Source organism: Perna viridis, chromosome 5 (assembly GCF_037379345.1).
Source record: "Perna viridis isolate PV_CMFRI_1.1 ecotype Kerala chromosome 5, ASM3737934v1, whole genome shotgun sequence".
NCBI classification, from domain to species: domain Eukaryota; kingdom Metazoa; phylum Mollusca; class Bivalvia; order Mytilida; family Mytilidae; genus Perna; species Perna viridis.
The window spans coordinates 27,689,376-27,798,366 of record NC_142449.1 but is presented as its reverse complement, the minus strand read 5'-3'; the positions used below and the strand labels follow the sequence as shown (position 1 = coordinate 27,798,366).

At 33.0% G+C, this 108,991-nt stretch overlaps 5 protein-coding genes and 1 pseudogene across 6 annotated transcripts; 1 reads left to right on the top strand and 5 right to left on the bottom strand.

Annotated features, from left to right (window-relative positions):
• The first annotated feature begins 12,632 nt into the window (after positions 1-12,632).
• On the top strand, positions 12,633-13,763 carry LOC148616926 (neuroserpin-like). Its single transcript, XM_088585095.1, has one exon. The coding sequence runs from the start codon at positions 12,633-12,635 to the stop codon at positions 13,761-13,763; it is 1,131 nt and encodes a 376-aa protein (XP_088441221.1).
• Positions 13,764-17,607: 3,844 nt separating this feature from the next.
• Positions 17,608-19,294, bottom strand: LOC148616925 (intracellular coagulation inhibitor 1-like; annotated as a pseudogene).
• A 5,714-nt stretch (positions 19,295-25,008) lies between these two features.
• Positions 25,009-99,311, bottom strand: LOC148616922 (neural cell adhesion molecule 1-like). Its single transcript, XM_088585094.1, has 13 exons — positions 99,254-99,311; positions 95,479-95,790; positions 93,086-93,382; positions 30,164-30,499; positions 29,295-29,618; positions 28,934-29,050; positions 28,642-28,660; positions 28,304-28,386; positions 27,901-27,916; positions 27,505-27,581; positions 27,185-27,200; positions 26,519-26,607; positions 25,009-26,197 (listed from the first exon to the last, which is right to left on the bottom strand). Exons 1-13 carry the CDS (start codon positions 99,309-99,311, stop codon positions 26,160-26,162), a joined length of 1,782 nt encoding a protein of 593 aa, XP_088441220.1. The 3' UTR covers positions 25,009-26,159.
• On the bottom strand, positions 44,561-67,815 carry LOC148616924 (uncharacterized). The gene is made up of 4 exons (XM_088584100.1): positions 67,734-67,815; positions 61,356-61,706; positions 55,245-55,559; positions 44,561-44,891 (listed from the first exon to the last, which is right to left on the bottom strand). Exons 1-4 carry the CDS (start codon positions 67,786-67,788, stop codon positions 44,701-44,703), a joined length of 912 nt encoding a protein of 303 aa, XP_088440226.1. The 5' UTR covers positions 67,789-67,815; the 3' UTR covers positions 44,561-44,700.
• LOC148616923 (titin-like) lies at positions 72,293-85,622 on the bottom strand. The gene is made up of 12 exons (XM_088581645.1): positions 85,457-85,622; positions 78,689-78,712; positions 77,224-77,559; positions 76,597-76,920; positions 76,230-76,346; positions 75,940-75,958; positions 75,594-75,676; positions 75,199-75,214; positions 74,804-74,880; positions 74,454-74,469; positions 73,809-73,897; positions 72,293-72,713 (listed from the first exon to the last, which is right to left on the bottom strand). Exons 1-12 carry the CDS (start codon positions 85,620-85,622, stop codon positions 72,676-72,678), a joined length of 1,305 nt encoding a protein of 434 aa, XP_088437771.1. The 3' UTR covers positions 72,293-72,675.
• LOC148616921 (uncharacterized) lies at positions 99,135-105,875 on the bottom strand. 2 transcript variants are annotated; one of them, XM_088584101.1, is made up of 3 exons: positions 105,807-105,875; positions 101,670-101,975; positions 99,135-100,993 (listed from the first exon to the last, which is right to left on the bottom strand). In XM_088584101.1, the coding sequence occupies exons 1-3, from the start codon at positions 105,856-105,858 to the stop codon at positions 100,698-100,700; spliced, it is 654 nt and encodes a 217-aa protein (XP_088440227.1). In that variant the 5' UTR covers positions 105,859-105,875; the 3' UTR covers positions 99,135-100,697. The 2 variants fall into 2 exon arrangements, with proteins under 2 accessions (XP_088440227.1, XP_088440228.1); XM_088584102.1 differs by having other exon boundaries at positions 101,670-101,972; positions 105,807-105,862.
• Between the last annotated feature and the right edge of the window lie 3,116 nt (positions 105,876-108,991).

Here is a 108,991-nt window from a genome sequence, read left to right as displayed (position 1 = left end):
CATATATCTGCCTTCAAATTTAATTTTTGATTTTTCCGTGACATTTATCTATACATCTGATTCTTTGAATGTTCAGTAAAACATCAAAGTAAAATTGGAACAGCAGCTGTCAATGATATTGGAAAGTGCTAACAAATAGTTGTCTTAAGACAGAAACGGTTTAGAGTTGCACTTAATACATCAATGCAATCAAGAATCTGAAATTTTCGGCAAAAAACAAAACCGTATTTTAAAACCGAACGTTTTGAACTTCAAATAACTCACTAACAACTTCTAACGTTCCCATTACTTTACCACCTCAAACAGTAATTCCAAAGTTTCACTGTAAATTTCCAGAACAAAAGTTGCAAACCATTGCGAATCTTGGAAAATAAGGCTTTCAAAATTATTATGCTAATGGTACGATGATTATAAAAATTCTTCACAAAATTTACTTGAATGAAAAATACTGAAAATCCACATTTTTACATCTAACTAACAGCATATAGGCGAATTGCTCACACAAGAAAACAATATTCATATACTTTTGTAGTAAATTACAAATATGATTTTAACGTACACATTCTCAGCTTTATTTTGACTACATTTAAATCAGAATACACACAACATATGCACTTACAATGCAAAGGTCTAGGTTCAGTGTGTTTTGGTACTACATATGGGGTGGCTATTTGACCCGGAAGTAGTTAGTGAGACCTGTATAGATTTAGAAAGAAATTAATGACATTACTTGAATTATAAATTTCATATAAGTTATGAAGTAATGTGTGCAATAAGGAAAATAACAAGTGAAAATAAATTTCTATACTTGACCAGCGAATTATTTTACTAAAGCATCAAGTTTACAGAAACAGTTCAATTAAGCCTGCAGACAGAAACGAATGTCGCAATGCAAGGCTATTATACTCTATTAAGCAACATCGTTTGTTAATATATTTGTAGATTCTATCATACATAATGCGATTAATTCAGAATAGAATTACATTTATTAAATAAACTACACTTATAAGACTTCCTTCTTGCATAATCTCATCTAGTTTTCCCTCTGCTGAAATCAGTGTGTGTGTGTGTGTGTGTGAGGAAATACAGATGAATTTGTACACATTTAACCTTCGTTTGAAGACAGGTTGATATTTTTTTCTTATGATGTTTACCAAGAGGTTGATGGCACTGTGCTTGTGCATCTTCAATTAGCATCATTTGGACTTTTCAATGCTGATGGCTGGAACCAGCGGAAGCAGTACAACACAAGTACATTCAGCAATTCTGAAACAATCAGAATGATTTAAAAAGGAATGAGAAACAGAGGTAGGTCCTGAAAAAAAACAAACAAACAAAAACAAAAACAAAACCACAAAAACAAAAACAAACAAAATCAAACAAACAAAAACAAAACAAAATAAAAAGAAAAACATGAATTTTACCGGAAAGTATACGACAAAATGAAAGTAGATACGATGGCAATGAAACATAATGTTCGGTTATTTAATGGAATCTATTATTCAGAGATTGCCTCGTCCCGGAAAGATGGAGCATATGAGATGGTTCTTGACTTACCATTCAAATTAGATGACTTAAATAAATCATTGTCACCAGGCATGGAAAAAGAATCAAAATTGTTAACACCAGTGTACCTGCCAAGTTACCAAAGTTCACATTTAAATCAGAAACTGATCTTGTAGTTTTGCTGCCAGGGAGTTTTTCAGTCCTTATAAAGACATTTCAACGCTAATTCAAGATCAATAGAGGAGCTTCTAAGTTTCAGAAGCTTCATCTTGTTTTTTAAGTGAACGAATTTTGAACGGAAGCACCGGCTGGAACATCTGTAGTCACCACATCATTCGTTTCTGCTTTATATAAAGCATAGTAATAGTAATAGGATTATAAGATAGTTGGGCATACATATGACGTCTGTGTTCTACAAACCGGGCAAAGACTAAAAGTTGTGTTCAGAATTTTTAACTTGACCACAAAGACAAATAAAATTCAACTAGATTTTTCATAAAAAAAAGTGTGCATTTAGTCCACTACTCTGGGTCCTAATTCTAGTATGATATATCTGGCCCATCCTTTTACCAGTATTAAAATATGTTAGAACAGAATTGACCATCTGGTGAAATAAAATAAGTAATTTGTAATTTGTCCGTCTCTCTCTTAACGTCTCCCACCCCGTCTCCTCTAAAGAACATTCAGACCGGTCGACTTTGTGGCACCAGTAACAACACGTGCCGCCTCGTAGTTAATTTGCTCCAATCGATCCTTCACATACTCAGTGCAGTTATCCCATATGACGTCAGCATATTCGAGCATGGGACGAATAAATGAAAAATACTTGGTCTCAAGGGATTTTCTATCTAACATATACTTTAAACGAGTAAAAGATTTAGGTGGACATATGTCTTTCTAATAATCTTAATGATATGATTGTTCCAGCTACCGTCATTGGAAAACAGAATACCTAGATCTTTATGTGACTGGACAGTTTTAAGGACATTACCATCCATAAGGAATCAAGGGTGATAATCGGGGTCAATTTTTCTAGAAATTATCATAGATTCAGTTTTCTTCGGATTAAATGTTACCAGCCATCTTGATAAAGTTGATTGACAGTAGAATCTTTAAGGGTAAGACCTGACTGGTGTTAAGGTAAAAAATTCCGAATGAAATTCATTACATACTTATATACACATTTCTCAAAAATCTTATCTATGACAATCAATAAAGATATAGGACGATAATTACTAATACAATTTTATCATCCTTTTTGAAGATAATATTAACTCGTTTCCAAGAACGAGGAAAGTACATAGTGGTTAAACCTAAGTTGAAAATAACACATAGTGGTTTATCAAGTATATGAAAAGCCATTTTTCATAATATAGGGCTAATAACATCTGGACCAAGAGCCTTGTTAACATTTAGAATTTGGAGCATATGTCTGACATAATTTTCAGTGATATGTAAGCTACCAAGTTTTCTATCTGTAATTAAGTCTAAGACCGGTACGGTTTTATTTAAATCTGTAATATTGGACTGAGAAAAAAAAACTGATTGAAAACTTCCGCTTTTTCGTGATCACTGTTGATAATGGTATCGTTCGTCTTCAACGGAGGGATATCGGAATTACGAGTTTTGAAACCAATCACCCGAGAGGTATCATCTACCATTTTATTCCAGATCGGACGTGTTAGCGCGAAGTCTATCGATTCAACTAAGAAGGAAATCTTTTTGAAGTTTTCTGATAAGATTAACAGTTCGGTTTCTACATCGTCTAAAATTGGCCCAATGTTGAGTTAAATTGATTTTTTAGCCTTCTTATGTAATCTAGAGTGTTTGCGTATAGCCCGACGAATGGCATTATTCATCCACGGAGGATCTGAGCTCTAAACAGTTATTTCCTGTTTAGGATAGTCTACAGTGCAGAATTCATAAGAATATTTGTAAACGAGTCAACAAGGACATCAACGTTATTATCGGCGTCAGAAATGACACCGTCCCAATCGATCGAGCGTAATTTGTTAACAAAAGCCGTCAACATTGCATCAATCGTATAACCAAATTCGCCGTTTAAAATATGCATGACTCGATTTGTCAATTCTAATGATTCCATAAGTTGGACAGTGGTATCGTGCCATAGAACCTACGAATGAGTGGCCCATATGAACAAGATCAGTCAGATATTCCTTATTCGAAATGACCAGATCCAAACACGAACTATTGTTTTCTGTGTAATGAGTCGGTTCATTAACAAATTGAAACATATCGTAATTTGTAATAATATTTTTCATACGCGTATTATTGTTGTTTAGATAGTTCATTAAAATCTCCCAAGATGACAATGTTTTCAATACTCGTATCTACTGCTAAGTCAATGGAATGATCAATGAAAGTGAAGGAATGAATCTGGAGGTCTATACAATACTCCGACCAAAAGTTGCTGTTTGTTCTTAAGGTTAACTTCGACCCATAAGCTTTCAACTCCTCTAACGAGAAGTGTCTCTTGGTAGCGACTAAGTTATCCTTTATATACATGGATAATCCCCATCCCATCTACAAATGCGGTCATTTCTCAAAGGAAGTTAAAAACTATCTAATAATATATCGTTATCATTAACGTCAGGACAAGGCCGTGTTTCGCTAAAACACAGAATATCAATGTTACGTAGTTCAACATTGAGAATATCTAGTTTAGGAACAAGGCTATGTTTGTTCAAGTGAACGAAAGACGGAAATGTTTTCATACAATCACGAAAAATGTCAAGTAAAACTTCATCGGTAGACGCCGACGATACCTTAGACGTGACGGAGAAAGGTCCGGTATTGAACTCTACATCTCCTGACAACATCATAATTTGGAACATCCAAAAGTGGATAACACTAAATAGCAAAATCTTACAATTCAAAATGTGAAATTGCGTATTACTATCAGCAAAGACAAAAGCGTTAACTGAGGGATGGAGCGAACCAGAACAAAAATGAGAGTAACTATGTGTGAAAGATACATGAAATACTAAGAGCATCGGTAAAGTAGCAGCTGATTATAGTGAACATATAAGGTTTACAAAAAGTACATCATCAAAAACAAGGCTCTTGTGTTTAGGTCTACATGTGGCTCTCAAGTGCAACAGACCTATTCTGATGCGATGCTCACCGATGGTCACCCACATTAAGTAATGCCGATGTCCCACGAGAGGAATCGCACAAAGACGGGTATGTTTGTGGCTTCAAATATATTTTTACAGTTGAACATATAAACATGTAAATGAATCATAAACACAATTAAGCCGTCATCAAAAAAAAAAAAAAAAAAAAAAAAAAAAAAAAAAAAAAAAAAAACCACCAGTAGTCGGTTGGATGTAAAAGAAATAGTAAATACATTGCTACAAAACAAGGAGTGTTGACACATTTATGGTTCAAAGAGGAGTAACTCAAGTTTATAATAACTCAAAAGATTGTATTACAATTTAGATACGTTCATTTTAACGAGCTATTGTTTTTATTCCTAAAAAGCAATTAAATAATGGGAACAAAGCCTTTTTTAAATGTAATATCCCTATATAGATATATGAAATAGAATTACCCATGATGGCAAAATTTCTGATGATAAGATAAAATCAAGCTACAATGACCAGATGTGGTCACAGTAATTGTAAGTTATACAGGAAATATTTAAAAGGGGACGAAAAACAAGCAAAACAAAAAACAAAAACAAAAATAAAATAAAAGATAATAAAAACAATATAAAAATAAAAAACTCCTCCAACATTAAAGTAAGTTCATTTAAAACAACACTTATGAACAGAATACTATATACATGAAGACGAATATCTAAGCGTATGTGTAATTTTAAGACTTGGTATTGAAACAACATTCCGCGGATCAGTTCCGTGTACTAAAGTCCGTCTACCAATAGATCAAGACCATTTCCATGTACGTTAGTTTAATCTTCCGGTAGGCATTTTGTACATCATAGATAGACCTCCACTGCTTGGGGACATTTGTTGGTACTGAGGGTTAAAATGTGCCAAAGGTTGTGCCTGAGAACGGACTGGAAAACCCGGGGGCATCATTGACGGAGGATTTGAATGGGTATAAGTAACTGCTGAGTTTGACAGAGTGTTGCCAAAAGGATTAACTGACGCTGAGGCTTCGTCCGAATCAGCTATAAACATTTGAGTTGATGTTCGTTTGTTATCACATATTTCTTTTCTGTTTTATCGATAATGCAAATTTTTACCATCCAAAACGGATGGTTTACTTTTTTTTACCAACTCCACTTATGCAAATAGAGCTTTTGCGACTGTCTTGTTCAAGGTCATCTAATTTAGATGCCATATTCGGAACTTCATTAACAGATTTTTTAACCATACATTTTCAGCCTTCAGTTTCACTATTTCGGCATACAATGGTGCTGTTTCCCTGTTAACTTGATGCACAACGCCTGCTTTTCAATAGATTTAACGGCATGTACCAAGCGTTGTACGTCATCATCGGTAAAAAAGAGACTGTTGAGTTTGTTGTGTTTGCGACATCTTTTTATTGATTTATATATCTGCACCCTTATTATTATATTCCTCTCGCTCAAGGTCAAGGTTGCAAAAAAAGTTTTTTCCGCAATGGTTTTATACTATTATCGCTTATATTATGCGAAGCTTCAGGTGAGTGTCTATGTTCTTTAAGCATGTGAAATTGTTGTTTCAAAGTGCATTTAATCGATCAGGGTGCACTCGACTACCTGTAGCTTTATGTAATGTAAACAATGTACCTCCAGTCAATTAAGCTGAACATTATTACCGATTAACACCCACAAGAATGCCGCCCATTAAATTATAGTTGATATATGAAACAGGCCATGTCCATATTAACGCTAAGAACCAACTATGTGATTTTTTTTCCGTGAAAACATTGTTAATTTACACAGTAGAAAAGGACGAAGCCATTACCATCAAGGGAGGTAAACACTTACTGATATATTACTGTTTGGATATACTAACTGTTCTGATAATAAAAATGTCGAAAACTTTCTTGTGGTACAAAATTTTATATTGCATACGAGAAGATTTACTTGATGATCAAATTTGCATTAATATTTCAATAATTAAATAATATTGTGTGGCTTCATTGATACATGTTATTCTGTATCATTTGGCTCCAATATTTGGTATATCAGTACTATTGTTGGTCACCTGTGATTTATATACTATGTAATTGTTTCATTAATAGTTGTTTGTTACCATTTATGATTATGTTTTCTTTTTCTGGGAGAGGAATTTGTAAAAGTGTTCGACACGTGTTTTCCAATCCCGTTCAGTTCTTTATATATATAGCTATACTTATCATGTAATACAATATTTCTGAATACATACTGTTTACACCATATAAAGCATAGGAGGTGGTGGTGGGGCTATTTATTTTGAAATGAAGTATAAACCTGAAATTTCGAATCTCTAACAATTTAAACTAAGCCTCGACATAAACAAGTACTATCTTTAAAAATAAAAAAAGTGGACGCAGTAAAATTTTGTGTTTTTTTTTTACTTTTCCACATTTCATTCAGGAATTAACAAATGACACGTAATTTTAATTTTCGATACAGTTTTTTTCGAACGCAACTAAGTTATTAGTATTTGGTCAATCGGGAAACATTATTGCGATCAGGTGACTTGCGTTTCCACGGAATAACGTCTGTAAGCGAAACTATACCGATTGCGTCGCAAGAAAGCATTTATTCTTTGTTTTGTAAATATGCCTCCACATTCAATCATACAATGGAATGATTACTTCGAAAATGAATTGTCAGCTGCAAATTATCCATTTTTTACATCATGGACTTCCTATTACTAGATAAATTACATCTAAATGGATAAGTATGTAAGAGACTTTTAGTCTCCATCTAATTTAAAAAGGAAAAAACAGGGGTTACAGAAAACTCTTAAATTGTGATTGATCATAATCATTCTGTGGTCTTTGATTGATTTAGACTGTGATTACGATTCCTTAGACATGTTGATTCTATTGAATTTATAACCATGTTATCATAGTATTTTTCTTAGACTCCTTAATTATATGCAAAACTATTTTTCTCCAGAATCTGTATTCTGTCCACATGCCTAGAATAACATTTTGTTATGATATACTGTTTTTATTGTCCTATATCATAATCCTAATTGTCATGGTCTGAAATTAAAACTCCCGTCGGGAGCGTTAGAACTAGATGTAACCAAGACTTCAGGAATAATCTATTAGATATCGTTATTAAAATACTTAGTTAGTCAATAATTTCAAAACCCCTGATGCCACACGCAATCTACATCCTAACAAATTGCATTCCAACGATCATAAACACCAAAACGTCACAAGCTTAGACGACTGATTAACGTGTACCATGATTTAATTGTATACAAAAGCTGGTGGCTATGATGAAAGCTTTCCAATTTCTACCTCAGCCTGCTTCAAAGAGCTTCAAAAATTGGGCCCGTGTGGGTCCGAGTGTCAGCGCTAAGCTTGTCGTAAAAGGCGACTAAATAGTGCTCAGAACCCTGGCAAGGGCCAAAGCGCTCATGAGCAACTAGGTTGTGTGCCTCAGTCAGTTGAATGGGGTAACCCTGGCATGCTACATACTGGAGCCGCCAGGCCATTATACGGAAAACCTGATCGTAAACCATAATGATGCAACAGGTTGGGAAAGAAGCCATGAACCTCACACGTTACGAAAACTGCTGTGGTATTCATTTGGAGTAGGGACTCCGCCACTGGAGGCTAAATTGCCCGACCCTTCCCACCTCTCCCTATTTCCAGTGGCAATCAAAATTCGTCCATCCTATAATCCTGTGTCCATCTCATATTTCATTTTATCATTATTTTATGCTCATTTTATCATCTATGTTCATCGCCTGGATTTAGCTGAAATATATGCTGCTCGGGCGTTAAAAACCAATCAATTAATCAATCAATCAAAAATTGATAAAAAGGGAGAAAACGCACAATTGTGCTAACGTGATTGTGTTGTAGCTGTAGAAATATAATGTTTAAAACAAGATAATTATCTTCATTTTTTTGTAAGTCCAGTCGTACGTTTGTTAAGAAATTTAATCTTTTTCTCAGTATGAATATCAGAAAGCGTTTCAATAGGTTTGTCTGAGGGTTTACATTATTTCTATTTAATGTATCAATTCCCTTCACTAAGAACGGACATTCATATGTTATCTATAGTGCTTATTTTGTAAAAGAAAATATCAGAAAAAAAAAGAAACAAAACAAACAAACAAAACAAACAAACAAAACAAGAAAACAAAACAAAACAAACAAACAAACAAAACAAAACAAACAAACAAACAAACAAAATATTAAAAAAGACGTCGGATCTAGTAATAAAATATACTTTAAACGAAAAAAATCATGAGGTACGAAGTTATTCCTTTACGACATCACCAGCCTCGCCGCCACAATATCAGGTGTAAAGAATGTGAATATATAACCAGCCAAAAAATATTTCAAGATATAGGAAATCCCAAATATTTTTCGATTGGAAATCCTTCAGAAGGCCTTATAGAAATTGTATTCAAAAATGAAAGTGCAAATGAAAGTTGCCAGATTTTTTGCATTATAACCAGACAAAAATAGTTCATGATAGGTAGCAGATCCACGAACATGAACATAGGAAAAATTATTTTTAGGACAAATGTTTTTTTATTCAGTTTCATTGTTACCTGAAAATATGACGAATCAACCCCTGCCTGATTTCAAGACACTCAACACTTCATCAGAATATTAAACACTACAGTAAATGAGGTGATATTCTTATCCAAGGAGACTTTAATGATTATATAAATACTACTCAAGACTTTATAAAAACATATGATTCAGTTTTTCAAAAAAGATATAATGAAAATTGTATCTCAGATTCCCATATGTATTGAAATAACCTTGATAAAAAAACATTAAAGAAAGTGGAAACCTTCGGTTAGATTTATGTACGGAAAGTAGTTTAAGAATAGTCAATTGCAGAAATTTAAGTGATTTACCTTATAGATAAACATGTTTCACATATAGTTTGTTTGTTGTTTGTTTGTTGGGGTTTAACGTCCGAGCAGCAATATTTCAGTTATATTCAGACGATGAACATGAAATTGATGATAAAATGAACATGAAATGATGAAATGAAAAAAAGGATGGGACACAAGGACAATGGGGTCGACAAATTGTGATTGCCACTGAAAATAGGAAGAAGTGGGTAGGGTAGATGCAGCATGGTTGATTATACATTTTTGTACTATCGTCTCTTTTGACCTATTTTAAAGCATTAGTACTTTTCATGTCAATGTTGTTACTCCTCGGATCATTGCCCGATAGGTTGCTTCTTGTTTACATGTTTTAAAAATACTAATATACATGTATTTGAAAAAAAAAATCTAGGACCCCTGCCATAAAAAAATATCTGATGATGTTGCAATAAGTAACTATGCTAAAAATATTCAAAGCCCACCTGTGAAGCAAAAGTTAAGTGAACTAACTGATTGTGGAAAAGCTGTAGAACAAGTCAATACAATTTTACGTGATACAGCTCTACCCTCGACTTATTTAAAGTTATTTAAAAGAAAAAGTGTTACAAAGAAACCTAAGAACCCACAGTTATCAGGTTCATGCCATGATTTTCGTGGTAGTGTCGTCTCGTGAATAAGCACCATGAGGACGGAACATACAGAAAAGCATTTTATTCTTTTCAATCGAAATTTTGAAGATTATTTAGAGGAAGAAATAAAATATAAACGGCAAATTTATAACAAAATTTCCCTTAACATGAACAAAGATACAAAGTCATTTTTTTTAAATCTTATAAATAAATTAAATTCTCTCTCAGAAGACAAAGCAGAGATAAATTTGAATGAAAGTGTTTGTTGATTTTTCAAACAAATCAACTCTTGTAATATGAAAAATAATAGTTTCCATAACTACATTATTATGAATCAAAAAGATAAACTAAAATAACCAGACATCTGAAAAACTTAATCTCAATAACCGGATAACTACTGAAGAAATTATAAAAGCAGTAAACCCCTTAAAATGGCAAATTAGAAGAAGTAGGCCTCATCTCAAATGAAATGATTAAATCTGGTATTCAAAGTCTACTAACTCTTTTTAATAAGTAATTTATTCATATTTTTTATACTAGTATCTTCCCCTAAAAGTTGGAATGAAGGTTGTATTTCATTTATACATAAAAAGGGAATAAGCTAAACCCAACAACTATAGAGGCATATTAATAACTTCTAATCTTGGTAAACTATCTTAGAAGATAATTCATGACAGAATGTTCAAATTCATTGATTCTTATAAATTGATCACTGATAATCAAATTTGGTTCAAACCAAAGGCAAGAATAGCCGACCATTTTCGTCCTAAAATCAATTATAGATCACCGAAGAAAAAAAGGTATTTGCTGCTTTCATAGAACTTTGAAAGGCCTTTGATACAGTTTGGAGAGAAGGTCTTTTCTACATTTTATTGAACCATTAAATGACCATATTAATTTTTTTGGCATTATATACTCAATGTATCAAAATACAAAATGCAGAATAAAATTTCTATATGGTCTTAGTAAATATTTCCCTTCCACTTGCGTAGTAAAACAAGAGATTGTCCTACTCTTTAAAATCTTTTCATAAATGGGCTTTTTAATGAACTAAATGATGGTTCTACTGATCCAGTTTCAATTGGTGCGATAAACATCACGTCTTTAGTACGCAGACTATATGATTTTCTTATCAGAAACACCATATGGGCTAAAAAAAAAGCACTTAATAATGTCAGTAAATTTTGTATGGCGTACACAATTTAATGTGAAAAAAGAGAAATCAAAGATTATAATTTTTAACTCAAATGGTAAATCATACCATAATCAGTACAAGATAGATACTGAAACACTAGATACATTTGAATTTCACTGTTACCTTGGTATTATTTTTAATTATACTGGAACCTTAACCAATCCAAAACACATTTAATGGAAAAGGGAAGGAAAGCATGGTTTAAAATAAAGAAATCCATATCATTTGACAATACTTGCAATTCATTGTACAAAACTGAACAGTTCAAACACTTATTATTTGTACACCCAGCTATCGACCGGGACCACCTAGTGAGCGTAAATTTATTGAGGTTAGTTCATTGTTTGTCAGCACGTGCAACTAGATTAGAGCAGACTTTAGCTGTTACATAGTAGCCTAGAGAGAATCTGTGACGTACCCATACAGGTACTACAAAGATATTCAAAGAGAAACAATTCGTTTGATGCCTTTTTGAGAACAAAAAAGGTTTCATGGTGTATGTAACTTTACAAAAATCATATAGTCTCTACTTTAAATGCTTAGAAAAAAATGTAATGATAAACTCCCTGCACTTAATTTGGAAAATTAAAATCAAACTAGAACAGCGTTCATAGTACCTCATTTGAATTCCGACATAGGTTTGTTTTAATTTATGACTGATCAAAAACATTGCACTGTGTCGGTTAAAATAAAAACAAATTAACAACATACCACATTTTGCTTTAAAGTGTCATATGAACACTTTCTGTCTTTTTGTCATGAATTATACTATACTTCTTAAAAAGCATCATTTCAAAGTGATTTTTACTGTTTCTGGTAAAATGTCTGACAAGAAAAGATTGAAAGAGTACTCAGTGAATGTGTAGGAATAACACATATGATTGTTTGCAGTTCAACCAGCTCAAGATGAACAAGAGTATTTAAGGGAGTAAGTTGATCTTTGGGAAAATGTTATTCAAAAATTTATCGACAATAAGGCAATCGGGGTAAAAAAATGACCTTTGAATTACAGAGATAAATTAGGTAATACGAAAAACCAAATGTGAATCATGTTACCTTTCAATGTCAAAGTCTATTACATACTATTTGAATTCTAATGGGAAAATCCGGTCATTGACATTTGTATTATTGAAATCACGTTTAAATAATAAATTCCCTGATATATACAAGTTTTCTTTTACATAATGTGATAAGACAAAACAAGGGTGATAAATTACAAACAAATACTTTCGTATAAAACCTTCCTTGACTGTCCAAAATGATTCAGTTCTCTTCACATTAATTGATCATACCAGACGTGTTTAGATGGATACTAACTCTTTTCAGTCTTCATTTGAGAGCAGATTAATCAGCTTTTCCCATGAGGTATACAAGGAGATAGAAAGTGGCAGGAGTGATTGTGTATCTCCTTATAGCATAATTTCTGCTCTTTTGATGTTAATGGTAGGGACCGGCGGAAGAAGTAAATCACAGATACGGTCAGCGGTTTTGAGAGGTAGCTGGGACGATGAAGTTATTTACCAACAATACAAGTCACTGAGTAGAAACGTTTTCAGTTCAACAGAACATGAACTCAGTATTGCTACAAAGCTGTTCATCAAAGAAGGACTTAGAGTAACGACAAATGTCAGTGACGTGGCAAAGACTTATTTCAATGCCGAAATTGGAGAAACAGATTTTAATAACAAAGTACAGTCTGCTAAGAATATAAATGATTATGTAGCCAGAAGAACCAATAACAAAATTACAGATTTCGTTTATCCGGACTTGTTTTCTCGTAGAACAGTCATGTTTCTTGTAAATGCAGTGTATTTCAAAGGTGTCTGGGAAAAAGAATTTAACCCCCAAAACACAAGAAAGCAAGTCTTCTTCTTGACAGAAAGAAAGAAAGTGAAAGTAGATATGATGACTATGACACACCTCGTACACTTTTACAATGGAAAAGATTACTCAGCTATCTCATTGCCGTACACAGGGAAGCAGTATGAAATGGTGTTTGTCTTGTCCAGGAGAATAAATGGATTAAATAACCTAAAACGCTCATTCTCACCAAAAATGGCAAACGAAATTGAGTCCAAATTCAACCAAAGAAGAATTCTTGTAAAAATACCCAAGTTCACTTATAAATCAAAAACTGATCTGAAGGTCTTGTTGCCAAAGTTGGGTATACGTGACATTTTTTCCCTAAATGCTGATCTATCTAATCTCGTTCAAGGAATACACAACGGTCTTTATGTGTCCGAAGCCCTTCATGAAGTTTTCATTGAAGTTAATGAAAAGGGGACGGAAGCAGCGGGGGTCACTGGTTTGTTAATGTTGAAGTCAGGTTCAGTTTCAAAGCCACCTAGCTTTATTGCCAACCATCCGTTTTTGTTTTATATAAAACACAGGCCTTCTGGTTCTATTTTATTTATCGGACATTACATTGCATCATAAAAATTTTTTGTCATTTTTGTGAACACATATTTATGTACGTCAATAAATTAATAGAAATTCATAGACGTTGTATTGCTTTAATTGAGGTATCGAGTAAGTGAAGAATTATTTATCTAAATATGAAGAGAGAACACAAGAGAGAAATCATTTGGCCATTACCTATTATGCCAAGGCAAAAACTTCATATATATAATAACTGTGTGCAAAAATGAAGAACGTCATGTTAAAGCTTATTTTTGTGGACGTATTGTCAGAACTGTATCAACCAGTAGATAATTATTGAGCACCTTTGTGGATGATTGTAGAAAAGCAATGGACGCTTAAATAATCGATACACGTGGTCCATGCTTTACTATTTTTATTGGAGTCTGGACTGCTAATTTTCTGTTGTTATATTTTGGTTTTGTTTATTTTATGTTTTGTTTTTACTTGTTTATTTTTTTTTCATGTATAGTCGTTTTCCGTGCATGGTGTTTTATACTATCGCCGTTCGAATCCATGTTCCATTGATGTCCTTTTATAACATAACTGAAATGCTCTGTAGCTCTCTATTGCTTCACTCAACTCAATTCAAATTTTACACTTTCATGTGAAGTGACTTCAAGGTAATTGATGACAAACCTTTTCTGTGACGTCGCATAAAACAACAAAATCAAATATATTTCTGACAACCCAGCTAGTACAAATACGTAATAAATATGTTTTAGAAACATTTCCTTAAAAAAACTGAAGACAGTTTTTAGAAATGTGTTTAAAACGTAAAAATGTATGGTTGCAGAAATGTTATAATAACGTTTTCAATAACCATTCACTATAATGCTATTAAAATGTTTTTTCAATGTTTTTTTTCTAAATTATGAATATTTAATGCAAAAATCGCATTCACATATAACAGGTTTAATATGAGATAAGAAATTTGCAGAGTTCTCTTTATTTTTTAAATGTAGCAAACAATCGCCTGAATATAGCTGAAATATTGCTGCTCGGGCGTTAAACCCCAACAAACAAACAAACAAACAAACTAAACTAAATTTCAAAGATAGGTTTTGTCAGTTCACTTATTTATCTTCAGGCATCTCAAGCAACGTCCATTTCCGTTCTTTGGAATCCTGAAAAAAAAGATGTACATAATTAATGGTATAGTCACGATATACATACATATAGTAGTAATAATAAAAACAAAAGGAAGAAATATACATACTATCAATTACATATTTCTTGATTTTTTTTTTGCAACAGATGTCTATGTCAACCATGAGAATACTATACTTGCTGTTTTGTATCAAGATTTTATTTGCACTTTGAAAAACCATGAATTGAGTTTTTAAACTGAAATTGCGGTGAGCAGAGCTATGTACACCTTTGAAATATATGTATTTTTCAAACAGGAAGTGGGTATCCATGGAACCAAACTTCATACATTCAGCAAAAAAAGAAAATAGAGGTGGCTCCAAGAGGGGCCAAAAACTACCAATAATGCATATTGCACATATAAGAATTACAAATGCCATGATCACTTGTCATGGTATAAATCAGAACACTTACCTTGAACAAAATAATCATCTAGGTTTATTGGGGATATTAAATAATTAAGAATGAGCTTCTGTTGTAATCTTTATTCCCTGCAAAAGAGAGAGATCATGTATAAATTAAAATAATAAGCATTATATAATCAAAACTGTGGACTTTTTTTACTCGATCCACACCCCCGGAGAGGGTAAATGTCTACGACAAACAAAAAAATGAATAAATAAAAAAAATAAAAAAAATAATAATAATAATAATAAAAAAAAAATTTACAAACATAAATATGCAAAAAAATCATAATATTCAAACTAAGAGAACATGTTCAATATTATGAACCCAATTTTGACAATATGTGTAGTGTACATACATGCAGGACACGACGTAATTTTATAAATTCTACAAATAATTTGCAAAGGTTCATAATAAATGTCCTGTTAATATTCAATGCAAATACCAACATAATCACATCATTCATACAACTATCACGACGATGAAAAATGGTTTAAACATATATTTATAATGCAAAACTGTAGAAAAATACACACTTCAAAATGATTGTAAACTATTGACAACAAACGTATATATTTATTCAGAAGATAGTTGTTCTCTTTGACACTTAAAAGTACCAAGTCTGGTCAGGAATTAACGTAAAGTTTGAATGTAAACATTGACAAAACTAGTGATCGGGTTAATATCTAGGACGTTCTGTTCTTTGTGACGCTCAAAATACACCTATTTATACAAAGTTCGGCAATATCAATTAATTCACTGAGACACTTATCTATCATATAAAATAATCGAAGACAAAAACTTACTCCGTGCGGGATCAACACCTAATTGTTTGATATAAATTTTGACATGCTAACTTTATCATTATGTTCCGGACATGCAATTGAATCAACATTATACAAAACCGGAAATGGAGAAACACGTAAACTTTCCGGGGCAGTATAACTTTTCGGGGCATCACAAAAGCAAAATAAAAACAAAATCAGAAATCACTTGAGTGTTTGTCGTCGCAGTGTGATGTTGTCTAGTGACTGGGAAATGGAACAATGACTAATGGACCAGCTTTGTTTATAAACCAAGGTTACACAGGCTAGTATTTATTCAAAGTACTTTGGCATATATTTTTAACTATCTTATTGCAAAGAATTGTACTTAGATCTTGTTGGACAGATCCAGTTCTTTAAATCGTCTTCAAAATAAAATAGTGTGTGCTCCTTGCACACGTGTGTAGGATAATACGCACACTGATAAAGATTTCCTCTAACTTATTTCAATAGCAGCATGTGGCACACCATTTACAATATTATCTTATTATTTCTATGGAGATGCCATCATATATATCATCGATGTTGGCTAATTAAAAAACAAGGTACACTAAAATGGGATGAATAGGATGAAGAAGGCTAGTATTTCATGAACATGTATAATTCATGTGTATAATACATGTATCCTTGTTCGATCATTTTAATTTTTTTTAAATATTGATGTAACTATATATAGCCTCTATTGTATTATAGCGATATATCATCAAAATCTTAATTTGATGGCCTATTTATTTTTTATTCTATATTTGATATTTATGAGAAAATTCTTTTCTTTAAATATGTTATTTAAAATAGTTGAGAAACATTTTTAAAAAAAATGATATATTAAAATGTTTTTTTTTCTTACATTATTACAACTGTTTATCGAACATTTTAAAAAACCGTATAAAAAACCATATCTGCAAATTTTTTCATCTTGTTTTAAAGGAATGTATTGAAAACATTATAAGAATATATTTTTTCGTAACATATAAGAAACATTTTCATAACATATCCAAATAATGTTTACAAAAATTGATCCAAAAACATTGCAGTGTCATATTATTTAAACATTTAAAATAAAAACAATTCAATAAACAGTTCTGAAAACCTTTTTCAAACTTAAACGGTATCATGTTAAAAAAACGTTATCAAAACATTTTGAAAAAAATCTAAATATTTTAAAATATTCTGTTGAAAATGTTTTAGCAAACCACCAATAAACAGTTTTTTTCCGGTTTTCTGTCCACCACGAAAACAAGAGAAATTTAGTACTTCGCGAAAAATTATACTTTTAAGATATATCAGTGTTTGTCTTAAAACAATGTCAATATTTATTCTTTTTTTTGTACCTGTTTAAAAACAGAAGAAAACACAATTAGTTCTATCAGGCTTTTAAGACCGTACTATGACAACTTAAGACCTACTGTGCATGATACAAAAACGGCAATGTTACTTCCTAAAAAGATGCATTAATGAGTACTGAAAACGTACTGTAAAATGTGTTATTGGAGAGAACTGTACTGTAAATTATAATACTGTTCAAGTAGTCATTACAACAATGTTATACAGTAACAGTAAAAATAGATATGAAAAAGCCTAACGTAGATTAATTGTTGGTAAATTTAGTATACCTCCTTATTTCTTGAAAACCATGCAAATTGATTATCACAAAAAAAAAATGATTTGAAATAAAGCAATATACGAATAAGGCATAGCATTGGAGTATAATCGAGGGACAGTCGATATTTTTTCCGATTCGTGCCGAATCCGTTTATCTTTTTTTATTACTACATGTAGTCAATATACTCTTATTTTCCCTTTACTGCAATTATAATCACTTTTCAAATCAAGTTTTATTTTTATATTACGTGTTTATTTCTTTCCAAATTGTGACCTCCGATGCTGACGCTACGATAAACAGGACGTGTATGCAAGGGTAGGAAAGTAGGCAGAGGTAAGGTATCGTGTACTGTCAGTGACCGTATATTATTTGAATTGAGTTGAGTGAACCAATAGAATGCTACAGTTATGTTTTAAAGGGTAATCAATGGAACATTGATTCGAACGGCGATATTATAAAACACGATCCACGGAAAACGACTAGACATGGAAAATAAACAAGCAAAACAGATCATGAAATAAAAAATGTCTATGAATTTCTATTAGTTTATTGTCGTACATAAATATGTGTTCATAAAAATGACAAATAAAATTAATATTTAATGATGCAATGCAATTTCCGATGAATAGAATAAAACCAAAAGGCCTGTGTTTTATATAAAACAAAAAAGGTGTTTGCAATAAAGCTAGATTGCTTTGATATTGAACCTGATTCCATCATTAACAATCCAGTAACCCCTGTTGCTTCCGTCCATTTTTCATTAACTTCAATGACAATTCCATGAAGGGCTTTGGACACGACATGACCTTCGTGAGTTCCTTGAACGAGGTTAGATAGATAAGCGTTTTTGTCAAACATGTCAGATTAGTTTTGTTTTTTAAAGTAAACTTAGGTAAACTTAGGTATTTTACAATAATTCTTTTTTGGATGAATTTGGACACAATTTCGATTGTTTTCTGGCTAGAATGAGCGTTTTAGGTTATTTAATCTATCGATTCTCCTGGTCAAGACAACAACCATTTCATACTGCTTCCCTGTGTACGGCTATGAGATAGCTAGCTGAGTACTTGTTTCCATAATAGAAGTGCACAATGTGTGTCATAGTCATCATATCTACTTTCACTTTCTTTCTTTCTGTCAAGGAAGAAATCTTGCTTTCTTGTGTGTTGGGGTTAAGTCCCAGACACCTTTGAAATACACTGCATTTATATCCTTACTAGATAGTACTTTGTTACGAAAATCGGTTTGTCCAATTTCGGCATTGAAATAAGACTTTGCCACGTCACTGACATCTTTCGTTACTCTGAGTCCTTTTTGATGAACAGCTTTGTAGCAATACTGAATTCATGTTCTGTTGAACAGAAAACGTTTCTACACATTGACTGGTATTTTTGGTAAATAACTTCACCGTCCCAGCTACCTTCCAAAATCGCTGACCGTATCTGTGATTTACTTCTTCCGCCGGTCCCTACCATTAACATCAAAATAGCAGAAATTATGCTATTTGGTGAAACACAATCACTCCTGCCACTTTCTATTTCCTTGTAAACATCATGGAAAAGGCTGATCAAGTTGAACAGTCAAGGAAGGTTTTATACGAAAGTATTTACTAGTAATTTATCATTCTTGTTTTGTCTTATCACCTGATTTATATTTGAACTGTGTTTTTCTCAGTGATTAAAACTCATTCTTATTCCAATGGTCTTAATGCCGATAGATTTCTGAAAAAAAAAAAAATCCCGAAGATCAACCTATTCTTTTAAATACTGTCGTTCATCTTGATTGAATTGCAAACAATCCTATGTACCTCTTTGACACATTCAATGAGCATTCTTTCATTTTTTCTCTTGTCAGAAAGCTTACCAGAAACAGTAAAAACACTTTGAAATAATGACTTTTCCGAAATATAATTTAATTCATGTCAAAAAGACAGAAAAGTGCCCATATGACCCTTTAAAGCAAAATGTGGTATATTTGTATTTGCATTTGTTTTTTTATCTTAACCGAAACTCTGCCATGTTTTGCGAGAGATTTTATCAGATATAAAGTAAAATAAGCCAATGTCTAAATGCAATTAAGTTATTATGAACGCCACTCAAGTTTGATATTTATTTTCCAAATTTAGTGCCATGACAAAGGAGACTACAAATGTATAAGATTTGTGTAAAATGATATATACAATGAAACCTTTACACTCACAAAAGCATCAAACAAATTGATTCTTGTCACATCTCTGTGTCTGTATGGGTACGTCACAAATTCTCTTTTGGCTAAAATGTAATGAGAGTTGTCTGCGCCGATCTAGTTGCACTTACTGAGGAGCAACTATCTAATTCCTTAGATTTATGTACGCTTATTATAAAACCGTCTACATGGTTCCAGTCGACTGCTGTGCGTACAATTAAAGAGTTTTTGAACTGTTCAGCATTGTAGGTTGTATATCTAATGATCTGTTGTTATACCGCAAATGATTGTCAATGATGTTTTTGGTGAAGCAGCTTTTGTATGAAATCGCTTTTCGATCTTTGGCATATGATCCGATCATCAGGGGAGCGGTGGTATTTGCCTCTCAAACACTTTGAAGAAGAGTAATAGCCTAGTTACAGTCGTCCAGTTCACAGTGTTATTAATTTCAGATCTTTAGTATGGCTTCCTTTCTCACTGGATTAGTAGCCTTTCATGATTCATCTTGCCCCTCTCCTCTAAATTACCTCGATTTTTTTACTTCTTTTTTGGTGTATAGTTCCCAAATTATTGAGCCATACTCCACGATTGAATGGACAAACTCAATTTAAGCTGTTTTAGCAATCCTTTGGACAGCGTTGTAAATTCCGTCTGTCGGAATGATAATTTAACTGCGTCGGGTTGATCATTAATATAGCATAGAAAGAGAATTGGTCCTAATAAAGTACCTTGAAGTACTCGGGATTCAACAGGTGTATTTTCCACTTGGACTAATCATAGCACCTGCATTGATCTAATGTATTGAATACATCGTCTTAATTATGAAAGCCTGAGATATATTGTTTATACTGTTGGTATTCTGTGAATGAGATTTATGCTTGATACTGAAATAGTTTCTGTCGGTAGGGGTTGTATTTTGATTTGTTTTCAATTTTTTTCTATGAAAATTGGTTTCTTGGGGTTTAGTCATGTAGCTACATGAATTGTCTATTGAATGATACAAACCTTGAGACATTTTGGTTGAGCAATAACTTTTGTAGTCGAATTTATCGGATTTTTTATAAAAAAAAATCGAAAATCGAAAATTGCCTATCTTATGAATTTTGACTACTCAATGAACCCTTAGTGTTTGCTTTGGTACGATGGCAAAACTGAGATAATTAGCTGATTATACGTAAATATGTCAATTTACTTGGTTTTGTAGAAAAAAGAAGTAAGAATAACTAAAATGTAAGTAGGATATTTGTCTCAAAACGGTATAAAAAGTGACTAAAAAGTTTAGGGTACCTAAAAATTATATATTGAATGATGAGTGGGGAGGAGGGATTCACCGGGGTTATCACCACGTACTATTGTTATTAAGTTGGTATCATTCTGTATTTCTCTCGTAATAAGTAAGATCAGATTTTGAAGGTCTTTATTTATTTTCCTCCCAGTTAACATTTGACCTGATGCAGACTTAACGAGTTATCTTATTTGATATCAGTAGCAGTTACGAAGGTTGCATGGTCCGATTAATTCGGTTTATGTGCAAAACATTTCATTAGTAATGGTGTTATGATTGAGACTAGATTGTTTTACCTGCTTGGTTCCTCGTGGATCTGTTCGAGACCAAATCGAGATGATATGTCTATCAGCAGTTGTCGAACATCTGCATCTAGTAGCCTGCTCCTGATTGATGGGTTGTTCCTGGTTGTGTCTGGATAGTTGAAATCTCCCACTAAAATGACGTTACAGTTTTTATTATCATATGAAAATTGTTCTAGAAACTTAGCAAGTTACTTTGTTTCCATTCTCATTTGTTTTTTGTGACTTTGTTGTATATAGAAAAAAGACAAATTGTCAGATCTTGTTTGATTTTTATCTATTCTATTTTGCAGTTTGTGATGTTTTATTTTATACTTGGTCCGTGCCAATACTCCCAGGATTAATGATTTGTACGTATAAAACGTTGATGTAAATGGAAAATGAGGTATTGGAATTAAGGCAGGCCAAACTTTCTATTGAAAGTTTTTTTTTTTTTTATGTTCCTGAAAAACACCCAGGATTGCACGTCAGTATCGGGAACCTTTAAACTTTAAATCGTGAAGAGGAAAGCAAATGAAAACCAATGAAATATGATTAAGGAACAGTTATGGAAACCATGTTTCAGCCGGTAAAGAAAGGAATAACGAAAACTAAAGATCACTTCTAGATTGTGAAAAAATACACACTCAATTAAGAACATGAAATAGCAAAAATAATACGCACATATAAACAAAAGTAAATGAATAAGAAACACACAATCCACTCAAATAAATGACAGCATTGAGTAAGTAAGGTAAACGTTCTCTGTGTTTTAAGAAACATCCACCGAGACACTCGTAAAATGTCAGGTCTCGGGACGACAGAAGAGGAACAGTATGCCGTGGTTATTATTGTGGTTCTCTTTCTGACGATGGATACAATATAACGATCCATGGTCACGATAACTACCATTTAACGTTTGCAATGATTTTTGTCTTGTATCAATATAACCATGTTCCAGAAGCATAATAAAAAGTAGTCTAGCACGGTACAATAAGTCCGCATACTTTCTGCAAGTTCTAGATACCATGATAAAGATCAGTAATCGCGTATAAATGGATTAGCAAAGATTAGAGTATAGCACATAAAGCGTTTGAAGCATTTACAATCAACAAAATGTGAAGTAGAAAAAAAGTAAAACAAAGAAAACAAATAAATAAATTCACAAAATATACAAATAAAACTAACAAGTTGAAACCCTATTGTGATAACAGGATGTGACCTAAACTTGCTCTTCTTTAAACGGTCATAGGATTAATCTAGGGCTGTAACTTAGTACACGATGTATGGTGGTACGGAACAGTTCATCTCGGTGTTATTATCTAGGATAGAGGATCAAATTAATGATGTATGGCACAACACATCAATATTATACGACGTCTTAGAATGTGACGACTCTATTCGCTACATAGATGTCACAGCAGTACGAGTTCGAGACCCTTTTATAAGTTTACGTTATCTTCCCTGTATCAATTTGATCCGATGGAGCAGTATATCGAGTAGAGTTGAGCTACAATTCAACCTTTTAAATTTAATCCTCCATTGGTTATTGACCAATCAACCAGACCAAGAAGCATTTTCCTGCCATTTTTGTATACCTCATTGTCGTTGACTTCGAAGTCAGATTTTATCAAACATTGCTAAAATGCGATTTTCCATAGAAAGGTCTATAAGTAATTGCACGACAAAAACGTCTCATTGATGGTATAATTCTATAGATCATTTCAATTTCTACATCATAAAACCATGGAAAACTTTATTTTCATGTACGAATTGTCCTAAAAGATAAAAAAAATATTACCCATACCCATAGAAAAATTGGCCCAGTATGAAACTAAACGCCCATGCAAGGAGTAACTGTGAAAATCAAAATTTGGGCATTATTAATTAAAAAAAAACGATATTTATAACACCAATAAACGTGCATAGTGTTTCGTTTTAGGTTGCAATTTTCATATAAGTTTTAAAAAGGAAATTTTTAGTTTAAGACAAAAACAATGACAAAAAGATTTTTACCTATCCTCAAAAAAACAAGCTTTAATATAATAATGATAAAAACAAACAAGGGACAAAACAGCAAACAGTTTTGATAAACAAAATTAAAATCAAACTACAAAACCAATTAGAAAAAAATCAAACATAAAAAAGAAAAAAAGGGAAAAGTTCAGTGAAGTACCACTATAATGTTGTAAATATCCTATATTTTCCTGACCCAGAAAATAAAAAAAAAATATAATCATGCCATATCAATAACCATGGTTCACCAAAATAGAATGCATATCTGACCACCTTAAAATGCTTCTTCTACTTTAACAAAAAAAATATCGAGTAAAAAAAGACGAAACATTTTTATGTTTACTACATTAATACTACTTTCCCATTAAATATATCGCGTTCATTATATTAAAAACTATTGTTGTATTTAAAGTTAAACTGTAACCCTTGTGTCATGTTTTAATACTTGTCAGTGTTTAACAAGTGTAACAGTGATATATTACTGTGATTTGATTTGCTTGAAAATAAGCAATGGACATATATTAAGAGGTAAAACACGACAATAAAAAGCAATTAGTGTTCAATGAAAACTCGTTTGCAACATCATTGTACATGGTCTTCTACAAGTAAACCGATGGCCATTTTTTAAATACCAGGGGCTATTCAACCGTCCGTAATATTTAAAACTAATTTTGCATCCGTTTAATTTGTTTCATTGTTTCTTTGTTTATTTTTATATCTTTTTTTTATAAATTGTATTAATCTTGGTGGGGAATACTGAGAACAAAAAAGTGTTAAATTTGAAATCAAAATTATTTTCAGAAATTATCTTAAACAAGAGGGTCTGTTATGTCTGGTGTATGCTATTTTTTATTTTTGTTTCCTTTTTCTCCCTTATCAATTTCACATTTTGCAATGGTACATGGTTCTGCCTTGTAGGTTAAAATCAGCACATGTTTATGCACAGCTACTGTATAATGATTTGTATGTATACCATATATTGTAAATTGCATTTTGCACGTTTTGGTCTTCACCAATTGTTGGAATTGTGTTTGAACGAATAAATATTCAGTATTATGTAAATATATTTTCTAGTTCTTTGTTTTGTATGATGACTGAAAACCTCTGTTTCCTTGTTTTGTTTCAAACTTACCATCACTTGGCACACATTCGATTATCTTCTACAGAACAGACAGATGTATTTGTATGTTTCCTTGTATATTTATATAAATGTAAATCAGTAACAGTACATATATATATATATATATATATGTACTGTTACTGATTTACAATCCTAAATTACGAGAATGACGTCAGCTCATTTATCCACAAGAAACGAACATAAAAGACTGTTGACAAAGTTTCAGTCTCTGATATTACCATGTGTTATTTGGACCTTCCTGTTTGACTTTTACTTCAGGGCATTGCCTTATCAATGTGTTTTTTTTTATTACCTTTTATGTCTTTTAGCATTACCAAACATAATAGCATACGATTTTGTTAAACAATTTACTTAGATAAAGCACTTGAAATTTGAGTACAACATAAAAATGCATTCCTGTGAGTATTTAAGCATTAGTAAAATATAAGACAATACAAGGTCAAAAGCAAAACATAACACAGAATACGGTTGACAATTAAACAAGTAATAGACAGACTGTGAATAACTGTATAATTATTTGAATTATCACTGATAAGAAACTTGCAAAGTTAGAAACATTCATGTTTGTTTTTTGTTGCTTTTATTCGTGTAGGTATCTTTTTCAGGTTTTGAATTTTCTTTGAACTTTCTCGTTTTAAAAAAACGAGCTCACAAGTTCACAAAGGTTTGTCCATATGAAATAAAATCTATGCGTTGACGTCAAAAAGTAAAAATTTGAAAATAGCATACGATGATGCAAAGCAATACAAATATAAAAGTAATTTGTCTGTCTATAGAAGTTCCTACCATTGTAAAAAAAATAAAAGTGTAAGAAATCAAGTTTTTACAACTTTGTATGACAATCCTGAGGCCATGAAAGAGACTAATTTAAATACCTGTAATTTAAAATTTCAGATCCCATTTTTTCTATATTGGTAGGAAAAATTAAATCAATTATGCAAATAAAGATGATTGCATAATCAAAGTATTGAATTTAATGGTATACTTGGATTCCTAATTACGGTATAATTTTCAAAACAATTTTCACAAATCTGATCTACAAAGGAATTAGCTTGTTGAGAATAATTGTAAAATAGACATGTTGTTTACTTCATTAAAGAATATCTTGCTTTTCTCAATCAAGGGGGCGTCACTCATTTTAAACCTCATAGTGTTTTTCCATTTTATAAAAATGCCATGAATAACATCCTATCTTACTTTCTACAAAAGACGATGGCAGATGTTTTTTTTTCCAGTCCTGGGAAACACATGTTTAATTAGTCTTGATTTACATTTGTTGTATTTTGTCCCCCTTTTTCTCCGGGTTACTCGTTGTTTTTGCATTTATTGTATTATTGTATTATAACAGCTCAACGAATTCTCATAATACAATTCGATTTCAAATTGTATTTTTTTGTATCAGTGTATGTATCTTTTTAGATAAAATGATTTCTTCGTCTATAGGAAATAAGCTATCCAATTATCCAATAACAATTTGCTCAACACTGTCTATTGAGAGTTCTACTGAAAGGTCGACATAGTGCTGATCAAATCAGTGTATTGGAATACAGTTTTGTAGTGGAATCTGAAAAAAAGTATCATTAATATATTACGTTCTTGGTTATATCTGTAATATGACTTCGTTCTACTGAGATATAACAGCATCAATTAGATAGTGAAGTGTCTAAATCGTTGAAAGAAAACTTAGGTTTGCATAGTATAAACTTCGATTGCAAAACTATATATAAAGACAACTTAACTTAGACAGCCAAAAACTGTCGTATAAATTGGCATATAATTAGACCTTTGCCTTGTGAAAGTGATTTCAATACTCATTTATGTAATTGATTTCCATTTTTAATATAATGATATACGTAAAAGAGAAAATAAAAGTACTAAGACTTACGTTTTGAATTTTCATCCAAATCTTCATACACATTAGGTTTGTCTTTTGTTCCCAATGTGTCATAATTTTGATCGGTCTTGGAATGGAATCTTTATATAAAAAAAAAAAAAAAAAAAAAAAAAAGATTTTTGTCGTCGTATTATACATGTACGCCTTTTATATTTATATTTAAAATTTATATTTAAAACTATAGCCATTGCGGTGTCGTACTGTAAATAACAAGGAGTAATCGGGGAACCAAGACTGTAGTGGAAATCAAAAGAATGTAATCCAGTGACAAAGACCAGACATGGAAAACAGACATACACAACAACGAACCTAACAAAACCGAACTAAAACGTACATACAATCAAAAGAAAATGAAAAACTCGGACTTCACTGAGAGCATGGAACAGGTGCATCGGTAGGTAGGATAAAAGTCCCCTGCTTTTCTAGAAATACCTACTGAGCTACTCATGAAAAGTCTAGTCCGGAGTAGACGAAAAAGAGGAAAGGAAAACTATGACACGTTGAACAAATCGGACTCATAGTACAGATGACTACACTGTTACGATCCACAAGATGAGTTAATTAAAAATAAAATCGTGTCACGCGACAGGAGAAGAACTAAAGAGATATAATTGTTTTATATCGGTTTAGTATCCCAAATATGAAATTTTTACTTACACATCAGAACTGTTATCTACAAGAGGAAAATAATTAAAAGACATATAAAACAATCTTAACTCTAATTAATATATCGTTATACTTTGTTAATGATGTCGAACCGTTTTTTTCATTTTTGCGTTACGACCAATTGATAATCGGTTTCATCGGACGACAATTTGTGGCTCTATTCTTTGTACATACCTCTCAGTTGCGGTTCATAGACCTTGTATTTATACCGAATCAAAACTCAAAAAATGTTGTATTTCTTTGTTTACACTTACAAACCTATTTTTTCTTTTTTCTTTTTCATCGAGAATATATTGTGGCTAGGTACATACCTCTCTGGTGTGGTTCACATATGTCGTATTCATTTGGTTTGTCTTTCATTCCTAATGTCTCATAACGTCGGACTTCTCTAAAATTTGATATGAAGTAAATTTGAAAAAAAGAATAAAGCTCAAGTACTTTTTGACATTGTGTTATTTATCGTTTTTATACTCTAATAAAACTCAATGTATTTCATCGAAGATTTTGAAAATGTAAGTTTTATTTTCATTTACCAATTAATTTGTAGTATGAAAATAGCCAAAATGAGTTAATTGAACGTATTCTTGACAGACTTTATATATTTGGCACAGAACCGCTGCAGTATCTTTGATGCCTGCAATTTCAAATAGAATAGCAGATAATTATACAGAGTGACCTTTTAAACTAATACCAATATATAAACTTACCTATCAGAGTCCTCATCTGAAATAGTAAAACCGAAGGAGTAGAAGACCTGAGAGTAACGAATCATTTAACTAAAGGAATCATAGTTACAATGTTACTGTAACACTTTAGGTGTTTTTTAACGTGCACCTGTGAGCACTACGTAAACACATTTAATCACGATTCCTATTTCATTTAATCCGAAATGGGTTATATTATATAACGATGTTTGATAGTTGAAATGATACCATAGAATCAAAAATGTTAATTCATGCTGATAAGAATGTTTATAATTGCTTATACATCAATCAGTTACTGGAAAGTAGAAACCAAAGTTAAATAATCCCATTTTTTTTTTACACAAATTACACATGAAACATGGAACATTTCTATTTCTTTTTTTTGGTATGGTTATTGTCTCCATACCTTTATCACCTGCATCGTCTGAAATATTGTAACACACTTCAGGAAAACTCCTGTCATCTTTAGAATCAGCATTTGACGAACTTCTATAATATATTATGTTTATATCATGTTTAATAACTCCGATTGCAGAGAGCAATGGAAGACAACATACTAACACAACATATTGAAACATTCAAAGTGTCGATGCTAAAAAAAACACAAACTTAGGCAATATATGCTTAAAATGACAAACACTGATTATTTAGTGTAAGGTCTGTATAACATTTGTTTTTGGTAGTGTATTAAGTCTAAATCATCGGTTTAATATAAAAATGTTAAAAATGTCATAATTGACTTACTTCATTGGTGATCTATTATCTGTAATAATAATGAATAAAAAAATTGAAACAAAATTTAAATACACAAACAAAATAAAAGCTCAAACTTTACATTAAGAAAAGACGCGTATTTAAAGAAAAGATTCAAAACATATTAAATATCAGATATAAGTCACAACCGTTTGATGTTATTTTACCAGTAATTTCCAAATGTGAATGGTGCTTTTTAAATACGTATTTAAGGTACGCAACTCCTACTTGTGATATTTTCCCTACATTTTTGCTTGTAAACCAACTATGGCAAATCACGTACCTGTTAACATTTTATATGTGAATATACCATTGATGATGAGTGAGATGACTGTTACTGTTGACAGACCAGCGGCAACACCAACCAACGTACCATTGTCCTTTTTAGACAAATGTTGACCTGAAATATGTTTCTTCTCATAGAAAAGTATTTGTTTAACAAGTCGTATAGACTATGATGTTTAAGGATTGAATTTTTTATTTATAAACTTCATACAAGTGTACTGTTTTCCTCTTTTAATATACATGAGACATACGATTTAACTGTAAAATTATGCTCTAGCCATTGGCTATACTTCTCTGGCTATAAATCATCTATCTAAATCTACAGGTACAAAACCTTTTTCGATAACGGAAATACCTACGCATTCGATTTGTTGTGACATTTTCAATGTTTGACGGATGACTTCTGTTGAATTTGTTCTCTGCATAAATTCTGATTTCATAAAATGTCTCCGAGTTTAGTCCTGTCAGAGTAAAGACAAATAATTTTGACGAAGAGCATTGGCAATTAGAGGCATAATCCGTCATGGGAACAATTGTGTCCTGCCACTGATGATTATCTTTGACCCGATACTGTATAACAAACATTTGTTCATGTCCACCGTCAAAACCGGGCAACCATTGTAATGTTATCGTAGATTCTGTGGTATCCATTTTTGAGAAGTTTGAAGGAGTCTCAGGTGGACCTTTTATAAAATAAGAAAAATTCATTCCTTCATATTATGACGGAAATTCACCGATACACCAAAATAAAGGATACAAGAGAAAATATCAATTATATAGTTACATAAATTTATGAAACTATGATTTGACATTGTTATGATTTTTTTGTGACAAATAAAAATAATAATTCCTACAAGTTTCTGATTAAATCGGCTTGAAATCCTTTTTTGACGGTCAGACTTGAATTTTTAGCAGAGTTAAGATATTTAAGAAATTATTTGATTTATATAACTTCTGTAATACATTATTGGTTACATGATTTGTTTTGCCTTTTCTCCCCCAAGAAAGAAGACCAAATTATTATTTAATCTACCTTAATATTAATTCTCAGTGTATAGATCTGCTTTTCGTCATCTGAATTTGTAACACCGGAAATTTATTGCAATCCAGTCATTGATATAGGTATTAATGACGGTGAATTAGACTAAATATTAACTTATAATTATATAATTATATTTTTACTTGTTTTTTAACTGGAGCAAATATTAAGTTTTCATAAGACACTCACCTGCAGATATAAGAACAACCAAATGTTCTACTGTCTGTCCGACCCCATTTGATAATCGCAAGGTGTAGTTAACAAAGTCTTGTTCCTCTAGGCTGTGTATTGTAAGTGTCAATCTGTAACCATCTACCTGTACCTCTGTTCCATGAAATGTGCCATTAAAAACAGCGGGGGTATCTGTCATAGCGTATTTAGTAGAAGGTGAGAGTACAAGGCTATTTTTCAACCAGCTCAGTGATGTGTACTTAGGAACACTATAAACATTGATGTGTATTTGGACATCATTCTTAGTTTGACCTAACTTTACTTGTTCGTCTTCACTTAGAAATACTGGTGGTGCTGAAATTTAAATAAGATTTCAATGTAATGATGCAATTTCCTTTAATTATGTAATATGTTTCAAATCAAATTCAAATATGAAATTGAAAACGCAAAAATAAAGTGGTAATGAATTTAGTATTCTATATATTAGAGGTATTTTTTGTTATTCCATTAAAGTATAAAGTCCCCATAACTAACAATTTTTGTGTTTGCAGCTCAAGAACTTCAACAATTACCCATATGCATACATTTGCACTCTTTAAAATACATAAATGTTGATGCCTTTACCTAACATAGAAGCCTTAAAGAGGCTGAATTGCCCACCTTGCTCTATAAGTAACGTTCTATTTTTGAAAAAGCAGCTATATTTTTCTTGGATACAAATTCCTTATGCTCATACATAGGAAACAATGGTATCAATTTTATTATGTTGTGTTCAGTAGTCTCTAAAGAGACAATTTTCTATAGTAATATCATTAAAAATAGCGAAAAAAACATGGAAAAACTGCAACATGGCTTAACAAATCAACGCAAAAATTGGACAACTGAGAAATGTAATCATACTGCACATTGTTAACTACATATCAGAATTTGACTAAAAATAATGGTTTTGAAGATGGATGCAAGAAAACTTAGGTAGGATATACAATAAGGATTATTATTCCAATTAATGAAACTTTCTTTCTATCTGCTATAGATTTCAAGATATTTGCAAAAAACTGTAAAAAAAAATGTTATTTTTGTCTTTCAAGGGTAATAACTTTAATAAGGAGTTGTCCAACATATTTGATCTATTGTAAACTTTTGTTGGACCTACCAAATGGATCATTTAGGCAATTGAAATAATTTGCCAAATCTAACGGTTATGGTGAGACATGAGAAAACTTCTGTCTGGCCCCTATATTATATTTATAGTAACGGTTACCATGTGTTTCTATGAACACAAATCTTCAGATCACTTCTATGCCGAACACCCTAGGAAATATTCACGCCAAGTGTGTTTCTAATTGGTCTAATGTTTTCGGTGGAGAAGATTTTTGAAATAAATAACATTAAAAATTGCGACAAAAATGTCGAAAAGGGCAATAACTTCAACATGTGGCAACATATTTACACGAAATATTTGACAACAAAGAGATCTCATCTTGCTGAACACTTTTATCTATGTTAGAATTTGACTAAACCTAATGGTTTTTGAGATATTTGCGAAAATCATCTGACTAACCCCATGTTCTAGTATCTTTAACGGCGGCAATGTTTTTTGATGGATCAAATATCGCACTGCAGTTCTATGCATAATACCCCAAAGATTGTTCATACCAAGTTTGGTTATAAATGGTACAGTGGTTTCAGAGAATAAGAGTCTTGAAAAATTGTTAATGACGACAACGACGACGACGAACGCCAAGAAATTGCAATAGCCCACAAGGCCTTTGGCAAAGTGAGCTAAAAAGTGGTCCCCCATGTCCAATTTATGCGAAAAATCATTCCCATTCATGATTTCATTGCTGCTATATGTTAATAAAGTTTGAAAGAAATTGGTCAAAACTTGGAAGCTGTATCAAGGAACCACAAATTGTCACAGACAGATAAACAGGCAGGTAGAAAACAATTGAGCGTATAAATATAAGGTTTGATCTACATATAAATACGTGTAAAGTGCTTCTCATGGCACATCTTGATACAACTGCAGAGATTAAACCGTGAACAGTTCGGCAAGAGAAAACACGCCATTCAAAATCGAAAGAGTTTTGAGTTTTGATATTTGACACAGAAACAAAGTGGTCACTTTTTGATCCCTTATTCGTAAATGGTTCTGGTCGAAACCTCTAAGATTAATCCCAACTTAACCCTGGAGGTATGACATCTTGTGGCATTGTGATAGAACAGTGGTTAGGCATTTTTTTTTATTAAAATTGCGAGTTTTGAGAAAGGGAGGAAAGTGTTAAGACACTATATGACTTTAGAGTTATTATTGTTCATGTTAATTAATAATTAAATTATATGAACTTAAGGGTATAAAACAACCAAAAAGGAAATCAATAGAATATATTAAAAATCAATTATCTATAAAACAACAGAAATACCTAGTCAATTGTACATGTATACAAAAAATACCTCAGCGAAAAAACAAGTAGTAAACAAGTCAAAGGAAATGTATTTATACCGTAGGCCAAATTAATGTCAAGAAATATATGTGAATTAGCAATGGAATGGGTCAATAAAAAAATCATGCCGCAATGCGGATCAACTGGACACTTACATGTATACTATGTTATGATCTAATACTGTTTTACATAATAGGATAGAATATATATGAACAAAATTGTGTATTTCTGAAATCCTCGCTTAGACTCTCGCTTTTAACATCGCAACAATTCAAAAGGTCGGGTTAAGGCTCTAGAAAAACATACTTTTGTCTGTAAGGAACTTGATATTGAAATTAAACAATTAGTTTTCTTGACTTCTAAGGGTAATGTTAGTGACACAGTTCAACGTAGGCTTACACATTTTCCAGAGGAAAATTGGGAAGGGTTGAAAAAGATATGAATGTTCGTTTTAGAACTATTCTGATGCTCATTTCGCGGAAACAGTGCTTAGAAAAATTAGGCAAAAACATGATGAGAATGTCCAATCATTTTCTGAAAGGTTATTAATTATGGCTAGGGAAGCATATGGAGATCGGCCGGGGGGAATTGATGCTCGTGAACGTGACATTTTGGGAATTTATACTGATAGTTTAATAGAATATTCACTTAGATTGAAATTAATAAGGGAAAATCCAGTTGTTAAGAGTGCCATTCAAGGACATAATTGAAGGCAACGATTTTCATTAAAAACTGATAGGGTTCATCATTGGTCTCAGTCGCGTGACCCTAATGCTAGGCAACGCTTTGATAGGCACGTTAGGCGTCCCTATTATCACAATGTTGATCATGAAGAATCCTTGTACAATCCGATGGAGGTCGATAGCTTTCAAAGGTGTAAAAAGTGTTATTAGGTTGCACATAATATGGAACTTGGTAGATCTTCATCCAATTTACTGTAAGGTCAACCAAGTTCATGTTTAATTCGAATTCAAAATCGATATCTACGTACTCTTATCGGTACATCTGATTTCCCTTCTAAATTCTATAATTTTTAATTCTTTGAAAAATAAGCCAAATTTAAAATTTGTTAGAGTTCATGTTCAAGGAGTTGACAGGTCTGCATTACATGTACAAGGATAATTATGTTGGATTCTTTATTTTTTATTTTTTTTTGGTTTTCTATATGCACATCTTTTGGTTCTAGTTTGTCTTGTTTATGTTATATAATGTATATTTTCAAATTTGGTCTGAAGCTCCTTAGAACTTGTGATTGTATTTGAATGACATGCCAAATGAAAATAAAGTTTTCATACCTTATTCTAAGTTTCTTATTTGTTTGGTAAATTATATACATGTTAATGTACATATGCATAAATAATCCAGTAGGATAATAAAGTGAGAATATCTAGTTCGAAATGGATATTTCAAACGACCGGAAGTTCTGATGCCGTATTGGCTCTGGTTTGATCCATATTGGGCCTCTTTTTTCGTATTGGCCCCGTATAGATGTCCGGTTTGAATTTACATCAAATGGTCAGTTTTTGAAATATTTTAACGTATTTTGGGTTGTTGGTTTATAAAAAATACATAAGAGCGCCAATACGGGATCTAGCCGTCCAATACGGCTTTTACCCGTGCAATACGTCACATTAGCCTGGCGTATTGGACTAGTTGGTCAATAAAGGTATAATTGCGTAAGATTTTCTATATTGGCTGAGTTATTGATCCTCGGCTTGAAATATTCGACTTCGGCTATGTCTCAGTCCAATATGGCTAGCATCGGACCAATATAACTAAGCCAATATAGAAAACCTTACGCAATAATACTATTATATAACCGGAGTAAAATAAATAAACTTAAAGGAGACATGACACAATATTTTTTTCTTCAATTTTGGGTTAAATTGATTTATTACACCCAATATATGTTATGTTGTAAGAAGTGTGGTCGGGACGAAAAGGCCGAGGGCATGGCATGGCTCTTCGAGATGTCGACTTCCTCCCCGTCTGACGCGTAATTATGGACAGTCACTATAGTTTTCGAGTGGATTGACATTATGTTGTTGGGGAAAACTAGTTCATGGTAGAGTATGGTGGAGTGATGGTATTTTCATGCTATGTCTGGCATACATGTTGTATTGTTTTGTGTCCGTGGTCCCTCGGACACTTCGTGCTTTGAGGCTGGCCTGGTAAATAAAGATATCAAGTTTTTACTCTATATCGTCCTAAACGTACACGGTGACCAAAATATATGTTTCTTATAATTTAAGCTTAATACTATTTATACTTTTATTTATTTGATTAATATACTTTTTCGTTTATTTATTTTGATAAATAAGAATTTATGTATTTACATAGTTGCTTTAAATAAAACTTCAACTAAAAACTTTACTTCAAAAATTCTAATTATAAAAGTTAGAAATAAACTATCAAATTTAAATTGTTCACGTACCTGGTAAATAAAGATATCAAGTTTTTACTCTTTATTGTCCTAAACGTACACAGTGATACCAGGGCTGGGTTGAGCTCCCTTAAAAATCCGATATCACGTACTGTCGGACCTTTCTTTATTTACCAATGAAATCTCTTAATTTTATTTAATGACCAAATATGAATATTCATAACGCCTGCCCATATGAGACGTTTGGTTATGCAATATTACGTTTACTCAAACTTATTTTATCTTTTATGTCTAACACGGTTTTAATTTATTTATCCTTAAACAATTGAAACTATTACATAAAGCAACTAAATACATTTTACCCATCTCTATAAAGTGTCAGTTGTTTACATAAATTATTTGCAAAACAATTAAGCAAGTTACAAAGAATTCAAACCTATCCAGTTTCCAGTCACAGATTATGTATTATTTAATATTACAAATATTTTTATTTATTTTTAATTTTTGCTGGATCATATAGAATTTTACTGCATCACATATATATCATAAAAACGCCCCTTGTAGTCACTTACGTCGTTCAATTGACGATAAATTGATTCAAAACCGAGAGAGACGACACTAATTCATTTCGAAGATAACATAGAATTTTTTTTTTTATGTTCTGTCATATTCGATTGAACTTTTTACATAAAGTAAATTAAATTTACATTTTAAGATTCAAATTGTTCCGATCTCGATCTTAAATGAAAATATTGACTTCGCTTCTTTTTACGGAACGTTACTCCTAAAAAGTGTACCAGTACACCCAAGTAGAGCTATAGGATGGTACGATGATGTTTATGTTTTAGTGGTTTTTAATAATTGATATAGAATCTATTAAGGATGCGTACGTGCTGGAGCTTCCTCTTGTTCTAAATCTATTTTGCTAAAATTAAATTTTTTAACTGACCTATAAAAAAATATTGTCCGAGCCAGAAAAGCTCCCTTAAACCCACGTAGGGTCGACGATTATAAATTGCGTATTGTGTCAAATTCTCCATGTAAATTATTTTCTTTTAATTTAAAGACGAAATAAATACAATTATATTTCAATTGTCGAAGTCATTCACCTGCATCGACACCTGTGTTACGAGGCGCCGAACCATGCAATGATAAAAGAAGCCGCCCACGCTTCCACTTGGCCATTATTAAGTCTACCGGGCTTGTTAATTGATATATCCCAGCGGAAAAGAAAGAACTATACACAGAGTGTTACTATATATTTGCATCCTCCTGTTCAAGTCCTAAAAATAGCGTGCAATTTAGTTGTGTTTTTGCCACGCGGGTATGTATGCCTAACGAAAAGGAAAAGCTGAAGAGAAGAACTTTAGTCTTCTTACTTTCTAAATACGATTATTGCAATCATACACAGATCATCGGACCACTCTGCATTATATATACAAGTTATTTTTTAAGATTTATAAATATTTTCGGGCACGTGTGTACATTTTCAATGCACCCAAATGGAGATTGAGAACCAATGACGTGACACTTCCATACATGGTAATTGGGTGTTACTTCCGGTTTTCTTTTATGTATATTAGTAAGTTGATCATGATAACACCAATAAATCATTCTACCTTTATTTAGCGCTAACCTGATGAGAAATCGTTTGTTTCACTCGTATCTACACATACTTCAGTTGTTTTTTTTTTTTTTTTATAAATATAAACTTTAAAACATGATATGTTTATGCCATGTCTCCTTTAATATTTTCTTAATTTTAAGTATATACAGAGGAAGATATTTACAAAATGCTGGAATTTTTAATCGACAACATATTTGTCCAGTGTTTTATTTAAACAATCCTAATTTCGGGGATTTGATACATCGCATCTACCCAAAAGAACTTTAGATAAGGGATACTACAGACACTGCGAAGTCAGCCTCATATCTTGACCTGCACGTAGATATCGATGATAAGGGAAAACTATTGACCAAACTTTCCGACAAACGTGATGACTTTTCATTCAGAGTTGTCAATTTTCCTTTCTTCTGTGGCAACATCCCTTCGGCTCATGTGTATGGATTGTTCATATCACAACTCATACGTTATGCCAGAGCTTGCCGAAACTGCGCAGTCTTTTTGTATCGCGCTGTTACTCTAACAAATAGGCTTCTGTCACAGGGTTATGTTGCTACAAGATTGAAGTCATCACTACAGAAGTTTTATGGTCGTCATCATGAACTCGTTTACTTTTGTTACTTTGTATGTATGATTTTAGTTACTTTATGTTCTTTGTTGTGTATGTCTGTTTTCCATGTCTGGTCTTTGTCACTGGATTACATTCTTTTGATTACGGCTATAACCTTGGTTCCCTTGATTACTCTTTAATAATGTGAATTGTTATTTTTTGCAAAACATTTGCAAAAGCTAAACATTATTTAAACATTATAAAGGCAATGTGTGGAACCAAATCTAAACGTATTGAATAATAAGTCCTGTATTATTTTTTCAGATGCATATTAACCTTTGACTCTCGCATATCTGAACTTATGACATAGACGCATAGTACATATCTCGTTTGCTGTGATCTGTCCATGCATTTAAGCATGTTACAGTCATTCCAGCTCAGGATGCATTGGACAATGTTAACTTGACCAGGTGATTTCGACATAGGTGTTTCGTGAAGCTATGACGATACAGGCAGAACCCTACTCCAGTTAAATTATCTCCCATTTCATTGTGATTTTCGTCTGTCCGGAAGGAAATGGCTGAGATAGGCCGTTGTTGGTTCTAACACGCAAAATGATCGAATGTGAACGACGTACACGTGTTGATAATATATGACTTGCGGAAAGTGCTTTCTACATGTATGGTGAACAGGACACGACAAGTGTAAATCGTGCCGTTTGCTTGACAGATTTGTAAAACAATGATTTCTTTGGATGGATAAGTTGTGAAAAATTGTTAAATTGGTGGTAAACGGTAGTGTACTGACGATATTTCTTGGATTAAATTGGATCATGCATTTAAATTTTATGGTAAGTATTTCTAGTTTCCTAGAAAGTAAAAATTATTTTCCTCCGAAGTCGCATATGGCAGTAGTTCCCTTAAACTTAAAATTTTACCGGTGAAGACACAACACACGTACATTATTAAGTAAACAAAAAGGGTCAAAGATTGTAATGTATCTAACGTACATGTACTGTCCTATAGCTTCATTCTTGATTTCAATCATCGTACGGCAATCGTATCGATCATAAAATTATTCAAGATTAGAGTAGAATATAATAGCTAATGCATGATTCTTATACACACACAAGATGACAAGTTACCGATTTTGCCATTTTTGAAATAGGTTCTATATTATGCTAAAACGCCATAAATATTATGTTCCGAGCACATGACAATTAGAAAGCTAGTTAAAATTCGTCACAAAGTTTTGTTATAGGCACCATGTTTATAAGCGAAGAAGGGCCAGATCGTATGGCCTCTTTGAAAAAAAGAGCTCCAAATTCTATGACTTTAAACTTTTGAAAAAAAAAAAAAAAAGAAAAAAAACAATTATAATCTGACAATAAAATCTAAGCACACGACCCCGTCCTGGAGGATAAAAATAGTCGGTGTCTTTACTAGTAAACTAAATATATTATTTAAAAGTTTAATTTTGAACTAGCAATTTTTCTTAAAGTGCATCCACATAGCAGAGGCACTTCTTTCTATCAATGTCCCAAAATACGCTGTGAAGATTTGCTTCCCCTGGGTACATATACAAATGTACGTGTGGATAGTGTTAGAAACAAGACTTAGTGCATGCAACCCGTACCTATAATTTATTCATTATTTAACAAGTATGATTTATTTTATATGACAATTAGGAAATTGAAAATCAACAGTTTAGTGATAAAACTCTATACACCCATGGAGTGATGATAAACATTTCCCAGTGACATTCTACTGTTCTATTGTTTAAAATTACCTACCTCCGTATCAGAGATTTCTTGTTATATACCATGTAGATTGATAATGTAATTCAGTGTAGAATAAAATGATGATAAAATCTAAACAAATGCCTTCTATACTCAATCCTGTTATGATATAAATTGTAAGGAATACATAACATGATTGACCATTGAAAATTATTATTTTCAGTTCCCTAGTTCTTCTTCTTACATAGCAGATGTACACTGCAACAACTGAAAAGTATTCTTTTCAGGTTTACAAGTAGTAAATTTCTCTATTTCCTTAATGTTACATTTATTTAATATTTTCCTTGTTTTCCATAATAGGATATTCGTATCTGTTATCTTGGTAGCATTTACATGTAGCTATACTTTTACATGTATGCACTCATGACATATATATATTGCAACTGTTTTGTTATAAATACAGTCAGTATTACTATATAATGCAGTTATTGTTTTACAGGGAAAGTACAGATAAGTGTGATTGAACAGATTATGTCGGATTGGATCGACATGTGTTTATACCTAGATGAACAGCAATAAAAGCAACATATTTATCAAATATGCGAAGTCAAGAACTGTTTGGAACAAAAAATGCTTAAAAAACGAAATAAATTCAATATGTATTTATCACACGCTTATTTCTTTGATTCCCACTTTTCCTGGTTCAGTTACTATTAACAAAACGAATAATTCAGAGTTGTATCAGACTTGAATGTTGTGTTAATACTTGTCTATATTGTTGAGGGGTCTATCTTTACGGTCGTGTCAGACTGCAATCCGGGAAGCTTTACATTCCTTGTTGAATTAGAATTGGTTAATATTAGGTTGCATCATATACTTGCAAAAAGATGAAACTTAAAGAAATTTTGATTGTGGGTAATCGTATTAAAGTATTTTATATTGCACCAATTCCCAAGTTATTCTTTTAGAATAACTTTGCTACTTCACTAAGTTTTTTGGTAAGGACAGAAAAAAAGGTAGGGCCTAAAAAACGACCTTACAACAAAAAAGGTATGGCCAAAAAAAAAAAAAACAAAAAACCGGACATTGGAGGTAGTAAGGGAAGGAGGTTGGTAATCAACTAAACAAAAATCACAACAAGCTTTCTTGATCCAGTTGAAAGAGTGAACATGTGATCAATCGCGCTAATTTGATTGGATGATCTGAATTGGTATGCATAAATTAAATGCAGCTGGTGATAGGGGCTACATTATATAACAGAGTGAGTGTCAAAAAGGGGGGATTTGGCCACATAAATCATTTTATTTTCAATAAAATGTTATTTATATTGCACCAATTCCCAAGTTATTCCTTTAGAGAAAAAGAGGACAACAACTATTCAAGCTACTTCACTAAGTTTTTTTGGTAAGGACATAAATAAAACAAAATATCCCATAAATGTCATTTATTAAATGACGAAAATCAAACAGTAAAAATAAGTAACATATGTACATTAAATTGGAGTGTCACTGTCAGAGATGAGGCAAATAATATAAAATTGATAATACAGTTGACACTCCCTAAAAAGTATACAAATTCCTTACAACAAAAAAGGTATGGCCTAAAAAACGGCCATAGCCCACATTGAACAGTCAATGGCGGCACCGCCATAACTGGAGTAGCAAGGACAGGGAATTTAGGGATAAAATCAAAACAATATATTCAACACATTAGAACACATACATGTAAGAGTAACACTAAAATACAACGTGTACATTTACTGAAGCAGCCACATGCTGACAGACAGTACATACAATTTAACAGATATCTACATGTATATGGAACAACAAATATTATGTCGGAAATGAAACATGAGTCATCAGCTAAGGCTGGTGACAACTTTGCCACCCATACTAAACATAACTACATCTAAGCAATCAAATCTTTCCCAAGACATGGACCCACTTGTATACGGGAGGGAATTACATGTACATACAACCATACCTATCAATGTGCATTAATGCCATGTCAGATGAAAAACAATACCATACGTGTACAATGTACATATAATGTTGAAAACATATAAGGAGCAGGCAAATGCTGACTTCCTATCTCTTAAGGCAATAAGATGTATTATATTTACATAAAAGTGAATAAGTGAATCCAAAATTGAAAGGTCACTGAGCAGGCAAATCCTGGCCTCAGATCTGATAAAAATAAGCACAAGCAATAAAACAAACGCGTGCAAATAGTACAAAAACTGTAAATAGCAGAAATACATTTGGTATAGGTAAACGTACATTGTAATAAATGAATGGAAGTCCAAATTAGCAGGCAAATCCTGGCCTTATCCAATAAGTAAATTCAACAGGTAAACGTACCTCAATTTAAAAGTATCAATTCTGATATATCTTTCTACTGCATTTGAGTTCCAACGACCAACCTTCTTAATGTAAGCTTCTTAGTAACCTAGGTTGGCAAAATGGATAGCTGCACCGATGCGAAAACTGTGGCCTTTATAGAAAGTATTGTCTATACCAATGAATTGTAAAATTTTGTCCATTTGTGTAGAACAAAATGGTGGATTACAGGTTTATTGTTAGAAAACTGAAAGAGAGGACCATCAGAGTGAACAAAATGCTGAAAGTATACAAACAAAGCTCTGACAGGACAGAAAGCTGGGTCAGACAAATTCCCTGTCAGAGATATTGAGACAGGGTGATGTGACTTAATGTTCTTAAAATGGCACAGTGTCAATGTGGCTGTTTTTTGGAGAGGGGAAGACATATATTTATCAAAATCAGAAAATTGAACATCACCTGTTTGTATTTTTTCTAGTTGAGTCCTCCTTTGTCCTTAACAAAACCTCTCCTAAACGCAAGAAGACATAAAATGATAACAGAAAAACAGCTTTGAGTAGTAATAGTATGTAATAGTCACTGATACATACTTCAATCTTAGACAACATTTGGGTTAAAATGGTTTTAGTAATTGGTAAGCGACAGTCACACCTGGAACATTGGGCATTATCAAAACCTTTGAGCATTTTTCGGACATTAAATGAGTTGGATTTGTCCTCCATGTCCAAAATCTTATGGATATAACTTAGAGCTGTGTGATGTAATAGTATTAGGACTATAGGACCTGGCAAATAAATGACCAATGAAGTTGCAAATTAGCACCGAAGGTAAAGGTAATGAAAAAATCAATTTCTTAAAATTACAAAATTCATTTAATAATTTCCAACTATGTCTGTATACAAATTTGGTTGACTTGGAAAGAACTGACTGTAGGAGCGTTCTTGCCTGAGAATCTAAATTCGGAACAAATGATCTGGGATTGAAGTTGCATTGGGAGACAACCACGGAGCTAAATGTCGAGCTTCCTGAAATTGAAAAAACGGCAAATGGTCAGCTACTTTGTTTGATTTTCCAGGGATATATTTTGCTCTAAAACACACATTCCAATGCATATCGACAATAACTAATCTCCTAACTAATCTCATCAGAACTTTGCAAGATTATTTATTGATAATTTCAACCACTGCTTGATTGTCTGAAAAACATAAAATTTTTGAGTTTGCTAAGGAATTACCCTAAATCTCAAAACAAAGAACAATGGGACATAACTCTTTGATAGTTATTTGGTAATGCATAAATTCTTGTGGCCAAGATAAAGCAAACCAAGAAGAACCAAAAAACCAGCAAAACCAAGTTTACCGAGGCATCAGTGAATCAGCGAAAATGGTCAGAAGACAACCAATTATCAGCTAAGAAGACTGATTTTCCATTAAAGGAGTCTAGAAAAAAAACCTTCCAAGCCTTAAGATAAGCCCTAGCTTTTTCAATTAACCTGATATCATAATGTGCCTTTGGAATTTTCAAAGTAAGGTCAATGAGACGTCTGAGGAAAGCTATACCAGGGCTCACCACAATGTATGCATGATTAAGAAGTCCTATAAGGCTTTGTAAATCCATCAAAGTGGTTTTGTTCCGCTTATAACTGGTGGCTAAAGCTGCCGGAATCTTCGCTATCTTGTCCACAGGTAAACGCAATTCTAACTGACTGGAGTTAACCTCAATGCCATACACTGTAAGTACTGTCATAAGGCGAACAGTTTTTTCCTTTTTAATTGGAACTCCTATTTTTGAGCACAATGCTTAAAATTATTCTGATCATTCAAACATCTAGATGAATTTGGAGGACCCATAAAGATAAAATCATCAATAAAATGGGACATGCCAATAGCACTGTAATTAAACTCCATAATCCACTGCAAAGCACAGGAAAAAGACTCAAGAAATATTTGATAACTGCTACTAGCACCCAATGGGTATACACTTATCATAATAAAAATAGCCATTCCATTTAAAATCTAATAAATGATAGTCAGAGGGATGAACTAGAATAATACGAAATGCATCCTCAATATCACACTTTGCCAAAAGGGAGCACCTAGCAAACTTTTTAACAAGATTCACTACTACATGAATACTGTCACAATAGAATTCTCCCCTGAGATCAATGAGTTAACAGAACTAATTTTGGGATACGATAAGCCATAAATAAACCTAAATTTTCCTGGAACACTTTTTAGGTACTAATCCAAGAGGGTAACAGATAAATTTATAATTTAGGTTTTAAATAGGGACCTGCAATACGTTTGTGATATTATTAACGGGCTAAGTTCCATACACTATTTCTGGTTTTTGAATGGCCGATTTATGGTTTGTACAAGAAGTTGGGTGGTTTCCACCAACAATACTAAGCTTGAAGCCAAAAGTAAAACCTTCAATAAGCTTTTTGCTAAGGGATTGATTATAACCATCTAGTTCAACTGTTAAGACTTCAGGCTTGACTGGGCTTGGATGGAGTGTGCATGGACCGTAGTTTACTTTTTAGTTCTTGTCCGGTTGGCTTTGAGCACCTCGACATGGTATGGGGACCTTTACAGTTTTTGCAGACATGTTGGAATCTACAATTAATTCGGGAGCAGTTTTCATATTTATTATAGACATGACAGGTGCCATGCCTTTCTTTGCCAAGAATGGGGTGATCATGTTTAGGAACTGAGGAGAATCTACTTTGAGGCATCTTAGATGATTTCATGTACATGGATTTCCTATATATGTATCCTCAATCACCACTTGCCATGGCTGCCTATGCTCTTCCCGGATAGAACGAAAAGTTTCATCATAGTAATGAAAGGCTTCGTTGCCTTTCAATTAATAAATTTCTGTTATAATACTCATGTATTTTAACAAGTGAGGAGCTTCAGTAGGGAATTTCTGAAGATAAACAGCCATAAATATATGGAAAGCTTCATTCCAATAAAAAAGGATAAGGAATATTTAGACTTGACATTGGAATTTTGACTATTCTGGACAGAAATTTGCACTGGAGTTGGAGTTACTGCCCATGAGTCATGATCTTGACATGTGTTTTTGTTAATAACACTTTTAAATCAACATAGTCAAAATTCCAAATCTTGTCCTTAAGTTTTTGCGAAATATGCGCATCTATTAGCATACATGTTGTAAGATCAGCAGCAGTATGCTGTCCAGGAGCTATAAAAGTGACCCTAATCGATAGTTCTGAACCTAGAATGTTTTGAATCCAATTGTTTAACTGAGAATTCATTGGAATCCCATATGCAATGTTTGTAGAGCCAGCAGATGTTCCCATCCCTTAATTGGGCTGTTCAATAGGTCCAGAATGTTCGGTGATATGAACATGAGATAAGTCGGCAGAGTTTGCAGAGTTATTAACATAAGTTGAAGCATTATAATTTCTTTGTTGCCTCAACAGTTCTCTTGCTGATTTAGTGTAGTCAATTTCTATTGGTACAATTGTTTCATTGACTGAATGCTGAGGTTGGGGTTCAGGTGGGGTAACATCAGGAATGGATGCAGAAGATGTAGATGGACGGGAATATTTTGAGTTTCTTTTGCGAAATTCTGAAATTTTCCGTTTTGGTCCCATTTTCCCACTGTAATTGAGCAGTTCAATTCTCGTGTAGTTATGTGATCTGTAATAGAATGAAAACAAGCAACACATTTGTTAAAGATAGTTATAAAAACAACCTCAAGTACATGTACAAGTAAGCTGCTAATTCAAATATTTATAGCAGTACTAGACCCATGGTATTATGTACATTAACATTAGTACAAGTACCTGTAGAGGTTTAGTTTAATGTGCAGCTTAAACCCAATATAAATGGATCTACAAATGTGCATGTAAAATACACTGTTATACAGTAATCTGATAAGTGATACAAAATGTATGACCCAGTGCCACACTTATCTAGTGATTAACTATAGAAAAACAATCATGTTTTAAATGAGTTGACCCCACATACGAAACCAATTTAACTAAATAATAATGCTGCTACCCATTACAAAATTCAGTATTGAAAAGTACAAAATTGTACGAAATTTTAAAGCAGCTAGACCCAGTGTCACTGCCATGTAAACAGTACATGTATAACCAGCACAATGATATATTGTAAGAATGTTGGTACCGTGTACCCAAACAATAGAGATACTGTACAATAAATTGTATTAATGAGATCAGATTAAGTACCATGTACTAAAGTAATAAAAATTGGTACCATGTACCAAGTGGAAATGTTACAGGTATTTGGAATTATATGATTAGAAATGGTACCATGTACCCATACAATAATAAAGCTGATACAGATACTTCGTATTAGGATGACAGAAAGCCAATGCACCATGTACATTCCAGGTACCATATACCCATTTATGGTACCTGCAGTGTACATGGTGCATTAGCTTTCTGTCATTCATGTCATCAGTAAAGATACGTAATTCATAAAAGAAATAATATTACCAAGTGTAATGTATGAAGAACAGCACTGCGAACACTTTGATGATATTTTCTCAATGCAGAGGGGCAGAGATGGACCCCGTCATAAGCTAGATGGTCAAGGTTACTCCAAAATCCTCTATGGCGCCAAAATATGATATTTTCATATTCTAGTTCTTTTATTCTGTTCTATATATAGATTTGTCTGTACGACATTGTCATTGTAGTTATTTCCAGCTGACACTGGCGATCTAAAGAGTACTTCACCGACAATAACAGTTTTTATATACTGGGCTTCAACCAAGAAGTTGGCGAATGTTAATATATCTTTTCCTACCTTTTCAGACTCATTGACATAATCATTACCACCAATCTGCAGGAAAACTATACGTGGCGGAGAGTTATAAAAATCATATAGGTCCGGACGATTGTGAATCAGTTGTGATATTGTCAAACCTCCCTGACACCGATAGTGAATCTGGTATCTACACGGATTAGGCCGTAAATTACTTAAATAGTCACTTGAATTTGCGAAGTCACGAAGTCTACGAATAAAACTGTGACCAAGAAGCGTTACGTGTAGCGCCATAAGCCTGATAAAATATTTGTATATACACGATGTATGCGTCACACTCAAACATGCTGTCAATGATTACACTGTTCAGACATACGCACTTCTAGTCCATAGTTTAATATAGAACTGGCCAAAGTTATGTAATATATTACGAGTACTGCATAAAAAATCTGAATCAGATTGCAAAATACATAGATTTTGCCTATGAAAGAGACTCCAGAATGTACGTAAATCTACAGAAGTGAAATTCACTAATATAAACACGATTTATACGATGTTCCAGACTGTAGCGTAACTCATCTAACTAAGGAACTGTACACAGGACAATTATCGTTCACTTGCGAACGTTTCCAATATACACATATGAAGAAAAGCACAACTAACAATTAATGTGCAGTGGAACGGACAAGTCCAGATAAAATCACAGAAATTAAATTATCATCAACTAAACAAAAATCACAACAAGCTTTCTTGATCCAGTTGAAAGAGTGAACATGTGATCAATCGCGCTAATTTGATTGGATAATCTGAATTGGTATGCATAGATTAAATGCAGCTGGTGATAGCAGATAACAGAGTGAGTGTCAAAAAGGGGGGATTTGGCCACATAAATCATTTTATTTTCAATAAAATGTTATGTGCACATGTACATATTATTAGACAGATTCAATTATTTCGATGAGAAAGAGGTGTGAGATGCATGCTTTCAGCTTAACGAATAGATTCATGTCTACTCTAGATTAGGTTGATATCAATACAATTTTTAAAATAGAGTAAAGAAAGGGTTGTATTAATTTTGGGTTTGGAGGAATGTCGCGTAGTTCTCTGACTGTCCAAATTTATGTGGCCATCGGGATGTTTCTCGGTGCTGTGTCCTGCACAATGTGTGCACATGTGTAGTGTATTTGCCTTTTCTATTGACAAAAAAAAAAAAAAAAAAAAAAAAAAAAAAAAAATTCGGCACAGTTTTAAATTTCGTAAACTATAGAATTAGAGACAGTGTGACTGTAACAATAGCATAAATGTGATGAATTTATTTAACAAAAATCCAAGACGTAAAAGGAGTCATGGCCATCGTCACTATACGTCATCTGAGTTACATGATGTCTCCATAGATGGTCTCCTCCTTTCATACAAAAACCTCTTGGATTTCATCACATTAAAACCAAACTTTATTCTATACCTCTCACTTTACTACAGTCCCTTTAGAAAACAAATCTTGACCCTCCTGTTTCTGACCCCACCTCATTATTATACAGAGTTGTTGCCATCATTTTGGATATTGGTTTCCATCGACTCTTCAAACCAGTTTGTGTGAAAAGTCAAGATGAAGAAAAACGATCATTTTTTCCACTACCGTTGGTCAACAAAGGTATAGATGCAATTAATTTGGCTAACATCCACCATCACAAAAACGTTAGCAACAAAATTCCCCCATATTTCCAAGACAAATCCATACCAATTATTTCAAATTCCTATACTTCACCCATTGCATCCAAACTTTTCAGTTATAAAAGGCTATTGCAGAACCTTGAGATTGAGGACTTCAAGGCTAAACCACCTGACTGTTCTCGCAGAAACTCTCCATTCAAATATGGTCCTTCTGGTCACGTCGTTACAGGAGATTTAACAATCACCGAAAACGAATCTCTGCGTAATATCCTTTCTAAAGGTCCCAAGTACCGTGAACCACGCTCCATAAATTGGAATTATAACTTTAAAGTTCTTATGGATGCCGTCGAGGACTATGCAAGAAAATGGATAACACGAGAACAAGAAGACATTGATTCTCTGTCTGGGTTGTTAAAGGCCGTGAGTTCTTTAATTTTGAAACGAACAAAAGATTTAAATAGGTCAATGAGTGCAAAGGCTACATCGGTTGTCAAAGACCCCGATGTAGCAAAAACATTGTCTACTATACATGACAAATATGTTGTCGTCCCAGTAGACAAAGCCCAAAACAACATTGTTTGTGTCTGAAAAACATTTTACATCCAATGTTTATTATCAGAGGTAGACGTACAGATGCGATCACTTCTAACCTCTCTTAAAATCTGTCAGAATCTGTCAGGATTTCTGTTCTATGACATCAGTTAGAACAGAAATCCTGACAGATGCTGACAGGGTCTGACAGAAGCTGTCCTGGGTCGTGACAAAGACAATACGAAAAGCTGTTCTAAACTGTCATACCCCTGGACAGTTCATGCCACTAAATCTTTCTATTCTGTGTGACGTAATTTAGAACTGAAAGTTTACGATTAATAAATGAATCTGAGTGACTAATCTAAATAACCTACTCCGATTAGGAAAACAATCTTGATTATAAAATTTACATTGAATTTCCAATTATATATATCATGTAAATTGTATAAAGAGCTCGTCATGGTCATCATCCCACAATCACACGATCGTTGTACGTTCATGTTCAAATTTTCGCCGATCACGATCCAGTCACTCGATCATCGTTCAAAAATCGTCATTGTTTACATGCATAATTCTTTTACATTCTGTCATACACATGTAATATTAATTAAATTCAATTATTTAATCATAAAATTAAAGGTCTTTGGTTCCGTTTTAAGTGTAAAAGTGGTAACCGATAACTTTCAGATGTTTGGTAATTCTCAAGAAGTTAAAGACTGACAAAGTACTTTTTGAGTGGAAGCTACTTTCAATGAGATAAATGTCACAAATCATTCTACAAAATGTTAAAATTGACAATTTTAGCAGTAAATGGATGACTGATACCATGATATTTCGGTTAAAATTCTTCGAAATGTCACTTTAAGCAACGGATATGAGTGTGAAAACTTCATATTTACCTACATGCTTTTACACGTGGAAAATGTAGAAATAACTATGTTAGTTTCATATTAGGGACTGTGACTCCTCTATTTAAGTAAAAATTCAAAAAATTCTCCAAAATGTATGAGTGCCTACACTTCTACAATTAATGACTGAAATGCTAATTATTTCAATATAACTATTATATAGGGGCTGCAACATATTGATTTGAGTCAAAATTCTTCAAAAATGTCATATTCTTGCGAAATGTATAAGTGCGTGCACTTTTTTATTTCTAGGGGGTTTAAAATTAATGACTGCAATGCTATTTTTTTCAATATAACTATCATGTAGTGGCTGTGACCAAAATGCTACATTTTTTCAATATAACTATCATGTGGTGGCTTCGGTACATTAGTTTGAGTCAAAATCGTTCAAAATTGTCATATTCTTGCAAAATGTATGAGTGCCAGCACTTCTTATTTCCATGAGGGTCTAAAATTAATGACTAAAATGCTAAAGTTTTCAATATAACTATCATTTTGTGGCTGCAATACATTAGTTTGAGTCAGAATTCTTCAAAAATTTCTATTCTTGCAAAATGTATGAGTTCCAGCATTTTTGATTTCCATGAGATCTAAAATTATTTACTAGAATGCTATTTTTTTGTAATATAACTACCATGTGGTGACTACGACTTATATATTTCAGTCAAAATTCTCCAAAAAGGTATATATATATATATACATAAGTCAAAATTCTTAAAAAATGTCATATTTTGTCAAAGTGTATGAGTGTGAACACTTTGAAGTTCTATATAGGTCTAAAATTTCTGTATAAACTGTTTGAAATTGTCAATATATATATGTATTCTGTATCATCCCGGTGTCTAGATCTGCAACCAAAAGATTTCAGTCAATAATTTTTGTTGGTACTGCATGCCATACATAAAAGTCGGGTAAATAAATAAAAAAAATCAAATTTAAACTTAGCAAGGCTTCCTTCCCGTCGTACGAATCGGGACTCAGAAGCTACGCCTTTTTTCGGAATCACGTACATGTACTATATGTAGTTCAGTCAGAGAAGTATTCTCGACCGAATGCCTGTCCGAATCTGTTAGGAACTCTTCTAATCCACATATCTGTTCTACCTAGAACAGTCCCTGACGGGAGGGTGTCAGGACTCATGACAGATTATGACAGAGCTTGTCCAGAGCCCTGACAGACCCTGATAAGGTGTGTCGTGGGTCAGAACAGTTTCGGACAGTTTAGAACTGCGATTAGACAGCGAATCGTGACAGGATCGAAGACAGGTTAGAAGTTATTGCAACTGTAGATAATTATGGCAGTGATAAGACCTTTACTGCTACCACACTCTCCAAAGAACAGATTGTGGAAAACCATAAATCTGTGCTATCCTCTTTTGGTCTCTCTACCAAGGACGATGATTGTGATTTACCGTCTATGTACAGGATTCCTAAACTCCACAAGAATCCATACAAACAACGTTTCATAGCTGGATCTGCAAAATGTACCACCAAACCTCTTTCAAAACTTTTAACTTCTATACTCACAACTGTCAAAGAGGGTCTACAGTCGTACCACAATACTTGTTACTCCCGTAGTGGTATTAATTCAACATGGATCCTGAAAAATTCGAAAAATCTTTTGGATACAATCATTTCAAGACTATTATCTGAATTATAATAGCATTAAAACCTACGATTTTTCAATATTGTATACTTCTATTCCCCATACTCAGTTTAAATCCCGACTTAAAAACATTATACATCGTTGTTTTTCCAAAATAGATGGTATACTTAGATACAAATACATAGTTCTTGGTAGAGATTCCTCATACTTTGTAAGAAATAATTCCAAATCATCTTCCAAATATTCAGCGAAAGGTGTTTACAAAATGCTAGAATTTTTAATCGACAACACTTTTGTCCTTTGTTGTGGACGTGTTTTCCAACAAAGGATCGGCATTTCAATGGTTACAAATTGTGCTCCTTTACTGACTGACCTTTTCCTTCGCTCTTATGAGGCTGACTTTATAGCTGATCTGATTCGAAAGAAAGAATATCGTTTACCTAGATCCTGTAATCTCAGTTTCCACTATATAGATAATGTATTATCTTTAAACACTCCTAATTTCCGTAATTTAATACATCGCATCCACCCCAAAGAACTTGAGATAAATGATACTACAGACACCGTGAAGTCAGCCTCATATCTTGACATACAATTAGAAATCGATGGTAAAGGAAAGCTATTGACCAAACTTTACGACAAACGTGATGACTTTTCATTCAAAATTGTTAACTTTCCTTTCATCTGTGGCAACATCCCTTCAACACCTCCGTATGAAGTGTTCTTATCACCACTGATACGTTATGCCAGAGCTTGCCAAATTTACGCATACTTTTTGTATCGACCCAGAACTCTAACAAATAGGCTTCTGGAAAAGGGTTGTGTTGCTACAAGATTGAAGTCATCACTACAGAAGTTTTATGGTCGTCATCATGAACTCGTGGATCGTTATGGCGCATCCATCTGCAATATGAAAACTGATTTATTCAATGGGTCATAGTTTTCCTTTCCTCGTTTGTCTATCCCGGACTTGACTTTTTATGAGCACCTCGGTGGATGTTTCTAGAAAAACAGAGGACGCTTTGCCTACCGGTGCACCTGGTCCATGTTCCAAGTCTTTCGTGGAGTCCGAGTTGCTCATTTGTTTTTGTTACTTTGTATGTATTATTTTAGTAAGTTTGTGTTCTTTGTTGTGTATGTTTGCTTTCCATGTCTGGTCTTTGTCCCTGGATTGCATTCATTTGATTACTGCTTTAACCTTGGTTCCCTTGATTACGCTTACACAACCATACGAAATTCGAAGTACGAAAAGCTGAGAAAGGAATTAAGTATAAACGTAAAACCGAATTCATAAGACAAAATACATGGAATGAACATAAAAAAAAACAAAATCTAACGACGAGGATACAAAATCTAATTATTAACTTACAGAGTAAGTGATGTTTAACTGATGATCCAACATATTTCAACAGAATCACAATAAAACAGATGTTTACTTACTTTGCATATTTTAACGGAGGGAAAAAATCTGCGAACGGAAACGTTTTAAATACAAGCCATGTTCAACACTATTACAGACACCTCAAAAGCAAGAATTAATCAAATTTTCAGATTTTCGCGATAAAAACTCTTAGTTAATAGAGTGATAAGTGCACTCAAATAATATTTGAGTAAATATCACTGATAGACGAATAATTGTATTAAATGACTTTTTGTACTAAACCATGCCACTTTTCCGATATACGCGTACATGTAACCTTAATTGCTGACAAGCTTATTGACGGGGTTATACAGGTGTATTAAGGTAGATGTATGTCATGTGTACATCGGCAAACCTTCGATGTATCGACTCATTTATTTTTTTCTATGATTATTACAGCTAAAATTCCGAATTTGGCACGTTTGACGGACTTGTGGTATTTTCCCTGATTTTTTTTGTGATCAAACACAAAGCTTGATCCAATTTTGATTAAACATACCCCCACTCAAAATCATTTCAATTAAAGATCAAGGCTTTATCATAGTATTATTTGATACAGTTTATGTTGATGATTTAATGTTTAATAATTATATTTATAATCTAAATTGAAAATGATAACATTTTTGTCTAAAGGTAACTTTTAAGATAACGATAAACGAGAGTGCGACTACTGACTATTGTTCTCGTCGCGGTAGGTTTCTGTTTGGATAGGTACACATATGTAGAGTAGACTCAGCGAATTACTACTTTGATACTGAATTACATCAAGAAGGAAGAATATCAGCCGAGACAAAATCTGAGTATTATTAAACTTGTGTTCGGATAAATTCTCAAGAATTTATCCGGATGTATTTCCGAAAATTTATTTCTCCCTCTCTTTTCTTTGTTGATGTCACCAAGGGGAAAATAACTTACTTGGTCGTTATATTTCGGACTGCACTGTTAAAGGGTTATTTTAGTGGAGCGGAAATGAACAATGATTTCCAATTATAATAAATATCTAATAGTTGCCGAAATAAAATAATAGTAACTTAGAAATTATCAATATATTTTTTTAATTATTATAAATTATTTTTTTAATTATTATAAATTATTTTTTAGTAATTATTAATGATTTTTAATTATTATTAGCTATTGATAATTATAAGAAACTATAAAGTTGATTTGGGGCTGTAGGCATTATTTCCCTGCCAGATAATATGACACGAAAGTGCCAAAAACGTACAACATAAGCAGAATATCTACATTTTGGTGAATTTCAAGCTATTCTTTTACGTTTTTAATAAACAAATGTTCAGACGTCCTTATGCTTTCTCATTTACTATGGAATCAAATTTACAATAATAATGCGGCCGTATTTTAGACTGAAACGAGCCTTAATCATTCTGAATTTGTAAAACCGCTTTCAGCTTAGGCTGTCAAACATGTCCCAAATAGACTTTTCATGCAATTGGTCTCCGACTTCCGACTGTAATCTTTATCACGTAATAAAATAGGAGGGTTCATTTGACTGAGTTTGCTAAAGAAACTGAATGAAATCATTAGCAAAGGTCTTGTTTCTAAGTATTTTCTAATAGCGTTACATGTTAATTGTTGACGATGTACAATCCTCAAGACTTATATAGAAAATTGTGTTTGAGCTGTATCGTCATAATTCAACGATTCGATATTCTATTTTAATTTGTTGGTGGTAGCTTCCTTTAAACTTACTTAAGTATAATCGGAAAACATACTGAAAGTCACATTACCAATGAAAAAGTATCTGTAAATTTAAGCGCTATGGTCATGTGTCTTTTGTAGCCTCGCATCGATTAAATAGCTTAGTGTAACTTAAAACTAATTCATGTGTATATGCATCCATGCATTAACATTCTATATCAATCCTGGCCGTACATGCAATATGTCTATATAATATTGCATGAGAAAATAATTTGTGGTAAGGTAACCACATTTCATCGGACTTGTTATAAGTTTATTACTTCAAGTTGGTATGGCTTTATCCATTTTGTTTTGTTGCAAATCTTCTGTTTAGTACACGTATTCCTTACGTACTCTAATAACATAATATGCACGATTTACTAACATACTCTGTCAAAGTGCATTGTGATAAAATTATTATATTAAATCACTCTCTCAAAAAAATTGCAAAAGAGCAGAACTCTTTCGCTATGATATACCATATTGATTTATATTTCAAATATATATTGAAATATTCTAGGGTGTCTATTATCTCTTGATTATTAAAAATGGAATAAAAGGCAACCAATTGTAGGGAATTTTTGTCGAGTGATTTAAAATTCCACTTTTGTCGGAAAAAGTTCTTTTCTACAGGTTGATATACTATACACGTGATTTTTACAACTTACATATATCCCAATATTAAATTACTTATTAAAGTGACCAGGGGCCGATTGATCTTTGACCCTTCCTGTAATTAATGCAACATAGCAGTAAACTTTATAAGTTTCACTTATATTAGTAGGATATTTAAAAAAAAACTGCTTTGATTGATCTGTCCATTAAAATATGATAAAGCCGTATACCCTATAGGCTCTATAGGTCCTTTAAAAAATCCTTAGCCATCGGCTGCACCAATATACAAAACAATCAAAATAAGTGATCGTGACTCCGATATTGTTTTTAGAAATTTGTTTAATAATTAAATAACAGTCCATATGAAATTCAGACACTACCGTTGGTACAGGTGATTCTTGGTGTAGAAATAAGTCACCAAATAAACAAAACAATTTCGGTCTTCAGATGCTATATTTTCATGTTACAGTAGTCCTTTCTTTATTCAAATGGGTACTTATTTAGAAAACCATACATTCATATTACACACAAATCGACTGAAGCAAATCAAATTAAATCAAGAACGATTATTTTTGCTCATTTCATGTACAATCTCTACGATTTTTTTTATCTTAAAGGCGCAACATCCAAAAGAAAACAAAACTACGGCTGGTTATGTGGTTTGTAATTGATTCTGAAAAAAAGAAATAAAAGACAATTCGGTTGTATTTTTACATGTATGAATCACCTACTGTCTGGTATTTATAAAGTTATAAAGACTGCTACTTAATAACACAAGTAAATTATATGAAGATTCTTAACAATACTTACAAACTATTGTGATGGTAACACTCTGTGATGTGACGTATCTGTCATCTATGTTACTCGCTATACAATACAGTGATTTGTCATGGTCATGCAGTTCACCAATATAAACCAGTGTACTTGTTGACTCGACTTCATCACTACAATTAGGGCCACAATCAGGTTGTTGTGCCGCAGAAGAAGTAAGGTTTGTTCCGTCGGATAGGTACCATTGAACTCTTGCATTTGGTCGCCCGGCATCAGTTGTGCAGGTTAATGTCTGACTACTTCCAACTGTCAGTCTTAACATATTTGGTGTTATGAAGACTTCAGATATCGGAGCTACAAAAAAGTGTTTTAATATTCTTAAAAGTATAAAAAAACATTGTTAAACTATTTCAGTGTTGTACTCTAAAAAAAACAAAACAAAAAACAAACACACACAACAAAACAAAAAACAAAACAAAACAAAAAACAAAACAAAACAAACAAAAAACAAAAACAAAAAAACAAAAAACAAAAACAAAAGAACAAAACAACAACAACAACAAAGTAAAAGGTCAATATAAAACAATTCAATGTATAACCATTGATTGAACGGGGCGAATAATATTTGTGGCATTCTTTTAACGTTTCAACCTAATATTTGCGCAAATGAAAATTGGTTTTATAAGTTTTTTCAAAGATCTTGGATTATGAAACTTGACTTCGGCGTCACTAAATTCATGAAGTCACAAGAATTGTCGTAGACTTAAGATTGTTTTTGTTGGGCTTTTAACAATATAACACTTAACACTGTCCGTTAGAGCTTTTGTGAAGCCTAAAAAATCTGGATAAGAATAAAAATGACGGACATTAACATCATACGTTTTTATGTATTTGAGTGTCTTCGCATTAACTAAAAATGCTATCACATGTCCATCATTATGGAGTTGTCTGACTCTTTGTTCTTCCACATACAACAATGGTTTTATTGATTTGAAAAGGAAATGAAATGGAGCAGAGATAAATTTTGGACATCTTTTTCTATTTTCGTCAATTATCTCAATTCAGATATTTTTCATGACCTTTTCAGGGAGACTTTAATGGATTATGAAGTTTTTGAAGCATTTTATATTTATATGGATTATGGTAGTAGAATTGGGGTTAGGGAGGTAATCCAAATTAAAAGGATTTTAGTCACTTGAGTGTTTAAATGGCTACTAATACGTAAGTGTCAATGTGATACTGATGTTAAGGGGAAATAACTCCAAGATAGGATTTAACTTCTAGAACAAAAATGCCAGCGCCAATACAGTGTAACTCTGCTCTTTTGAATTATTGATTAAATTTTTCAAATGGATACATTGAGGAATATATTCTAAGTTGGAAAAAACGTTCGAAATAATACCTTTTACTGCAAACCAAGATTCCTTTTAGATATAATATTAAAATTGAAAAACAATTATATGAACTTTCATGAGACAGTAACCAATTACCTTGCCAGTTTTATAACTCTTTTATCTTTTAGAGTTGAAACATATACCGTTTCTATATTTCCTTGTATGACAATATCCAGCATTGAACTACGTTAAGCATATAAATTTGTCCCTTCGTGCAGAAGTATAAATATTTGTGGGACATTAGCTCGATTCGCAACAGTAGTTGACTCAACCTGTGCCCGGCAATGCTCTTTCATCAAGATAAGTCATCATAATATGATATTTGATAATCTTATGGAATGTTGACATGATTTAAGCCATATTGATTAAATCTCAAACAAATATTTCAATACCTTACTCTACTATCATTAAAACAGTAAAAAAACTACACAGTGAATTTTTCTGAAAATTTGTTTATTGATTTGAATATACATATTTTTCTGGAATCAGGTATTCATTTTGAGGGAGGCAAACATTTTCCAACCATAGGGTGCCCTACTGCTAATGGTCGCAAATGATTTTTTATACTGTACGAGGAGATATTGAGGATTTCGTACTTCATCCCCATAGTCTGAAATTTTCAAAGTATTTTACCAAAAATAGTCAACCAACTTTCCCATCATGAGCATAGGCGATGAAAGATTTAATTCTTTACTTGAGTTGAAAAAAAGTCTGATGTGCATACCTGTTTTGTAAAATCGAAGTTGCATATTAATGTGTGAATAAGTCGTCAAACTGATTCAAAGTATTTTTTATTTGTATTCAATCCACAGAAGTGAAGCGAACGCCCATTGGATAGCGGTTGTCAGCGTAAAAAGTCAGTTTTCCACAGACATTTTGGCAGAACTTGCTATGAAAACTTGTAGAGCCTCATATACATCTCACTTGTGTATTCCACTCTAAACTTCATATTATACGCTACATTGCTGCGCTTTAAAGCAACATAGAAGAGTAATACATATAAGAAAGTGACATTAGTGATAGTGTGGTAGCCAAGACATGATCGTTGGTAATCAGTAAATCATTGACAGCTTATTAACTGTTGTTTTGTTTGACTTGTAATAAACATAATAAAATAAAAGCTATGGCGAAATACTGTCAAAAATTTAATAACGTCGGGTTATTGTACCCATCCTGGGATAAATGTTTCCATTGACAAACAATGGATTCCTAGCGATAATGATTTTTATATAAGACTCAATCCATTATTTTGAGTTACTATTCAAGCGGAGTTGATTGATTTACAGGATAGAAGTAACAATATGAACAAACGATTTCAGTTAGCTTGTGTGTTTTAAAACACTAAGAAGGCATCCTGGTCTGTTAGGGTCAAGGCAATCATCCCTTGAGCATAGATAAGCCGTATCGTCCACCTGTTATCACCTGTCGTTTCCGAAACCTTTGTCGAACTTATTTTGTGCAACTCTTCAGGTAGATAATCGGTTCAACACACTTTTCAAACTCCCAGATAAAACCGTGCATTGGTGCCGGTTATAAGGTTGGCAATGATAGGGTCGATATGTTCGCTTTAAGAAAAAAACAGCATAGAATTGTATGAACCCGTACCATTGTGGCGGACATATTGATCGTAGCGATACGCGCTCTGTTCGATTCAACTAATGATTTTTCACCAGAATTCGTACTATAAGCGTTTAACCACCTACAAAGTATAGTCCCCGATCCTGTAAAATTGTATCAGGAAACATGAATCGACCCGTAAAACAATTGATTGTGTCCGTTTTACACATTGTTCATGTATTTTACATAATGTATTAATGGTTTGTGTTGTTGTTGTTGTTTTTATTTCTGTTTGCTTCTGTTTGTTTGTTTTTATTTTGCTTGTTTTTTGGTTTTTTTTTATTTTGGTTTTTTTTTTGTTCGATCTTTGCCACAATCACGCTTACTACATGATTTAAATTATATTTCTTTTCTTTTAAGGTTTCTTTTTAATGAAAATTAAACCTGAATTATAAAGGTACAGGAGCATTAGGAACTAATTATGACCAACTCTGTTGTATTTACAAAGACTTATTAAAATAGAGATAGTAATATACATACAAACTGCAAAGTTAAAATGAATATTTTGTGCACAATATATCCACAACTATACGTCATTTAACCTATAAAACAGTTGAGAATGGTAAGTTTTCACCCATATGTTGTAGTCCATTTTCAAAAAAAAAAAAAATATATAAAATAAAATAACAACTTATATGATAAACTATTTAACAATGAATGATGTTTCTTTCGATTGGACACATCTTCTTTACCGGATAAACGTATAAAGAACAAATTAATTTTAATGAGATAATTTCTGAATTTTGTTAAGTTCAAGCAATTATTTTGTCCTTTTAATGCAAGAATTTTCAGAAACCCTTTAGTTTTGTAAGTTGCTATAACTTATTTAGTTTTCTTGTTTGTTATTGAATGAAGTCTCCACCTCAAAATTACCACTTCACGTATCAACATTTACGGATTAATTGCTTGTTGTATTTTTCAGGCAAATTAGAGCCAGCCCTTAACACCTTTCCATATAAGATTAAAAATAACATGGCATATGATAGTAATAAATTTCATAAAGTTGTTTGTTTGTTTTTTTTTATTTTTAGTTTTTTTGTTTGGGGGGGGGGGGTTGGCGTGGCGGGTGTTTTTTATGTTGTTTTGCTTTATTACTATTTATTTATTTCTAACTTATTTATTTCCACTTTTAAGTGGAGTCCGAGTTGCTCATTTGCTTTTGTTACTTTGTATGTATGATTTCAGTTACTTTGTGTTCTTCTTATGTGTATGTCTTTATTCCATGTCTGGTCTTTGTCTCTGGATTATATTCTTTTGATTACCGCTATAACCTTGGTTCCCTTGTTAACTTTTTGCTTCCCAGAAATTTGAGATTCTTTTGGCACTTTTCCTTCCTTTTAATTTCAGTGCAATTTGGATAGGGGAGTTCGTATCAGTTTTATTTTTTTGCATATTCTTTGCAGAAGTTTCCAGTGTAAGGGAAACTCCTTAAAAAACAGATACGTTATGTATTTTCGTTTATTTTAAGTTTGACTTGTTATACTAGAGACTTAGACTAAGTAATTTCTGCTCTTTGAATGTCATCTTAAACTACTTAATCTATAGACAGAATTGTGTTCACCTAATAAACATAAAACCGAAGAAATCTACCAATCAAATTTAAAGGGTAAATATACTTGAATACCCTGAAAATTTTAGCCTTGTACAATGATTACTGTTTGAAATCATTATGCAAATAGACAAATTATATAAGTTCCCGAACGATCCCATACAATGTCAGACTCCTATTGAAAAGTGCCCTGGAGAGCCTGGAATGTATAAAAAGCACCCGGGAAATACAAAAATCTTGAAAAAAGAAACGCTGTTGTTAACAATTGCCTTTCCTGGCTTCAGTGTAAGAAGAATATACTACATGGTTGCTGCATTACAAAAATATATACCTCTGATTATCATATCATTACCGGTCGGTTAAAACGGGGTTAACAGTTTTGGGGTTTAGTGAATGGTTCTTCAACATATGTCATAATTTGTGATTTACCGAAAGCAACAAATGTAACGAAACAAAGTACCTCAAGCCCGAATATACATTCATCAACACATACCATGCTGTACCGAAAGAAATAAATGTAATGAAACAAGAAACAAGAACTTCCAGCCACGATTTTCTTTGTATTTCAGTCAGGTAAAATCGTTATTAACAGCTTGAAGACGACATCAGTCGTCTTATGAAGAAATGAAAAATTACTAGAGAAGTGTCAGTTATTTTAGGAGTTGAAGGAGGTTGGATCCCCTTCTTTTGATTTAAAAAAAACATAATTGTCATTATCATGCAAATAAGGGCTAAAATGTTGTCTGCATGTGTCTCTGCAGCTCCAATATACACTGTACTGCGTGACAATACCGGCCGCCAAATCTGTTAAATACTTTGATTACATTTAGAGCATAGTATGAATAAATTTCCCGTTTTCAAGCGTGGGAAATCTCTGGTGGCCTTCTCCATTGCAAGTAATGACATGACGCAGGATTACAATTTTGTCACTACGACCTTATTCGATTCCAATTCACGTTTTACATTTCGTCCTGTGAATAATGTTGTGTTCTAAAGTTATTAAATTTTCAAAAAAGTAACATAACCATGTATTCTGGTTCCTATTATTTCCAGTTTTACTATTATAAAGATATGGTTTTTGTTCATTATGACGCTGTTTTACTATCGTGTTAAAATGAAGCTGAATTGCACCTATGTATCTCGAAAAGTATCCCATCTGCTGTATCAGGAATGCATTATTTGCAATTAGGTGCCTGCTTCAACATAATGAGGCGTAGATTTAATGTATTTAAAGATTTTTCTTATTTCAACTGACATTACAAACACATTAAGCATATTTCAACTATGTGTTGCAAAAAAGGAACTATTTGTATTCAGGGATTAAAGCTAACTATATACGTGACAGATACTTCATTGGGCTATATGTTTGTAGTTTTAGAAATTACAAGAGACCAATGTTTCAAGGGCGATTTTTTCATATTGTTACATGTCTGTAGTACTTAAATATACATTAAGAGGTTATAAGACGTAAGCTTGTTGACAAAGTTGAAAAAGTTATTTTTGCTTGAATAAAGACTGTTTCTAAAATAGCATATATTTCTTTGCATTGAAACGTCAACATCAAAACACTGAAATGCTTAAAAAACTTACCCGCTTTTATCACAGCTAAGTTAGCAATTAAGGTCGGTTTGTCACCGATTTTCATCCCACAGCTGAATATTATTGGTGATCCATAAATTGTGTCTGTATAAATTATGGAAAATGTTCTATGATCGACACAAATGCAATCTCCAGTCTCAGAGCACGGTTTGGATGACTTGGTTGAATAGCAAACGTCATTAAATAGGCGAACTGCACCAAGTGATGTATTTCTGATGTAAAATGCCGCACTATTTCCAACTGGTGGTGTACTACCTTTACACGTCAACGTATATGGCTCATTGTCCAATATATACTTTTGTGATCCGCTTAGTATAACAGAGCAATCAGCAGTCAAATAACCTTAAAAAAATAACCATAATCTACATACAATTCAATGGAGTAACCTGTTATCTTTATATTAATGAACTTTTCATTGAAATATTTGATAATAGGTTAGAAAAAGAACATTCAATATAACAATATAACTTGACACTTTTTGTTCCCATCTGCACAATTAAAGTTAGTGAACGATCATATCTACCAATCTGTAACATGTAATTCACATATTGTGTTTTGAAATTATTTTTTAAATTGTTTAGACGTATATCCACTGACTGTCTTGAAGTTACCTATTGAATTTATAGAAATTGCCGAACTAGAAAATCTCAGAGCCTTGTTAGAAAATTTGAAATCTGACCCGAGGTTGCCTGAGATTTCATTGTCTTCCATTTTCTAGCGATGTTTGATTCTTTTTATCACTTTTGAAATTCATCATTAGATGCACTCTACTTGCTGATTGTGTATTTTCTTTTTTGTGTTTACAGATTGTCAAAAAATGTGTTATAGTGACGTCACTAGGAGAATCAAACAACATATAGATTTGTCTTGTGTTTTCACCGAAGAAACAGGAATTTTCTCCTAGAAGATCATAAATCGGGTTAAATTTCACTCGTTAGAGAAATATTTATCTTTTCTCTCGTTCCTCTACGCTCCACTTGTGGGAGTGACTATTATTTTTCAAACTCATGAAAGATAATCTTATCTTTATTCTCCACTCGTGTAAAAATATAATAATAACATATAGCAAAAATATAGAAACATATGCTTTTTCATTAAAGAAACAAAGATATTCCATTTTTTAGCCATATCTTACCCACGGAATGAGACAGGTCACGTGCGATTTCCCGTAAAAGTCAACATATGTGTCAAACTTGTAGTTCTAGCGCTTCGATAATAAACAAAGTAAAGGAAGGAATCTATTACAAACCACAATTTTGAATAAAAGCAAAACTTTCTAAACATCCCAAAAACTTATAAGAAAAAAAATTAAGGTAAGAACACCAAACATACATTTTGTAAACAAAGGGGACTACTTTTATCGACATAGATACTGAAAAGTTTCATACATTGTTCACATCGTTTTATTTGCTAAAAGTGCAGATTTGTCAAAACATGGAGAAAAGGATTAGCATCGGTGGTCGAGTCACAGTAGGAACAAAATGTCAAAAGGGGAAACTAGTCTACAAATACAAACCTTTAGGGACTTGCACAAAGTACAAATATTTAACGATAGTACAATTATAAATGCAGCAAAACACTAGTAAGTCAATGGAATTACTTAATTAATTACACTTGTTTGTACTACTTCTGTTAATCATTTACCTACATGTACTTTCAAGGCTCAATATCCTGATATTTATTTTTTTGATGATTCAAAGGACTAAGATGCACTGATTGCAGAAATCATTAGGAAGGCCCCATCAAAGTTCATTCGTTTCAAACAAATATACACAAGAAATGTAGAGCTTCATACATGTAGTAGAGCAAGAAAATGGATATATCAATTAGGTCATATTAGGCTTCTCCCGCAAATTATGTTACATTATGTAGGATAGTATGAAACCAGACGAATTTATGAAATATCTCCATCTGAACTCGACACTTACCTTTCTAAATTTATTGTTGGAGTACGAAAACTCCTTCCTTGGGAGTATGTATGGCAGCCTTGAGCGCTTTCTAAGGCGTCATGGGTATGGGGCAATTATTAATGGACATGAATTCCATCAGGCAAAGGAGGTCTTACAGTGTAAACAAAAAACCTAAAGTAAACAAGAAAAAAATAATCTACCATTAAGGGCAGGGATATTTTTGACGAAGAAATTAAATAATTGTATTGAAAGGCTTGTCTTGGCAATGAAACAATAAATTCTCTATTAAATACTATCAGAAACAAATGTAACAAAATACTCTACTATGTGGCATAAGGGTGGAGGAGAAAACATTGCTTGCTTAAATGGGGGAGATATAACACCAAAACATGATAAAGACTAAAGTCGATAAATCTCCAAAACCTAATTCTGACTGAGGTAAAAGTATTCAGCATGATGAGATCTATCTGTGGTCAAATTTTGGTAAAAATATGTTGACACATGTTGGAGTTATTGCCCTTCTTGATGTTGGTTGCTGTTTAAAAAAAATCTTCTTAGAAACTACGTACACTACTAGGCACTTCTTGTTGAGTGCAACATCCATATGGCTTATATGGATTTTGTAAGAAAGTTCATGCCAGATTTTTTTTAACAGTTGGAATAGGCTACAGTGTTAGCTTTGATTAGTATGTAGTCAATGCTTCCTGCTTCTACATTCTTCAGATAGCATAAATGTGATGAATTTATTTGACAAAAGTCCAAGACGGGAAAGGAGTCATGGCCATCGCCAATATACGTCACCTAAGTTGCATGATGTCTCCATAAATGGTCTAAATGGCTATACCTCTCACCCTACTACACTCCCTTTACAAAAAAAGTCTTGACACTCCTGTTTCTGACCCCACCTTATCATTATACAGACTTATTGCCATCATTTTGGATATTGGTTTCCACAGAATCTTTAAACCAGTTTGTGAGAAAAGTCAAGATGAAGAAAAACGATTATTTCTTCCTCTACCGTTTTCAACAAAGGTATAGATGCAATTTTGGCTAACATCCTCCATCACAAAAACGTTAAATAAAAATCAGTCAGAATGGTTAAAGGCCTTTAAAGGTCTTTAATTTTGAAACGAATAAAAGTTTTAAGTAGGTCAATAGTGCCAAGGCTACAATAGTTTTCAAAGACCCCGATGTAGCAAACAAATTGTCGACTATACATGACAAATATGTTGTCGTACCAGAAGATAAAGCCCTAAACAACATTGTTTTTGTCTGTAAAACGTTTTACATTCAGTGTTCATTATTTAGAGGTAGACGTAGAAAATAATAGCAGTGATAAAACCTATACTGCTACCACTCTCTCCAAAGAAGACATTGTGGAAAACCATAAATCTGTGCTATCCTATTTTTGTCTCTCTACCAAGGACGATCATTGTGATTAACCGTGTATGTATTGGATTCCTAAAGTCCACAAGAATCCATACAAACAACGTTTAATAGCTGGATCTGCAAAATGTACCACCAAACCTCTTTCAAAACTTTTAACTTCTATACTCACAACTGTCAAAGAGGGTCTACAGTCCTACCACAACACTTGTTACTCCCGTAGTGGTATTAATTCAATGTGGATCCTGAAAAATTCGAAATATCTTTTGGAGACAATCAGTTCAAAACTATTATCTGAATATAATAGCATTAAAACCTATGATTTATCAACCCTGTATTCTTCTATCCCTCAAACTTAGTTAAAATCCCGACTTAAAAACATTATACATCGTTGTTTTTCCAAAAAAGATGGTACACCTAGATACAAATATATAGTTCTTGGTAGAAATTCTTCATACTTTGTAAGAAATAATTCCAAATCATCTTCCAAATATACATGTTTACAAAATGCTGGAATTTTTAATCGACAACATATTTGTCCAGTGTGGTGGACGTGTTTTTCAACAAACAGTCGGGCATTCCAATGGGAACAAATTGTGCTCCTTTACTTGCTGACCTATTCCTTGTACTCTTATGAGGCTGACTTTATAGCAAATCTGATCCGAAAGAAAGAATATCGTTTACCGAGATCCGTCAATCTCAGTTTCCGCTATATAGATGACGTATTATCTTATATTATAATCCTAATTTCGGGGATTTGATATATCGTATCTACCAAAAGAACTTGAGATAAAGGATACTACAGAAACTGTGAAGTCAGTCTCATATCTTGATCTACACTTAGAAATCGATGGTGACTTTTCATTCAGAATTGTCAACTTTCCTTTCACCTATGGCAACATCCCTTCGGCACCTGCGTATGGAGTGTTCATATCACAACTCATACGTCATGCCAGAGCTTGCCGAGACTGCGCAGACTTTTTGTATCGCGCTTAAACTCTAACAAATAGGCTTCTGGAACAGGATTATGTTGCTACAAGATTGGAGTCATCACTACAGAAGTTTTATGGTCGTCATCATGAAGTCGTGGATCGTTATGGTGTATCCATCTGCACCATGCAAACTGATTTATTCAACGGATCATAGTTTTCCTTTCCTCGTTTGTCTACCCCGGACTTGACTTTTTTATTAGCAACTCGCCGGGTGTTTCTAGAAAAGCAGAGGACGTTTACCCCGCCGGTGCACCTGATCCATGCTCCCAGGTTTTTGTGGAGTCCGAGTTTTTCATTTGCTTTTATTACTTTGCATATATGATTTTAGTTACTCTATGTTCTTTGTTGTGTATGTCTGTTTTCCATGTCTGGTCTTCTCTGGATTGCATTCGTTTGATTGCCAGTATAACCTTGGTTCCCTTGTTTACTCTTTCAGATTTCTAATGGCTTTTGTAACTACAACTTTAGTTACATGTATGCTGGTGGTTCTGATATTTAATGTTAAATCCTTTTTTAGTTTAGCTGGATCTGCAGGTAATGATCCGTTAGATACCTCATGGTAATGAACTTTCCTCCTCTCAAATTGTTCCACAAATTTTGGTAAAGTGTTGTTAACTTTGTATTTAATTGGTGCATTTTAAGCCGACTGATTACCACTTACTGCATTGTAGTGTCGCAAAGAGTCACATTTGCCACATGCATTTTAAGCTTCTTTTGCTAGGTGTTCTACATATTTCCCTTTGTCTTGTTTGCAGTTTTTCTTCACCTCTTGATCTATTTGGCTATACTGTTTTTTATGCCTTTTTCTTCTGTCGCCTGGTTTATGCAGTAAGATTTGTCTCTGTTGCCACATGTTTTCAGACATTCATTGTCTGTGGTTTTTACAATAGCTTTTTTACATGATTTAACAATGGAATCCCTAATTATTTCCCATGCTATGTTGATATTATAGTTGTCCTCGTATATATTCTTTAGAGTAGTAAATCGGTTTTAGAGTGAAATCTGATATAGTCTTGAAAAACGTTCGGGTCTTTCAATAGTTGATCATTGAATTTCTTTTTCCTTGTCGGTGTTCTTTTGGACGAAAAAACTTTTAATTTAAGCTTGGCAATAATTAGATGGTGATCTGATGCTTTGTCAGATCCTCTCTAATTCCGTACATCTTTCTGAGATAACCTCAATCGTTAGGATATTGCTTATCAATATGATAGCTGAGTTTTAAAAAGTCTTCAAATAACGAAGTAAATAGAAAGATCAACATCGTTGGTACACGGTACGTCATAAATACTGAATTTCCCGTGCACCGTGTATAATCTACCACATAGTGTGACCAGTCAATAACTAGTACGCACAGTCAATGCTTTTAATCGGGATTGTAACAAATCGTAGTCAAAAAACATTTCGCCATTTGTAATGAATACTGTATAGCGGAAAATTTGCACTGATGTCAAATTTTAGTTTTAATGTTTCCAGTTTCCTTTAATGAAATGAAACATATATTTATGATACCTGGACTTAAATCTGACGAGCTTTAATTTTCGCGATTCCCCAAACCTCGCAAATATACCGAATATTTCCGCAAAACGATATATTCGGTTGTTAAACGCTTGTTCATCCTCATTGGTCATAGCTGTGCCTACAATATTTTATGCAAGATCAGTATAAATAAATTATGTTTTCTTCACAAGCTCAATGAATCTTGTTATTAACGAGGAATGATTGTTCTTATTCAACTTTAAATGGTACTTTGAATTTTATAAGCACTATTTCGAGGGCACATATAGTTAATTAAGCGTGCTACATTTGTTTTCTCGAGTAGACGTGGTTCCGGTCGTTATCAAATCTGCATGAGAAAGTAAAATTTGCCAGTCCATACATTGTCAATGGTTGGTCAAAATTTCAAATGAAGAATACAATGTTGTAATTTAAAAACACTGTTCTTGTTTTTATCTTTTCTTACACACGAGTTCTCAAGATTGAAACAAATTTCCAAAGTACAATTTAGCAAACATTTATTGATTCTCAGCATGAACTATTTGCAGACTAAACTGTGACCTAAACTGGGAGAGATAGAAACTTACGACTGAATTGTAAATAAATCCAAACTATTATACATTTTAACATTGAATTCTTCATTCTTCCCTTTAATTAACTTCCTTGTTGGTTTAAACATGATACATGACTGTTTAAACTATATTTAACTTAACTGATATTTTATTTTTTAATATGAATAATTTTTTAATCATTAAATCTTTTAATGTAAGACAGTTTTAAGATTCAGTGGAAACCATTGCAGATAGCCGAACATTGAATGATTGTATTTCTATGTTTGGCCTCCAAACATAGCAGTATTTACATCCAAAATGACGACAAAATATCAGAGCAACAATTCAAACGGACAAAACCATTTGAATCAAAAGACATGTCAAAACGAGATAACAGGAGACAGATCCGAGTATATATGTATACATAATGTAAAAAATAGATTGAAAAACCATTTAAATACAAGTGAAATTAAAAAAAAGCAAGACACATGAAAAAAAAAAACATTCAACTCCCGGAAAATTGAGCATTTCGTTGTATAATCCGATTAATGTCAAATAAGTCTTTTATCACAATAGTCTGTCATGTTTAAAAGTAGAAAAAACCTACAGGTTAGAAAAAAAAGTATGAATGTTTAATACTAAAAAACGTTCAATCGACAAACAAAAAGCAAAAACAGTGTTTTAAATCTAATGTAATGTGTTTAACAACATTCATCACTAAATCACAATTTAAATTCTCCTAAAGCTATCCATGAGTTTTGGACAATTACTGATTTTTTGTTTAACAACCTGTTACGTCAATTTAACTATTTCTTTATCTTTTAGACGGTTCCTTTAATATCCCTTTTCGACAACCCTAGTGTTGGTGATTTTATACATGTTATCCACCCTTAAGTACACTACAGGCACTATGGGGTCAGCCTCAATGGCAACTCTCAGGGATCGATGGAAAATGTAAACTCATGACCATACTATACGAGAAATGCGCTGACTTCTTCTTCCGTATTGTTAACTTTCCTTTATTTATTTGCGTATCCCTTCAGCATTTGCATATGGATTTTTCATTTCACGACAAATACAATATTCAAGAGCTTGCTCAACCTACACAGACAGTTTGTATCGTGCTAGACTTGTTTCAATTTGAGCTATGGTACAGGATTATGTTGCTACAAAATTAGTCGTCACTGCATCACGAAAATCAACTTTGTTGACGTTTCTTCTTACAACTATCAAGAAGGACGTAATGGTTTTTTTTTGGTTTTTTTTTTAAATAGTCCGGTTCCGGTTAGTTGCGAACGTCACGAAAATCCTTCAACAGAAAAATCATTTATATCCATTATTGTCTGTGTCAACACCGTGCCAGAAAAAAAACCCATTGTGTTTGGATAAAATTAAATTTGTTACTATGATGAACGTTTTCCATTTTTACTGTTTTCTCGGATATTTGTTTGCTGTTCATTTGAACGATATGGTGTCTTCAGAAGGCTTTTTCAGTGGCACACAGGAAGACTTTTACAGGCCACTGTTTTAAATGTCTGTGGGCTCTGTTACCTGGATAGTCAGGTGTTTTTTTCCAGACCTGTCATAGGAATTTTGGTTTTCGTCCTTCATAATCCTTTATAATTCAGCTGTGTGCATTGTATATAATGCATCTTGTCATGAGTTCAGCCGACCGGGCAGCTCATTGTCTATGTCGGTATTGACAACAAGATATAACGTAAGTACAAAATAGTAAATAGTGTAAAAGATCGCCAAGGGTTCTCCAACAATTGTAAACACAGCTGTATGTAAGCTCTTGGATGCCCGGCAAAAAACATGATAAAACCCACGGTAACAGAACATTGACAATGCTCCAAACTCAAACTGAAAATTTGATATATAATGACATATATTCACATTTGGGGGAAGAAGCGGGTAGAAATGTCTTATATGATATATTAATGAATAAGTTTCAACTTGGATAACTCTCGCTCTTATTTTAATATATTGAACATTTCCACATCTTAAAGAGTAATCAAGGGAACCAAGGTTATAGCGGTAATCAAAAGAATGCAAACCAGGGACATTGACCAGACATGGAAAACAGACATACACAACAAAGAACATAAAGTAACTAAAATCATACATACAAAGTAACAAAAGCAAATGAGCAACTCGGACTCCACTAAAAACTGGGAGCATGGACCAGGTGCACCGGAAGGGTAAGCGTCCTCTGTTTTTCTAGAAACACCCGGCGAGTTGCTCATAAAAAGTCAAGTCCGGGGTAGACAAACGCGGAAGGAAAACTATGATCCATTGAATAAATCAGTTTTCATGCTGCAGATGGATACACCATAACGATCTACGAGTTCATTATGACGACCATAAAACTTCTGTAGTGATGACTTCAATCTATTACACAAAGTGCATATCAGGGCCTTTTAAGAAAAAAAAATATATACATTATAAATCAGAATCATAATAATAAGCAATGATAATATTTCTATTTTCAACTTTCAAGATTTTCGTCTTTACCAGTTAAAGGGATTTAAAATTATACATATCTTCTGTCCAGTTTAACTTTCTTTACTCCTGCTCAAAAGTTTTTCATTGCAATTTTGGCCTTTGAAGCCTATCATAAATCGATCAAAACTTAACACACGTTTTAGACAATAAGATATTGTTTAGTTTGAATTAAGTATGTAAATAGTTTTAGTACGTGGACTGAGAGAACTTAATTATTGTATAATTTTAAACAGAGAATTTTTCAGAATCTTAGTTTATTTCTATTTCATCTGTTTTTGTCCGTTGTTTGAATTTGGCTACATGTACGATATATTTGCATTTTAAGTTCGCTAATACTGTTAGGGACTTCTTGCACTCGTTATTTCAGTACTTTACATTCGCTTATGATTTGCATAATAATATATTACTATTCCACATTAAGCTGCTGATCGTGCCGTGTTTGCTGTCATAGCTTCATACGAGAAAAAAATGTACCTCTTAAATATGATACACATGTGTTGTACGTGTGTTTTATGCTTAAATGAGAACGGAAAATTTACATTAAAAGATATAATGATCGGTTAGCATTGAACATTACCAAGTTTCAGATTCATACACAGGGTCTTATAACAATTGACTATATAGGTCATATACATTATTAGGTCCCTGATAGCTATATATAGCCATTGCCAGTTGTTTAATGTGATTCCTAATCTGGTTTCCCGGTCAATATCATGACCGACCCGACAATTGCTAAGAATTTGAATGAAACTTAAGCTTGTGGAACGAAAACATTACCCGCACTTCCTGGCCAAAATCAGTGGCATTAAATATGTGATGATTAGCGACTTTGAAGGCTTCAGTCTTTAATTACACAACGAAAAGCAAAACAAACAAACATAATAACCAAAATTAAAAACAAACAGCAACATCAAATAGAAAGAAATATATATAAAAAAGTGAAGTACCAATTTAACATTGTCGTGAATATCTTATATTTTCCTGATCCATAAAATCTAAAAATTATAATCAAGCTATATAAAAACCAGTGGTTCATGAAATGAAATGCATTTCTGATCACCTTGAAATACTTTTTTGTAATTTGATTTAAAAGTAAAAAGGAACTTTTAATACTTGTCAGTTTCTAACATTTGTAGCAATGATACATTACTTGTGACATGACTTAACGATCCACAATGGACATATGTAAAACGCTGGGCCACCATCGTTTTTTTTTTACACCAAAGCAACGTTTTGCCTGTATACTTATATCTTATAAATTGTATTACGTGCATATGGGTCTTAACCAATTATTGTAATTGTGTTACTGATTAACAATCCTAAATTTTGAGAACGATGTCCGTTCATTTATCCACTAGAAACGAACTTAAAAGACTTCTGGCAAAATTTCAGTCCCTGATATTACCATGTGTTATATGAACCTTTCCGTTTTACTTTTATTTTAGAGTATTGCCCTGAACTCATCATGTTTGGTTATTTTTTTATTACCTTTCATGTCGTCTAGCATTACCAAACATAATAGCAAACAATTTGAAAAAAGAAATTTCGATAACGCAAATGAAGTATGAGTAAAAGTAACATAAAAATGCATTCCTCCGGGTATTTAAGTGAAATATGATAAAATACGAGGTAATGAAATCAAATTTATAAGTTGACGCCAGAAGAATTTAAATTGGAAAATAACATACGATGATGCTTTGCTAAATAAATATGAACAAAGTTATTATTCTGTCTGTCCATTCAAGTTTCCAAAATTGTAAAAAAAAACATGAACTTTAAGAAATTAAGTTTCTACAATTTTGCATGAAAATCTTGAAGCCATGAAAGACACCAATTCAAATACAAGTAATTTAAAATTTCCGACCCCTTTTTTTCTACGATAGCATGAAAACTAAATCAAATATGCAAATTAAGATGACTGAATTTCAAAAGTATTGAATCTTATGGTATATTTGGATTCCTTATTACGGTACAATTTTCAAACCAATTTTCACAAATCTGATCTTGAAAGGAATAAGCTTGCTGAGACTAATTGTTAAATAAATAAGTTGTTTATTTATTTAAGAACATCGGGAAGTTACTCATTTTAAACCTCATGTGTTATTCCCTTTTATAAAGATGCCTTAAGCAACATCCTATTTGACTTTCTATTTGACCAACGACGATTGCAGTTGTTTTTTTTTTCAGTACACACAGTCCTTGCAGAAACATTTTTAATTAATCTTAATTTACAATTGGTTTATTTTGTCTCCTTTTTCTAAGGATTGCTCGTTATTTTTGCATTTGTTGTATTATGACAGCTCAAATAATACTCATAATACAATTTGATTTCAATTTATAGGTTTTTTTTTTGGTAAACCTTTTTTTTCAGATAAAAGAATGATTTCTTCGTCCATAGGGAATGAGTTATCCAATAACTATTTGCTCAATACTGTCAATTGAGAGTTCTACTGAAAGGTCGACAAAGTGCTGATCAAATCAGTGTATTGGAATACAGCTTTGTAGTGAAATCTGAAATAAAAAGGTATTATTAATATATCATGTTCTTGCTTGTATCTATAATATGAATACGTTCCACTAAGATATAACAACATGATTCAGATGGTAAGGTATCTAAATCATTTAAAAACCTAGAAGTTTGCATGGTATAAATTGCGATTGCAAAACTCTATATATAGACAACTTACGTCTTAGGCAGTCAAAGACTGTCGTATAAATTGGCATATAATTAGACCTTCGATTCGTGAAAGAGTTTTCAATACTGAGAAAGTACTATTGTTCGTGGGGTACTAATTTTCGTAGTTTTCTTCCGTAGGTCTAACCACAAAATTTGTTTCCCAACGAATAGAAGATTCTTATTAATGTGTATACTGAAACTCCAAAACCACGAATTCAAGAATCAACGAATTATGTTTATTCCTTAATCCAGGAAAATTGGTATATATATATATATATATATATAGAAGGGTCTGAAAAATCCCCAACGATGTTAGAACTGTCAAATTTGCGCAGCACATTTTTGTCATTCCCTCCGCGGGACTCGAACTCGTACCGCTGTGACATCTATGGCAACACCGCCTGCACTAAGTCCAGCGCCCTAGACCACTCGGCCAGCTAGGCTATATAAAATATAGCTTTCGCTGGCAGGGTGATTCCTCCTCGTAGGATTAATCTAGGGCTGTAACTTAGTACACGATGTATGGTAGTACGGGACAGTTCATCTAGGTGTTATTATGTAGGATAGAGGATCAAATTAATGATGCATGTCACAATAAATCAATATTATACAACGTCTCAGAATGTGACGACTCTATTCACTACACTGCTCCATACATAGCCTAGCTGGCCGAGTGGTCGAGGGCGCTGGACTTAGTGCAGGCGATGTTGCCATAGATGTCACAGCGGTATGACTTCGAGTCCCGCGGAGGGAACGACAAAAATTTGCTGCGCAAATTTGACAGTTCTAACATCGTCGGGAATTTTTCAGACCCTTCTATAAGTTTACGTTATCTTCTGATGGAGCAGTGTAGTGAATAGAGTCGTCACATTCTGAGACGTTGTATATATATATATATATATATATATATGCAATCAGCTAAGTCTTACGTTTTGATGTTTCATCCAAGTCTTCATACACGTTAGGTTTGTCTTTTGTTCCCAAAGTTTCATAATTTTGACCTCTCTTGGAATGTAATCTTTACAAAGAAAAAGTCTATTAAACGAAGAATTGTGTCGTCGTAATGTACATGTACGCCTTATACATCTATATTTAAAACTACAATAAAAAATATAGTCATTGCTTTGTCGTTCTGTAAATAACAAGGAGTAATCGGTGGAACGAAGACTGTAGCGGAAATCAAAAGAATGTAAACCATGGACGAAGACCAGACATGGACAACAGACACACACAACAAAAAACATAACAAAATCAAACTAATACGTACAAACAAAAACAAATGAGCAACTCGGACTTCACTGAGACCACGGAACAGGTGCTTCGGTAGGATAAGCATCCCCTGCTTTTCTAGTAACACCCACTGAGCTGCTCATGAAAATTCTAGTCCAAAGTAGACTAAAGAGAGGGAAGGAAAACTATGACACATGGAAATGGGCTCATGGTACAGATGGATACTCTGTTACGATCCACGAGATGAGTAAATTTCAAAAAAAAAATCGTGTCACGCGACAGGAGGGTAACTAAATTGTTATATAGCGGTTTAGTATCCCTAATATGAAATGTTGTTTACTTACACACCAGAACTGTTATCTACAAGAGGAAAAGAATTAAAATACAGATATAATAATCTTAATACTAATATATCGTTATACTTTGTTAATGGTGTCTATACCTTTTTTTTATTTTTGCGTATACGTACAATTGATTGCCGGTTTAATCGGACGACTATATTGTGGTTATATTCTTTGTACATACATCTTAGTTGCGGTTCAGAGACATCGTAGTCATAACGAATAAAAACATAAAAAATGTTGTATTTCTTTGCTTACACTTACACAATTCATAACACCCAATAAAAAGCCTATTTTTTGTTTTCTTTTGTTTCGTCGGACGGCTGTTTTATGGCTACGTTCAGAGTACATACCTCTCTGGTGTGGTTCACATATGTCGTATTCATTTGGTTTGTCTTTCATTCCTAATGTCTCATAACGTCGCACATCTCTACAATTTGATATGAAGTAAAGTTGAAAAAAGAATGAGGCTCAAGTTCTCTTTGACATTGTGTTATTTATCGTTTTAAAATTGTAATAAAACTCAATGTATTTCATCGAAGATATTGACAATGTAAGTTTTATTTTCATTTGTAGTATGGAAATAGTCAATATGAGTTAATTGAACGTATTCTTGACAGACTTAATATATTTATCGCAGAACCGCTGCAGTATCTTTGATGCCTGCAGTTTTAAATAGAATAGCAGTTAATTTTACAGAGTGAATAGCTATGAGACCTTTTAAACTAATACCAATATATGAACTTACCTATCAGTATCCCCATCTGAAATAGTAAAACCGAAGGAGTAGAAAACCTGAGAGTAACGTAACGTTTAACTAAAGGAATCATAGTTACAATGTTACTGTGACACTTTAGGTTTTTTTTTACGTACACCTCTGAGCACCGAGTAAATACACTTAATCATGATTCCTATTTCATTTAATCCGATATGGGTTATATAATATACCGATGTTTGATAGTTGACATAATACCATGGAATCAGAAATGTTAATTCCTCCTGATTAGAATGTTTATAATTGCTTATACTTCAGTCAATTACTGGAAGGTAGAAACCAAAGTTAAATAATCCCATTTTGTTACATAAATTACATGGAACATTTCTATTTCTTTTTTTTGTTTGGTATGGTTATTGTCTCCATACCTTTATCAACTGCATGATCTGAAATATTGTAATGCACTTCAGGAAAACTCCTGCCATCTTTAGAATCCACATTTGACGAACTTCTATAATATATCATGTTTATATCATGTTTAATAAACTCCGATTGCGGAGAGCAATGGAAGACAACATGCTAACACAACATATTGAAATATTCAGAGTATCGATTTAAAAAAAAAACACAGACTTAGGCAATATATGCTTAAAACGACAAACACTAATTATTTAGTGTAAGGCTGCAAGGTCTGTATAACATTTGTTTTGGTAGTGTATTAAGTCTAAATCATCTGATTAATATAAAAAGTTGAACATGTCATAATTGACTTACTTCATTGGTGATCTTTTATCTGCAACAACAATGAATGAAAATTGAAACACAATTTAAATACACAAACAAAATAAAAGCTCAAACTTTACATTAAGCAAAGACGCGTATTTAAAGAAAAGATTCAAAACATATTAAATATCAGATATAAGTCACAACCGTTTGATGTTATTTAACCAGTAATTTCCAAATCTGAATGGTGCTTTTTAAATACGTATTTAAGGTATGCAACTCCTACTTGTGATATTTTCCCTACATTTTTGCTTGTAAACCAACTATCGCAAATCACGTACCTGTTAACATTTTATATGTGAATATACCATTGATGATGAGAGAGATGACTGTTACTGTTGACAGACCAGCGGCAACACCAACCAACGTACCATTGTCCTTTTTAGACAAATGTTGACCTGAAATATGTTTCTTCTCATAGAAAAGTATTTGTTTAACAAGAGGTATAGACTATGATGTTTAAGGATTGAAATCTTTATTTATAAACTTCATAAAAGTGTACTGTTTTCCTCTTTTAATATACATGAGGCATACGATTTAACTGTAAAATTATGCTCTAGCCATTGGCTATACTTCTCTGGCTATAAATCATCTATCTTAATCTACAGGTAATTGTGCAAAACCTTTTTCGATAACGAAAATACCTACGCATAGGATTTGTTGTGACATTTTCAATGTTTGACGGATGACTTCTGTTGAATTTGTTCTCTGCATAAATTCTGATTTCATAAAATGTGTCCGAGTTTAGTCTTGTCAGAGTAAAGACAAATGATTTTGATGAAGAACATTGGCAGTCAGAGGAATAATCCGTCATGGGAACAATTGTGTCCTGCCACTGATGATTATCATTGACCCGATACTGTATAACAAACATTTGATTATGTCCGCCATCAAAGCCTGGCAACCATTGTAACGTTATCGTAGAATCTGTGGTCTCCAGTTTTGAGAAGTTTGAAGGAGTCTCGGGTGGACCTATTATAAAATAATGAAAATTCATTCCTTCATATTATGGCGAAAATTCACCAATATACCAAAATATAAGACACAACAGAAATTATCAATTATATAGTTACATAAATTAGAAACTATGATTTGACATTATTATGATCTTATTAAGACAAATAAAGAAAATGATTCATACAAGTTTCTGGTAAAATCGCCTTGAAATCCTTTTTTGACACTCAGAATTGAATTTTAAGCAGAGTTTAGACATTTAAGAAATAATTTGATTTATATTAGACTTAAGCAAATATTAAGTTTTCATAAGACACAAACTTGCAGATATAAGAACAACCAAATGTTCTACTGTCTGTCCGACCCCATTCAATAATCGCAAGGTGTAGTTAACAAAGTCTTGTTCCTCTAGGTTGTGTATTGTAAGTGTCAATCTGTAGCCATCTACCTGTACCTTTGTTCCATGAAATGTGTCCATAAAAACAGCAGAGGCATTTGTCATGGTGTATTTAGTAGATGGTGAGATTGCAACGCTACCTTTCAACCATTTGAGTGAAGTGTACTTAGGAACACTATAAATATTGACTTGTATCTTGACATCATTCTTAGTTTGACCTAACTTTACCTGTTGGTCTCCACTTAGAAATACTGGTGGTGCTGAAATTTAAATAAGATATTCATATAATGATAAGATTTCTTGTAATTATGTAATATATTTCAAATCAATTTCAAATACGAAATTGAAAACGCAAAAATGAAGTGGTTATGAATTTAATATTCTATATATTACAGGTATTTTTTTGTTATTTCTTTAAGGTATAAAGTCCCCATAACTAATTAACAGCACTATTATGAATAAGAACTTCAACAGTTACCCAAACGCATATATTTGCACTCTTTAAAATACATAACCGTTGACGCCTTTACCTAACATAGAAGCCCTTAAGAGCCTGAATTGCTCAACTTGCTCTATAAGCAATTCCTTATGCTCATACCTAAGAAACAATCGTATCAATTTTCATGTGAAGTTATGTTCCGTAGTCTCTAATGAGACAATATTCTGTTGTAGTATCATTAAAAGTAGCGAAAAAAAAAACATGGAAAAACTGCAACATGGCTTAACCAATTAACGCAAAAATTTGAAAACTGATAAATACTGTGCATTGTAAACTACATATCAGAATTTGTCTAAAAATAATGGTTTTGAAAATGTGAGCAAGAAACTATTGTCTGACCCCTATCTACTATTCTTAGCAACGGGGACCATGTTTTGACGGCTCATTTCTATAATACCCTAAGAATACTCATACCAAGTTTGGTTTTTAAGTAGCGGTCCGCCTAAGAATCATGCAATTCTCACTGAAAGTGATTTATTGATGTCAGATATTTTATTCTAGTTGACTTTAAATCGGTTGGATATATAAGAAAAAAAATGAATAAAATGAAAAAATGAAATTTGAATGTATTTTTTTAACTAATGGTGGAAATTTACCAAACTAAATAATTATATTAATGAAGTGTGTTTTATGGAAAACAATCTACAATAAAGAACAAAGCAATCTGATTGGTTAAGATCTGGTTACCATAGCAACCAAAATTCTTAATTTTTGACAATTTGAAATATACGAAAATAGGCTATCTTCAGACCCGTTTTGCTAACAAGAGAAAGAAGATATTAATTAAATGTATGCATGGATGTGTAGTAGGTGCTCTCCACTGAAACATATCAAAAATAAAAAAAATATATAGGATATCTTTGTTTCTGCTCATTTGGACCTTAAATCACCCGCATAAGGACTTTTCTTCCTCTCTTTGTCCAAACTTTGTCCAGATCATAACTTTTTTGTCTTTTGACGGCGACTTCTAATATTTGGTATGTTGGTATATCCTCTCGGGGCGGAGTTTTGCGTACCAGAGTGAGTGACCTTTGCCCTTGACCTTTAAACTCAAGGTCAAATAACATACAAATGTTGGCAAAATACGATACACAATTTTGTTTGTGCCATTACGTCTTGGTCTTTGTACTTAGATATTTGACCTGTTTGACATTTAAGCAAATCACATCAAGTTAGAATGAATTGTTCTAGATTGGATGACTTTTGACCTTGGCCTTTGACTCCAAGGTCAAAGGACATACAAAATTTTGGCCAGGCCATAATGTTCTTTTGTCTTTTTGTTTAGACATCTGATATTTGGTATAGGGTTATGTTTTCTCAAGGCGAGGCGCCTAGTAATAGATTGGTTGACATTTGAACTTGACCTTTGACCTCATGGTCAAATAACATATCAACTTTTGACTTGATGAGTGTTAATGAGGACAGATGTCATATGACTGATACTAAATTGTTTTTATTAATTTCTGTATTTTGAGAGAATTCCATCAGACCCAAGGATAATATTTCTTGTTTTTTTTTTTTATCAAATCTTGACAATGTATCCCATTTCCATTTTTTAACTACTGTTTTACTGAAATGCACATCTTCTTATCAAAATGTCCCAGGATTACATTCTTTTGATTTCCGCTAGAATCTTGGTTTCCATGATTACTCTTGTAAACATGAAAATATAGGTTCTTGTCTACAGAATATTTCAAAATATTTTATAATTTTGTTGTTTGACTATAATGTCACTTACTCAACATGGAATTTTGTGCCAGAAATCTAGATAAGAACAATTGGAAAATAAACATTTATCATATATTATAGAAACATTATAAATGGATAACTAGAGGCTTAAAAGAACCTGAATCGTTCACCTGGTTTACCATTTGTTTATCAGAGAAAATGGCAATAAGACAGGCTAAGTTAAAATTAACTGAATAGTCAAATACAGGAAATGCTTTTAATAGCATTTTATGATCTGAACCAGAATTTTGCTGAAGACAGCAGTTTTTGAATTATTTTTAAAAAAAAACTCTTCTGACCGCTATGTTCAATTTTTAGTATAGGCAGCCATATACATTTTAATGGATTTAAAAAACACAAGTCATTTCGAGCACAATACACGAAAGAATTAATATACTTTATTTCCATTAACTGATCTTAAATTGTTTTAGAGAAGAAGATTTTCAAAATGGCACATGTACATGTGGACAAATTAAGAATTGTTTCATGAGCCATAATTGGCAGACGAATCGTTTCGAAAATGTCGGTATTGGTCAACGATGATTGGGGTTTTTATGGTCTTGACTATCCTTACGGATCTCGCACGACCGCCCCTTATGGGGATTCTATAAGTAAATGTCTGTTAGCAGTTGGAGCTAGCGGAGCCCAACCTTCGGGATACCCGACCGAAGAAACCAGTCAGAGTATGTCTTACTAGCGGCTAAGCTGCCCTGTTGACGCTCTGGCCTACTCCCAGACCCCACGTGGGTCTGAGAGCGTTTCCCCAATCTAACTGTTTGGGAGTACGTCAACGTGAAGAATGAAATGTTGGTCAATCGTATAATGCTGAACTATATAACCATCCACAAAAGGGCAACAACCTTTGAGTTGTTTGCCAAAAATTGCCTTCTGACCCCTATGTTCTATTTTTAGTAGGGCTTATGTTTTTGTCATGGATCAATTATCCCAACATTTATTTTGTGTAAAATACCTAACAGAACTACATCAGTTGTAAATATCGTTTGCAGAATTTTGGCATAGGTTTTCTCTTAATCCTGGACAATATTATTTCCTGCCAGAATTTCGCCAAAGGCAATGGTTTTTTTTATTTATTTTTAAAAAATGCCTTTAGACAACTATGTTCTATTTCTAGTAACGGCGGCTATGTTTTTTTCACGGATCATAAATCCCAACGGTCATTTTGTGCACAATTATCTACAGGAGGAGAATTTCGAAAATTTGTCGGTGACGAGGGACGCCAAGTGATGGCATAAGCTTACTTGGCCTTTGGCAAGGAAAGCTAAAATTCACAAATATTTGTTTACTTGCCTGTTACACTACATCTATGTAGCTGTCTAGAAACTATGTGAGAACCAAACATGGGTAACCTAAAATTATACATTTCATTTTGTCGTGGCATTTAAGAATAAATTGCATAATTGTAAAATGGGAACTACTTTAATTTATAGTCAACAAGTTTACAAAATCTTCCTACTTATTATTGCCCATACATGAGATCAGAAGTAAACTTTAATACAGTCTATGAAATGTAAAATATAGGTTGCAAACTTCGTTTGGATGCTGATTCAATAACCTTGATGCATATATGACTTCTGTTATATAATCCTGCCTTTTATATTTAATGAGGTATGATACCAAAAGTACTAAATCGTGATGTTTTTACAAAAAATAAGTTTTTTTGTCTTCTTTGGCATATTCCTTTACATATTTTTCATATATTCAACTATGTTGGAACACAGACATAAACATGTAGGTAGATTTTATAAGAGAAATACAATTAGAAGGACCTAGGTATTAGAGTGTTAAATCAGGTTTAGAAAAGATTGCAACAAAAATGAAATTGAAAAAAAAAGATTTTTAAGAATGACTTTTATAGGCATTAGAAAAGATTGCAACAAAATAAAATTTAAAAAAAATATTTTTGAAAAAGTCAACAATGACAACAGACAACTACAACAAAAAGAAAGTGATGGCTATAGCTCACACTGACCTTCGTCCCAGATGAGCTTAAATATACGATGAGAAAACCAACCTCTTCTGACTAAATTCTGTTACTCAGAATGTTAGTTGAAAACGCCAGACTTTGATTAATTTAAGTTTTAATTAATCTAAATTAAATATCATTGTATTGGAACAAAATGTAAACTTGATCTGTAACTTATCATTGTGAACTTATCATGTCATTATCTGCAAGCGTTTAGGAAAAAAGTCCTTAAAACGATTATTTCTGTAAATTTTGCTAAGTTCAAGGCCCGTAATTTCGGTAAAATTATCGAAGCGAAACCATACAAAATTGTATTGTAACTTATCACGGTTAATTCATAATAAAAATCATGTCAATATGTGAAGATAATAAGAAAAAAAAAGTCAGGAAAACGGTTATTTCTGTGAATTTCGATGAGTACAAAGCCCGTAACTTCGATAAAAAATATCGAAAAGTAAACTTGACTTATCATGGTGAACTTATCAAGCAAAAAAATTTTTCAATATCTGCAAGTGTCTGGAAAATTTAAGATGGACTGATGGACTGACGTCTGACGGACGGGTCAAACACATTATACCCTGCGGAACTGCATTGTGTGGGGTATAATTATTAGGAGTTCTTCTCCTTTGAAATTAAGAGAACACATATTCCGTAACATTTACGACATACTGTGAGGTGAAATATTGCATGAAATCAGTCATTTATTTAAGCCAAAATTGTGTATGTCATTTGACCATATGATCAAAGGTCATGTTCAAAAGTCACACACCTTGATGCATGACATTCAACCTTAGCGTGAAATACCCACATACCGAATGGGTGGTATTTTGCCAAAATGTGTATCTTATTTGACCATGAGGTTGACAGGTTAAGGTGTGTGTGTTTGTTTGTTGGGGTTTAACGTCCGAGCAGCAATATTTCAGCTATATTCAGACGATGAACATGAAATGGATGATAAAATGAACATGAAATGATGAAGAAAGGAAAAAAAGGATGGAACACAAGGATAATGGGGTCGACAAATTTTGAATGCCACTAGAAAAAGGAGTGATGGGTAAGGTCGGACAATTTAGCCTTCTGTGGCGGAGCGCAAAGGTTCCTACTCCTATCGAATACACAGCAGGGTTCTTTAACGTGCGAGGAAGTGACATCTTTCCCAACACGGTGCTACTATGGTTTGCGGTCATATTTTCCTGTAACTGCCAGGAATACCCCATTCCACCATCTGGGACACATATCCCAGTTGCTCTGTGGGCAGAGCGTATAGCCCCCGGCTAGGTTTCTGAGCACTATTTAGTCGCCTTTTCCGACAAGCTTAGCGCTGCTGCAGGCCTATTCTTTTAACACCCGGACTTGCACGGAGCGACAGGTTAAGGTAAAATTTCATCTATTCTGGCACGCAACACTCCACCTTGAGAGTATATACCAAAATACCAAATATAAGAAGTCTAGGTAAAAAGACAAAAAGCGTTATGGTATGGACAAATTTTGTATGAATGGCATCAAACTTTGGTATGTTATTTGAGCATGAGATCAAAAGTCAAGTTCAAATTTCAGCCATACTAGTACGTGATGCCTGGCCTTCAGGTGTTATAATCCCATACCAAATATCAGATGTGAAAAGACAAAACAATTTTAGCCCAGACAAAATTTTGTATGGTATTTGGCCAAAGGTTTGTATGTCATTTGACCTTGGAGTCAAAGGTCAAGGTCAAAAATTATCCTATCTTGAACATTACACTATACATTCATGCGATTTACTTATATACCAAAAATCAAATATCTTGGTAAAAAAACAAAAAACGATATGGCCAAGACAAATTTTTATGGTATTTTGCCAAAATCTTTATGTTATTTGTCCTTGGGGCCAAAGGTCAAGGTCAAAGGTCACCTACATAAAACATTACTCTTTGCCTTGGTGTGATATACTAAAATGCCGAAGATCAGATATCTAAGTAAAAAGACTAAACAATAATAGTACAGGCAAAATTATGTATCGTATTTTGCCAAAATTTGTATGTTATTTGACCTTGAGGTTAAAGGTCTCCCACTCTGATATGCGACAATCTATTCTGAGAGGATATACCAACATACTAAATATTAGAAGTCTGGGTCACAAGGCAAACAAGTTATGGTCTGGACAAAGTTTGTATGAAAAATATTAAGAAGAAGAAAAGTCCTTACAGGGGGTGATTTTGGGTGCAGATGAGCAAAACAAAAAACAGAGATATGCTACATATTTTTATTTTTGATATGTTTCAGTGGAGAGCACCTACTACACATCCATGCACACATTTAATTAATATCTTCTTGCTCTTGTTAGCAAAACGGGTCTGAACATAGCCTACTTTCGTACATTTCAAATTGTCAAAAATTAAGAATTTTGGTTGCTATGGTAACCAGATCTAAACAAATGAGATTGATTTGTACTTTATTGTAAATTGTTTCTCCTAAGACATATTTCATTAATAATATGATGTAGTTTGACAAATTTCCACCATTAAATATAAAAAAAATACATTCAAATTATGATGTTTTTGTGTTTTTAGGCCCAAAATTGGGGATTGCTTAGGAATGGTCGTTGCTATGGTTACAGTGAAAACATTTTTCATTTTTTTTATATTAATTCTTGTTTTTCCATTAAATCCTACATATTGCAAGTCAATTTGGTTCAAATGTCTGACATCGATAAATCACCCACTGCATGATTCTTAGGTGGACTGCTACTTAAATGGTCAAGGGAAAAATTTACAAAAAAAGACCTTTAAATATAAAACAACCAAAAATGTAGATAAGGACAGTAACTTCATCATAAATTATAACAAAAACTTGACCGCTGATAGGTCTTGTCATGCTGAACACATTTACATGAAATCAGTAAAAACTATGGGCACAATCCAATCAACAAGCCTTTAATCATTTATATTTTTACAAGGTCACTATAAAACAAAATACTTCGCTGGACGCAGGTTGATAAGAACAAAGTAGTCAACCCTGTACAGTTGGAGCAAATATGGAATCTTGAAAATATGGGAGCTTGACACAGTTCAGAGTTTGGATAGTAATTAAATGTTTCGCACAGAATAAGATTCCAATATAGATGAAATTGTTAAAATAAACTTTAAAATTTTAATTTAAAGATATCCTTAATTTGACGTGTTTTCCATAACTAACAAGAGGATCCTAGGAGACTGAATCACTCACCTAGTTCAATGTTTGCCGTTAAAGGGTAATAATTCTAACAAGGAGTTAACGGACTATTTTAACTCAAACGAAAACTTAGGTAGGATATAACATAAGGATTATTATTTCATTTAATGAAAGTTTCTTTCTATCTGCTATAGATTTCAAGATATTGGCTAAAAACTGTAAAAAAAATGTTATCTTTGTCTTTCAAGGGCAATAACTTTAATAAGGAGTTGTCCAACATCTTTGATCTATTACAAACTTTTGTTGGACCTACCAAATGGATCATTTAGGCAATTGAAATAATTTGCCAAATCTAACGGTTATGTTGATATATGAGAAAACTTCTGTCTGACCCTTATGCTCTACGTATAGTAACGGTGACCATGTTTTTTCTACGAACAAAAATCTGCTGATCACTTCTATGCCGAACACCCTAGGAAATATTGAGACCAAGTTGGTTTCTAATTGGTCTAATATTTTCAGTGGAGAAGATTTTTGAAAGAAATAACATTAAAAATAGCGAAAAAATGTCGAAAAGGCAATAACTTCAACAAGGGGCAACATATTTACACGACAAACTGACAACAAATAGATCTCATCTTGCTGAACACTTTTACTTATGTTAGAATTTGACTGCACCTAACGGTTGTTGAAGAATTTGCTGACTTCATCTGACTTGCCGCATGTTCTGGTATCTGTAACGGCGGCAATGTTTTTTGACGGATCAAAAATCCCACTGCAGTTCTATGCCCAATACCCTGAGGAATCCTCATACCAAGTTTGTTTATAATTGGTACAATTATTCCAGAGGATAAGAAGAGTCTTGAAACATTGTTAATGACGACAACGACGACGACGAACGCCAAGAAATTGCAATAGCCTACGAGGCCTTTGGCAAAGTGAGCTAAAAAGTGGTCCCCCATGTCCAATTTCTGCGAAAAATAATTTCCATTCATAATTTCATTGCTGCTACATTGTAATAAAGTTGAAGGAAATTTGTCAAAAATTGGAAGTTATGTCAAGGAACCACAAATTGTCACCGACAGATAAACAGGCAGGTGGAAAACATCTGAGCGTATAAATATAAGGTTTGATTTACATATAAATATGTGTAAAGTGCTTCTCATGGCACATCTTGATACAACTGCAGAGATTAAACCGTGAACAGTTCGCCAAGAGAAAACAGGCCATTCAAAATCGAAAGAGCTTTGGGTTTTGATATTTGACACAGAATCAAAGTGGTCACTTTTTGATCCCTTATTCGTAAATGGTTCTGGTCGAAACCTCTAAAAGAGTAATCAAGGGAACCAATGTTATAGCGGTAATCAAAAGAATGCAATTCAGGGACAAAGACCAGACATGGAAAACAGATATACACAACAAAGTACATAAAGTAACTAAAATCATACATACAAAGTAACAAAAGTAAATGAGCAACTCGGACTCCACTAAAAACTGGGAGCATGAACCAGGTGCACCGGTAGGGTAAGCGTCCTCTGCTTTTCTAGAAACACCCCCCGAGTTGCTATAAAAAAGTCAAGTCCGGGGTATACAAACGAGGAAAGGAAAAAATATGACCCGTTGAATAAATCAGTCTTCATGGTGCAGATGGATACACCATAACGAGTTAATGACGACGACCATAAAACTTCCGTAGTGATGACTTCAATCTTGTAGCAACATAACCAAGTTCCAGAAGCCTATTTGTTAGAGTTCTATCGCGATACAAAAAGTCTGCGTAGTTTCGGCAAGCTCTGGAATAACATATGAGTTGTAATATGAACACTCCATAGGCAGGTGCTGAGGGGATGTTGCCACAGTTGAAAGGAAAGTTAACAATTCTGAATGAAAAGTTATCACGTTTGTCGTAAAGTTTGGTGAATAGTTTTTCTTTATCATCGATTTCTAAGTGTAGGTCAAGATCTAAGGGTGACTTCACAGTGTCTGTAGTATCCTTTATCTCATGTTCTTTTGGGTAGATTCGATGTATCAAATCCCCGAAATTAGGATTGTTTTAAGATAGTACGTCATCTATATAGCGGAAACTGAGATTGAAGGATCTAGCCAAACGATATTCTTTCAGATCAGCTATAAAGTCAGCCTCATAAGAGTGAAGGAATAGGTCAGCACGTAAAGGAGCACAATTTGTTCCCATTGGAATGCCGACTGTTTGTTGAAAAACACGTCCACCACACTGGACAAATATGTTGTCGATTAAAAACAACGATGTATTGTGTTTTTAAGTCGGGATTTAAACTGAGTACGGGGAATAGAAGTATACAGTGTTGAAAAATCATAGGTTTTAATGCTATCATGGATCCACATTGAATTAGTACCACTACGGGAGTAACAAGTAATATGGTAGGACTGTAGACCCTCTTTGACAGTTGTGGGTATAGAAGTTAAACGTTTTGAAAGAGGTTGTATGGTACATTTTGCAGATCCAGCTATTAAACGTTGTTTGTATGGATTCTTGTGAAATTAAGGAATCCAGTACATAGACGGTAAATCGCAATCATCGTCCTTGGTAGAGAGACCAAAAGAGGATAGCACAGCTTTATGGTTTTGTACAATCTCTTTCTTTGGAGAGATTTGTAGCAGTATAGGTCTTATCACTGCCATTATTTTCAGGCAAAAACAATGTTGTTTTGGGCTAAGTCTGCTGGTACGACAACATATTTGTCATGTATAGTAGACAATATTTTTACATCCGGGTCTTTGAAAACTGATGTAGCCTTGGCACTCATCGACCTACTAAAAACTTTCATTCGTTTTAAACTTAAAGACCTCACAGTCTTTAACCACTCTGACAGAGAATATATGTCTTCTTGTTCTCGTTTTATCAATTTTCTTGCATAGTCCTCGACGGTATCCATAAGAAGTTTAAAGTTATAATTTAATTGATGGAGCGTGGTTCACGGTACTTGGGACCTTTAGAAAGGATATAACGCAGAAATTTGTTTTCGATAATGGTTAAATCTCCCGTAACGACGTGACCGCAAGGACCATATTTGAATGGAGAGGTTTTGCAAGAACAGTCAGGTGGTTTAGCCTTGAAGTCCTCAATCTCGAGGTTCTGCAATAGCCTTTTATAATTGAAAATTTCGGATGCAATGGATGAAGTATAGGAATATGAAATAATTGGTATGGATTTGTCTTTGAAATGTTGGTCACGTTTTTGTGATGGTGGATGTTAGCCAAATTATTGGCATATATACTTTCGTTCAAAAAACGGTAGTGGAAGAAATGAACGTTTTTCTTCATCTTGACTTTTCGCACAAACTGGTTTAAAGAGTCTGGGGAAACCAATATCCAAAATGATGGCAACAAGTCTGTATGATGATGAGATGGGATCAGAAACAGGAGTGTCAAGACTTGTTTTGTAAAATGAGTGTAGTAGAGTGAGAGGTACAGAATAAAGTTTGGTTCTAATGTGATGAAGTCCAAGGGATTTGTGTATGAAAGGAAGGAGTCCATCTATGGAGACATTATGTAACTTAGGTGGCGTATAGTGGCGATGGCCATGACTCCTTTCCCGTCTTGGACGTTTGTCAAATAAATTCACCACATTTATGCTATTGTTATATTTGCTTGATAGGTTTCCGATACTGTTGATGTTGTCATTGCATCCGTAAGGTATTGCAGTACCTAGTTTGCATATCCAGTACTCCTCTCTTTCCCTACGATAATTTTTACTTAGAACCGGACTGTTTGTAGGATGGTAATTTTTTTTCTAAAATACGAACTTTCATGGAGAGGATTGAATGATCTTGTGGATTAAAGTGTGATAAACTCTCGGGAATTTGGTGGTGTTAATTCCCGAACGATGACTGTACATTCTTTTGTTTAATCTTTCTTGCGTTTCCCTGACATATGCTAAACCACATAAGTTGCATTCTAATTCATATATTAAGTTTGTTGATTTGCAACTTACGTCATCGTGGCTTCTTGTATGAAAGGTTTTGTTTGTAAGGGAACTGGAGAAGTAAGGGTCGGTTATAAGAATGTTGCATGTTTTGCAATTTTTAATGCCACATTTTGATATGTTACAATGTGGTTCGTCATTGTTGTAGTCAATATCATTTAAAGTGATGGAACATAGTTTGGTAACTTTGAAATAGTCAGAATTTTTGTACTGGAATAGATGGTCTGCAGACTGAACGTGTGATTGGGTACTTTTCGTTGAATCGGTCGGGGCACTTTCCATACCAGATGTGAGTGTGCTAAGATTTTCATCTAGGGACACCATATACTTACAAAACATCTTTTGTGTTGTTTAAAACAACACAGTGTATTTATTTTAAATATTACGAGAAATCAGGTTTTTTAGAATAGGGAACTCTTGAAATCCTTAGTCGATAAGTATAAGGGACTCATATGTCGTCTTCAAAACAATACTGAAATTTTAGAGAAACATATTGAAAGTGTAGAACAATTCATGCTACTTAATTTTAATATGCGTGGTGTAGTTAAAGAAATTCATTTCATGGTTGAAAATGGTTTATTTTATTAAGATAATTCGAAACTTCAATTAAACATGTTATCTTTAGGCCATTTATCAATCACCTTCACGTATTATACCTTCGGAGTAAAGAAACCTTACATTGGACTTACAGGGTCATTACCTAAATTTTGCAATGATATTCAGATCCCAAAAAGGACTTACGGAATTATTGTAAATCTCTTACTTGTTAAACTTTCATTCAAGATGATAAAATCTTAAATATTTTTCTTTATCTTTGCTTGATTATCAGGGATAGTTGGAAATTTTTCAGGCACACAATTTACATATTCCTGTGATATCCGCTCGTAGTGGCAAACTATCCCTAATTGCTGAGTATAAATTAGAACGTAATGCATTGGCAGTTAATAAGGCTAGAACGCAATATGTTTTATTGACTTCAGACGAATAAACCAGTATTCCAATCCGTTAGTAGGGTTTAGCAACATTAAAAGTCCTGTCTACCCAGTAAAGTTAAGTAACAAAATGTATCATTTCTCTTTTTATGAAAAAACAAAAATGTGCTAAATAAACGTTGTCAAACACTGATTTATCCTATTTCGATTCTCCCTGTGGCAGATCACATACGGGGAGGTCTTTGGGTAATAGCCACACAGACAAAAAAAAAGATTAAGGGTCTCTGTGGTTTGTCGTTATCCTTCCCAATTACCTACCACAAGAATAATCCACCTGTTGGATTAATAAAGTTACGAACTTCTTGTTCTGATAACAGTGATTCGTTACCACTTTTACCATATTACAAGGGCGAGGACCGTTTTCAAAATTCACAACCATTAAAAAGATTAATTGAAATTTACAATATGTCAGACATAACAACATGAAAATTGTTTTACTTAGCTTTGCCTAATGTTACTATTGATGAACTTCCTAACACATTGCTACATATGTAAACCATACTGATGACGAATCTGATCAATCAGTTAATAGATTTACAATCAATTGATACTGGTTTTCAAATTCCATATTTGGGGTATGCAGGTTTCTCATTGTAAATTGCCACGTTAAGTTGGTTTGGGATATTTTGTTATTGTCGACAGGTTAGTTTTTGCAGACACTCATGGTTGCCCAGAAAAAAAGACAAGTCTGACGCACATGAAACAGCTAATAATAGGTATAAACTGGTGTCAACGGTGTCGACAGATGTTGATTAACGGAAACAGTTGAACAACTGGTCAAGAAAGCAGTCTTCAGGATGTATTCTTCGTTCGAGACGCAACACAATAGACAACAACACTTATCGGTGATGACAATTACTCGGAAGACAACTATGGCAACGTCAAACACAATTGATGATATTTGGACTCTAGAATTTAACTTTTTTACTATATACTCATGGAGAAGAGGAAAAATAGGCTGTAGTTGACGGTGTTGGTGAATTTTAACTGTATACTCAAATTTGTATATTATATAATCATTGAGCAGAGGAGAGCTGGAGTGCAGTTGACGTTATTGGTGAATTGTAACTGTATAATCAGACTTCCTCATTATATAATCATGAAGCAGAAGAGAGCTGGAGCGCGGATAAATTGTTATTATGCTATCACACTTTTGAACGTACTTCACTCCTGTTGTTCCAGTACCACGACTGGTCGAAGAGGGAAACTTCATTCATTATCTTCATGCGGTGGCGGACATTGATAATTCACGTTTACAATTGGGGTGATTGGCGATCATTGGACAGTGCTAAACAATATAAGGTAGTTCATCAATGCTGGTCGCTTCTGCACTTGCTGAGAAATTCACTCGTATTCTTAATCATCTTTATATACTTTTTCTCATCTGATGTGTACTTAGATTTTGGTGACGGACTTTGCAACATAAATTGACTGTACACAATTAGAGAGTGATAAAAATAGTGCGGTTAGTGTCCTGTTTGCTGAATTATCTGCGATATGTCTTTGCGAAAATAGAACAAAAGCTATAGCGGCAATCAACAGAATGTAATCCAGGGACAAAGACCAGATAGAGAAAACATACATACACAACAAAGAACATAAAGTAACTAAAATCATACATACAAAATAACAAAAGCAAATGAGCAACTAGGACTCCACTAAGAGCTAAGAGCATGGACCAGGTGCACCTTTATGGTAAGCGTCCTCTGCTTTTCTAAAAAAAAACACCCACCGAGTTGCTCATAAAAGTCAAGTCCGGGGTAAACGAAAGAGAAAAGGAAATCTATGACACGTTGAACAAATCAGTTTTCATGGCACCGATGGATACACGGTGATAGGACAGTGGTCGGGTTTATTGATTATAATTATTATTTTTGAGAAAGGGAGGAATGTGTTAGGACACTACATGACTTAAGCGTTAGTATTACTCATTTAATTACTAATAAAGTTATATGTACTTAAGGGTATAAAATAGCCAAAACGGGAATGGAAAGAACATATTATTAAAAATCAATTATCTATACAACAAGAAAAAATACCCACTGAAATGCACATGTATATAAAAAATAACTCAGTGAAAAAAGTAATAAACAAGTCAAAGGAAGTGTATTTATATCCATAGGCCAAATGAATGTCAAGAAATATATGTGAATCAGCAATGATATGGGTCAATTAATCATGCCGCAATGCAAATAAACTGGACACTTTTAGGTATGCTATGTTATGATCCAATATTGTTTTACATAATAGGATAGAATATATATGAAAATGTTATGTATTTCTGATATCCTCGATTACACTTTCGCTTTAAACATCGCAATAAAAGTTGCAGTCGACTTTTGTTCTTTTCTGGAAATATATTTCGTCCCGAATTCTAGTACAACATCTTATGGATAAATATCAAAGCAATCCATTTCCTTATATCGAAGTTATCATCCAAAAATCATGAAAAATAAATTTTCTGGCTCGTTTATGGCTCTTTAATCTTGCTTCGCTCTATTCACTACCTCAAATTGAATCACAGTCTTCTTTGTGTTAGTGAGGCACTTTATAATACAATTTCCAAAGAGGCCCATTATCAAAGATACCCGGTCAATAATAGTCAAGTTATTTCCTAAATATACTGAAAACACATGTTTCTAACCCCCTTTTTGGTCCCTTATTTCTGAAACATTTAATATATACACCCTGAAATCAATTCCAGCTGATAACCATTGTGGTAAAGATCATTGTGGAAAAATGTGAAAGATATAGCTATGCATTTACTGGAGTTGTATAGCATAATTCTACCAAGTCTTGTTCTTGGCCCTTTTTGGCCACATTTTCTAAAACTGCTGGAGCCATAAACTCAAAAATTAATAAAACCTTGCTTTTGTGGTTCGAAACCTTGTTAGTATTTTTTAAAAAGATGAACAAATTAACATTTAAGTAATCACAAGAAAATCGAGGTCTACGGACAAAATCACTATACAGAGCAACATGTCCCGCTGCCACAAATAAAAAAATGAAAGTCCAAAGATCCAAGAACTGATTTTGGTGAATCAAAATGGTGATGCAATATGATCAATAACATGTGGTGACTAACAATCAAACAAAATTCCATTAAGCATTTTTCAAAGAGTTCTGTCCACAAGGGGTTCCTATAGTGTAACATATACAAATTCAAGTAAGTACCGCAACTCCTGTAAAATATTTGGAATTAAAATGGCGGCGCAATATTATCATATGGTATCTAATAATCTTACAAAACCTAAACAAAATTTGTTGAGGGGTTTCTGAGAATTTGCATCCATTAACTATGAAATATGGAGGCACAGACAGACCGATGCATACAACATGATATTTTTCTTTGTTCCATAATAGTTCCGATGAGCAATTTGCATAATTAGATGTAAAATGATTAAACAGTACAGCACAATCCTTTAACATGATGATGTGCACTGAAATTATATTTGTTTTACTTTCTTACCTAGACTTAAAACATATCCTGAAGCTTGTTGATTAAAATTTCCATCTTTATCTTTGATACCATTACTAACAGTACAGACATACTCTCCTGTGTCCTGGTATCTGGTCTCCTCAGGTGTCTGTGGTAATGTCAGGGTGCTGTTTCCATCTAAGGTTCGTATTACTGTACCATGTTGAGATATGTGCTTCCATTTTGAGAATGAGTATGTTGCTGGATTTCCAGTAGCATTACAAGTGATTGGTCTTGACATATCACCTGGGTTATAAGTCTCATTTCCTACTGACACAGAGGGAGAAACTGAAACATAAGATATTTTAAAATGGGATGGCAATGGAATATTGTCCTACAACCAGACCAGACATGGAATAATTAAAATCAGTTGAAATTAATTGAAGTTATTGAACTTAGTGCAGAAATCAATTGTTATCGATTATCAAAAAATTTGATTACTTTTAATGAAAAACAATTGATTACAGCTGAAAATATCAAATGAAATTTCGATTGGATTAGAATTATTTTTGAATTATTATTATTATATATTTTTTAAAGTTTTTATCATGAAATGTACGCAAGTTCATAAGTTTCCTTAGTTGAACACTTTTTAACATTATCTTTAACGTGATCATACGATGAAAAGAAACAATACTCTTTGTTTAATGTCATATTAAACAATTTAAATGACATACCAGAGCAAAATAGAAACAGAACATGTACAATGTACTGCATAGGTTTGGAAATGTCTAACAAATCTGATATTTTAACAATAATTTACTCTTTGATCTATACATATATGACTGCCATTTTACCTAAGAGTGTTTCTTTCAAGTTTACTAATCAATTGCCAATAATAAATTGAATATACAACAAACCAGACATAAAAAAAAGAAAAAAAAAACTTTGTTCCGCTTTAGAATCTTGTAAGGGAAAATAGAGTGGGAAATGGGAAACTGGTTATATTTATTGTTTCTATTTACAGTATATAAAAAGTGTATATATTCACTAATAAAAAAATGTGATTATGATATGTCTTATCTATTTGTGTAAAGTAAAAGTAAACCAATTGTTAACCATTGTGGCGAGCATTCCTCAACCCGTATAAACCCTGATTTTCACACTTCATATAACCACACAGTAAGTACTTTGCTATCCTCTTAATATCCAATATGTACTGCTAGCTAATCCGTTAACACTTAATTGAGTTCATTCTACATAAAGTGTTAAATTGGAGTTGTGTATGTGAACATACCCTTGTAATCGAAATTCAATTATAATTACTTTATCCAAATTACTTGATTGCGATTGATAACACAAAAGAAAGGTAAGTTTTCGATTTCAAATTAATGACACAAAATTACTCAAATAATCGATGTGCAATCAATTGCCACTTTGTGTAATTGTTTTCCATCTCTGATCAAAACGGAGTTTCTTTCTAAATGTTATTTTATGAAAAAGAGTGGATAAAATGCTTTCCAGGGTGCAGCTTGATATTAACGCAGTGGTCGAACCATGATCAATTTGGCAAGAGTTCACACATTACTCAAGCTTGCTACAGCCATTATGTATTTGACAAAGGATAGAAATCGAACCTGAATCGACAGGCCTCATTTTATAAATGGTTCCAGTTATCACACCAACAATAATTGCAAAGTATTTCTTTTGATATGAAACCTTGTACAAATTTAAATGAGATCCCTTCTCTTATTATATAGTCAAGTGATAATCCAGACAACAGAATAATGATTCCTCCTGTCCCTTTAAGGGTATATGTTCAAAACAGGTCAATAAACAACCCAAAATTTCCATCCTACCCTTCGTTTTTGTAAATTGACACCTTGTGGTACTATTTTAAAGAGATCAATCTACATATTGTCAAGTTACTGTCTGGACATATTGAAAACATTTGATAACAGTCCATTATAGGACCTTAATTTCTTATTGATTCAAGCCCCAAAATCAATCCCAGTCTTCCTTGTGTAGTATAGCCTTATTGAAATGATTTCATAAAGATCCATGCACTTACACTCAAGTTTTGTCTTGAAACCAAATTGTCTAAGAATGCCTACGGACGAGACAGCACAAACTACAGAATACGCAATTTTGTGTGGTTTTATAATAGTGACAGTAAAATTTCTAAATGAGTGCCTGGTGTAACATTAACCAAATGCACAAATATTAATAATTTAGTTTTGGAATTTCTTGTTCTCCTTAGTATTTCAAAATTAGTTTAAGTCCATAGTTTCAGCGGGAAATATTTTAAGTGTAAATGGAGGACAGGTTACAGACAAAGAATAACAAAAGACCCCAAATATAGGTACAAGCTTATGCTACTTAGTAATATGTGGTGTACAAGGAATGAATGAATCATAATAAAGATTTAAAAGTGATACACATACATTTTATATCTAGTGTCCTGGACTGGGACACAAAACTATCAACAGTTGCTGTATTTCTAAATCTACATGTTAGTATCCTTCCATTATCATTTCTATCCACAATGTATGTCAATTTAGATGTGACTGTATAGGTATCTGTAGCTGTGTCGTGAGTTGATTGTTCAAAAGAGCTTGCTGTAATGTCAGTACTACTTATGGACCATTCCACTGTAGGTTTTGGTCTACCGCCAGATGCGGTACAAGTTACTGATAAGAACTTTGTCTCTTCTCTAGTGACTATGTCTGGGCTAAATGAAGGCTCGAATGGTTTGACTGAAATCAAATGTTAAACATAGGCCTTTCTTTTATTACAGGACGGTAAATACAACATGAACATATGATTGGGCCTACTACCAGATGACATATTTGTAAAGATCAACGGATTTTTTTCCTCTACCAGTAAGACAACCGGAAGTGCATTTAAGGCCCAAAATGTGATCCGCCCTAATCAGTGACCTTCTGCTACGCTTGAACTATTCCTGTGTATAGGCGGTTCGAAAAATGACGTAGAAAATGACAATGTAATGTTTAAACGCTTATTGTGTCACAACCAGTAGACAGGTATGTATGATTTTTTCAACATGGAAAATTAAGGTCTGTTCATTGTAGACTTTCGACTTTCCGTTTATAGATTTTGAAAAAAATATCGGATGAATTAAACCATTTTTTATGCAAGAAATTACTGCGAATTACCCCTCGAATCAGAAAATTATTTACGCAAATTTGGTACAAAAAAGTGTTCCCACACGGATTTTTATGAAATTTGGCAATATGAAAATTTAAATTCCTGGCTACATTTTCATATGGTTTCAATAGTCACAAAGGAACAAAAAAGTACATAATTTTAAATTAAGGAAAGTATTTTCGGTAGATTTTCCTGTGATCAATTTACTTTGTTCCTTCTCGATGGCACATTTTATGATTATTTCTAATTTATAAAAACTGCGAATCAACAAAGAGAACATTACAAATATCTTAAAGAGTAATCAAGGGAACCAAGGTTATAGCGGTAATCAAAAGAATGTATCCAGGGACAAAGACCAGACATGGAAAACAGACCTACACAAAAAAGAACATAAAGTAACTAAAATCATACATAAAAAGTAACAAAAGTAAATGAGCAACTCCACTAAAAACTGAGAGCATGGACCAGGTGCACCGGTAGGGTAAGCGTCCTCAACTTTTCTAGGAACACCGCCGAGTTCCTCATAAAAAGTCAAGTTCGGGGTAGACAAACGAGGAAAGGAGAACTATGATCCGTTGAAAACTTCTGTAGTGATGACTTCAGTCTTGTAGCGACATAACCAAGTTCCAGAAGCCTATATGTTAGAGTTCTAGCGCGATACAAAAAGTCTGCGTAATTTCGGCAAGCTCTGGCATAACGTATGAGTTGTGATATGAACACTCCATACGCAGGAGCCGAAGGTATGTTGCCACAGAAGAAAGGAAAGTTGACAATTCTGAATGAAAAAATATCACGTTTGTCATAAAGTTTGGTCAATAGTTTTCCTTTACCATCGATTTCTAAGTGTAGGTCAAGATATGAGGTTGATTTCACAGTGTCTGTAGTATCCTTTATCTCAAATTTTTTTGGGTAGATTCGATGTATCAAATCCTCGAAATTAGGATTGTTTAAAGATAATACGTCATCTATATAGCGGAAACTGAGATTGAAAGATCTAGCCAAATGATATTCTTTCTTTCTGATCAGTTAGCTATAAGGTCAGCCTCATTATAGTGAAGGAATAGGTCAGCAAGTAAAGGAGCACAATTTGTTCACATTGGAATGCCGACCCTTTGTTGAAAAACACGTCCACTACACTGGACAAATATGTTGTCGATTAAAAATTCCAGCATTTTGTAAACATCTTCTTCTGTATATTTGGAAGATAATTTGGAATTATTTTTTTACAAAGTATGAGGAATCTCTACCAAGAACTATATATTTGTATCTAGGTGTACCATCTTTTTTGGAAAAACAACGATGTATAATGTTTTTAAGTCGGGATTTTAACTGGGTATGGGGAATAGAAGTATACAGTGTTGAAAAGCATAGGTTTTAATGCTATTATATTCAGATGATAGACTTAAACTGATTGTCTCCAAAAGATCTTTCGAATTTTGCAGGAACCACATTGAATTACTACCACTACGGGAGTAACAAGTGTTGTGGTAGGACTGCAGACCCTCTTTGACAGTTGTGAGTATAGAAGTTAAAAGTTCTGAAAGAGGTTTGGTGGTAAATTTTGCAGATCCAGCTATGAAACGTTGTTTGTATGGATTCTTGTGAAATTTAGGAATCCAGTACAAAGACGGTAAATCACAATCATCGTCCCTGGTAGAGAGACCACAGGATAGCACAGATTTATGGTTTTCCACAATCTCTACTTTGGAGAGATTGGTAGCAGTATAGGTCTTATCACTGCTATTATTTTCTACGTCTTCCTCTGATAATAAACATTGGATATAAAACGTTTTGCAGACAAAAAACAATGTTGTTTTGGGCTTTGTTTGCTGGTACGACAACATATGTGTCACGTATAGTAGACAATGTTTTTGCTACATCGGGATCTTTGAAAACTATGTAGCCTTGACACTCAGTATTGTAAGTTTAATTTGATGGCGGTAACCTGGCTCAATTTCTGCCCGATTATAGTCCTACTTTACACGCCACTGAAATGTATACAATATCGCACATACGTAACACCGTTCGATGTTAACCTGAATATGGATTAATCAATAGACTTGTGCATGCAGTTTAACAACTATGGTGATCGATATTCTTTTCACCATTTCGACATAGTTGAGGTTTTGTTTTTATCACAACTCCTACCTTACGCCAGAGCTTGCCGTAACGCGCTAGACCTTTTACATTAAGGCTTCTGAAACAGGGATATGTTGCTACAAGAATGATATCATCATTACAGAAGTTTTATGGTCGTCATCATGAACTCGTGGATCGTTACGGTGTATCTAACTGCACCATGAACACTGATTTGTTCATAGTGTCATAGTTTTCCTTTCCTTTTTCTTCTACCCCAGACTTGACTTTTTATAAGCAACTCAGCGGATGTGTCTGGTCTTTGTCCCTTGATTTTGGTTACCGCTAAAATATTGGTTCTCTTAATTACTCTGGCTCTTGGACGCAGTATATGTGTTTTTTACTTTTTAAAATCTGACATAGGAAATGGGGCAATTCAAATAGGTAACAACCACCCCAGCATTTCTTAAATAGATAACAACCACCCCAGTATTACTAAAATAGATAACAACCACCCCAGCATTTCTAAAATCAGAAAAACATCAATCAAAGAAAATACCAATGAATTACACTTTAAACCCATTACAGACGCTTTCACACAAAAACAGTTCAATAAAATAAATGTAAAAAAGACTACTGGTTTTGATGAAACCGGTAACTTGTTAGCAAGATTTTAGAGGGCTAATTAACTTTAATTCTTTTTATTCTACATTTCTGTTTTGGTAGACTATATCTATGTTATCCTTATCAAGCATCATAGTGATTAAATGGATAAGCTAGCTTGGACAAAACTATTAATTTTTAAAGTAAATATACCGTAAATTCACTATGGCACCCTTTAGTTCAAACTTTAGTATAAACTGGAAAAAATTAGATTAAACAATAGGAACAAACAAACAAACTTTATAATTGGTCTTTAACATTATTCCATGTGCTGTGAATTTGTTTAAAACAGCATTTTTACTGCAAACCAACACAGTTCAAAATAAAGGTTTGACAGTTGTAAAACCATTTCAAGCTTGGTAACTACCATCTCCAAAACTGTTCTCTTCTACCTAGAAAGATAAATGATTTGAAATTTAAAATAATAAATCACAAAACAAATGTACAATGTACATTATAATATTGCTAAAATGGTCTACATGCTTAATCACTTTATCAGACAAATAACGGTAATTAACCAAACTTTTCCTGCCCTTATGAACTTTTACTTTGTTCATTGTCTACATGAATATACATGTATTTATGTGCAGTCCAAATAATTATGTCGCCTTGGGTGGTAATTTTTATTTTGTTTGGTTGCATAAACGTCAAATTATAAAAAAAAGACCTCAGCAAACGCAGGCTGTATTCTATAAGTGTAGTTCCATTTTAAAGCCTACAGTTGAAAATGAAACCATATAAGGGGCAAGTTGACTACAAGACTTCAAAAGTAAAATTGATTATTTGCCTTGATGTGATCAAGCTATGTTTCTCCTTGAGACAGATGTTGTCATTCAATAACAAAATGACAACACTGAAGTAACCCTTACAAAAAGATGAAAATAAATGTTACTTGCATGACAGGACCCACAATAGTATATATCATGCAAAATATGAGATTTCAAATTAGGTACAGAAAACATTTTCTCACCAATTTAAGCTATTTTGGGCTCATTAAGTACTTTAGAATCTTACTATTTCAGTAATGCCATTTCCTATTCATGCTATTAGAGGCAAGAAACTTTGTCGCTTCAATTTTTGCCAAATTATAAAAAAGCAAATAATTTTTTGGCACGGAATTTTAGACAGTAATTGAAATGTTTATACTAACCTTATTGTGAGTCCTTGATACCTCACTTTGTAATCTCGCTGGAGACAAATCAGATTTTTTATTTGAGCAATGGGAGGCCTGGAAAAGTAGGTTCCAACATTTTCATCAAAACCGCCGCCTTATTGACTTCTTCCGCAACTACCTGTGATATTTTCCTACGCAGGCGCTTCCGGTTGTCCTACTGTATACTGACTAGGTCTGGGTTGAAAACTATTGTTAGTGGCTTCATTGGAATTACTTAGTTTTCACAAAATTAGGTGTATCACTCTAAACTAAAACATGTAGCTTTCCTTAGACTGAGGATTTCAAATAGCTGTTTTCTAGAATTTGATTTTCTTTAAATTTGTACATGAAACCAGGCTATACTCTATGCAGTAGACAGCAAAAAAAAGTAAATGCAGTAGACAGCAAACACAAAAAATGCAAAGAACATGTTCCCATTGATACATGTTATAGAAAGCATCATACCTCATATAGTACCACTCAAGGCATGTGGGGTCAAATAATTAGAATACGGGTAAACAAAAATGACAGACAGACAAGATGATTCCAATATACTTTTTCATTGAATGAGATTATAATATAACGTTGATTTTTTTTCTTATATCACTCACGGTCCAGGTAAATAATTGCTGTATCTGTTTCAGGAAAATAAGATAATTCCTGGTACCCAGCCATACATTTGACAGTAGCACCGTCATATTGCCTATCCACTTCCAATAAGGTATGTTCTATGTTCCTCTGACTAGACCTTGTATAGTTTTGATTCTTAACCTGTAGTATCATATCTGGCGTCTTATCCCCACCTTCTGCATTGCAACTGATAGTCAGATCTTGCTCTTCTATTCCATTTATTTTACTGTCTATTGATTTATTGTTAATCTTTACTTGAGTTGGTCCCTCTTCAAAAAAAAAAAAAAAATGAAAGATATTGTCAATATTTATTTCATAACTGATAAGAATAAACTGTTCTTATTGGTTAATTTAAAAATGTTTTTAAAGTAATTTGCATGGTTTAACATCAAGTCAAAACAATAAAATAGAATAAATTATTGTAAATGAATTACATGGGTTTAAAAAACGTAAGTCTTATAAAAATCCCTCTCTCAAAATATTGGTTCATTCTTATTCGTTTAACCATGTTCATGCGGCATTGATATGCGTTATAATATCAGGAGGTCATATCACACGGCAATGACCTTTTCAGATTATTAAATGAAATGAACACGAGAATAGCTTATGTAGAGCGAATTATCGATAAATTGACTGCCCTAGGGATGTAATATTGCCTTCAAATTAAATATATTAATTGAACTAATATTCAGACTTCGAAGGAGCGGCTTTTTACTGACGAAATAAATAACTATATCTCATTCAAAACAAAATGAAGTTTCATTTTCCTTTCGTTAAGTATATGAAAAGATGGATTTATTTAATAAACAACTTGTCAATTACACATTGCAATCATTCCTATCAACCGTTTACTGCTGTATTTGGTTTTCTATTCATTGAACAGATGCATTTATGATTAGCCATTGGTATACATTTCGCCCGCATGTTTTGTTATATTAAATATACCTATGACAGATAGTTGCACTCTGGCTTGATCAGTCCCTCCTGCCTTTAGACAATAGTACACCCCCTCATCAGTCTTCTTGACAGTGGCTATAGTCAAGTGAAATTCTCCATTTGCATGGTTACCAGTTATACTCAGTCTATCTCTAAATTCAACAGGAGTGACATAATTGTATATACTATTATTGTTTGATAATCTTCCTGTCCCTTTATACCATTGTATATTAATCACTGTAGACTTATGACGACATACAAGCTCAACGCTTTGTCCTTTTATCCCAAACTGAGTTGTTGAATAAGTGGAGGCTGCTAAACATAAACAAGAATCTAATTATATTCATTGCATGATTAACGTTTATACATAATGTTTGAATGTTTTGACTTTCAAACTGCTCATCTTTAAGGTTATTTTGTTATATAAATTGTAGAATCATACTTTTACTTTTTCATCACAAACCTAACTAACCATTACCCGGTCGATTATATTCTGGCATTAACAGATGCATTACAGAAATATTTGTCATCAATACAATATTTGTTTTCTGAATAAATAGATATATTTTGTATTGATGACATCTTCACAAAGAACAAAATGAATAAATTTTCATATTTATATCTATAATTACATAAGGATTTTGTATCTATATATACATGTATCGTTAAACGTTTCATTTGCCACCAAAGTCTTTACGTCCTTATAACTACTTACTGCTGTAATAAATAAAATATACCAAAAACCTTAACAACTATATTCCCATTCTGTTTTTTGACAAACATTTTTTTTATTTTCTTGTTGATTTAAGTTTTACTGTGTGATTGGTGTTCTAAATTTATCATCTCAGAAAGTACGATTGCCCCTTAATTTTACTATAACACACCTGCGAAATCGCGGGCATTGAGTGGGTGGTTGAAAGTATGTAAACCGTTGTAGGATGAATGTTTGTAAAATATTTTATAACTGGAGACATAAGAAAAGGTATCAAAAGTATCTTTAACACGAACCTATGTCAATATAACGTTTTGAATTTTTAACCAGACTCAGGTTTTTGTTATGAACCTCATTATCTAAAAAGTGGAAGGTTTTTGAACCAAACGAATAAATTTTCATATTACAAAATACATGTGAAATATGTCAATTAATTCCTTTTGTTCTTTGTGAAGATGTAATAAGCTTAAGGATGAAATTGTGACCCTTTGTAGATGTTGTCAATGCTGAATAACGCCTCCATAAATTATATTGTCTGAATGATATATGTTGTCTATATAATGTAATCCACGAAACAAATAATCTGCCGCATGTAAATTCGATATTGATTTGAAGTTTCAAACTCTGGAAAATGCAGCATCGACCTGCCCAGAAGAGAATACTGGTTTTTTGAGTTCGACCCATATTTTCCTAAGGTTGTCTTTACGCTTTCATATTTGTAAATTGTTATCAAGAATGCTGGCCTAATGAGAACTTACATCGTTTCGGAATGAGTGGAGGCCCTGCATCTGAAGGGATTATGGTTATGCTCCAAGAAATAAGACGAAAACGCTTATCATAATTTGTGTACTTATTCTGACTTGGATTTTACTTTGAAAATTATTAAGATGAAAGGCAAGTATTACTTTTTTTGTAAAAATACGACCCCTGAAGTGTAATAAATAGTATGTACAAGTTCTGTGGACCCGTAGAAATTGTTTGCTACTAATTTCTATATCAATTGTGACTCATCAGCTAGTATGGAGTGATTTTGAAGGTTATTTTTGTAATTTTGTAAAGAGTAATCAAGGGAACCAAGGTTATAGCGGTAATCAAAAGAATGTAATCCAGGGACAAAGATCAGACATGGAAAACAAACATACACAACAAAGAACATAAAGTAACTAAAATCATACATACAAAGTAACAAAAGCAAATGAGCAACTCGGACTCCATGTATCCAAACATATATCAAATTTGGAATTAAGGGTAGTTTATATATACTATAATGTTGTGTCCACTGATAAAACAGGTTCAGCTTGAATTGCCCGAAGTGTAAAACCGTTCGAAGACGGAAACACTATTCGAACGCCTCTATTTTCGTTTTTCTACCAAAATCATAATCGAGGATGACAAATGCGAAAATAGATAGTACCTATCGCACACATATGCTTGATGATTGATTTATCGCGCAAATCAATAACAAGGATAACAAGAATACTACCGAACACTAATCCAATCCATAATAAGTCAAGTAAAAAATCTCGTAAAACAGATATTACACCAGCGGAGCAGGTGGTACAGCAATGGTTATGACTAAGAACAGGAATTTTAAACGAAATGACGAGTTAAATCTAGCTATGTTTTTCAGCGCGCTAAACCCCTTCTTCCATTGCAGTTTGAATATACTGGTGGTGATGAAATAGCATTTATTGCGCAAATCATTAAATCAGCGGTCATGTCAGCACAAATAACAATTTACGAACCCCCCCCAAAAAAAACAAAAACAAACAAACAAACAAACAAACAAACAAACAAACAAAAACAAACAAAAACAAAAACAAAACAAAAACAAAAACAAAAACAAAACAAAAACAAAACAAAAACGAAACAAAAACAAAAACAAAAACAAACAAAAACAAAACAAAAACAAAAACAAAACAAAAACAAAAACAAAAAAAAACAAAAAAAAAAACAAAAACGATCATTACTCATTATTGTAGAAGAAACTGAGTTTTTGCAACCAATCACTAATATCTGAAGAGAATTTGGCAATAGACGCATTTCCTAAAACCCCGATTCAGAAATCTGTGATGCAGATATTGATGGCGTCCAAGGAAATCAGAGTAGTTAGTACTTGATCGAGCGTAGCGAATCTATGGTGAAATATATGCAGGATATGAAGGTATATTGCAGCGCATCCAGGGAAAATGTATAATATTAAAATTGAAGTCGTCTCTTTTGTACTGAGATGACCACTGTTGTAAAAATTCGAATTCTTAAAAGATACAGAATAAGCTGTTCCTGTAGTTCCTTTATCTCGAGATCTGGTTGATATATTGAAGGTAATGAAAGGTTGTAGATGGACAATACATATCAATATATCTGAATGTAAAGAAAAGGATTTAGCATCTTTTATAATTTAATTCTTTACGCGATTCAGAAGAAATTCAGTCTCGTAGGAATATGAAAAAACAGGGGCCAGGGGAAACACACCCAGTGCCCCTTGGAATGCCAACTTGTTGAAAAAATAGCTCTTCCAAATGTGACAAATATGGCATCAATGAGGAAACCAAACATGTCGAAAACCTGTTTCACTATGTAGCACACTGCTTTATTTTTAGAAAAATATGTGAATTTGTAAACAGAAACAATATAATTTTTCGAACGAGCATACGATGTACAAATGAGTCCTCTCAAACGGTATTTCAAAATATCATGTGGCAACGTATAATAAAGAGTTGAGAACTCAAAAGTTTGGAGAGAACACATTTTTGAAAAGCTGCGGGATTTTAGGCTTTGAAGTAAATCTTAAGAAATTTTAAGTATTCACGTAAGATTAATGACAGTACGAGGGTAAATAGTATTGCAGCTCGCTTAATGTCCACCATTCATCACGGAAAGTATATCTGTAAGGTGAATTGACACTTCCTTCTTGGAGAGAGATCAGGTTTAAGCCACATATCTTTTTTGTGTTACTATTAATGCAAAATTCCTTATAAAAACTGTAGTTAAATTATAAATAAAAGGTTGGTATACTTTTGAAAAGATCATGGAAGTGGTTATTGCTTCCCCTACACATATGTTTTTGACGTCATAAAAAATATTATAAAATAGTGTAAAACACCATAATTATTAAGGGCAGGAATTGATTACTGATTAATATCACGACAGCCTGTCCAAATTACAGTATTCGGAGGAACTGCCTAGGTAGAGTACACGAAATCAACATTTCTTCTATAAGAAAGCCGTTTAAATGAAGTAACATACTGCTTTACAGTCAAAATAAATATTCCTCATTTGATACGTTTGTTATGTTGATAACTTTTTCCGGAAAGAAATTTTTTGAAAACACAGAAATCAACAGACAACTATTAACAGTTCAATGTTTCAATAAATGATATATTATAATATAATTGCAAGGTGAACGATTGTCTTTACGTTATAAAACTTACAAAAAGTGGCTATTAACAATAATGTATAATCCAGCATCACAATATTTACCATGTTTGCCGATCAATGTAGTTTACTTCCACACAGTAAAGAAAGATGTTTATTAACATATCAAAAGATTTTGAAATTCAGTGATATGTAAATGGTGTACATTCAGGGGTAATTCAGTGAGTTTAAGATTTACTCATCACCGTTTTTCTGCATTAATTAAAAGTTAAATTAGCTTGAAATAGCATGTAGTATTAGTTACAAAACAACAATGCCTTCTTAGAGTATTAACCAACTATACATAATACATCGATCAAATGTGATGTAGACAAGTTACATTGAGTATTGTGTCGGTAATGTATTGTATCTTCACTCATAAAAAAGGAAGAAATATATTTATTTGTAGTTTTCTTATTATATTATTTAACAATGAAGCAATTAGAAAAGCCAAGTTAGCTGAGCAAAATACTTGATGAATACTTAAGCACAAGATGCTCCTCATATCAATGTATGCAAACAATGCAAAATAATGCACACAAATATAATGAATATATTATACGGATATATCTACAACATCTATTAACAAAAACTTTGTTAAATTGTTGGCATATGTCCAACACTTCGACAAAATGAAACAATTTACAATAAAGTAAATTGTGTTTCCTTCCTCCCTATTAACTTTCAATAAGTGTCTGTCTCAATAGTTTTATGTCTCAGATGAATATTAAATAACAAGATATTGTACATGCTTATACTTATTTCACTTTTAGATTTGATCGAATAAATGCTTCGAAAATAAATTAAATAATACATTGGTATATGTGTGGTGTTATTGCACCAATAAGATCTTGAGAAGACTTTACTGAAAGAAGAATCAAGGGAATCAATAAGTTACGATCGTCGGCACAGGTATGTCAACAATGATTTAAGCCAACAATAGTCATCGATATCACAATCCTTTTGTTCCTACACTATTGCATCAAGCTAAAACACATGCTGAGAAAAAGGTAACCACATAAAAACACAGTAACATAACAACTGCAGTCATGAAGTTGTTCACAGCGAATCTTACCATACGATGGTATTTATCATTTCTGTGCATAAGTTTGAGAGAAAAGGAGCCTGAGAGAAATAACTATTGACTCGCATTAGTAAAGTATTGAAAACTAATTAGTATGCCCAATGAGGGTCAGTTTACAGAAGCAATCAGATTTTCTATTGTTATTAAGAAACTAAACAAAAGGCACAGGTTCGAAAAAGATGCGTGGTAAGTTGGCAATCTTATTCGTAGGAATTAAAGACACAGCTTTTTTTTTAGACGTTAAAAGTAGTATTTGATAAGATAAGATAAGATAAGATATGTTTATTGTACTATAAAGGCCTCCAGCCCACGGTACCAATTTACAATAAGTAATTAATAATTTATACCAACTACATCATTTGAACAATATTTAACACACCATATTATACAATAGCTTTATAAGCCCATACAAGCATTACACATAACAATATTTATGTTTGCAAAAAAAAAAAATTAAAAAAAATAAAAACATAATACAAAATATCAAATTGACATGTATTTTCAAATTGACAGCATTTCTTCTCGAACTAACAATGCCTTTTTTATATAAATTGCGAGATTTCTTAAAATGTTCACATCTTTTGACTTGAACAAAGTTACAAGTTTCTCTGTACACACATGGTTTTGACACCAAGAAGGTAAAAAACATTTCCGAATATCAGCTAGCATTGGACATATTAAAACAAAATGATATTCATCTTCTACCACTTGATAATTACATAATTGGCAAAGCTATTTTCACGTGGTTTGTTTTCATGTCTACCTTTTTCTATGGCAAGTTTATGATTTGAATATAAAATAGAATATATATACCAACGTAGATTATAAGACAACTTTTGAACTTTTTTTCATTTACATATATTCCATCTTTAACTTATGTATAAAACTCACATTTAGAGGAATTTGATAAATATTCTGACCAATTATGCAAACATTCATCTTTAAGCCTCTGTTTAAAAATCTCAAAAATAATACTTCATTTTCTACACTTTGATTTTCCCATACTTCACCAAAACCATACATCAATAATACAGTTTGTATTTTTGTACACCAGTTTTTACGCCCATGACTGTTTTCTTCATACATCATTTTATAACACAATTGAGGCAATCGGTTGGATTCAAGTCGTTGTAAACGTAAAAAGTACTTTATAGGTCTGCACAGATAATTTGTGAAAAGTTTGTAACGACCACATTCACCTCTAGCTATATTATTGTTCGTTTTCATACCAATTCCTAATAACCATTTACAGAATTTATTCTGTACTGCTTCAATGTCATTTACTTTGTCCAAACCTCATATTTCTGCACCATAGTATAATATTGGGGCAGTCATAGAATCAAACAGTTTAAATCCAATGTTCATATCTTTACAATTAAGCTTACATAAGCAATGTTTAATAATATTTAAAGCCTTCTCACATTGGTTAGTTAAAGTTCTACAGTAAACGGCCCATTTAAGACGATTTGAGAACACGATTCCGAGATATTTATAATAGCTTACAACTTTGAGAAGTTCATCTTTATAATACCACTTTTCATTTTTCGACAGAACACCTCCATTTTTAAATACAACTATATTAGACTTACTATGTTTATAGTCATGTTCCATTTATCACAATATGATGCTAGACAGTTCAAACGTCTCTGGAGATCAATACACGTATCTGCTATAAGCACAAGGTCGTCTGCAAAGAGTAACAACATTAAATCATGAAAGTCTTTATGAATAAATATTCCATTACCACCATTTGACTCCATCTCACTAGCGAGTTCGTTAATGTACATCGCAAACAGCCAAGGGCTCAAAACACAACCTTGCCTCACACCAGTATTGCAACTGAAACTATTGCTTAAACCATTTGTACTTTTAACCCTTGCTTTAACAGTTCTATATATATTTTGTAAAAGTCTTATCATATTTCCATATAAATTCTTGTTTATCAATAAATAAAACAGGTTTGATCTATTAATACAATCGAACGCTTTGGAAAAGTCTATAAAAGCACAGTACAATACACCTCTCTTTTTTGATAAATATTTCATGATAATATTTGTAAGAATAAATATATTATCAATAGTAGAATAGCCACTTCGAAAACTTACTTGTTCTTCAACA

Excerpts from the sequence above, each read along its gene's own strand:
- LOC148616921 (XM_088584101.1), bottom strand. The coding sequence starts at position 105,858 with ATGGTAAATATTGTGATGCTGGATTATACATTATTGTTAATAGCCACT. Across the intron at positions 101,976-105,806 it reads ATTGTTAATAGCCACTTTTT|CAGCCTCCACTTATTCAACA; the intron begins GTAAGTTTTATA and ends GTTTATGTTTAG. Across the intron at positions 100,994-101,669 it reads AGTGCAACTATCTGTCATAG|AGGGACCAACTCAAGTAAAG; the intron begins GTATATTTAATA and ends TTTTTTTTGAAG.
- LOC148616924 (XM_088584100.1), bottom strand. The coding sequence starts at position 67,788 with ATGAAGAATTCAATGTTAAAATGTATAATAGTTTGGATTTATTTACAA. Across the intron at positions 55,560-61,355 it reads CTTAGCTGTGATAAAAGCGG|CTCCGATATCTGAAGTCTTC; the intron begins GTAAGTTTTTTA and ends ACTTTTTTGTAG. Across the intron at positions 44,892-55,244 it reads TGTTACCATCACAATAGTTT|ATCACATAACTACACGAGAA; the intron begins GTAAGTATTGTT and ends ATTCTATTACAG.
- LOC148616926 (XM_088585095.1), top strand. The coding sequence starts at position 12,633 with ATGGATACTAACTCTTTTCAGTCTTCATTTGAGAGCAGATTAATCAGC.
- LOC148616922 (XM_088585094.1), bottom strand. The coding sequence starts at position 99,311 with ATGGTAGTTACCAAGCTTGAAATGGTTTTACAACTGTCAAACCTTTAT. Across the intron at positions 29,051-29,294 it reads TGTCACAACAAATCGAATGC|GTCAACATTTGTCTAAAAAG; the intron begins GTAGGTATTTCC and ends AACATATTTCAG. Across the intron at positions 26,198-26,518 it reads TTTGGATGAAAATTCAAAAC|ATTCCACTACAAAACTGTAT; the intron begins GTAAGTCTTAGT and ends ACTTTTTTTCAG.
- LOC148616923 (XM_088581645.1), bottom strand. The coding sequence starts at position 85,622 with ATGGGGGACCACTTTTTAGCTCACTTTGCCAAAGGCCTCGTAGGCTAT. Across the intron at positions 77,560-78,688 it reads GAAGAAAAGTCCTTATGCGG|CACCACCAGTATTTCTAAGT; the intron begins GTGATTTAAGGT and ends TTTAAATTTCAG. Across the intron at positions 76,921-77,223 it reads GGTTGTTCTTATATCTGCAA|GTCCACCCGAGACTCCTTCA; the intron begins GTTTGTGTCTTA and ends ATTTTATAATAG.